This window comes from Prinia subflava, chromosome 2, assembly GCF_021018805.1.
Source record: "Prinia subflava isolate CZ2003 ecotype Zambia chromosome 2, Cam_Psub_1.2, whole genome shotgun sequence".
NCBI lineage: Eukaryota > Metazoa > Chordata > Aves > Passeriformes > Cisticolidae > Prinia > Prinia subflava.
Window position 1 is genome coordinate 103,402,474 of NC_086248.1, and position 143,506 is coordinate 103,545,979.

The window sequence follows — 143,506 nt, forward strand, 5'->3', positions numbered from 1 at the left end:
AGATCCTCAGCTACCATAAACAAGGAGACGCCAATTATGTTAATTATCCTGTCTCATTGAGGCCAGCTGAATGTAACTGCCTCCTGGAGGTGTCTGTGTTTTTTAGGCTTGCCCTTGTTTCTTGTGGAGAGGCAGAACCACTGACTGTAAATGCCAACAGAGCAAAGGCCACCAGAGCAAGCCTGGAGTAGCCTCATCTCAAATCATACATCCTCCTGTCTTACATACCTCACCTCAAAACTCTGCCTTCATTCCCTTCCTCTTTTTGAAAAACATAGTTATTTCCATCTTTCTATGCTTGCTTCCTTCAAACACCTGCTAATCTTTTAATGGTTTTTAAACAAAAATATGTTTTGATTTTTTTATTTGGGGAAACACTGACAAAATTCACTGGTGAATATTAAAGAGGACACAAAGCTGTGAGGTGACAGCCTTAGTCTCCAGATTACCCCAACTCCTTAGGGAATCTTTCCCCTGAATTCCACAATCTTCATGGCTTGCCTTCTTCATCTTGCAGACACATAAAAGACACTACTATGAACTGTGACAAGCTTTACTGTTCTTTCTGGCTTACTCTCAGAGTATTAAACAGCAGAATTCATTTTCTATCTGCCACTCACCTTCCTTTGTAAATGTAACATTTATCTCCATGTGTTATCTGGTTAAACCAAGCCAATCGTTTGTTCTAAGACTGGATCTCTTGCTCAGTGCCAAGTGAGATGATAGTGAAAAGTCCTAGAGACACTGGGATATCACTCAGCTCTAAGGAGCACGCTGTGTAAAGTTTTCTCAAATATTTCGGGTGTCCTAAGCCAAAATCTGTAGCCTAAATTATCTGTATTTCCCTCTCTGTGAAACTGGTTTCTCTTTTCCAGGCCCTATTGTGCTTCTTGTGTTTTCACCTGCCAAAACCCAGCACCAGGCAATTTCTTCCCACAAACACCCAAGTGGGAATCCTCACTAAATAACCTCTGCAATCTTTTTCAGCACAGTGCAGTGGCATAACCATACTGGGCTTTTGGAAGAAGCTGATGGCTACATCTGTCTAGGGACTCCATGTACTTTGATAAAAAGCTCAAATATTCTCAGATTATTCAGCTTTGAAAAAAACTTGCCTGAATTAAAGGTTTTTCCTTCCCTGCCTTACAGCCTCACCTAAGACATATCAAAACAGACAGCATGTTTTTCTAGTTGCATTATAGATTGATTATTAAGGTTTGGTTTTGTTTTTTCCCTATACAGACAGTGATATTCTCAGTTCATGAATCTCCCTCATTCTTTTTTCAAGACTGCAACAGTGAAGTACTGATCCAACAAACACGCTTCCTACAACACTGTGACATGGCATATGCCAAGCTCTCTGCAAGCAGAGCACAAACATGGGGCATCAGGGAATTCACTCCACAGAGTTTTCCTGGAAGTTGGAATTACATGCTAAGCCTGAAAGATAAACATTTATATTTCTTAACCTTATCAACAAAAAGCTGTCTGTTAAACATATACATGATTATCTGAAAATCTAAAGCCTTCTAAAAGGCAGAGGGTGGGCTGAGGCAATGGAGACAATGGAGTCCTTTCTCCCCCGCCCCCAACCCCGTGCTGACACACGTTTAGTGGCACAGATGTAGCTCCTAAAGAGGAGCCAGGTAGTCTGGCTCAGGGCCTACTTTAGTCACAAGCCATGAGACCAGACAGGTCTTGTTACTGCCTTGGGCATGAACAGAATTTAGGCAATTCTTTCCCCATCAACACCCCAGTAGAAATTCTCACTTGGAAACTTAAAGACCTCCTTGGTCTCACAGGGATGCAGTGCAAGGGCTGAGCACAAACCCTACAGATAATGACTAATCATCTAAAAAAACACACCCTGCTCATTTTCCCAGTGAAATGTAGCAGCTACAGAAAATCCATTTACAGCCTGTCAAAGATGGTGAAAGAAAGAAAGGAAAATCACAAAGAAGCTAATTCTTCATCTTTTCCCCTTTTTAGTCATTAGTCAGAGCCCATTAAGCCCAGCTCAGACTCCCCTATTAATGAGAGAAGCCCCGTGCAGATATAATGGGGAACTGGAATGTGAGGAGACCCCTGGCCTAGCCTGTGCACTGCCATCTGCTACCACCAGCTTCCTGGTGACAAGGCTTCATTTCCAGGAGTGTCTTCCCGTAAAGATCTTGAATGCAGCCAGGTCATTGCTCTCAGGCTGTCTGGCTAAGCAGCTTTTGCCTGAGAAAATGTTCAGTTGTTCTGCCACTGGGAATACGTTTTTATTTTAGAGTCTCAGCATTTCCTAGTTACAGCTACACTTCTAAATATCCAAGGACAGCTTTGGCCCTCAGTGGGTAAATGCTGGTGAACAGCTCAGAAAGGAATCCACAACTAAGCCTCTTTTTTTTTTCATCCTGAGAGTTGATAAAGGGATGGCAGGACACACAAAAATGGACAGAAACCAAACTATTAAAGATACTACGGGATCAAATTCTATTATCAATAAAATATGAACTAGAGATACGCTGCAAGAATTTACCAAATCTAGTACTAAAACTACTTGTCTTTTCAAGGGTATGGAGAAATAGCCACAAACCCTGAGACAGGTGTTCCTTGTTGAAAATTACATGCTGTAATTCCACACGATATAATTTCAATACAACATTGACCAATACTTTGGATCATAATGCATAACTTAATACCAGCTTTATATTTACTACTTAAGAATATGGGAAATAAGTCTTCAGAAAAACTTCCTGACATAAAATACATTAAGTGCAGAGAGGTTGCCTGTCAGGGTGGTGAGTCCGATGCCAAAAAATAGGGAACTTTTTGTGTGCATGAAAGCAACGTGGCAAGCTTTTGTAGGCTGCCTACGGACACCTCCCTCTTTACATTCTGCACACACTATCCTGTAGGAGCTGGTTTTGTTTGCAGATGACAGGGTTTCTCAGCAACGTAAGAATGTGAATCAGAAACAGCATGTGTCAATAAGAACAATGCAGAAAGTCAGTCTTGGTTCTCTTTCACAATCTGGTACTTTTCCTTTCACGCTTTTCCCCTGCTATACTCTTTACCTACAGATTACACAACAATTTTCAGAGCCCATCTCAGGTGTGCTCATGCATGTACATGAAAATGCCCCAAAGGAAGAGAGGAAATAAGGGGCATAAATGTAAGTACAGAGAATAAATGGTTGTGTTTCACATGCAACTCTGCAATACAGTTAAATATTCAATGTCGTAACCACATTATTGGAAAAAATCTCAGACCTGATGCAGCTTTAGGTCTGTTGATAAGCAGGATTGCAGCTCTTTAGCTTAGCACTCATATTCATCCCAGCTGGATATGATGAATGATTCTGAATAATCATACTGGTTTTAGCTGATCCATGAGTGGATAAGTTAAAAAGGGCTCTAATGATCAGTTTCACATTCAGGAAACAAGCATACTAGAAAGCCATTTAAAGTGGGGTTTTTAATCTTAATGGTTACATCTTGGAGTACAACCATTGATCTCTTTGGCACTTTTGACCACAAATAAGATTCCTTAGTACTATGTCACCACATTAATTAGATTTTAAATGCAGCCTCCTAACTATAATTGAGACCTGTTTCTTCACTGTCACCAAAACTCATTATCTTTTGCATCAGTCCTCAAACTGATAGGTAATGAGGTGAACTATAGCAATAAAATGGCCCCATGTAGCCAACACCAAAGTACTCTGTCATTCACACAGCCCCTCTTTAGCTGAGGAGAAGCAAGAACAGCACTTTTGGGAAGGTCCAGCCACCCAGGCTAAGCAATATTCACTTACCAGCTCTAGCTTTGTTTGCAGAACTTGAAACCAAGTGGAAAACAATACCAACAACTCCTTGCTGCTCAGCTCCATTTGTCCTCTAACAGCTTGTTTTGGGGAAGAAAAGAAACTTGTTGCTGGACACCCTTCATGCCTTCACAAAGGAGCACAAAAGAAGGAAAGTAGTCATGTCTCCATTTCACTGTTCCCAGCAGGCTTATGTCCTGCAAACTGTCAATACAGCCCTGAATATTTATATCACTGTCAGTCAACAGACTGTGTTCTCTCCCAGACTGCCAGCCAAAGTGATTGCTCAGAGCCAAGCTGCTGCTGTTCTTCCCTGTCCTTTCCAAAGGCTCAACTTCACATCACCAGATAGAGAAAGATCAGCCTGAACAAGGGGAAAATTCACACATTCTGAAGTCTCAAAATGAGAAAGCCGATTCATCCACTGTTGCAAGAACCAAGGGCAGAAGGAGCAATCAATTTGTTTGATCCAAGCTCTTTTGGAAGCGGTGTTGCATCAGGAGACTCTATAAGAATAATATTATTTTGGTAGCTAAGTCTGTGAAAAGGACAGTTGGAGCATCACAGCAGAGGTGACATTCAGCTGGCCATGTGCCTGCCAGCTGGAAGAGATCAATCATTGTCTGATAGAAGAGGTGATGGATTTCAGAACAGAACAGGAACTATAACTCAGCACTTCCAACACGCTGGATGTGACCCTGACTGTTCATCCAACATGTCCACCACATGACTAAAGGAACTGGGATAGAAATTCTTTTTGTCAGTGTCATTTCTCTGTTTTCTCATCCCTTAGATTACCATCTGACCAGACTGGATAAGTGTCAAAGCTAAATCTGCAGTATCTGTCCCACTCGTTCTTAGCAGGATGTGGGGAACATACTATTTTACTAGTGGTACTTGGAGAGGTTATCTTCTGAAGACTCACAGACCTATTCTGTGACTTATTCAACACACAAGGGCTTATTTGGCCTGCTTGCAAGATGGCGAGAGAATCAGCTTCTCTTCTGTTGTCTTTTTTCCTAAACTCCCCTCTAATTAAGATATTTTAGTTATCTGGGACAACTAAATTTTATCTTATTAAACTGCCTTTGGAAACTGTTATGGAATTTACCCATGCTCTGCAAATGCAGGCCTCTCCTCACTAATTCCAAGCAATTTTTGGAAAGTCAGTTTTTAGTTGCCTTCCAGGCTGCCCACAGTTTTTGACAACAGGCCAAACTCAAGGCCACAATCACTCAAAGAAAATAAATTTTCAGCTACACATTAATTTCCCTATTTGTTAGCATGGTTCACAACCTCATGGCAGTAGTATCTTCACAGGAATGTGGCTCCACGGTGAGGATACAATCATCTTTGAGATGTGTTCTTCAGAGAAATGGAGGTCATTATATATACACTCCATTGTTCCCCAGATATTGAAAACAACATGGTTTTGCTAAAAATGAATTACTAACATGAAGACTTTGAAATGCTTGTGCCATATAGTTCAGAGGAGGCATCCTGAGTTCCATTACAACTACAAAAAAGGATGAAAAATACCTCTTCTATTATTTTTGCCTCTATTTAACTCTTTGGCTGTCATCTTCTGGACATGAGGCCCAGTATTTGCTAAATTTCATCCCCAATCCAGGCCTATGCTAGACTACTTTGACAGCACCTGTATATACTGTATGTGAACCACACCACTCTGAGTTATCTCAACTCTCTATTTGCTTAGAGCAACAAACAGAAAAAAATATTGAAGAAAAATCTGTTGTTGTTGTTTTCAAAAAATCCAGTAGTGAGTTACATGTGTTAGAACAGGCCTGAGAACCAAGTTTAGATCAAACAGTTATAATAAAAATTAGGACAAGGTAATAGCTACTAACCATAAATCAAATTGTGATCTGTGCTTAAAAGTGGGAAAAGGAAATTCTAGAATATAAGCCTTAATTTTTTCCTGCTTCTGAAGCAAAAGACAGAATGAGAATGAGTTCAGCCGACTCCAGTTACTGCTAGATGACAGATGACTTCATTCATTCAACTTGTAGCATTCCCCGAGGCTGCCAAAATTAGAAGACAAAAACTCCTCCAAATTCCAACACAGGTCTGAAGGCATTGCACCTTCAGCACAAGCTGCAAAGCTTGGTGTCCCTTTGGGAAGCACTCTGGAGTGGGGCACACTCTGAAATACCCATGTGGGCCTTACCAGTACTGAAAAATGTCCATTCAAAAAAGTATTGAAGCTTTACCAAATTTGGCCTCTTAACTTCAGACTTGGCAGTTAAAGCCCCAAGCAAACAACAATATTCCAACAATACTGTTTTTCCAGTGCCTGCAGGGCAGTTTTAGGCTTCAGGTTCTGGCAAGGGAAACCTCAGTTCTTCTGATGCTCCTGAAATGGAGAATAGTTCCTGCAAGCAAAGAGGAAGAAAGCTGCGGTCACATGCAGTGTCACACAGATGAAGTCATGCACTGGCATAACAGCGAGTGTTGTCAGTTGTCAAAGGCCATCTGTAGCCAGCAGACTTAAACTGTCATCCTGGAAAAATATGCAAACAAGCCTAATGGGAGATTGCATTATCTTCTTCCTGGCATTCAATCAATGAAGCTTGTTCCCTGAACAGATATAGAAAACAAAGGGCCACATTCTTTCATTCTTTTTTTTTTTCTTTAAAAAGAAAATCATTATTTTTTGGCAGTTGCTATGTTTTCAAAATGACAGGAAAACTAGGAAGAACCAAAGAACTCCAGAACTGAAGAATCACTTGTCAAACATGGCTTGTGTGTACTCATTTCCTTCTACAGGAAGAGGCATTGCTCCACTGTTTGCGGAATTGACTCAGAGTTTTGATTGGATCATTTAGGGGTGTTCTATGTAAGCAATTTGACACACTGTTTGTGTGCTTTCTCTGGTCTTGGAGGTGTGGGGAATTATTTTACAGTGTCAAACACGCTGTGGGAACGGCTGGAAAATGATACTGAATAGGAGATCCATTCCTTGGAGCAGGAAATGGAGACACGCTTAGAGATGATGCATTAAGTGGTCCCGAGGGAAAGCAATGACGGCTCCCAGTACATTTTGCTCCGGCTGGTTCAGATTTCCAAATCAACCTGCAAGAGAACCCAGATGTGCTGGGGAGGGGTCCCATCCCACCACGAGGCCCCTGGAATGTATGAAGGGAAATGTTCCGAGTCCGTGTTCCAGGAGGCCAAGATAAATGTGCTTGTTTGGTTGGTCCTAGTGCAGGCAGGGGCCAAAGACAAGGAGCACTGAAAAGTGAAAAATGAGCCTTGGGATCTGTGCCTGGTACTGATGCAAATGAAGGTGAAACTATACAAACAGCAACACAATCAGACCATTCATCAGTCCTTCATTAGCAGCTTTTCTTTGCAACTCCATCAGGAAAGATAAAACCTTCCCTCTTTTTATGAAGGACCAAAAGGGTTGAGAAGAAAGCCTAATTGGTGAGTGTAGGGCATGCACACTGTAAAGGCATTTGTAATGCAAATGGCCTAGCCCCGAATCCATAGGTGGTGTTAGTGTAATTCAATTTACACAGCCTTTGTCCTGCGGAATCTCACTGTGTGATAGGGAACCTCAGCTTGTGGTTAAACAGTGTCTGCCACAACCAGAAAAACTCCAGTCGCCGTGCTAAGATACACATCTACACTTCGGATGAAACCAAAGGCAGTCATCTCGCTCAGATTTACAGGAAAGGTCAGATTTCCATGACACTTGCAAATCTAATGTGCTGGCCTTGCTTCCCCACAGGAACACAATCACTAGTAGTGAAAAATAACTGCTTTAAAATCTTTTGCATTCCTGTAACAGGAGAAAAGTTTTTCCTCTTCTATTCCCCTGGATGATCTAACATTACGGTTCTGTTTACATATGTGTGGATTACACTCTGGGCTCCCACATTTCCATACTGTGAACATTCCTGCCACTGCCAGTTAAAACAATCTGACCTGAGCTTTTTACAAACCTGTGTCAAAATTTTCCATGCCATTGGCTGCAAATTTTGGAGAGCTTTTGAGCAAGAAATGATTCAGCTGTTTCCAGGAAATAAGTCAAAGGGGAAAACACAGTCATGGCGACAGTAGAAAAGGAATTCTTAGAGTATTTAGAGGGTTGGGTTTTGGGTAGTTTTGTTTTTTATCGGGAAGAGCGTGTAATAGCTAAGGTGCTTCTTGTCCCTGAAATAAATATACAAATATTAGAATTACAGAGAATCATAGAATGGTTTGGGTTGGAAGGGATCTTAGAGATCATCTTGTTCTACCCCTGCCATGGGCAGGGACACATTCCACTATCCCAGATTGCTCCAAGCCCCGGCCAGCCTGGCCCTGGACACTGCCAGGAGTGGTGCAGCCACAGCTTCTCTGGGCAACCTGTGCCAGCACCTCCCCAGCCTCACAGAGAAGAATTCCTTGTGTGTATCTAAATTTTCCCTCTTTCAGTTTGAAGCCATTCCCCCTCATTCTGTCACTCCAGATCCTGATGAAGAGTCCCACTCTATCTTCCTTGTAGGACCCTGCAGATCCTGGAAGTTGCTGGATCTCCACAGGTGAGGTACTCTAGTCCCCTTATCAACTTCATGGCCTCCTTTAGACTTTCTCCAGCATTCCATGTTTTTCTCAGGTTGGGGTCACCAGAACTGTATACAATATTCCAGGTGGAGTGTCACAAGAATAGAGTAGAGGGGGAGAATCACCTCCCTCAGAAGAATTCTAACTCAGATATACCTTGTAGAGTTTCTTGAGTTTGAAACCCCTAAATTTCTAGAGATTCCAACATCTTTTACAACTCTGTATGCACTCAGACAGTGCAAGCACTACCCACCTGCAGGACTTTGATCAGTAATTGCTGAAACCAGGTCCTAGGAGATGAAGGCACTGAAAAGGAGGCCAGAAACCTCGTTCCCCCAGCCCTGCCCATAGTAGCCTCTCCCCCAGTGCAGAAGGCAGCTATTCTCTCTAGATAGACACAAAGATATTATGCAGGAAGTGAGCAAAAAGCGATAAAATGTCTTGCCTGCACAGTCACAGAGAGTTGATTTTACCTATTAAAGATTTCTTCTATTAAAATAAAATAAAGCATTGCCAGGTTACCTAGAAAGATCACAGGTGGGGTCTTGGGGCAGTACAGCTTGTTTCTTACTTCTCCCTCTTTGTTTCCATCATAACATTTGTAACACAATGCATCACACTCACTGAGCTGCTTATCTGTGGCGTGACAGGGCTGGATTTTAACCACAGGGAGAAAAGCACAGGCTGAGTGCTCAGCTCAGACTCTCTGGAGGAGTGCCTTGTACCACACTGGGTCCTGCCTCTGGACTCACAGACCCTGATGCGATTCCAAGTGTGCTTGCATGTCAGCTGAAACACTACTGCAGAAGTAGGATTAAGGCAAATTATTATTTAAAAAAAAAAAAAAAAGTGCAAAAATACCAATAATCAATAAGTAATTTGAAGGACTGCTTCAGGAAAACTAACACAGCCGTAGAAATACCATTAAATTCTGTGGAGGCACAAGGAGGAACAAAAGAAATTCAAGACCAAAAGGGATTAAACCTTTGGAAACAGACCAACAGCCAAGGATTCTTTGGATTTAAGGTCAGCCTTAGCCACTGGCTGCATTGCAGAAATCGTATCTGAACAGATTAGAATAAATGCAGATTTCAGCATTGTGGTGCCTGAGCCTGAACACTTGCCAGCCCTGTCCTTGATTTGACTTCTGCTTAACTCAATGCCAAGTCTGAACAGCACTTCTTCACATCATGGCTGATCAATAAGGATCTTTTATGCATGAGCTGCCCAATTATGAAATATATAATACAGATAACTGACAATAGGAGACAGAGGAACTCAGAGGAGAAAGCTGAACTTGAACACATGATGGACTATTAATTTGTGCAGTGTGTGCTTGTGTACCTGGCTGCTACAGATGGTAGTACGGATGCGTAGATGTGATTCCCAGAATCAAATCCTAGTGAAATAAAAAGGTGGGTGGAAGTTTGGTTATAGCTGGGGGCTATCGCAAACACCTGTGCCAAAGTAGTTAAACAGAGATGGCCAGGTCTACACATTCACACATTGCTCTTGCCAGTTTGGAAGGGACTGATGCCTTTCAACCAAAAGTTGGGTGTATAAAACAACAGGAATCAAAACTGAAGAAACTGTCCATGGTGTTCCCAAACCATCCACAGGCTCAAATGCAAACCTTTAATTCTCGCTAAAATTAGCACAGCTGATATTTATCAACCTGGTTTTATTTCAGACTCTGCCTTTCCATCTCCCTTTACACGAAAATGACACGCCTTTAGAACAATTTAACATGCACAGCTGCTGAACCTGTTTAAGCATGACTCAGAGTGAAACATGAACTGCACAGCAGGAAAGCACGGCCCTTGCTCTGGGATCCCAACTCATCATTATTTGCATTTGACTTCAAAGAGAAGCTGAGGCAATGACCAATATGCAAGTGACCCTAGTGGGGTCTAAAAGGACACAAACTGGGATCAGGAACAGCACAGGGTGCTGAACACTGGACAGTTTAGTTCACTCTGTCTACAATTTAAATCCTTACAAATTGGGATTACATGCAAGGTGCAACATTTCTTCAGTGAAATAAGAAGGCAGGAGAGACCTCCTCTGAGACCTCCCTGAGGTTCAGTTTTGAGAAAAAGGAAGGAACAGTCAGTTTGGCTGACTCGAGTTTGTCTATTTTTCTGGTTTTTTTAAGTGAAGCTGACTCACATTTTGTAGATTGCTAGTAAACAAATTTTCAGGAATAAAGTAGCGAAGGTCACAAAGAAAACTAATGAATATTTCTGACAGGCATTTCAACTTTACAGGCTGTTTACAGTGAGGCCTGTGAGAATAACGTAGTCACATGGCCTCTTCAATTAAGAGGCAGTGCTAAAGTCACACTCAAACATAGCTGGATTTAAAACTGGATACCAAATAAAACTTCACAGATTACATCAAAAGAATTAAACCCATCCTTTTTTCTCATATATCATTCTCAGGAATTTATTTGAGTAGTGTTAAAGCAGAGTTATCGGTATTTTGATGCAGTTTCAGTAACCCTTTTAGATGGAGAATGGACCCAAGCTGTGATCCCCTTCCACTTCAGGATCTTTTCTTGCGTAGTTGCTGATGCTTGTGCAGTGCTTAAAGATATTCTACAAAAATTACTGGCCCCACCTAGCATTTGTTATTCACAACTGATAAAGCTTTTCCTACAGCACACAGAGTATTTTCCCTAGACTGAAGTGGGAAAACCTGTACTGGATGGATCCTTACTGAAGCCTGAGATACAATTCATAGAAACCAAAACTAGTTTTAAACAAGCCCAGCTTGTTTGACTGAGCCTGGAAGTTCCCTGGCTGTAGCAATCCTGAGGAGGGTCTGCTGTGGGCTAATTTTTCCTGTTTCTGGAAACAGTGTAGTTCAGGGTCAGGTTGGGTCCCTGGAAGCCACACTGCAATTTCCAGTGCAGACATGGCCTGAGGGGAAAAGCCAGCAATTGTCAAAGCCCTGCAGTTATCAGGACTGTCCTGTTGGGATTACATTACCCTGGATTTACCTTTCCTTTTTAAAACAGTCCTTCCAGATGCTGGAGCTCAATAATAAAGCACAAAAACAGCAACAGAAGTACACTGGTTTCTTTAGTCCAGAGACACTAACAGTGGTGAGGCAACAACAGTACTTATCAACAACTCTTATTTCTACACCCTTAAAAAAGAAGATATTCTTGAAAAGCCCTTGTGAGGGAACTAATAATGAGTGATGCTGCGTAATTTTGGTCACTAATATAAGCCTGGGAAGCTCCTAGGCAGTAGCCAAGATGATCTATGTGCTAAGAGGTCCTTCTGTCTGGATGCTGGTCTGCAGGAAGAAACCAATCTTAAAGCACAAGCACAAACCAAATGTTCTGATGCACCAGAAAAACTGTTACCACAGAGCTTGCCAGGTGTGTTGGCACTGTGACAGGGAAGCCGCAAAACTCGTGTGCAGCAGGAGATATTTCTGGAAACCAAAATACTTCCAGGTAGTGCAGTCTCCGTTTCCCAGGACAAGGAATAATTTCTCACATGCTGTGCAAGAACAAAATTATAAGGCACAGTCTGTGTTAGTGAGAAAAGTTTTTATCGTACAGGGTAAATGGAGATTCCCTTAATGGACAAAATGAAAGTTTTTCTGTTCTGTCAATGCCACCAAGAGTGATGTCAAAGACACAATATATACCAGAGATCTAGGTGGAAAAAAATCCTCCTTATTTCTAGCCCAGGGAAAATTCAGAATTAGAACTGAACTTCAGAAATTAAGCTTTTAGTGGGATTCCCATAGACCTTCAAACCACCCCTAGATACAAGAGAAGTTAGGATCCAAATTAAAGCTTCACTTTTAGGACCTCCTTTGTGCCTGAAAATGTCTGTCATACATGGAATATGAATACCTAAACTGTGACAGTTCAAACAAAAAACAACAACAACAAAAACCACAAACAAACAAACACCTCCCCCCCCAAAAAAACCCCAAAAAAACCAAAAAACCAAAACAACAAAACAAAACAAACAAAAAAACCCCCACAAAAACCAACAACCCACCATGAACATCTCTCAGGACCATTCTCAAAGCAATTGGGAGTGGTTTTCTGGTTTGGGGAAGTGAATTCAATGCCTGCCAACACCAATAGCTCAGGTAGAACTGTAGCAGCTGTTGAAAAAGTCATGCCTGTGTTCCTTATATTCAACTTTTACCTCAAAAACTACTAATAGTCGTAACAGTTATACTACTTGAGACTAAAAATGAGAGTGAGCCAAATGAGTAAAAAGCAGTGAATTTGGAACAAATTTCCAATTATGAGTAAACTGTTTTAGAAACTTCAGGTTCAACAAACCACAGATGCACTTTGTTATGGCCATATTGTAAATTATGGAAAGACTGGAAGAGCCCAGTGTCTCTCAGTTCACTTGGAATGAATATAGTTTGCCAAAAGAAGAGGATGCCTCTGTCAGGGAATATGCGTTATCAAGGACAGCAGTGCCTGGCACATTAGCTTGATGCTCTTATTTTATCGTAAGGAAGATTAAGACATATTTCTATTAGATTAACATTGTCTCAGCACTAGGGAAATAGTTATCCTTCCAGTTTCTTCTCAGATAGGTGCAATTATTATTGCAATTTTACACAGGGCAGAATGGTGACAGAGGCAAATCAGGTCCCTTAATTACCACCCACTGAAAACTTGTCAGTTTTGTTTCAGGTTAAACTTTGTTCTGCAAGAAAATGTATTTATTTAGCATTTATCTCTATCCCAGGACCCATGAGCAGCTCAAGAGGTATGTTTGGAAATTGCTGCTTCTCTGTGTCTGGGACTTCAGCAACTGATACACTCAACCAGGCCATGCAGAGTGATGGCAGCCAGAGCTTCCACATGGTGCAGAGGGCTTAGACAAGGACATTTGCAGTCATGAATAATCCCCTCAAGCCCACAGACAGTCCAAGTAACACCTGTATCCACTGACTGGAGGGGGAGACACTCTTAAAAGCTCAGGGTGTCATGCCTAGAACTAAGTTTCATTTTCCCTAGCAGCAAAGCAAGATTGGTATTTACTGCAGAGAGCTATTACAAGGGTTGCATAATGTTGGCAGAGTGCTGCGAGCATGAAATATGCCTCATATTATTAAATACGTGACAGATGTACCTGCAGAGAACTCATTAATTCTGATTTCTATTCCTGTTAGTCTAGAAACATTAGCATCTAATTGTTAGTTTCTAAAATATTCTGACAAACTTTTTTTAACTGAAAAACTGTGTCAGCATTTATTTTGGAATATCAGATGAAGTCTGTTCTCTTGTATGCCCCTCAAGTAATGTGTTACAATAACCTCAATTACCTAACAGAAAACGGTGGGGTCTCAGCAGGAAGGGTTTAAGGAGAAGCTGGGAGATCTCTGCTCAGTAAACCCAAATGAAGAAACCTTCAGTGGCATAAGAAAATTCTGAAAATGAAGGCCAAATCCACTGCATGTGTGAGGCACAAACACTATGCCAGCACTGTAAATATTCTAAGGTTTTACTGCAGTGCCCATCAAGGAGCAAAGGGCTGAGTGGGGACACAGCCAACAGAAGTGTGCTGTGTGCTGTAACTGCAGTCTGCTATACAGAAATCCAAAGGAATTTCCATATCTTCTTTCCTTAAAGAGCATCTAGTGGAAGAAACACCCATTTTCTCTCTTCTGATGCTTTTTTACCCCTGGAAGTCTCATGATCAGTTCATTCTACACAGAAACCGGAGCCTGGAAGTGATACCAATAGCTGTGTACAAAACCCTGCAAAAATGAATCTATCTATCTTAGTGGCAGACAGAGCTCACCCTCCCAAACACTGCTTCCCTGGAAAGAACAGCAGGACATCACATGTTCTGTACAACAGCATATGGGGACCAGGAATTTACTGGAGGTTTCCCCAGACTGCAGTTTTGGGGACAAAATCTTCTATCAGCTTAGACCTCTCAGCCTGCCTTGCTAGCATCTGGTGACTTGAAAACCTGACAGAGGAAAACTTAATTTAACCAGAAAGATACCAAAAAATGGGTATTCACAGCACAGCAACAGTGCCTTTGTAAACACTGAATAGGAAAAACAAACCAGACCATGAAATAGAAACACTGCTTTACATCACGATTTGCAGCATTTACAACCCTGCTCAATAGCAAAGTTGGAAATAAACTTACTGGCCAACAGATCTTTGCAGGAAAAAGCTGTTTAATTATTTAATAATTTGGAGAGGGAGCTAAAGAGAAGGGAAATGGACAGAGTAAAGATGTGGGAATGTAAACGTTTGCATAGCGTGGCAGCACACATGTGGACAGGAGAAATCCCAGTGTGGGTTTGCTGAGCTGTTTCCCACAGTACACGTACACAGCAGGGAGGTGCTGCATTTGCATAGGCAAATCGGGGCAGTTTTCCCTCTTTGCTCACCTCACTGCCCATTATTAATTTTTAATTTGATTGTTCTGTTAATCTAGAACGCAGGTCTGTCTTGCTGAGGCTGAGGGTTGTCTTTGTTCTTGTAATAATATGCCCAGTCTTGAGCAGGAGGCCTCTGCCAGTGACTCCAAAAGTCTTACAAGCTTTTTCTTCCCAATGTGCTCAGTGAGCAGCAACATTTTCCAGAGGATCTCAGACGTTTTACCGCCACAGTTTCATTTTTAATTCTGGCTAAATATTCACTGGCTACACATCTACCTCTGCCTTCTTTTTGTTTCATTAGCTTTTTGGATCAGCACAGTGTGATATCTCACCATGAACAAGAGTTCAGTCTCTGCCCATTCCTTCAGTACCTTGCACATTGCAATTTCACGGAACTCAGAGTCCCAGCTGAGTGGGATGAAAGTAGTTTCTAAGCAGAACTATAACTCCGAAATCTCTAACAATATTTGTTCTTTGGGAAACCAAACCAAATTTGGGTTCATAACCAGCATCACCGCAAAAAAGTAGCTTTTTCTGTGAAACAAACCACGGCCCATAAGCAAATGGCATATTGAATTTCTGAACTACTGCTAAGAAAGGAAGCAAACCTTAGGAAAGGATAACGCTGCTTTGAAGTGCAGCAAGGTTGAGAAAAACGCTTTTGACAGGTCTTAGGAATGGACTTCTGCTCAGCTTGGCACATTTTCTTTGTGCCATTCTGAACTATACTGAGAATTAAAGAGGACACAGGGAAGAAAAGAGACAAAGGGGCTTGTAAAGGGTCAAATAGTTCAACAGAAGCCATAGAATAAATGGAAATTCTAGACAAAGTTTCATACTTTCAATCCTATGTAGAACTTCAGTGACATGCCATCTAGGCTATGTGTTAAACATCCTTAGGTAGGTAACATGTATGCTACGATACACTGAAAACAATATGTTTTAAGTAACTTCTGTTCCATGTGGTCTGTGGAATTTTATCTGTAGGACTATTGAAGGGTATCCCTGCTACTCTCTCAGTAAAGCTATTAGTATAAATGGGACCAACTCCTACTGTCACAGACAGCATAATGCTAAAAGGTTTAATAGGCTGTTGGCAGGAGACAGACAGAATAGATTCAGCTGCTGAAATGGTGACACTGACACTTTGCCCTTCGTTACCCATGTTCTTATCTTTCCCCACAGAAAAATCAGTGTTGGATGGTGCAAGCTGTCAGTCCGTGGGTTTGTACTTAGGCTGCACTATAATGGCCCTGCTTCACAAAGAGGAATTTATTTCCCAGGAATATTTGTAATCTGTTGCTATTAAAGGTTTAATTAAATATAGCTTTCGGGCACTAATTAACACATAATAATTACATGCTCTGACTCTTCTCCACACCCATCATCTAGCAAATATACAAGATCAAATCAAAATAGGCACAGAAAGTATATTCATGGCATGGCCTCACTTCCTTCCCATTGAAGTCAACAATGAAGTTCCAAAATAATCAGAGAGAACTCAGTAGAGAATAAATTGCCTAAAAGTAAAATTTTATATACTGAGAAGCTGGCATTACATGACAGTTCTAGTATTAATTTATGGGTCGCAGTTTTATTTTTAGCCCTGCCAACATTTTAAGGCATGTGGGACACACCAGGGAAAGGACACCTGAACTGTGCAGACACATTTGGTACCCTGAAACAGTTAAAAAGAAAGATATGTGGGGGGAAAATAATCATCCAGTCCAACAAAACCAAACCAAACTGTACATGAGATAAAACCCAACATAATTATCGTGCCTTTCCAACCAGAAAAGGGCCAGGCACTTTTTTGGATCCTTCAAAATTAATAGGCCACAGCACCGTTCCCAGAGTCCTCTACTCCCTCAAGAATGCTTATCTAATCCATCTTTAATCCCTCTGTGTTTTCACCTGAGTGCTGAGAGCAAGGGAAGAAAGTTCCACCATCTAGGCTCCCATCTTATTCTCTCCAATATTTATGAGAGCAAAGAAATACTTGAACACGTTGCAAAGCATGACTAAGAAAAAACCCCAACCATTCCTGACATGCCATCCCTATTACAGTCACCCAAGCAATTATTTATTTGCAATTGCCTGGCCTTCTGCAAGGCTTTACACGGGGTTTATCTGCCATAAGAATTTGTTTCAGACAAGTCACTACTTAATAAAGCCACATCTGGAAGGAGGTTTTTTCCCCTCCTGCCATGGGCATTACCCTCTGAATCCTGCAGTGCTTGTCTGTCCCTGTCACTAGCAGTGCAACCAGCCTCCACACGGCTTCGGTTCTTACACGGAGCAATGGGTGGGTGTCGCTTTAGTGCATTACTTGTCGTTGTAGGATTGAATTCCAGGAGACATCCCACATGGAGATCCTGGGGAGCTGCACCAGGCGACGCCGAGCCAAGGCCGGGCGGGGCACTCGGTGTTCTCGGGCGCCACCTGCCGGCAATTTATTGATCACGGCCACCTCTGCGCTTCCAACAGGAATTTTCCCTTCCGGAGGTGGGGGTGCACCCACAACGTCCAGCAAAGCTCCTAAACCACAGCCTGTTCTGTTTATGCTGCTGCTGGTACCCCACCACGCCTCAACAGTTGATCTCAAGCCCCAAAATGTAGGTCTCGAGTACACGACTCTAAGCCTTGTGGTCATTCTGACCAGCGATGAGGCTGATTCATCTCTTAGAGATAAAAGTGTGTTTTGTGCCAAGATCTGGACTCAAAACCATGAATCTCTTAAGACCATGAATCCCTATTTCCCTGTGTTCACAAACACACGGATGTAAGACTCCAGTCCATGCCTATTCCTAGAGAAAGAGACTTACTCTCTCTCAGCAGACAAAGGCTGCTCTGGGAAGAACAAACTGTTGTTTGTACGGATCTCTGTCATTCCAAACCAGCAGAATAAATACCTCTAAGAGTCAGATTTTCCCATGAGGCACTAGAGAATTCGACATTATTTGTGTGTGACAAACAGAATCTAAATATACAAGTGTATGAATCAAACAGGGAATTTCCAGAAGCATTTTGGAATGAGAAGATCATTGAGCTTTTCCTCTCCAAAAAAAACTCCTGCCACATGCAGGGTATATAATGAGGAAGAAATTCAGCTCTAAAATTCTCTGCTGATGACACAAAATTCAGTTTGGAAGCATTAGCTAAAGAAAAATACAAACCTGTTCCTACAACCGTAGCTATGAAGACAAATTGCATATACTCACCAAATGGAAATTAGAAGTATATTTAATAGCAGGGCTTAGCAGAAACAAGTGTACAACTATTAAACCCTGTCATACATTTTTTTGCTGAAGGATCAACCCTAAGAATAACTAACCCCCCCTGTAAGTATCTCAGTGCAAAGAGGATTTAGACATGTGCAACTAATGAGGAATGTATTAATCCTGATGCATAAGAATATTTATACCCATACTCAGTGCTGAAGGAAAATCCTGAATATAACCTTGTATTCAAATATTTCATGAGCAGCTGCCAGTTCCTGTTTGCACTTCAAATCCCAGCCTGGAATGCAACTGTTGGGATGCAAATTGACACAGCATTACTTGTCTGAGTCTAATTAAAGACACAGACCTGCTGCAAATGGCAAAGCAGTGCTGGTTCAGCTGCACATGGCACCAATCCTGCACCGCTGCTGTGCTCACACACCCAGCGTTCAGTAATGCACCACCCACCTCTCCGCTCTTCTCTCCAATCCAGTTGCAAATATCCCAAAGGAGAAAACTATAATCTTCCCTGAACAATATTTCCATAATACCTACACTGTACAGAAATACTCCCTCCTAACCAGAATAAGTTCCTTTTTTGGAGTTCTCAGTTCAATGCTGATGTGACTGCAAACAACTCCATTCATTTCTTGGGGCTTTTATGTCTCCTTCTACTGAAGAGCTCAGTGAAAAAGAGCTTTTGCTATACTAAAAAAACCCAAAAAAAACCAAAAACCAAAACCAAAACAAAAAAAAAACAAAAACAAAAACAAAAAAAAACCCAAAAAACCCCCCAAAAAAAGCCCCCAAAAAAACCCCAAACAAACAAAAAAAACCAACACCAAAAAAAAACCCCAAAAATCCCAAAAAACCAAAACAGACTCCCCTACAGGAATTAAAAAGGAAAGGCATAAAAGCTATAGAGCCACCAGCTGAAAGACCACTGGATGACAGTCTTTTCTACCTGAAAAATAAAACTATACCTGTCTTCTGACATTCCTTCAATCTTTTTTATGAATTCATTATTGCTTTCTTGAGCATTCTCTGCTGTTCATCCAGAAACATTTGCATTATTTGATTTTCACAGCTCAAGGAGTTCCTATGCCCCCATTAATTTCTGTATCCTCTCCTACAGTTCTCTCCTGTTTTGTTTTTCCCCCATCTCAAAGTTCATATTTAAGATTAAACTTTCTTGTCCCCCTTCCTCACTTGCATCCAGGTCTCCCCTTTTAGCTTTCCATTCTGTGCAGACTACACTCCTTCTCTGGTCTTCCTGTTCTTGAGCCATCAATTCTTTCACAGATTAAAAGGGTAACAAAGCAAAACCAACTATTTATGTATCTGATGATGTGACACATACATTTTTATGGAATAATATCACACATTCACAGTACAAAGTCACAGCTTCCCATCAAATGTGAGATCCCGGATGCTGTGCCCCAAAACAATAAATACCAGTTAAGTACCTCAGATTCCGGCACAGAATCACCATCCCTTTTGCCAGCCCTTATCTCCTGCACTTTCCATAGTACTCTTTACATTGGATATGACTCTTAACTAACTTTTCTTCCCTTTCTCACACCTTTCCACTCACCTTATCACTCCCTATCCTGATCTAATAAATTCTATTTATTCCTCTTACTGGCTCTAAATTCTACATCTGATTCCAGAGAATTCCCTCTGTGTGGACTCATACAAACGTAGCCAACTGTTCTCAAGAGATGAACTTCAAACTTGGAGGCAGTGTAAAAACTTGAATGAGTATTTGTTCTGCAGCAGTGGCAAAACCACTTCCACCAGGCCCCTGCAGCCTTTGGGAGCACTCTCCAGCCAAACAGCATGAACAAGCCTGTCAACATACATCATTGTTCTGCTGCTGCCTTCACTGCTCATTTTAATGGAAAAATATACAGGAGAAAGTTCTGATTTCTATTACCAGGCTGCACACAGGAGCCCTGCTCACGAACAAGACTTCAGTTGCAGGACAACTCTATATAGAACAAAAGACAATCAAGGCTCCAAGGAATTTACTGTCAGAGATGAGACACAACACATGTAAATTTTCTACAAGGGAAGTAATGAGATAATAGTATTGGCCAACATGAGAAGTGCTAATCATACAGTTATGACCAAGATTTTTGTCAGCATTGCCATAGGAATTAATTTCAGAACTTTCAAAAAATGATCACAAAAACAAGCAGCTTGATCCAAACAATGTAATTCTTTGCAATTAAGGGGAAAAATCTTGTTGTTGATAGTAACTTTGACTGCAATGCAAGTTCTAGAAATTACGAGGCTTTTTATCTGTATCTGACATAATGTAAAGCTTTTTTGCACAAAACAGCTAACAGAGAACAGCAGTAAAACTTATGTGAAGAAAAACCTGGATACTTCATAAGATGTGATAAATATAAATGTCAGATCAGCCAATCAATTTTAATTAACTGGAAATCAGAATTGCAAGGACAAACTGCATTAAGCCTACAGAGTGTTCATGTTCTGGTGCTGATGAAAGAAAAGTAATAGCTATTAAATCAAATTATAATGAAGAGGTAATGTTGAGAACTAAGAAATATTTATTTTTCATCAGCATTGTTTAAAGACATTTCAGTAACAAGTTCTTACTTTGACCAGTTTGACAAAGGGATGAATATCACAAATGCAGCTGTACAATTGTGGGGAAGTATGTGGGGTTGTGGGTTTTTTATTTTTAATATTTTCTCACTCCTGTAAGAGGACAATCATAGACACCATCTTCCCTGCTTGGTAAAGCTACCAGAAGCTTTCTGATTCTGATTCTTGAGGCAAGAAGCCCCAGGGCACAGAGCACAGTCTCCTGAGAGCCAAGGGGAGGAGAAGCCCTGAGTGCTGGCAATGGCTCCTCGAGGAGCTTTGCTACTGGCCCAACACAGAGCAGATGAAATGCCTCATGCCAAGTTTACCAGGTCAAGTCACTTGCATGAACCCCCAAGTATGACCTTCCAGGAGGATATCAACACTGTCCAGCACCTGGCACCTCATTCCATCTGCTCACTTCTTGCAAAAGCCAAGAGAGGGAAAGAAGCTGCTCCAAATGGGAAATTTACAAAGCAGCATAACTGCAGTGCTTTGAAGGAGCCTCTGGCACTGTTCTGTACAAGGGCAAATATCTTCTCTGAAACATGTACTAATATTCTCCCTCGCTTTCCTCCACCCTTTCCACGGCCCTTGGGAAATCTCTCTCCTCCCACTCCTTACAGTTTCCTTCTGTTGTTCCTCTGCTGCGGAATGATCCTGTTGCCTGAGCAACGGCAGCTGAGGAGGGGAGAGAGGCCTGGCCCAGTTGTGTGCTCTGGCAGCAGCTCTGACCCCACAGCAGCAGCCTCAGGAAATGAGCAGCTCGGCTGAGCGAGGTGCAACCTCCTTATTAGGTGCTGGGGATTTTCCAACCACCTTATATTTTTGTGCAATTATGAATAAAAGAACCTAACACTCAAGGCTGTCAAGCAACTAGTTGTGTAGCTTATCTACACACACAGATTATATACATAATGCACATTTGTTATTCCTTACTTTTGGTCCTAGTAGAACTCAGATGTACAAATTAACTAGCAATTTTTAGAATCAGAATCTGATCTAAAAAATTCAAATTATTATGCAGCGTCTCTCCCCCCGTCTGCTCTTTTCATTGTGTATTTTAGAATTGAGGAAAGTAACCAGAACAAAAGTGTCTTTCAATGACCTTTCCAGATCTACTTCAATATTTGTAGTGTGTTTTCATCTTTGCTGTCTGTCTCTTGGTACTTGAGCAATATTTGGTGAAATGAGAATGTAGTCTTGGTGCTATAGCTCTGCAAAAAATAATAATCTCTGCAAGATACCCAGAAGAGATTTCTTTTCTAATATTGTTTTATTGGAAGAAATCTTTTCTTTTCTTTTTTTTTTTAATGGCATTCTTCTTACATAGTTTTGTGTTCCTGCAGTTTATGAAACTCCGTGGGCTGCTCTAGCTCCCTTGATGGTTTACGATCAAAATGCTTGTAATTGGCTACTTGCTGCTCTAGTGGTTCCAGGAGGGAGGGTTGTGCAGGTTTTCCTGCTTTTGAGCAACTATCCCTCGCAGCATCAAGCACAGAATAGTCTGTGCTGACACGTCTTAAATTACACGTCACTCTCTTTTTACTATAATTTAATTTTTACTCCTGAAGGAGAAGCACAGTTAGATGCTCCAGTTGCATCAGGTACTAATGTTGAGTTACTGGGAAATGATTTGACCTTTAAAATTTCATATCAATTGAGCTTCATTCAAAACTCACTTACTCCATCTTATCCAAGTGCCCTCAGCAGCTGCATGCTTGCTAATCCTGTCTCCTGCACTGTATTTATAGAACTTAAAAAAAAAATTTTTAGACCATGTTTATTTTTGCAGAGCATAAAATAGAGAACAACTGGAGTTGTGGAGGCCCAACCACAAAAAGCGCAGAAGATAATCCTTCATTTTTTGCTCTGCTTTCTTCAGAGATAACCTGCTTCCATTTTCAGCTATCCAGCAGAATAGCCAGACTGAGTATCATCGGAGCAAAACAGTCCAGAATTTATGGCTTACTAAATTCAGGGAGAAGCTTTAATTAAAGAAGTCTCGAGCGCTGTGACTAGACAGCAGATTCCATCAATTAATTTGGAATACATCTACCAAGATTTCTTGGCGCATCTGGAAATTTCAAAACAATCTGTCAAAAGTGTTACTGTCTCTAGGCTTGGGAGTAATTGTTCTTGGGAGAGCCTGGATCACTGGCCAGGGGTGCCTTTTCCATAGCTCTGACCGATGGCTTCAACAAATCAGGTGGTTGTAATCCAGTTCTAAGAGCAGAAAAAGTCATGGAATTCAGGGAAGGAAAGGGACTTCAGCCAAACATCCTTCGTGTGACTCATGGATTTTGATGGGATTACAGAGGGATGGAAATAGATCACATCTACCCTCTTAGGTCACCATGCTAATATCATCAGTTTTCTGTCAGGAAAAGATTGCTCCTCCCATGCTGAGATTTCAAGTAAAAGGATAATTTCCCCATTGGAGTACAAGGAAGGTAGAAGGAAAAAGTGAAATAATGGTAAGAGCTTCAAGAAATGACATTAAATAATTTGAATATCCTGATTTCCCTTAAAAGGTCCTAATGAATATCACTTATAGACTCTTATCAGTATAAACCCTCATCAATACATTTATCATTTATTTGTTTGTCAACACAAGCTCTTTTACACAGATAACCTTCTACCCATGATTTTCATTTGGTAAAAGCTGTTGCACAAAATTTTATTTGGCTTTGGATAACTTCAGAAAACCTAACTCTCACATCACAGAAGAAAATTGTGATTAAAGCATGCAAAAAGTTATGCCTATCTGCACTCCATAAAACTTGTCAGAGTAATATATGAAAAAAAATCTCACAAAGACAAGACTTGAATAAAAATAATAGTATCATTTCCTCAAGCTCTAGTGAAATTTCTTAGTGATGGGGTGGAGTAAAACCATCTTCTGTGTGATATGGGCACTCTGCTGGAAGTGGGTCTTGAATGGGCTTTGTCCTTTCTCCAGTGAATAATGCATTAAACACTGAAGACGAATAATGAATTGATTTTAAATCAGAAGAATTCCATGAAGCAGGAAGAATAGCTTATGACTTCTTCCTTCAAGTAAGTGTCCTGGGCAATAGGCTATGGAAGTAACCTCCCATTTCCTCTCATTCCCATAGCTTTAATCTCCCATTTGGTAAGATCTTGTTAGTTAACAGCCTAATTTTTGCATAAATCAAGGTATAATGCTGATCTTTGGGAGTGACTGCAGCACACTGGTCAAGTACAGACAGGAAGAAATTCAGCTTCTCACAGGCTGACAGCAATAAATTGCACAGGAGCATGATGCTGTGCACCTGTACATTGTGTTTATTCTTCAAGTATTTTAGAAACTCACAACTACTTTATCATATTTTGACCAGACAGTTTCATCCAAGTCAGTCAGGCATCGAGAAAATGATACATTCTAAGTTTGACCAATAAAAAGAAAAAAGAAATATGAGCACCGCCAGTATCCAAAATGTTTCAGAATCTCTCCTACCAATGAGGTGAAATGACAGCTCTTGTGTTTCTCTTGTGAAACCACCTACCTTTCCTTCAAAATAATATCTGAGATTGGAGGCAAAGTTTTGCAAAACATAGATCCTTAAACTTGTTCAGACATTTACAGATGTCTCTAACTTTTATGAAATTCCATTTCTTCTTTATACTTCGCTTTGGGTGTTTGAATATTGCTAAAATACTACTTGGCTTTTAGGGACAGTCTGGGTATAAGTACATTGAGTCTTGCTAGAGAATTTTTTAGACAGCTTTTTTTTTTTTTCAAGATGATGTGAATGAAAATTTTTGAGGTTACTGAATAAAGCATGCATATAAATTGATTTAAATCTCAATGGATGATTAGCAGCTGACTCTTGGATTGGGAGACACCAAGCTCATCTGAAGGAAAAAGAGGCAGACAAGGCCACACCAGTACAATCCTTCCCAGTTTGCTTTAGATAGTATTCATTTGACAGTACACCTGCACTTTCTTATGGAGTTTGATTTCTAAAACTTCCAGAGGATGCTGAATAAAAAACAACTAACAAGTAAATAGGTCAGTAACAGAAGCACTTAACTCAGGCCTGCCATTTAGTCACGAACCCCTGCTGGAAATTCTTGCTAGAAATCCCTGCTGCACAGGGCAAATGGCCACAAAGGAAAAAATAAAAGAGAATAAAACTTTGTGGTTTGGTCCATCACTGTCCTGTTTCACTTAACAAGCACTTTCATCTCTCAGCTGTTAAAAACATTAAACAAGAACCATGAAATCACTCTGGGGAGTGTGGTAGTTACATCTGCACTGCATTCTTGCATGGTCAGCTTCTGTATAGTAACAAAGTCAGTGAGTGACCTTTTCGTTCACTGTTTTCCCTCTTTTGGTCAAAATCTATATTGGGTTACACTCTTAAGAGTTAGATACTTAAGGACATATGTTGAAAAGCAAATTTCCATACCCTTCTCCAGTCCTCATCCATACAATACTTCCAATATCTGTACGCTAGTAATCCTTCTTTTAACTACAGTTCTCTTGTGAATCCTAACTCTGCAGATTTATCCATATAATAAATACACTTTTAAAGAGTGCCAAAATGTATTAAAACGGAAACAAACCAGCAGTAGCTACGTGTAGCTTAGTTACTGAGATAATGATTATTTGGGAACATGTAGCACAGTTACAACAGCAAATGACATTCAGTATTCTTCCTGTTGGCACCGGCTGTGGGCTGACAGCTAAAAAGAGGCTCTGCCAACAGGCACCCAGGGAATCTGCAGTTAGGCATCTTCCCTTCCTTAAGGAAGGGAATTATCTATTTCTTAAGGATCAGCTTGGGCCAAGCTCTCATACTGGCTCTTACAGTTTAATACGGTCCACAACCCAGAAAATTCCCACAGCAGCCCAAGGAGCAGGTGGATGCACGTGACCAAAGCCTATATTTGTTCTAGGGAAGCATTTGTTGTTTTGACAGGATTTGTTAGATTATCTTGATAATCTAATTTGTATGATGACTCTAGCAATGATCTAGCAGGGAGCAAACCAAAAAGACCAAGCACTGGGACATGCCTATACTGCATCCCTTTTGACCAGCTCCCTCATGAGGGCCCTCCCAGAGCAGTCCACTCATGCTGACTTTAAACCCTTGTGCAGACTATGCCAAGGCCAGGCCTGATCTACTGAAGCTGGCAACACAGATGCACAAACAATTTCCATACCCTTCCAGAGCTTTCTTCACAGAGAATACACTTCCAGTTAAAATATAAACATGTACACATTCTCACACAGACATATTAAATGGACAAATAACTGATACTTGTTGGTAGAAGCATTCTCAGTATTGTTTGTGATGCTCAGTGTTTTCTACATCTCATCCAGAGCTAGGAGGATTCTTCACTTGCCTGCTGTAAGTGCTCCCTCTGTTGTTGTGCAGAGGAGCTACCAGCAAACGTGTTCCATCAGCCTGGCGAATTTCTCATCTTCAAGTATTGCATCCTGAGGTTACTTTTCATGCTTATTTTCTCTCCAAGCAACCTCTATCTTGGCCCAGCCTTACAAAGTACTGGTGCCATCATTTAGAATAACAATGTATCTAAGGAAAGTAAACCCCGCATTTAAATATCCTGAATTTGCCCTAAAAAGCTTTTTACTATTGATATTAAACATACTGCAGAACTCACTTACTGATTTCAATGTGGATTAGAAATCCAAAGACTGAGTTGGAAAAAAAAAAGGTGATTAAATTAATGACACATAAGAGAAATAGTGTGTATTTTAAAAGGTTTAAAGGCCAAAATCTCTTGCTTGCACTCAATATCATTTCCAAAACCCATAACATCAACAGAATGACAAAGGAGCTGCAGGCACAGAAGTCAAGGGCAATTTATTGGAGCAAGACAAAAAAAGCACATTAGATGCAAATAACTATGTGTGGATGCAGAAAACCAAATTTTCAGAATTCTTCTCTTTAATTCTAAGCTCTTCTCTTAGCTAAGTCCCAGCAGATATGTGTTAGCTTGTCTGCAGAGTGGTTTCCTGGCACTTGCTGCCCCTGTGATTTGCTGCGGCTGTCTGCACTTGGCTTGAGCTCCTGCTGCCTGGAGAGCTTCTGCCCCTGGGCCTGGCAGTGCAAGAAAAAAGTTTTCTCTCTGAAAACTTCCAGACCTTGGAACCAAGCAGGACTCTGTCTATTTCTGTGTGTCCTAAGCACTAAGTGCTGAGGTTGCAGCTTGCCCAAGAGTCAGCTCCTAGAGGCCCCACTAAAAGCCAAGTGCCTGCAGAGCTGTCTCCATGAAAAGTGGCCCAAAGGAGAATTGAATCCAAAGTAATTTGTAGGCTGGAATCAGAGCTAAGTTAAAAGTACAAGTTTCAAAGTTTGTTATTAAAATTTTGTTGTGTTTTCTCTTTTTGCTCATTTCTTCCACAGCCCAAACCCATCCTTTTTGTGATGGGTGAGGTAAAAACCATAAATGAAAATGGTAGTTTCTAATCCACTGTTGACTGAGACAGTGAATTAATGCAGTGTTAGGACAGCTTTCCAACAGAAAGAAGCAATCATGTGAAAAATCAACCAGCAGGACTATTCTGTATTTGTGTATGGTTACCTCTCCCTTTCCCTACCATAAAGCCCCACAGTGATCTTGACTGATTTCCCTGAACACTGCGGAAAGGCCGGAGGTGATATTAAGATCTAACCTTTCATTTGAAAACATAGATACAAAGAACATTTTTTTCTGTAAATAGAAATGTCCTAGAATGACAGTATCAAGAAACACTAGAAGAGATGGTAACCTGAAAATCCTCTCAAAAAATCGTCTGAAATACAGCCAGGAAAGAAAATAAGAATTAAAAACAGTGTCATAACTAAGCAACAGGCTAAGGAAGAGAACACCTAGAAGAAAGAAAAGGACACATTTGACCATTGACAGGTAAATCTCGGAGGGCTGGAAGTCCTTAGAATATACTGCTTTCCCACTGAAATCATAGAAAATAACATCTGTGATTTGGGAAGAACTAATCTAATTAATCAATGGCTAGAAACAGGAGACAGCTATTTTTGAGTAGCAGTTACTCAGCAGGCTATAGGAGATGAGTTAATGAACTAATTTGTGTATTTGATATCCAGGGATTACATTAGCAATGAAATCTCAGCACTCAGAAATAGACTGTTGCATTATTGGGGTTTTCAACAGCATCTAATGCCCAATTCCTTCCAGGACTCTGGATTCTTTTGGAAAAGCCCCAGGTTGTACATTTTCATCTGTACACACAGAAAAACATTTAAGATTAGCTTGTCAGTTTTCACAACGCACAGAACAGCTGACCTCTGCAATTTCAGTTCCTTTAGAGAAGGGGCCAAGGAAGAACCTCTGAAGATGGATAAAAATGGGGCCTATGTGCAGGACTGCCACAGCAGCACTTTATAAACACCAAAAGGGTCACCAAAAGAACATGTCCTGGGAGGGCTGCATTCAGTGTGATGGGTGACCTGTGATATTTCAAATTGCTGCAGCACAGCACACAAACTTTTCTTCTTTCCTTTCCAAATATCCACGTGACTCTTCAGCTGTTTTACTAGGGACATTATGAAATACAAAACGTGACAGGGCAGGATAACCCCAGTACTACCTCATCAATTCAGATGTCAAATTCTGAGTCAAAACTGTTAAAGCCTTTAAAAATAGAAACAAACAAACAAAAAACAACCCAAGCCAAACAATCACAAACTGTATAAACTAATACATTTTTATGAAGATATATTTTTAAAACTGCAGATATTTTTTAAGTACTGAAAAAATCCCCTCAGGCAGGTGATTTTTTATGAAACACCTTTTGTAGCATCAGTTAATTTAGGTTTTCATGTTAGCAAGCTTTTACACAATCATTAGCAACTGCCATATGAAAATAAAACAAGAATGGAAACGTTTAAAAATATAAATTAAGCCACAGACAAGTAAATTATTAATGTCTTAACTAAAGCAACATATTTTGCACATATTTTCAACATTATTAAATTACTTCAAGATCCTTTGCTCTTTTCCTATAGTATGACAAAGCTGTGGGCTCAGATTCCAGACCTTTTAATCTCCTCTGAAGAAAAAACTGCATTCCTTTAATCGTTCTTGATTCTGGCAATAAACACTTCACATTCCCATTTGGCTGAAGTAAGGATATCCTTGCATACAGTAACATACTGCATTATCCATGGATGTATTTTTGGATATGGCATTTAGAGAAGGAAAATGAACAGGAAAACAACTTTCTGGAACACTCTAATAAGTATGGCAGAATGAAAATAAAATGAATAGAGAAAATTAGAGCAAGCTTCATGGTGCTGCTATAAGAAAAAAAAAAAAAAAAAAAAAAAAGAAGCAGAAGAGTTTTCATTGTGAGGCAGTCTCTAAATTCACCTGAGATTTTATAATCACCAATATTATTTAAAAGTAAGATAACCAGCACTTATTTGGACAGCTGCAACACCATGTAATAACATATATTTTCTCTAGGTGAGCACTAAATGTCCTTTGTACTTACAGTTGTCGAAAACCAAGGGAGCAGGGGCTGTGCATTTTAGTATCTCAGAATACCAATCCAGCTCAAGATTTAAAAGCAGGGCCAGTATTCCTTATTTCTATCCATCTCAAAAACCATGAATCTTGATTTATTCTAGGCCTTTTTCATCTCAGTGTTGGAAAAAGGCAGACAAGCAGGCAAGCAGGCATTCCTCAGGAATTCCAGCAATACCCTTTGTGCAGAAGGGCTGGTAATGCTAACACAGGGCATGTGAGATAAATGTCATGGGCCTTTCTAATTTTGTTGTTTTTCTCCTCGTTTAGGACAGCTTTATCATTTCAAAACTCCCATAAAGGTACAAAAAGCGGTTTTCAAGCATAAATCCTACTGTTATTCCTGGGATTATGAATTCATTGTAGTGACCCTGACTCTACTGCAGCATTTACAGGGGCACAAAAACCAGCTGAAAATGTATCAATCCTTGATTTCTGTAGCAACACAGAGGTCACAACGGTCTGCTTATACCAACTGAAGACAAAAGACCAGCAACCCACTTTTTACATACTGCCAAGTCCTCATTTACTTGAAAATTCTTATCTTATGAAATGCATTATTGTACATAATGTAACACTGCTCAGAGAGCCCCTACCCAACACAACCTACTTTCTCAGTTTCTCATCAGAACACAGAAGGGTTGAAATTCTTAAAATGACCCCAGCTGATTTATTCAAGCAGGTCCCGATTCTGCTTCAGCCTTTCCCATATTCGACTCATAAGCTTAAAACCACCCAACAAGTAATTTCCAAATCATGACTCAGGGTTCCTTTATTCCCAAGTTACCTACAGCTTTTCTAGTTTTAAAAACCTTTGCCCAAATATAAGCCTGGAATTGATCTCTAGGAATCTTCAGGTGGCAAAGTGCCTGTGAGGCGTGTTTAAACCGCCTCCTCAGGAACCAGGACATCGAATTCTGAGACTTCACGCTGTGGAGAATCACAGAATCCCAGAGTGGTTTGGATGGGTAAGGACCTTAAAGCTCATCCAGTTCCATCCTCCGCTACGGGAAGGGACAGCTCCCACTAGGTAGCTCCAGACTAGACCAGATGGCTCCAAGTCGTGCCCAACGTGGCCTTGACAGATACGCAGGTACGTCAAACACCCGCTATCCCTAAAACAACAACCCCACCGACGGCCACTACACCGGACACAACAACCCAATCACGCGGCTGCAGAACCCCGCCCTCACGGCGACCCCGCCTCACCCGTCATGGCACCTCCTCCTCCGCAGCCGGCACGGCGGTCCCGCCTCACTCGTCATGGCGGCTCCTCCTCCGCACGGCGGCCACCGCGATGCATTGTGGGAGCCGCAGTTCCAGCCCACGCCTCCAGCGGAGGGACTACACCCCCCAGCAGGCGCGGACGCGCCAGCTCCTGGCGGGGTATGCCGGGAGTCGTAGTCCTGGTGCTCGGCACACCTCCCCTGCGGCGCGCACGGAAACCCCGTGCGTGCGGGCGCGGCGCTCTCTCGGGCCGCCGCCGCCATTCTGCGAGCAGCGCGGCCAGCCCGCGCTCCGGCCCCGCCGCCCCGCGCCGCCCCGCGCCGCGCCTGCCCGCCTCGCCATGCAGATCTTCGTGAAGACCCTCACGGGGAAAACCATCACCCTCGAGGTGAGCCGTCGCCGCGGGGCCGCGCCGTCCGTGCCTGCCGGTGCTCCGAAATGCGGGAGTGTGCGCCGGCAGGCAGCGGGATGCGCGTGGAGGGCCCGGGATGTGGGGAAAACGCGGCCCTGCGCTGCCTGGGGCGGTTCCGACCACGCGGTGCGGGCCGGAATGGCCGTGGCAGCACCGGGCGTGTACCGGGAGCTCCTCGTGGTTTTTCGGCCTTTCTGGGCTAATTAAAATGTGCAGCACGTTTTAATTCTGTTGTTCTGTTTCATAATAGGTTGAACCTTCTGATACTATAGAAAATGTAAAAGCGAAGATCCAGGATAAGGAGGGTAAGCTCTAAAGGGACTTACTATTATATATTGATATCAATCAGTATACGTTGTATATATTATTGTGTCCTCCAGTCTTGTGGATTGACGTGGGTCCTACACAGATGTAATTTCCTGTAGCGTTCATGATTTTATTACAGCGTGCTGTAGCTCACGTCCCTTATTTATGCGTGATTTGTGTCACCATTAGGCATCCCTCCGGATCAGCAGCGGCTGATCTTTGCTGGGAAGCAGCTGGAGGATGGACGCACACTGTCCGACTACAACATTCAAAAAGTGAGTAGGAAAGGCAGGACACAGCAGTGCAGTACCCAGGAACTGGCATGGGCAGAGCTGACTGACATTTGCTGCTGAGACTAAGGAACGTTTTTAATAAATTCAACCAAATCAAGGAAATCAAGGGATTGGAGTAGTGTTAATGCTGAGAGCCTGGGATGCCACCTTAATAGAAAGCAATCCTTTTAGAGCTTTACTAAGTGCCTATTGCTTAAGATGTACTTTCTCTAGGTAGAAGGAGGAGGCCTGTTTAAATGCTGCACTTGCCTTGAGGAGGCATTTTGAGTCTATTTCATGTGCGTTTCAAACAGGAATCAACCCTTCACCTGGTGCTGAGACTTCGTGGTGGTGCTAAGAAAAGGAAGAAGAAGTCTTACACAACTCCCAAGAAGAACAAGCATAAGAGAAAGAAGGTTAAGCTTGCAGTGCTCAAGTACTACAAGGTAGGTAGAACTAACTCAGAGAGAAACTATGGAAACTGAGCTCTCACCAGGGAGGATGTGGAGCCTGTAACTGGTCTGCTCAGATTCTGGTGTATTTACTATTTAAACTCCTTCTATTTGCAAATAACCCACATGTTAAATAAAAGACATACGATCTGTTGCAGTTGGGCACTTCTGACATGTACCTCAAGAAGTTTGATGGAGTTGCTGTTACAAAAACTATTATGCCAATGGAAAATACTCAAAATGATTATTGTTGGTAAAAGGTGGAGAGTGTATGTGAACCATGGTGTGTTTGTCCTTCCCAGGTGGATGAGAACGGCAAGATCAGCCGCCTGCGCCGCGAGTGCCCCTCGGAGGAGTGTGGGGCTGGAGTCTTCATGGCCAGTCACTTCGACAGACACTACTGTGGCAAGTGCTGTCTGACATACTGCTTCAATAAGCCAGAAGACAAGTAAATGTACCAGACAATAAAAATCTGAGCTTCTGTACGGTTGAAGGATTTATTTCTGTGACGCTGTGTTTCCTCTCTGCTGATCAGTGAGAAAAATCTGTGGACCTTTGGGTGCTGCCTGCCAGCTAGGGTGAAATATGTGGTGTAAAATTGAAGCAGCAATTTGATTTAAAGAATACTGGGTACCAGTTGTAAAGGAAAAAAAAATCAACACCCAAGATAACCTTAGATGTGGTCTCTTTAACGTGAGACAGTTCTGATCTGGAAAAACAGGAAACTCAGAGGTGGAGAGTTGTGTTTGCAAGTGGGTCAGTGCTACATAATGGGGTATGGGAGGCTTGGTCACAAAATGCAGCCAACACACTGAAACACTGCACAGCAGTACTGGGAGGGGAGGGAGGAAATGGCTCAGTTATTTTGAAATGAAGAGATTGTCATCTGAAACATTTTACCATGATGGTTTTACACTCTTCAAGTGCTTGTAGTTACCCTGGTGGTTTATCTCATGTTCCAGTGAGGGCAGCTGGTTGCTTGACATGATAGAAAAGCAGAACATTGCAGATAGAAAATGTATCTGAAGTGCTCTGATGTAAAGAACAGCTCCTGTGCATCTCTGAGAGTTCATTTAATGTTAAGAGTTAAGGGCCAGCCAGGAACATAATACATATCCGTTAGTGTTCATGTGAAAATGTCTTTAAAATCCTGGGTCCCAGGAAGTTGTCTGTTGAACTTCTTTTTCTTCATAACAGATAATTTCATCTCCAATACTGAACTCCAGATTTTTGTCCAAACTCAATCCACAATCCATTCCTGTTTTTATTACCTGGACATCATCTTTATGGTGCTTCAGTGATGATAAACATCCTACAAAGAGAAAAAGCATGAAAGAGAGGCCACCAGCTGCAGAGTAGAGCAGAGCAGTGATCTGATTTGCCCTTCCTGCAGGATTAATGTTTCACTTTGTGGCTCCACAGAAGGGAGGAAAATGTAGGGACTGGGGATGCTTGTGGTTAATGGAAGCCACACACCAGTTCCTTTTGGTAGGTAGATCCTGTGAGCTCCTACCTGCCTACCAGAGTGGGTGGTTGGAAAAAAGTCTGGGAACAATACACTGGCATTTGGTGGCTTTCCTCTCCATCCTGGACAGAATTCAGGATTTCTCTAGGATCCTTTGCACAGGCTTCCCAGCAAACTAGGAATAGCCAAAAATACTAAACACAAATCCCTGTTCTGTGGCAATTCAACTCACCTTTCCAAATAACATCCCTGTTACGGATTAGCTTGAACTTCATTTTTCTGTCCAGCAGCCCTTTGTGCACTCTGCATCCAGCCACTGGAATTTTGTTTTTTCCTACTGTGACAGAGAAGGTGTCAAGAACAGAAGCTTCCCCTAAATAAAAAAAAGTAAAGTTGAAGTCCGCAGGAATAACAAACTGGCACGAGGTAGAAACAGGCTATATTTTTCTACTTGTCATGCTTTAAGATAAAAAAGTTACAGAAGAATACAGAATTGGCCACATTTTGAGGCAAAAATGTATCAGTGAAACTCACCTATTGTAGTCTCCACCACAGCTGGGGGCAGCCTGCTGTTCAGCTCATCCTTCAAGTCGTCTATAAGTTTGTAGATGACGTTGTGAAGTTTAATTTTTATTCCCTTTTTATCAGCCAGCTTTTTGATACTTTCATTTGCTTTCACACTGAATCCAAATATTACACCTGATAAATGAAACAACTGTCAAGTGATGACTACAAGGGATGAGTCTTTGAATAGTTAAATGAGATTCTGCAGCACAGGGTACATTTCATTCTTGCTTCTCTTATAAGGGGGCACCATTTACCTCTGCCACTGGCACATGGACTGCTATGAACCTATCAAAATAAATGGCCCAAAAAACCTCAGAAGGTCCCTGATGACAGAGCTGGAGGTATCAAAGCAGAAAGGAACACAGCTCATGTAAAGGACACAGATCTTTTTGGGCTGGAAAATGAACTTAGTTGTCCAAATAAAGCTGGAAGTGAATTCTGAATGATTCTTGCCTGCCTGTGGGTGATGGCAGGTGCAGTGACCTCACTCTCTGCAGCAGGTGAGAATTATGGGGTAAGAACAGCAACAACTGACTCAGTCCTAGATCCAGTTGCCTCCCAGAGCAAAAGGAAATGATTTTCTAACCTGCCTTTCCAGCTTTGCCCTGTGTGAGCATCATAAAGCAGCTCGAATGAAGAGCCAGAGTTTAATCTTAACAGGTGAATTTCTGGCAAGAGCTTTTCCAGAGTCCTTCCATTTCCACAAGACTTTCAGCCTCCGCTCCTGCATCAGTCTGATGTTCAAGGAAACACTTTCAAGATTCACAAAAAAATTACCTTATTGGTGCTGCTAATTATTGAGAAAAGAAAACCTGACTGAGGCCTACCCATTTCAGTAAATCAGTAATTTCAAAACTGTAACATGATGTTTAAACACACACCATTAAATGCTTCAGCAAGACTGATATCGTTTTCACTGATATCTCCCATTCCAAAGTAGACAATATCCAGTTTGCATTCATCCTCACAATCATAGCTGTCCAGAATGTTCAGAATAGCTTCAACAGATCCATCCACGTCACCTGCACGGATAGATGGAAGTACTGCTGGCTTTGTGCAAGTCAAAGACACAGAAATACAACTAATGTCAACTCCACATCGTGCAACAGAAAGTCTCCTGACATCTGTCACTCTTGCTATATTTTGAGTAATACGTTGAAACCCATCCAAAAGGTCTGTTAATTTCAAAAATAGATCAAAAATAGGATAAAATAGGATATTTTGATAAAATATCAAAAATAGGATAAATACAGATGGTAAATCTGCTGTCACTGTCAGGTCAAGTTTGCAGGTTTTCAACTACAGTCACTGCTTGAGTATCACTAAATGAGGTTAAAACAAGTTCCTCCTAGCCCACTTAAATGTATCATTGTTATTCTCCTCCATTCTGCTGATGTAAAATGCTTATAGCTTGTTTTTTCCCTTTTTTTGTTGTTTACATATATAGGGTTTTGTATATATGTGTGTGTATATATATATTTATATAGGGGTTTATATGTACGGGCTTTACCCAGGAGCTCCTGGGTAAGTGCTTTGGGCATGTTAAGTTTTCCTGCTGCTGTGGCCCTGCTGGCAGCACATCCTCCTGTTTTGTTGATGTTTTCTGATGCCCCTACTCTCACAAGAGAAGTTCAATAACCAGTTTTAAACTGATCAAACTTTTGGTAACAGAAACTGTGTTTAGTTTAGAGCTCTGTTTCAGACTGAGCATTTGAGAAGCCCAGAACCAAAGGAGCAGCACACAGACAGGGACAGCACCTTTAACTATTAATGAGAGCGTGTTTTCATCCATCTCTGTTCTCTCCTTAGGCCTTGAGAACATCAGATGCTTATTGGCCTTGAACAGCACTGCCTTTCTCTGTCTCCAGGTCAGGTGGGCCAGCTGCTTCTGCTTCTTCTCATATTCCAACCTGTGTTCCTTTTGTTTTGCTTCAATAACTTCCAGATCCTTCTTCATCTTCTCCTGTTGTTCAACATAGGTCCTCCAAGCCACAACTTCCTGTGCCCTTTGCTGGGCAGGAAGACAGAAATATTACCTTTAAAGCACTGCATCAGAACACTCTGCAATTTCATCCTTTTGCATCTTCTCTACAGGCTCACTCATTTTCCTTCACTTTTAAGTTTTGCTGCACAGTTGGCAGAGAATGAGACAAGAGTTTTTCCTCCCTGAGCTACCACATGACTCAAGGCCTATTTTTATAGTATCTCTGCATTGCAGAAGAGAGTTACTGTTCATTCTTTCATATGGTGTTTTTCCAGCTCTCACAACACCTATTTCAAGCTGTATTTTATGCATTTTCTTTTTGTCAGACAAGAGTTATGTCTTTCTCAAATTAAAACACTGATCTCCTCAAGTACTGGATTGTTCCAGTGGAGATGAGGAGTCCAGCAGAGGAAAGACGGAAAAGAAAGAGGCAAAATGCAAACACTCATTCCTCTTCCAAAGCATCTAGCTCAGGTCCCTTAATCCCCATGCTCGACCTTTCATGGGATTATCCAGGTGATTAAAAGATCTCACTAATTTTTTTCTCAGCTCCTTCCCATCCTTGCAGCAGTCTGAGCTTTTCACTGAAGAGCTCTTTCTGTACCTCAGACTCTACTTCAAGGATTTCATCTCCTGCTGAAGGGGATTCCTTCCAGCCCATGATTTCCACGGGGATGCCTGGTGAGGCTGCATCCACAGCTTGGCCGTTCTCATCGAACAGGAAACGCACTTTTGCCCAGGTCTTCCCTGCAACCAGAACACAGCCTTTCCTCAGAGTTCCTCTCTGGATGATGGCTGTGGTGAGTGGACTAGTGAAGAGCAGAGAAGAAAAATAACAGACAAAATTCAAGTGAAGTCTCTCCCTGTCTTCACAGTCAGTGTAGGCACAACACATCCAGAATGGATTTGTGATCCATCACAGAATATTCCTGTGATGATTTACTAAAGCACTCAGCAAATTTTTCATTTACTCAAAAAGGCCCAAAATCTGTACTGTATTCTTCATTTCTGCAGATCAATCCCACTGATCCCACATATCTGACATTTGTGAACCCAGCAACAGCAGGATTTTACACATTAAGTGAACCCCCACCAAGAAAACCCCAACCCCAAACAGCAAATCCCAACTACTTTGTAGAATTCAGTTCATTTTTAAAGAGAGCATACACAACTTGTTCACAGAACCTGCAAATGGACTAAGATACTTAAGGACAGAATATCATGTTACATAAAACTTGTCAAGAACTTTGCATGTATTGACTGTTAACTTCATCATTCCTACTTTTAAATAACATTAAAAACCCACATCAGTTCTACCATTTTAAACTATTTCCTGTTACAGGATTGTCACTTCAGGGATATGAAGAATTTTGCCCCATCAGTTTATAACCTCTTGTGTTGCAGAGTAGTATTTCGAGGCTTTGGCTAGGAACACTGCAAAGAAAGTGCTCCAGCTTTATTTACTGAGGCATTAGTCCCCTGCCCAGTGTGTCTGTGTTGTCACAAAGCACTTCACTGAAGCTGCAGAGGTTGCACTTGACTCACCCTTTCCCTTTGTCTTTCCGAGACTCAATGATCGTCCCCTCCACCAGCCCTGTGGCATCTGCCTTCAGTTCCAACATCTCTGCCAGAGCAACAGTTGCCTCTGCCAAAACCATGAGGTTTTCCCCCTGCATAAACCACACAAAATAAATGAATTGCCCATGCAAAGTGAGATCAGAAGTTCAACCCTTAGTGCCCGATTTCCCCATTGAAACATGATGACATTTAACACCCAGACAAGACTTCAAGACATCAGATACAAAACTGTTGGACTGAATTACTAGTAGAAAAACGAGATATTATTGCTAGCTGGAAGTCCGAGCCTCAAAATACATTTCAGTGTGTTTCAAATAATTCTGGCAAGAGCCAGTAGAACTGTGCTCATGGCAAGATATCAAATACCAGGAAGAGAAGCACTTTATTTTCCAGCTGCCAAATAAAAACTCATTCCTTGGCACATATCAGAAATATGTGAACACCATCGTTTTTTCTATCCACAATCTTACCTTGAGTGCAGAAATATTTACAGCCTGAACATCACCTCCAAACTCTTCACAGACCACATTGTAAGCCAGCAATTCGTTCTTTACTCTTTCAGGATCAGCTTCTGGTTTGTCACATTTATTAATGGCCAGGATAAGAGGAACTAAAAAGAGAACACACAGACTCAGCCTAACCAACCTAACCAAAACCTGCTGCTACCACCACCACTGCTAGAAAAGGTTAGCTTAAGTTATGGCCACTTAGAACAGATCATCTCACTTGGTTCCTCTTCTCTGAGCAGCCATTGAGATCTGAGCTATCAGGAGGAAGCTGAAAGAGGTATCCATGTAGAGAAGGTAAAAAAACCCCAATAAACCCCTGGCTTGCTAAATATTTGTATTTTTGGATCTTTTTGTGTTACTGCAACACTCAGTACATTTTCAAACATTACAGGGGATGATGTATGGGACTAGGACAGTTACTTCCCAAGTTCTGTGGATTCCAGTCCCAGGAGGTTTTTTTGAGAGGTAAATGCAAGGTTCCCAAAGCCCCCCCACACTGTACCTCCTGCATTTTTGGCATGCTGGATGGACTCTATGGTTTGCTGCATCACTCCATCCTCTGCTGCCACCACCAGAATGACGATGTCAGTGACATTGGTGCCTCTCGCCCGCATGGCTGAAAATGCCGCGTGGCCAGGAGTGTCAAGGAAGGTTATCTTTTCCCCAGAAGGCATGTGCACTGTGAACAAATGGCACAGCTTAACACCAGCATTTCTCCCAGCTTATGTGCACTGTGAACAAATGGCACAGCTTAACACCAGCATTTCACCCAGCTTTATTTGATGTGCTGTAGATCAAGCATCACTCCTTTTGAGAGTCATGTCATTTCAATAATGACATATTTTAGACAGTCAGGTAATTGTTGGCATGAAAGTCAAAGGTGCTGTTAAATCCTCAGGAACAAGAAAGTGTCCTGGGATCTTCCATAATCCAAAATAGTCTAACATCAACTTGTGCAGACACTTCATTTCAAAGTTCTATGTACATAGTTATGACAGATATCAGTAACAGACATTTTATGTTATGATTTCCTTTCTCACCGTTTATGTGGCAACTTTTTATCCTCAATGGACTGGCAGCAAGTTAGCCTGCTGTGTGAGATGGAAATTATGTTACACCTGAGCACATGGACTTGGATCATACCAATAAAAGCCCCAATGTGTTGTGTGATGCCTCCTGCTTCCATTGATGCCACTTGAGTTTTCCGCAGGCTGTCCAGTAAGGTTGTTTTCCCATGATCCACGTGTCCCAGGATGGTGACAACTGGGGGCCGTGGGGTCAGCACTGCTGGGTCTGCAGGAGGTCTGTAATTGCAGCAAAAATAGGAGCTGTAAATGCAAAAAAAATTCACTGCGCCATGCCCACCACAGTACTTGCTGCCGCACAGTCAAGGCTGCCTCCTCCCCAAACACCTGCAGAAAGAAATAGAATAAAAAGAGCCAAAAAGAACAGTTCACAACTTACCTCTTCACAGCATCTGTGTTTTTTCTTTCCTTCTCTTCTTTTAGTTTTGCTGATTTATACTTCATTCCTGATTTTTGAACAATCATCTTGATGTGCTCTTCACGTAAGATGGAATCTGGTTCTACTGAATCAACGTTAATGTCTGTGTAGAGCAGTGCTTCATAAATATGATCTGTAGCAAACATAAACACACTTAATGATTACATCCACTAAAACATGTGGACTTCATCAGACTTTTTCATTATTTTCTTTGTGTTAATAAGTATTATTCACCAAGCAGTTTTCCTTTAGTCAGATTTATCTAAAAGTTGCCATTAATCTACATACTTGGCAAGAACTTTTTGCAGATTTACTGAAAATTACTACTCTGTTAGCTGCTACAATCTTATTTTCCACTCAGATATTCACAGCTTACTTTTCCACTAACTCCAAAAGAGAAAACAACTGAAACTCATCTAAAGCAAACAGCAAAGCAGTGATTCAAGGAGGAAGGAAATTTGATAAATCTGATCATATGCTCCTTTCTTTGCTTCTAGAAACACAGAACAGATTTCAGTAGTCAAAAACGGTTACAGGGAGCAATTCCAGACAAGTCTTGCCACTCCCAGTTAATCGAATGACTGTTCTAATGAAACAAATTGCTCCTGAACCCAAGATTCCTATTCCTACTGTGGATTTTGGGCTGAAGCTCTTTAGCCGCAAGTTCTTAACTCCCAGGGGTCCAGCTCTGACAAACCAGGATGCAAAGTTTTCCTTCTAGAGTAAATCAGCCGCTGGGAACCACAAGGAGCCACAAGGAGCAGCGTGCATGGATACGAGGCCTTTCTGCTGGAGATGCCAGACAGACCTGGCTTCTTCACATTTAAATGTCCAGCCTGGTTATTTGGACGGCCCGACTTCTTTTCTCTTTAGCCTGCACTGTGTCTCCCAACATTTCCTTTCGGATGGGTACGACCTCCCTTCCCATGGGATGGATCCACAACCACTAACTAAGGCTACTGAAGACATCTTTGCCTTTCCCACTGGTGGAAGGGGTGTGACAGATGTTGCTGTTTCAGGCCGCAGAGCAGGCTCTCACCTATGTCTTTGCCCATAGCTTGTGCCAGTTCCTCCACAGTCATCTTCTGCCTTATCTCCACTTCACCTCTTGTCAGGGGAATCTTCTTTCTCTTCTTTTTTGTCTCCTACATGGAATTAGACACATACACAGAAAAATAAACCAAGAAATAACAAAAACAATACTAAAAAGACAATGGTCTCAAGCCATATGAGGTAAACACATCTTCTTTACTATAATACCAATTAATTACAATCAATGAATGAGTTAAGACATCAAAATGAACATTTCAAATTTATAGCACACTTAAATCTTTTTGCATTTTTAATTTTTCAGAACAAGGACAAAAATCAGTAAAACCATTTCCATTTTTGTTTGTAATAATTTCCTCCAGTATCAGCAAAAAATCATGATGGTGTTGGTCTAAGTGAGTATTTGAGAGGGAATGGCAAAAAATTATATGTGAAGCACATTTTGTCTTATAGATTTATAACAACTTATCTATACTCGTGAATAAAGTGCTTTTTTCCTTTTTTTAATTAAAATGTTCACACCAAGCTCTTATACTTTCCACACAAACCCAGGGATTAGTGGATGTCCTTAATTACCTCCTTTGTGGCTAGATGTCTGCACTGTGATAAGGCAGCACTGATTAATCTGTGTTTTGGCCAGAGCTGTGGATGCAGAAGGAAGGACCCCACGGGACGTGCAGATAACTGAACAGGCTTCCATTGTGCTCCACAAACTTCCCTGGAGGACAAGGCACGCAGCTGCCGGCAGGCACCACGGAGCTGCACCACATTTTCAAACCTCAGCAGCAACCCTTGATTCATTTCCCCACTGAAAACACAAAGCACACATTGAGATTAGGCTTGAGGCTCAAAGACCCCCTTCTCAGGATAAAATGGACATGAACACAAGGCACAAACGTTATGTTTCCAAACAGGCTTTTTAACACTGAAAAAATTAGGAACTGTTCCAGTTTTTCCATTTCCTTCTGTGCTTCACCTTTCACCATCACGCCACTGCAGACACATAGATCTACTAAGAGCTTACAGATCTTTCATCTTTCTCCACTGATCTCTAATGTAAACTAATTCCCCCATTGCAGATTCTCTGACATCTCTCCTATAGAATCCCCACATTTACACTCCTCATGCTATATTGACAGAATTACCCAAGTGTCAGCTACCTCTCTAAGCCAGCAAAACACACCTGCATAATGCCCTTTATCTGCTTTATCTGAGCATTTCAAGACAAAAGCACCACCAAAGGACCACAGCATGGCAGTGACACCAGTGCTGTCGTGTGCTCCGAGACCTCCTGTGAAGCTAAGCCCTGGCTCAGCATTTAAGCTTCTATCAGATCATCCCACATCTTGTTCTAACCATCTTAACTTTGGTTTGAGTTGTTTTGCCAATTATCCTGTACAACAGTCTCCTCCCTGAGCTTCCCCTGTACTCAGAGCTGCCTGTTCTGCACTGGCACAGGCTGTCTCGAGAAACTGTGGCTGCCACAAGCCTGGAAGTGTCCCAGGCCAGGTTGGACGGGGGTCCCTGGGAATAGTGGAAGGTGTGGTGTCCCTGCGCACGGCAGGGGGTGGAGCAGGATGGTCTTTAAGGTAACTTCCAACCCAAACCATTCTGTGGTTCTGTTCTGCTTAGGCGTGGACTGTCTGTACCTTCCATGTCCCCTCTCACAGGTGTCCTTGTGTCACCCTCCCTGCAGCTCCAAGGCAGGGAATGCTCTGGGCTCCTCTCAGAATGGCTGCGTGCCCTTTAAAACCTGCCTTGCACCCGGATACCTGCAGGAAGTGAGCATATAACAGACTAATCAACCAAACCCAGATATTTTGGTGAGTTTTTTAACCCTAAAGAGAAATTTAAAGGGGCCAAATCGGTAAAACCGAGGGAGCCCCGGAGCTGCCACAAGACGCTGCACACACACAAACAACACAAGGTCAAGGCGACACCGGCCCACAGCGACACAGCTCACAACCAGGCTCCGACTGCAGAAAATTCTTCCCGGCTCCCACAGCAGGGATGCAACACTCCCGCTCCTGCTGCTCTCCTGCCCATCCTTCTGGCTGATTAATACCTGTCAGCTGCAGCCCGCCCTCACCGCGGGGACAGCGCCTTTCTCCGAGTCCCCGGGTCCCGGCCTTGACAGCCTGTGGAGTGAAGGAAGGAAGGAGGGAGGAAAAGTAGGAAGGGAAGGAAAGGAAGGAAGGAGGGAGGGAAGGGAAAAGACCCCACGTCCCCTCTGTGCCTCACGCCGGCCGTGCCGCTTTCTGCGCACGCGCCGCGAGTGGGTGCGAGGGCACCGCGCAGGCGCAGCCGCGACCTTCGGGCTGCGCGGGCGGGGGCGGGACCTCGCCTGAAGGGAGGCGGGAAATCCCCTCAGGGCAGGGGGATATGGATCCCTTCACGGGAGGCGGGAAATCCCCTCAGGGGAGGGGGACATGGATCCCCTCACGGGAGGCGGGAAAACCCCTCAGGGGACGGGGGACAAGGACCCCGTCATGGGACAGAGATTTTCTGAGTTTATGCCCATTCTAGGGTTTTTGCAACTTACTTTTTTAAACATCTATTTATCTATCTACACACTTAAATTTTACTCCTTCCTGCCAGGAGACAGCAGCTGCTTCTTTGCAAAGCCCTCCCACCCACATCCAACCTAAAGCTTTAACGTGTCTGATTTTTAAGTCCTCTCTATTTTGGCGTCTCTAAAATAGCGCCACTTAATGGAGTAGAGAAAAAAATCTGAGAGGAAGCTCTACAAATGAAAAAATTGTCAGTGTTACCTGGTTAATGCTTGTTGTAAAACCCAGAGATAACCCCAAGAGTCTGCCTGGGACAGTCTGATGCTGTGGTGATCCCTGTCCGGACACCACAAATTGTGCGTGACGAGTAATAACCATAATTTCCTTTACATATATTTGAGGTGTGTATTTCACGCTCTTTGTCTATAATGTGCGTCCCATTATAGTTCAACACACGTGGTTTTCCACACGTTTGCAAGAGCCATAACTACATGTTTTGCTGCCCTCAGTATCTTTCCTACAAGCATATGCTCATTTATGATGCTGAGTGTTAAAAAAAATAAGCATTCTGCATTTCAAAGGCAGGGTACTGACACCTTGAAATGCACAGGGCTCCTGAGTGTTTCTCTACAGGTAAAATGGGAGAAATAATCTCAAAAATAGATCACAGTAAAAGAAAAAAAGATTACAGAAAGTTGTGCAAAGCGCATTAAAAGCAGTCAGTGTTCTAGCACGGGAAGACACCTTGGGAAGGAAACACAGGGACACTGCGAGGGCAACACATCCTGGGACTGCCTGGGACTGACCTGAAAACCGTTTTATTGGAAAGACAGATTTAGTATGTGAAACAGTCATCAGACTTTACTGCAAATCTGCGTTTTGAGTTGATCTTCCACTAGATGCTGCCTGGAAATCTTCCTGTGTGCTGCTGTAAGGCTCTGGGAATTAGAGCAGGATCATATTTTATCCATACGTCTCTTAACCACAGTCATATTGCTTTAATTTAAAGCTTGTTACAGATTGCCCGTTTTTCTGAAGGGCAAACTGAAAACAAATAATTTTTGATGTCATAGGTCAGGGCAATGGTTTGAGCTGTAGAAATATTTTCCAATTGTGGCCATTAATGTTTGGCTTTGTCCCTTAGTTGCAATTCCTGATTATTATTGGTTGCCTTAAAAAAAAAAAAAAAAAGAAAGAAAAAAAAAGAAAGCAGTTTTTGTTTTTAGGGTGTATCAGGTATTTTGATTTTCTTTTTAGCTTTGAATTTTTCGTAACTTTTTTATCTAGCAGCATTTTAAGCAAAACTGTAAATGAGGATCACACTGGAACCTGGAATTAGAATAAGGAAATGTACAAAAAAATTAATAGGTTAAATGGAGACAAATACCTGTTTGAAGCCAACATTTGAACCAAATATAGTTCACACGGAATGTGTATTGAAGCAATGCGTTAATGTCACTATTTGAGAAGGAAATTGCTTTAAGGAACATGAAATGTATTGAACTGTACGGAAGAGGAGGCTCAGGGGGGATGGAGACACTTTATATCCACGGCCTGAACCGTGGGGGTTGTTCCTTAGCAAAAATGAGAGCAAGTTTAATGGTTTACCCGTTCCTTGCAGCAGGATGCCGCCCGTGGGCGGGCCCGGCCCGGCGGCAGGGGCGGAGCGGGACGGGGCGCGATGGCGGCGGAGTTGCGGGAGGCGCTGGACCGGCGGCTGCGGGACCTGGGCATCGCCACCGTCACCGCCGAGCACCCCCAGGTACAGCAGCATCCTGAAAATCCGGGAATAAACCCCTGCCTTGTAAGCAGGGCACAGCGAGATCAGGGCCGGATGAGGTCCTGCGCGTGGGGTTTTAGCGGAAGCATCAGTGTGGAAGTTCTCGCCGGGCCTGGCAGAATGTTTGAGGGCAATTTTTGGTCCCTTTAACTCTGCCTCTGCGTCCAGATCCACCCCCTCTCCCCGCGTAGTCTGAGAAGCGGCTCACCCACTTCTTTTCCTTGAAGTTGGTGGCATCCAAGACACTTTCCAAACTTTTATTCGCTGCCAGTTACAAACCACGTCATTCCAAGTGTGTGGAGTCGCAAGCGGGAGCACTCCCCAGTGCTGCCTTTAAAGTGAGAGACATTGCTGCACACACGAGACAGAAATTATTCTGAAAGTGTGCCGGAGCAGTTCATCACATTTTATTCATGTTCTGTTAAAATTCCTTCATAAAAGGGTACAGCTTTTAGGCCGAGTAGAACATTCAGTATTTTTTAAATATTTAACAAAAGATACTGCCAGCACGTGGCTGGGAGTCTAACGGGATAGAGTCTGACACCACACTGCTGCTGTTTTCCAGGTGTTCACTGTTGAAGAAATGATGCCACATGTCCAACACATGAAAGGAGGTCACAGTAAAAACCTGTTTCTTAAAGACAAAAAGAAGAAAGGGTTCTGGCTGGTGACCGTCCTGCACAACAGGCAGGTCAATTTAAACGAACTTGGCAAAAAACTGGGCGTTGGGAGTGGAAACCTAAGATTTGCTGATGAAAATGCCATGCTGGAAAAGCTCAAAGTGGGCCAGGGCTGTGCCACGCCGCTCGCCCTCTTCTGTGACCAGGGAGATGTGAGGCTGGTACTGGATGCCGCCTTGCTCGAAGGGGGCCATGAAAAGGTGTATTTTCATCCAATGACAAACTCTGCAACCATGGGCTTAAGCCCCGACGACTTCCTGAAGTTTGTGAGATCAACAGGACACGATCCCATCATTGTACACTTCGATGAAGACATCAAATAGAGGAAGTTCATTTTTCTACTACTACTTCTTTTTTGTAGAGCAAAACGGGTGAAAAATCTCAGTACAAATAAAACTTGAAAACAAATGGCTTATTCCTTTTTCATGTGTTTCAATTATGTGAGTTTGTATTGTATACTCTGGTGAGAAAAAATACTGCCCTTCAGTTATTAGAAGTTTAACAATGCTCTTAAAAAGACATTTTGCAATCTACCACTAAATAGCTAGTAAGTAGAAAAGACATTGTTTAAATACTATTATAGTTTTTATCAGTAAATGGATAAAACTAGAATTTCCCAGGCATAGGACTCGCCTTGAAGGTTTAAACTTGACATCGCTAGGAAAGAACAAATTCCAAGTTGTAGAACACCTGTCAATATCCCCAGGACAGAGTGACTGTCCCCGCACCCACTGATGCCCTAGTAAACATTGCTTTCTTTTTACCTAGAAAAACAACTCATCTACACTACAGGAAATGCATTTGATTGTCATTTTTCAATCATGGTGTGCTGAAGACAGAAGCAGCAGAAACTTCCTCAAGTCCAGTAAACATCCCATGGCAGCGAGCATCCCCCAAAACCCAAAGCCAGGGGAGCAGTGAGTGAGGGATGGAATCTGAAGGTGATGGGGGTATTTTGGGTGCAGCTCAAGGAAAATGTCAGTACAAACAATGCCTCCAGGGCAAGAGCATCAGCATAGGCTGGGATGAACTGGAACCAAAACTACAGGAGCGTGAATTAAAAACATGTAAAAGAAATTGTGATTTGGGTGAATGAACAATTACTATTAACTGAGTTTGAAAAGTCATCATCTACAGTAAGGCAAGTTCCTTCACTCACAGCCTTACCACAATTTTCTTCATCTGGAAGGATCTGGCACCTGTTCTCGGTGCTCTTAGTTGACAGAACCCTTCACCATCCAGCAGTTTTTGGGTTCTCCACCTTTGATAGACACACAGCAACCCCATCTATGCTGGGAGTCATGGCCAGTGGGAAAGAAGTGACCAAAAACTGCTGCAGCTGTAGGAAGAGTCAGTAGAGAGATGTCACTAGATACACGTGATTTTACAGGCTGAAGGGAACATCTGGTATTTAGGAATACTGGGCTGATGAATGAGATCTGGATTGACAAATGCAGTCATTTTACAAAGGCAATTAGCTCCACATTGATACATTAGGATGTGTTTTTAAAAGTAATATTTACCTTGCTCTCTCTGCCATTCATTCTCCCTCCCCCATGAGATTTTTTATTGTGGTACCCCAAAATCCCTTATCACTTCAAAGAAAAGTATTAGATTTGACTTGCCAAGGCTTTTAAATCTGGAATGTTTTAAATGTAACAAATTGCTTGAAGGATGTGCACAAACCTGGAATCTGCACTGCCTAAAATGTGACTAACTTCATCCTCAGAAGGGATCTTGAGACTCGTCTCAGCAAAAATAACCACCAGGCTTCAAATATTACATTTGGTAAATCTGGAATGATTTCTTTTTGTATTTACTTATGAAATTGGTAACTTTTTTTTTTAAATAATAGTATCAAAATAGTGTACAGTTAAAAGCTACCCAGCTCTACACAAATCACACAGAACAAACTACACATGGTCCAGAAAAATTCTGCTACAGTTTTATCAGTTTCCTTCAAGGAGAAATACTCACTGCACACAGCACCACAACACCAATACCCTTCCAGTAACATCAGTTTCCAGAAAAAAGTGTGTATAAGTATACACACACAAAGTAATAATAAAAATTATTTGGTTTGGCATTTTAATATCATCATTAATAAATGTATACAATGGCAAACATTAAAAAAATTAATACGTAAAGGAAATTACAGTTTTAAATAAGAGCTTTTTAAGTTCTGTTTCACACCTCGGTACATTCCTTTAAGGCAGTTTCATTAATATCAAAGCATTATTTACATATACATCATCAGCTACCCCTAAAAATCACACATGAGCTCCTTTGTTAGGCTGCATCATGTCCTGGACAAAATTTAGAAATAATAACAATAATCATAGGTGTTGGGAATGTTACTAAATCTTCAGAGACTATCAGAAAAGCAAACAAAACATACACATTGTATGGCATGAGAACCTCCTTTGTAACCTGGAACTGGCAGTGCTGCATTTGGGATTCCTGGGGTACAAAGGGGGTGTGTGTGGTCCCACAGCTGCCATGTGCGTCCCTGGCATTGGGAGTACCAGGAACTGAAGCTGCTCCAAAGTTAAATCTGCTTTTTTATTTCCCTTTGAGGGCACAGACTGGGAAGACTAAGAAAGGAAGAAGAGGGGAATCAGCAGAGCACAGAGAGCCACATGACTGCTTGAGTGCCAAGGAACTTCTTTGCAAAGCAAAGCGGACAGCTTGACAAAGGCTGAGCTGGTCAGTGGAATGGGATGGGATCCCAGTGTGATGGAAAGGACACATCCAGGTGTGGTGAGGGCAGTCACATGTGCCCAGCAGCGCTCAACACACAGGAGCGCGTACCAGAGTTGTGACAGTGTCCCCAGACACAGCCACCCGCTCAGATCCTAGCAGCACAGGCAGCATTTGGCACTGCAGTTTCAATCTCTTGGTTCAAAAGCCAGGCATTCTTCCGTAACAGCAGCGTGACAAATGGTTCTGGTTAGGGAGTTTGAGCTGCATCAGGCCTCTGTCAGCAGAGTGAGGAGAACCCGGCACAGGTCCTGAAATGAGCTTGAACACGCTACCAGAGTTAAGAGACATTTTCCTAATCTTTATGGCATTTGAATTGTCTGTCATACCTTCTATGCCCTTACAGATCCTTGTAGCCCATTTTATCACAAAAAAATTTTCAGAAGAAACTAATTTTAAAGAAAACAAACAGAATTTTTCCTCTTCTAAAGCTTATTGTGCATGCCTCATTTTTCCCCTTTTTGACAAGATTTCGACCTTTTGAATCTGTTGAACTGCCTTCAGCAGTGAGTCTCACCTGAGGAAGCTGCAGGTGACATTATACACCTGCCTGTTGGACACCTGGAGGTGACAGAAGGAACTCAACCCTTTACATGAGGAACAGGAATGTGCTTACTGGCTTTAATAAAATAGAACAACTCGTTTTGGGTCTCAGTTCCTGTCCACTTCCTCTGAGCTTGCTGCAAATCTTTCCAGACAAATATATGCAACACCAAATGTACCAATAACATTTGTTGATTTTAATATAAATCAATAATGAACAAAATGTATCTAGTAAAAGATAACCTTAGAGGGAACTGATTGTAAAATGCATATGATATTATTTACATTTCTTTTTGCCATCAAGAAACCTCCCAAGCCACAATCAGCTCACGTCAAAAGACAAACAGTAAAAAAAAAAATTTTAGTCAATACACAAACATCGTAAGACAGTCTTATCCTGGAAATGGCATTTGTGGAAAACAGCCTTGTACTAAAATAAAAGTTGTAGGAAAACCATACCCGACAATTTCCTGTCAGAAAAATCTGAACATACATATGCAGAGTAACTCGGGAATGCGAAAAACACAAAGGACAAACAGTGTCTCTCTAATACCATTATCCCATGACTCCCACTTCTGTTAGTTGCCGAGCTTTTCCATGGATGTAAACAAAATTTTCTCTTGCAGTATGCAACAAAAATGAGCATAAACTTTCTTAAGAGCAATTTCATGCAGATTATGCTAACCAAATAAGGCAGTGAAGTGCCAGTAGCTGTGAGGTTTTTGTATCTGTATATACAGTCCATTTCAACAAAACTCTACAGCATTTCCTTAAGATTTACAGAAGTAAATAGAAACTGCTAGTTTGGGTTTTTTGGCTAATTATTAGAAGCTTAAGCAAATCAACGGCTAATTTCAAAAACAGAAGACGAAAGAAGTTTTGTTTTGTTTTTTTTTCCCTGGAGTAATTCTTGAGACCTTAAAATCCTTGGTCCTTAGGGAGATGAGAACTGTCCTTTATTCAGTAGATCTTAACAGTGCAATGTGCAATAATTCCTAAGACCATCTACACATTTTCGGCAGTAGACTCCAGTAGAGCTCCTTGATTCAAGGAAGAAAGGAAGGTAGGTAGGTTTTTATTTCTTGCCTGCTCTAGTCATGAAGAATGTAAAAAATTCCCTTAATTTTTATTAATGATTCCTACAGCCGCTGTCTTGTTACTTCAGATATAAAGGCTTCACACTGAGATACTGAAGGACACTTTTCTCTCTGTGTTCAGTCGAAAGGCAGAAAGAGAAAAGAATGTAAGAAAAAGCTTCAGGTGTAGAGGCACAACACACAGAGTTCAGTCACTAAAAGCACTAACAGCATGCACCAAAGGGGCTCAGGGAAGTCGAGAAGAGGACAGAACACCAAAACCAAGCTTTATAAAAAGGCAGATTCAGTGGGGTTCTAAATCCTCTTGAGTTTTGTTCAACTATTCTTTCAAATTTACCTGTCCCTATCTAAAAACTGACTTCAGTGTCATTTCTTATTGGGATTTCTTTGTGCTTTCTTCTTCAGAAGATGGGAAAAATAATAGATCATTTTTACAGGCAAAAGGCAAAGGAGGATGAGGTTCCCTGCCTCTGCAAGAAGCTCTGGAGAGCCACTGGCCCCGGCCTAACGAGCGAGCGCGAGAGAAGCCAGGTAAGCAAGCAGGATTTACATCTGGTTAATGCAATGTGCTTTGGGGCTGAGATGGAATGCTGTTAGTTTGTTGTAAATGAAATTCATCTCATTTACAGGTTGGGCAGGAAACTCACCACTTGGCCCACAGCTCAGGTAGTGGGTAATAGAATTAGGAGCTTTGTTGCTCCCTAGACCTGCTTTTTGAATTTCTGCTTTCTGGTATTGCTTCCACATCTGCAGAGAAAAGCATTTCAAGTTATTCATTGTGTTTATCAGGACATGAAAAAACCCCTTCATGCATTAAAACACATTCTAACTCATTAGGAGAGCAAAAGGATAAATAAACACTTTGGTTGTTTTCAAGAGGAAAGGACAGAGGAGAGGGACAGAAGAAACTCGCTGCAAGTGCCTGCTCAGCTACACTCACTGACATCTCAGCATTTACAACAGCCAGGTGTTATTCCTAAAGCCACAGTCAGATATGTCACCTTTAGCTACACCAACCCTACATTTCTGCATGAATGCAAAGAAAAACAATGAGGTGGAATCACAGACTGACCCTAGCAGAGAACTTCCTTCATTGTATTTGACCTGCTGCATACCAACAGAATTCCTGGCTCTTCCCATTCCCACTCAGTTCCACAAAACTGTCTTTGCATGCAACACCCTGAACATGCAAAACACAGCATCTGAATTCACCAGTCACTGAAAGCAAAGCATCAAGCAAATCCTGAGCCAGGCAAACCTCAGCTGTGAGCAAACGACTGAGCCTGCACAACAAAACCTTTCTGGGCAGCAGTCACATATCTCGTGTTTATCAGTATCATGCAAAGCCCTAACTTAGCACTGTCCAAGCCAGCAGGAACTAAGGAATGCGTAAGGGCTTCATGTGTTTCACAGCCTGCCATGCACATGGCTGAGGAGCAGCAGGGATTAGGAATGGAAAGAATTCCATGGAACCTTCCACTGTTTGAACATAGACATCCACGAACTTCTTGCTAAAGACCAAAGAGTGGAGAAAACAAAAGATCCGTCCATCCGTGACATTTTCTTTCTTTCATATGTAATAAACAAATGCTGATAAGTCATTATTCAGAGCCATTAAACACTCTTGCAGAACACTTCTGCTGCTGCCTAACTCAGTGGAGCAAAACAAGTTATTCTCCTCAGAACTGAAATGCAATTCATTGCAAATTTATAAACCAGTGCAGAGTGGCTTGAGCCGGACAAGGCTAGTCTCCAACTCAAGCGGATTTGAGACACTAGTGCTCCAGGACACTCATGCTTGGCTATTCCACAGACCTTGGGCTTTAAGAGGGAAGCTGGGGACAATACTGAAAGTTTTTTGTAGGTGTGACTGTCTAAGGACCTAAGCAAGAGGAGGAGGCAACAGCACACCCAAGACTTCAGCAGCCACAGTTGATCTAAAGCAGCTACACATCTCGTTCTGACCAGTGTCTCTGCAGGGCACAGGGAAGAAAAGCCAGACCCTGGCAGCACAGGATGAGTATTAAGGGCTCTCAGAGCTAGGACTGTAATTCCTTAAATAACTTTCACAATGCCTTGTGCACACATTGCTTGGGATACCGGCGCTCTTCACCTCCAACACAACTACAGATGAACTGGAGTGAAGTCAAATGCATGACCCAAGACCAGAACACCGGTCTCGCTCTATGTGTGAAATTAGGATTATATATCTCAGATTTCTCATTATTTTGCTGCTGAGATAGTTCCAGAGGGAACACAGCAACAACTGACCACTCACTGTGCCCAGCACTGGAAAAAGTGAGAGATTTATCAGCCCAATAACAATGAGTGGTGCAGACCTGGGGCAGGCCTGTGTCACATCCTGAAACAGCCATTTTATTCTCCACAGACATTCAATATCCTCCCCTTGCTCCTGAAATGCAGGGCTTCCCATCCCATATACAACAGAGTCCTTCCAGACTGCCACATGGGATATCCGCTGTTCTCCCTTAGGAGCTATGGACTCACTGCACCTCCCTAATTAAGCACTAAGAAATTAAAAGTTCAGCCCACACAGTGGTTCTGTGGCTGTCACAAAACTGCTGGCAGAATAAATGCAATTATACGAAACAGAATGTGACATTTGTTGTTTTCAATATACATATTAAATTTTTATTATTTTCCTTCTAGCTATACTGTCAGTCAATTTTTTTATAATGTATTCTAGCTCCCACAACTGGCATAACCAATATCCTCTTGCAAAGAAGTGCTCACGTCTAAAGCCTTGTGTAATTACACGTTAAATCTGATACAATTTTAAACTGTTTAAATTTACCATTGGCAAGTTTCAAGCACATGCAGAAACAGTGGCACCTCAAGTAATTACTTTTCAACATTTCTCTTTAGCTGCTCACCGGAATTTAAGAAGTTATTTGCTGATGTGTTCATATCCTCCCATAACCTTGCAAGCAACTTTGGTATTTTTACTTTTATTTAATCGTGTTAATTTAACATCTTCTGTTATTCTGTTACACCATTTGTTTTCTATTATATCACTGGTACTTCCACTGACAAGAAAAAATGAATTTCCACCATACTCCATACACCAGACAGTTTTTCATTCCTATACATCACAAGGAGCCTGTTATTTGACCCCTGATAAAACCAAACACTTCACCACAGTTGTACCCATGACTGGAAAGACAAAGCAGACCAAAGGGAAAAGGTGGAAAAGGTCATTTTTTCATGACAAGTGCTGTGTATCATGTCCCTAATTTATGACCTCTTTGTGAGAATTATCATTTCTGTTTAGGATTATGAATGGTCTGTGTGTTTATTACTCAGTATGAACAGTAATAAATGTTTACTGTGCAAACTAGAACCACTGAATTGTTTGGATTATTGGGCACTTGTTCCTCATGCATTTATGCCACGACATGGCATAGATGAAAAGGGTAAGAAGGCACTGAGATCTCTCCAAATGCTTCTTTGCATTAGTACCTCATTTCTGAAAGAAGAGGGGGGGAAAAAAGGGTTTTTTCCCTCCAAGCAGATGATCAGTGTGTTACTGATAGCCCTGAGAGCTGCAGTGCCACTGCCAGTGCTGTCCTTGTCCCAGGAATGCTGTTCCCTGCGCCATTCTGGGCATGCGCTTGGTTTAACATGCAGCAGTAACCAACAGGAAAACACCAAAGTATTTGCAATGCGTAACAAATAAAAATAGAGCTTGTATTATAAAGGCATGCAAAATATACACAGTGCAATTAATGTTTCATGCAGACTTTGGTGGGGTTACAATTCCACATTCAAACATGCCACAGTCCACAGCCACCATTTGCAGGGAATAACTACCCCGTGGATAAATCAGGAATGATTCTTTCATTGGAGAGAAGTTTTCTCCATCATCCAGTGGACATGGATGGCATGTTAGACACATATATTTAATAACACAACTTTCCTTCATACACAGCCATACTCATACCACAGGGTCTGGTTATCTTCCGAGACCAGCAGTGGGGACTGGGCCTCGCCAGCGCTGGAGGCAGGGACAGGGTCCCTGGTCGGAGCTGCCTGCGGGTCACCTGGAGCTTTTGGAGCAGCACAAGGCTGTTCCTGGCTCCTCAGCACTGACCTAAACGCCGAGACGTTTGCCTGATCAGCTGCTTTGGAGGTGGATCTCAGGGGCAATCCACTGATATTGCTGACTAATTCGGTGTTGAGGGATAAAAACGGCTGGGGCGCAGTGAAGGAGCCTGCGCTGCCATTCCCAGATCCTCCGGCTTTATCCCAGAACACACCTGCGCTCAGCAAAGTCCTCTCACGACAACCTGGCCTCTCCATCCTGGAAGGCTTGGGAAGCTCGGAGTTACCTCCTAAGTGATGTGGTGTGAGCGCGGGAGTTGCCTCGCCCAGCGGGCCGTGCTCCCCCCTGCCAGGCACACACTGAACACAAGGAGAGGACACCCGCAGTGCCGAGTACTCACTGGAGGTGGGCGGAGCACTCCTGTCAGTCGGGGCCGGGGCTGAATCCACGGACACGGGCGGCCTACTGTCCTTAGACAAAAAATCGTGAATGCTTGTCCTTCGCGTGGTTCCTTCTGCCGTGGAAATCACGCTGCTGGCACGAGGTAAGGTGGCGTAGGGGTTGCAGTCCCGGGATTGTCGCTGGGTCACAGTTGCTTGGATCTTTTCTTTCACAGACCGGACCTTCCCCTGGGCGCTGGGGGTTAATTTGATTGGAGAGCTACTCAAGTAGAGATCTTCAGTCTTCCGGAGGCTGGGCCTTACCAGCTGCTCTGGTTTAAGGGATCGTCCATCTGAGAAATCAACTGTGTTTCTGACACTCAGGGATCTCACGATCCCACAGCCAGCCGCTGGCTGCTTTCGGAGCTTCTCCCTCCCTGCCAGCTCCGCAGACTCAGACAAGCTTCTCATCACTTCATCTAAAAGGTTCTCTTCACTTGCAGATTTCATCTGTAAAATCAGAAAAGAGAAGCTTCTAAGTTGCATTTTTTACTTTTTCTTAAGGAATTTTGGTGGACATAAATGAAGAACCATTCTGTGAAGATTTAGGGGGTTTTTTGATTGCTCAGCTCTCAAAGCAGTATTAAATATTTATGATGCATACTCAGGGTTTTTCTGTATAGTTTACAAAAACCAAGAGTTTAGGTGAAAAATATTCAGACTCGGTGAAGAAAGACCACAGTTGTTTTCAAAATGGTACCAGAGACAATTGGGAAGAATTAAGCTTAAAGGCATTACGGAAATGCTCTGGCAGAAGACTGGAAAGAAACCCTTTGAAATATCCTTCCACCCAAAAAGGGTCTGTGATGCTATGAAAGGGATTCTGGGATTTGTGAACAGCAGTGGTCCTGGCTGGATGACTTATGTGTTCATATTGCCAAAAGAGTACTGTCTAGTGCTTAAACCCCAAAAATCCTTCTCAGGGAGACCATGAGTGAAAGCTATTTTAAGTATCTAACCAAAAAATGCAGAATCTTCTCCGGATCTGTCTCACCTGCCCCAGACAACCCTGGATCCTCACTCCTGAAAGGCCACAGCTAGTGACTGGTTGGCTTTATCCTACAGTGGGATATCCTACAGGAATTTGGGCAGATCTGCTCAAGAACAAGAGACGCAGAACCTGGAATACTAGCAAAGATGAGGTGATTTGGGGCTTCTAAGGAACTGTCACTGATTCACAGAAACATTCCCTTCATCTTACTCTTCTCAGATTTCAATAAGCTCCAAGGTCACTTTCTGTTCCCCAGTACTGTTAAGAAGATGGAACTGAAGCAGACAAGAGTCTCCTCAGGGGATGAAATCAAACATCTTCCTTGCTGTTGATGCAGGACAGATGTGACAGCAGCTGCTGCTGGACTGGAAGAAGAAGAGTGGAACCCACTCCAAGCTCTGGTGTCCCACACACCGGGCAGCTTTGTCAGTACAGGTCGACATTCTTATCCAACCAGGGACCACAGAGGGTCAAGCTGCAAAACCCCACAGATTTCCTGCTGGTGGAACTGGACAGGATTCTGGTTGCATAAGGAGACAGTGCCTGTGACCTCTCCATGCAGGTGTGACCGACAGCTCCAAGAAATCTTTAAGGAATTCTACTCACTGTGCCTTGCATGAATTCTGAGCCCACAGATGGGACACTGTGTAGTTAAATACTCTTAAACTGACCTCATTGGAGTTACTCTTGTTGCTTTCTTCCAGGAACTGCTGCAGGGTGACAACTTCACTGCCAGGGGAGCCCGTTTTGGTGTGTTTGCCACGACTCTCTGGCATCTCGGGCATCCTGTGCTGGAGCACAGGGCTGGACCTAGTGTGGCCCTTCAGGTACTGGATGGGGCTGCTGCTGCTGCTGGACCAGGCCTCGTGCTCATGGAGCAGGCTGAATTCCCCACTGCTGTGGCTCTGGGGCCTGCTCTGGCTGTTCACTGCACCTGCTTTGGGGGGAAGGCAGTAAGTACTTCCATTAGAAATACACTAGAAAGCTGTACACCTGTATAACCCCCTCAAATCTGGAATGTTACCAGATTCAGTTACATTCATTTGAAAGACTAAAAAACGTCCAGTTGTTATTTTTTACTCCATAAAATTGCACTCCCCTGACTTACCTTTTGCAGCTCTTCAAACATGGCATGATCTTTTTTAATAAAAACTACCTCTCACTTATAATCTGGGCCTCCACCTACACAATATTATATTCCAAGAGACTAAAGAGACATCACCTCTGTTCAGTATCACTGAGAGGCACAGGGTAATTAAATGTTAAAGGAAATACAAAGGATTAAGTGGAAAGAAAATATTTTCTCCAACAAGAACTACTCAGGAATGCTGCTTCTCCAACAATTCCTGCTGTTACTCCTAATTTGTTACAACTGGGACCTGAAGGAAGCACATGGTATTAGATGCAAAATAAATTCCACAACACCAGCTCTTTTTATTTGCTAGTAACTATGAATTGCTTTAAAAATACTGATGGATAATCAAGTATTTCCAGCTTCATGTCACTCCTAAGAAATGAAATTAAGTTTGAACCAAGATAAACTGTTTATGGTGGAAATGCCTAATCTTGTATAGACACTGTGGCAAGGAAAACCTCATGGGATTTTTTAGAGAAGGGAGCAATCTGACAGATATAAAGTAAACTATTAGAAATATTCAACTAGCATTCATTCCTAAATTTCCAAACAAACACACACCATTTAAGAGATGCAAGCCATGAATATTAAATGAAGTCTTGAGCTGGCAGTGCCCTAGTCTAGTCTGTACAACAGTCTCCAGCTAAAAAAGCCACAAGATACAAAAATACATCGGGGTTTTTAATACATAAAATTTAGAGAATAATGATAGATCCAAGGATATTAACAATCTATTAAAACCAAAATATAAAGGTTTCTAGCATGAATCACACGTGCCATTTTGTGCAGTTGTACAGCACACAGCTCACAGCAGCAGTGCAGTGCAGGAGGATGCCTGGAGAAAAAAAAAGGAGCAGCTTCTCAGCTTAAAAAGCTTTTAAAGTAATTTGGGGGGGAATTCTTATTTTGTAATGTTATCTGGGTACTGTTTGATTTAAAAGAGTTGGTAACTTAAAAAACACCACCCTTTAATATTTATTAAAACCGTAAAATACTTGTGCTTCTAATCTGGGGAATGAAGGCTGTGAAGCACGCACCACTGCTGTGCTGTGCAGTGGAGCTTTTTGGTTGTGGGGGTTTTTGAACCTCTACAGATGATCTTACAGAGAAAAGAATGGAAATGAAGCACGGATGTGAATTCACCCCCAGCATACCTTTGACTTCATGGAGTGAAGCATTGTTATTGCTATTGCTAGTGGATGTCCTGCCACTATCAAGGCTGGCTGGTCTGGAAGCTGAATGGAAAATTAGGAGACACCGTGATGAACAACATTTTAGCAGAGGACATGGCACCTTCACATTCTGCTGACAGAATGCTCAGAGGATCATGCACGACCTCCCAGGCTGAACATGCCCATGGGAACAAAGTGGTTTCTTACAGATCAGAAAGCGAAGGAATTTCCAGGCGGTCCAAGAGGACACTTTGGAAAAGGGCACTACAGGAATAGCAAGGTAGAGGAGAGGAAAAGAGAAAGAGTGTAGTTTAGAATTGAAACTGAGTGCTCAGTGGGGAAGCAGGGCTCAGATAGGAGCATGCAGGGGCTGCTGTGGTCAGGTCACTTACAACAGATCTGACAGGGAACCCTGCACAGGGCTGGAATGCCACGGACAGGAGGAGCAAGAGCATCTGCACAGATAAAGTCCTGTACTCCTAAGCCAATACAAGGGAAATGCACTGTTAGTAGCCTCAAAAATGTTTGCTGCTTGTACTCATCATAAATGTTTATAGTACAGTTAAAACTTCACTTCTATTAATAGCCTATTTTTCACTTAAAAGCTTTGCTTGAAGGAATGGAAATGATTTTATAAACTACAGCACATGGCAAATTTGGGGTTCACTGAACCAAATTTCAGTAAGCACTGAAAACTTAGGCCAGATTTGGACTTGATTGTTTAAGACTGAAATGCTAACTTTGTTTATTTACTATTAATTCCAAATGGAAGTTAAAACATTTTCCCACTGAAAGGGAAAATGTTTTGATCCTGTTCAGATGCACTTCACAAATACTTTCTACCAGAGATACAGAATATCTGTCTGATGTGGTAGTTAAGAGAGAAAGGAGAATCTGAAGAAATGATACAATACATTCGAGAGAGATGAAATTCAGAGAGAGCATGCTCATTGCAATGATGCCATTCACTGTATTTTCACATAATTATTAACATTCACATCATATATCCTTAATTCATTTAATTAAAGCTCACATCTTACCATGAACTCTTGATCCTGTACTAGAATCATCACTAATACCTTGTGGACTTACATCTTCAAAGGATGTAGTATCTACACACAGAGACATGAAGGAAGATGTAAAATAAAATAAAGTGGAAAGAGTATTAAAATACTTATCATTGATAAAACGGTAAAAATTAAAATATTTTTCAAAGCAATCCATTTTTACTTAGGAAACATTCTGTAGGAAAAACCTTGAAACATTTTATAACTGCAGGTTTTAAACCAGTTCATTATCTTAGCACTGCAACTCAATTATTAAGATTAAAAAACTTAAAACATTAAGTCAAACCAATATGTACACAGTTACATCACAGTGCAAAAAGCTCCTACCTATACCTTTATTATTTAGCAACTGCTTGGATCTGAAGCCTGTGGAGGAGTTGACAGTGGCAAAGTTGATAGCTGTAGTAGAGAAGGCCATAGCTCCCAATTCCTTCCTCCTTTTACCCGTGGATATATCATCAGGACCCTCCAGATGCTCAGAACTACCTGTCCATTGTCCTCCTGCCAGGACCATGGACTGCACCAGGTCATTCATGGCTGGGATGCAAATGAAAGCAAATGATCAGCGTGGGCAATGTACCTGCTCCGGTGGTTAATTTGCATTGCAAAGGTCGGACAGTTTTCTAAGCATTAAAGCACCCGCAGCCGGCAGGAGCAAACCACACCCCAGGTACCGCATGCAACCGGCTAGGAGGGAGGGAGGGAGGCAGGGGGCTCAGGCTCCTGAGCCCAGGGAGGTGCTCAAAACAGGTTTGTCAGGGATCGCCATGCGCCAGGTGCTGTTAGAGGCTCTGCCAGCTGCTTGCCGTGAGAGAATGGGATGAGCGGGGACAAAACAGGCACAGGTGCTCATACAATGGAGTGCCAGCGCTGACACGGGATCCTTGTACAGTGCAGGTTACTGCAGGCACACTGGGGTTTACAGAGCAACAGAGAGAGGATCTGAAAAATACCACATCTGATGATATTCACCTTTACTTCCCCAAACTCGAGAAAACTGTCCACCCCTCATTAGAAAATAAAACAAAACAAAAGAAATCAATGCAGCATTCTGGCAACGAGAACTGATGAACACTCGCAGAGTGACAGACCACCAGAGAGCCTTGCACAATCTCCTACACTTGCTTTAAACAAAACAAAACAAAAATTACAGTGACTTCTTAACAAAAGGCTTACGAAACGTGTCATTCAGAACTATTTCCGTTAACATAGTGCACTGTAAATTCATATACACATGGGGCCATGTGTATATACACAGCTATGTATACAGATATATGCAGTCACAAGGCACTGAATAGATTATATGCATGTGCATGGGAACGCATGGCTACGCGTGTGTGCACAGCTGCACAGACATAAAGTATTCAGTGCCGAAGTTTCATTAAAAAAAAAGGGAGGGGAAAAAGTAAAAAGAAAAAGCTCCAGCTCCTTGTACCGTAGCAGGACTTGCACATTGCAAAAGAGGAGGAAAAATAGAGCGCAGTCCAGGGAGAGGTTAGTGAAAAATTAGTAACGGAAGCCAGTGTAGCCATTGAGAAGAAGCTGAACTGTCATAAAGTCTTACACATGGAGCGACGGTAGAAGGCCTTCATTTTGTCTTTTTCCTTCGGTCTGTTCCTCAAAAAGGGCAGTCTTTTCAGTGCACCCACTTTTATGTCATAGCATGAGGAAAAACGGAAACAGGGAAATGAAAGAAAAAAAGGGAGAAGAACAGATGGAAGTTAAATGTTGAAACTAAGGACAGAAATGAATGTCTGAGTTTAAGCTAGGTATACTATGCTAAAAGCTATCACTCTCCTGCTTCTGGGTGATAATGAAATATGAAAGTATACTGAAACAGGAAAACTGCACTAGGAGAACTTCCACAGATAACTCAGAAATGCACTGAAAATTACAGTGCAGAGGGTAATACAGTTTGAAGCTCTTGAAAAAATAAATGTAACTTCTTTGCAGGTGATTACAGGAATTTACCACTATATAATTTTCACTGTGAAAAATAACTTTTTTTTTGAACATGAAGAAAAATGTGAAGCAAAAAAAGCTGAAAATGAAAGCAACTCTAGGTACAATTTCTATGTTAAAATACGTTCACATCGTTATTTTTGGGGCTTAATAACTTCTGTAATGCTTTGCCTGCACATCTAAGAGGACAGAGTCTATTATCAGTCTTCCATTTTGTGCTCAGTAATAACTTTGGTCATCTACTGTCTCATAGAAAACCTGCAAGGGCCTTCTGATCAATGTAATTTGTGGGCAGTATTTTGGTAAAATACTAAAATCAATCTGCTTCAAATGTGCAAATAGTTTACCTGAAAAAACACCAAAGGAAAAAAAAAACCAAAACAGCAAAAAAAAATCCAAATGTGAGTGTTGCTGCAACGTTTTGGCAGGGCCCAAGGAAAACCGAGTTGAAGTCTACTAGGAGAATTACAGAGTTAAAATTACAAATAGTACTAAAAGAGGGAGAGGAGGGGGAAGTCACGAGTTAATCTTGTCCTTGGAGTCAGGAACTCTACATTAGGAACTGCTGACCTGCCTTGGATAAAGTCTGGGGGCTGATGCCAGGCACAGGAGCCACCATGGAAAGATCCAGAAGGGGAATCCAGATGGAATTCCCCAAAGTGGTGACTTCCGCAGAGATGGCAGTAGCTCTGGTTTCTGCAGAGGTCTGTCAGACCATGGTCTGCCTGGTTTGTCTCTGCAGCCCCTTCTAGGAGGCATGGTCTGCTCCCCCAGCCTGGCATACAGCAGTTCTGTGTACAGAGCAGTGCATATATGTCATATATACCATTTACAAGTGCACATGAGCTACCCTGCCAGTGAAATACTCCCTATTCCTCCGTCTCCATCAGCTCTTCCCATGTCTGCACCCACAGGAACAGGTTCACAAAACAATCTAACCATGGAGGTCATTCTGTTCTATTTCTACTTTTTGTCATCAAGACAACACAGAAAAAAAAATTCCTCTGCAACTTCCATAACCTTTACAAAAAAATAACTCATCCCTCTGTAATCCTTTATGGAAAAAAAATTACTCCTTTTCACTAAAAACTCTTTCATCTTATGAAAAAGTAACCAGAAGATGCTCAAAAACCCTTTGAGTCATCTGTCCTTCCTGTCTATTAACACAGCCCATCCAAAAGGGTTGATTTATGACTCTCAGCAAGTGTGCCCACCAGGAAACTCCCCTGCAACCACCGATGTCCTGGAAATCCTGCATCAGAAAGGCAAAATGCTTGGAGGGGAAACCATGTCAGTAATATCTGCACAGAATTCACCTCAGGAAATGTCCTGGAATAGTAATAATAATAATTAATACTAGGATTGCAGAGCTACAGCAGAAATCTACTGTTCTTCTTTTCAGTATTCCATGAACACCTTCTTGCTTCCTGAGCTGAGAATGAATGATGAGTATTGAAGAATTCCTCAACTGAGCAGGAAATGTCCTATTTTCTAACTCTCCTGCTTGCCTGAAATCCTCTAGGTAATTCCATATTAAAATCCTGACATTGTTTTGTTCATGCACAGAAGAAAATATGAGGCAGAGATCTTTAAAATGCCTCAGTATTGGAAAATGGAGCCAAGAACACTTCTTTTATTCCCTCTGTGACATGGTGTGTCTATTACAGGTGTTCCTAGTAGAGATGACAGTTTACTAACAGCCCTAATTCCTTGGAAACTTGTTAATCCCTTGAAATGCTTGAAGAGGAAGTCAGTGATATCTGTACTTCTCCACAGAAAACAAAAATCCCCTCAGCCTGCCTTGGGTTTTCTCAGAATGGCTCCATCCAGAGGAAAAGCTCTGCACAGAGCAAGTGTCAGATCCATGGCACTCACTTGATCCTTAGTGGTGATCCCCTTGATCTGCGGGCAGTACCTGGGAAGGAGGAGGCTGTACTTCCAGCAGGCAGGAAAAGCCAAGGTGAAACCCTGCAGTCAGGAGCACGCACTTCCTGCAGGATTAACCTGTGCTGGGACAGCAAAAGCCCTCCAGGCACTCCCTCCTTCCCACAGGGATTAGACACAGGCTCTGGCCACGCTGAGACCTCAATTGGTGTTCTCTGAGAACAGGGTAACCTGATTTTTGTGCCAAGATTACCTTTCCCAGGGAGATAACAGCTCTCCTGGAAACATTTGCATGAGAAAGTGGCCTGTGTTGGGAAAACACAACCTCCATCACCACTCACAAAAGAGGAAAAACTACAGATGTTATAACACAGCAAATACTTTTGACATCAGTATCTCTGACAGGGAATGGGGGGTGTGAGCCCTGTGTATCCTGGAGATCTCTATGTCAGATACTCAGTCCTCCAGGCTCAGAACATCGGTGGTTTGTGACAGGGAAGGTGAGCTGCCTTCTACTGCCTCCTCAAGGACACGCAGGACATTTCACCTCCGGAGCTCCTGCTGGAACCAGCTTCCCTTCCCCAGAGGCTGGGGGTCAGGGTGGCACAGAACTCTTCCAGAGCCAGAGAGCTCCAACACCTGAGCACTGGCACAGACAGGTGGCATTCACACGTTTGCTCCCTCCTGTAGCTCCTTCAGTAGAAGTTGCTACTGCCAAACTGCTTCCCATTGAAAAGAAAGGACCCCAAATCCCGGGATTTAGGACTTACAGTCACTCTAGGAGCAGAAGAAACAGACTGCGAAATGTGCACCATCACCAGCACTTGTTGCACTGAAATAGTCTCTCTGCTTTGTGAGGCACAAACCGTCCCAGATCTCTGTCTCAGAGACTGTCAGAGCTGAGTTGGCACAAAATGCATCCGAATTCTTTCCAAAACTGTGGTTTCCACGGCAACATGTGTAATGGAGGAAGGTTAGGATCCAGAATTAGATCAGCCCTTCCAGTTTGTGGATAAATACACTGGGATTAAGGGGAACATGAACAAGGTCCATGGAGTAGAAAATTAATGAGGTCTGAACAGCTTCAAACCTCTTTTGAGGCTCAGCCACCGTAACTGCAGCCGTGGCTCCCCAGGAGGGTAACTGCACACTACAAGGTCCCAAGGATCATGCAAAGAAAACTGTCACAGAAAAGCCCTTCCACAACACGACAGGATGCAGATGGGCTGAAACATAGCGTGCACACTCTCAGTTCCCACTGACACACATCCAGGACAACTTCAGTCACTCCCAGGTCCACATCACTCATGGTTTGGATGTAAAAGCAACAGCTGCTTTTAAAAAAAGTTTAAAAGTACCTGTTTTGAAGCTTACATTGATAAAGGCTCTCCACAGGGATAAGTTAGTAACAAAAGTGCTAAAATGTACCCTTGAACTATTTTCTGCAGTTATTAAAACAATACAGATCTGATTTTAACTTTCCCTGAAACAGCATTTTTTTTATGTTTTTAACTTTGACTAAGCTTCTGCAAGATGTACAGAAGAAAAAAACCCATCATAATGGCTGTCGTAATTCACAGCTGGCACAAACCCCAGACCTGCTGTCTTTTGAAAACAAATACATTAAATTTAAAAGTAGCAATGCAAAGATTGGAAGTGACTGTTAATGCACATAGATTCTGATGCTTTTACATGCACAGCCAAAATGCTTTTGGTGCACAGTTATTAAATAGAGCCATTACACCCTGATAACTTGGCTGTAATTATCTCTCAAGTTGTGAGAAACCGGGCAGTTTATGATTCATGCCAAGAATGAAGAACAAAAACCATAGATAATTAATAATAATAAATAGAATCTGGGCTTTTATCTATCATGGGCACCCTAATGGGATGGCTATCAAATCTTCCAAGGTTAGCAAATTGTACCTGGAATATTCCATCTAATCACACTTCTGTAAGTCCTCATTCTCCCTCTCAACCACTCCACTCCAATTTCAGGATCAGTGACAATTCCCATATTTTTAACAGGTTGTGTTTCTACGTTAACACTTCCTGTTGCATATCCAAATTTTGTCATTGGTTCTGTGAGATGCTGAGGAAGACCTTCAGACAGAAGGTGTTTTTGGTAACTCAAGCATGTTAGCACAGCCACAGCTTGGAAAGTACTTCCAAGACAAGGGGAAGGAGTCATGCCGGGAAAAGAGGGAGAAACAAAAAGGGTCCTTGTGGTGACACCTGACACTCTATCCCAAATCTTGCTCACCTGACAGAGTAGCAGTGCCCGCTTCATCCTACTCAGGCACTGTGAGTGTATTTTAACATTTGCATGTTGAGATACAGGAATGCTCAAAACTAGTTGTGCCCAAACACTTTGGGGAGTTTGCAAGAAGTTCTGTCCTTAATAAATTAATTCAGGCTTCATTCCTAGAGACTTAAAAATGATCTTTACAAATCCTCCACAACACACAGTCTTTTCCAAAGTTTAGCCAAGGTTTATTCACCGAATGAAGTGGTTTGCAGTACTCACTGCTACTCTTTTTGGTGCCCAGGGTCTGCCCATCCTCCAGGGAGTTGGAGCCCACGGAGGAGCTGTCCTGGCTGTCCTGGTGGGGCAGCTGCAGGAATCCCTCGCTGGACTCAGAGCGTGTGGGTGTCAGCGTCACCGACTTGAGGCGCTCGCGGTTCCCGTCCTTCTTGGACTTGATCAGCTTCCTCATCTTCAGGGTGATCCAGTTGCCCCTTCTGTCATCAACAACAAGCACATTCACTGCATTTATAACACAGTGCTCACACCTGCCGAGTCTCCCAATTTTTATGCAAGACACAGACGTCATTCTGATCCCATGAATGTATTGGAATGTTGATTTTCAGTGGGAACAGAACAGGTCTGCCATGCTTTAGAGCGTGTTTTATTTTACATCATGTTCATCAGTACCTTCTTGGTGGAGATGGCTCGTAAAATTTATACTGATCCATTATCTTCTCCTCCAGTTTCTCCTTCTGCCGCCTCAATTCATTTAGTTTGTCACTGCAAACAGAAATTAATGGTAATTTATGCTTCAAAAACACATACAAGATGCGTGGGCAGCACGCTCCTCTGGGAATCTGTTACCTGAAAATTGTCACCTTTTGTGAGGAATTCTTACATAACACTTGTTTCTTATTGAAAAAGCAAGAGATACAGCAAACAATCAGCCTCAGGCTTAACTTCATGATATAAAATAGAATAAAATTCCATTTGCCCTTTTCACAAATTCCTCCTTTTTAAATAAAGTGCTGTATCTTTTAGACAAGCACATTTTCTCTTCTTTTAAGTCCACTAAAAAATTTAGATTACAAATTTAAAAATTCATCTGCAATGTATGGAGACTCATGTATGAATGTATCAATCTACAAATCACTACACAGTGATTACAAATCTAAACTTTGCCAGTAGTAGAATGAGGAATACATATAGTTTTTACTCCTCACTTCCATCATCAGTAATGAACACAGTTGCAGTGATCCTTTAGAACGACAAATATAATGTGCATATTTTGAGTCATCTGCTTTACATTCATCATTGAAATTTTTATTTTAAAGAGAAACATTTCAGAAGCAGCACATGTGTTAAATTCTATATATAACAAAATATTTTTTTAAAAATGCAGGTATTGGTGTCATTGCCCTAATCACAGTGACTTTCTTGTTTTCACAACTCACATGTACTGCCTTTGCTCTACATGGAAGAGATCCTTGCTTTCCATGTTCTGCTCCAGTAATGTTCTGTTCTGCAGCATTAAGGTCTGGATTTGATCCAGCAGGTGTCTGTTTTCCTCCTCCAGGTTTCCTTTAAGTTGACTGAGCAGCTGTTAGATGAAATTGCCCATGCATTTATATGTGAGTGTATTTTGCACACAGATAATGAGATTATCAAGAAAATATAGGTCTGCAGAGGGATTCTGAGAGTCAAATCAAACTCAAAATTAAATCATGAATCAACTGATAAAAGCCTCTGATGCTTTAAATAATTTAAACTAGTTCCCCTAATATGAGCCTGAAATTGTGTATTGCCACAGCAGGCAAATTAATTAGTCTCTGGACCCACTTCATTATCTAGAAATGATTGATACTCCAGCACTTTTTATGATTTTATGAACCTATAAACACAATTATAAAAATATTCCAATGATTCCAGCCACTACACACAACAGAATTCCCACATACCTCACACTGATTATTTAGCTTTGTTGATGTAATATCCAGTTGCTGGTACTGTTCTTTGAGTTTGGAAAACTCGGCTTCCAACCGTGTTTGTTCCAGTTTGGAATTGTTCAGTGATGTTTTCAGATTCTTGTGGTCAGTTTGGAGTACTTCATTCTCCCTCAGGAGCTGGCTATATGTGTGAGTGAGCCTGGGATGCAAAGACACCATCAAAGAGTGCTGGAAATGGATTTGTTACCCACACTCCCTCGGAAATATGATGTTTCCTACTACTCCATAAAAATACATATACAAATTCCTTACTATCACATACTGTAAGTTATCTCAGCCTAATTTTCCTAGGAATGTGCTCTGTCCTTGAGCCAAGCACTGTTCTCTGTATATTTAAATACAAAGCAGCATCTCTACATCACAACTAGTTTTAATATTTCACTTTTCAGAATAAAAGAATCTTACAAAACAGCCAGGATTTCTTGCCAACACAAAACAGGAATGGCCTAAACTTTAGCAATCGTGCAGGTTACACATATCCACTGCTGGGCTCCCTTTGTCCATCCTGGGCCCTGCCATGTCCCTTTGTCCCACATGTCCTCTCAGCATATAATGATGATTGTTTTTGTGGGATCGTGAATATTTGGATTAGCAGCATCAGGTATTAAGGAATGTGAAGGAACACTTCTTCAAGCTGCAGTGGCTCATGCTCAGATGCCAGGATTCTCCTTACCTTTCATTTTCATCCCGAAGCTTTTTATATTCTGCTGCCACAGTTTCATGTTTCTCACTTTGCTGCAGCATTTTGTCCTGCTCTGTCTTGAGAACCTTCTCCAGTTCTTCCAGCTGCACTTTCTGTTTCAGCAGTTGATTGTACCTGCAGGCAAAGACAATATTTACACTTCATTTTGTGGAATGACAAAAAAAAAAGGCATTTTGATGAAATGGCCTCTGGCAAAGTTTTAAATCTTAGTGATTAAGGGATGGTGATTTCATTCATTCCGTTGTTTTATTAGAGAGCAATTTCTGCGGAACAGCAGACTTGTTTTCCTGAGTATTTACCTATCTTCCAAGTCCTTGTGCTCCACTTCCAGGTTTTTGTGAGCAGCCTTGAGGCTGCCGTGCTTGGTAATGAGAGACTCGTACTCGGCGGCCTGGCGCTCGTGCAGCTGCTCCAGGCGCTCGTGGTCCTTGAGCAGGGCCTCATAGAGCCCCTTCAGGTCCTCGCGCTCCTTCAGCATCGCCTCGTTCTCGTTCTCCAGGGCCGACTGCTGGATCAGCAGCTGCGCGTTCTGGTTCATCAGCGAAGTGCTCTGGGAGTTCAGTGTCGAGTTCTCCACCTGCAGCCAGGAAGGAACACCATTGCACACATGCAGATAGGCTGGGACAGAAAAATATGATATAAAGAGAACCTCCCAAAGTGACTTGACTTGTCACCTAACAGGTCACTGCCGGCTACAAGAAATAAAATAAATCTGTTTTCTGCCTATGTCAGCAGCAAGGTACTTTCACCAGAAGCACTGATCAAATTTTCCCAGTTATCTCCCTTGGTTTACATCTGGAAGTTCCATCTGATCTACCTACATATGAATAAACACAAATTCCTTGTATTCTTAGGAAGGCCACAGATACTGACGGATGCTGTGTTTTCAGTTCTCTGAAAAGAACAAGGACAAACCCATAAGAAATAATGTTTCAACCCCACTTGCTGTTGGACAGACGGATAGTAAAACAAAAATAAAAAATTCTAGAAGAAGTCTGGTTTTTACAGCAGAGGAAAAATAATTACAAGCTTGATCTTGAGTGCAGAGTCCCCATATGTTGTGAAGTCTGGGTTATTTTACCTCCCACTTAAAGATTTCTTGGGTTTAACCCTTTGCGACCTTCTGGTTCTTCCACTGACGACCTTTTCATATAGCCCAGGAGACAGCTCCAATTCAAAATGTTCCAAGAATATTTTTTAGCAGAAAGCATCGAGGCATGTGATTAAATTGACAGGGATGGATTAAACTATTATTTACCTTTCAACATCTGTTAAAATGTTATCTTGCTGACAGGGCCATTTTCCTCAAGAACCAAGATACCTTGGAGAAATAGATCACCAGTGATCCTAATAAAAGTCAAATCTGTGACACGACTAAAATAAAAGGAACTTTCATACTGGCATGGAGAGTTATTTTTTAAAACAATCTGTGCTGTCACCATAAAGTCTTCATGGTATGCACACATTCCTTCACAATGAGAGTTCCAACAGGAGCATCCATTTAACAGAGAGAAGGAGATAGCACCTGGAAGAACTACCCATGTTCTGTTCTTTTGTAGAACAGCATCAGTTCTGCAACAACTGTCCCAGAACAGTATTAATGTGTATTAACACATTAAAGCCTTCAATATTAGACAGTTTTAAAAAAGTCCCAGCACACCAACAACTTCACTTGTGCCTCTAGAGAAATCCTTGGATATTTTAAAGAATTGGTGCTTGTCACTTGACCTCTACCAGCTTACTTCTCTTTCCTGTTCAAGAGATGGAAACCACAAACTACTGAGCCTTCTAATACCCTCGGGGTATCTATTAAGGAAAAAAAATTGCAGCTCTCACTCCAGTTCCCGCTGTTACCAGGGAACAAATCCCTTCCTGCTGGAACTGTAGTGTTCTTTGTTACAGATGAGAAAGCTGAACCTTTCACTGGAGATGAAGTCATGTCTGATGGCATGGGTGTGCTGGGAAACTTCCCAGGCTGAATCCCGGATCTGGTTAGGTCAGAATTCCCAGTTACCCTTTCAGACATCCCTTCCCTTGACTGCTCCTTATGGGTATCAGGAGGAAGAGAAGAATGAGCTGCCCAGGAACAGTTTTGGCACAGTGCCGGTAGAGCAGCTCAGTCTGCACTTCAGACTTAGCCAACAGTTCATCACTTTGATATTCCTGAACATATTTCAACTTTCACTTGGATTTGCAGTTCATGGAGAATTGTCTTGCCACAGAGGAAAGGCCTGTGCTGCTAGGCATGAAGCACAAAAGGAACTACACAGATATGCCTGGGGTTTTTTGAGGAAGGGAATTACAGAGAACGCAGAGAGGTCTGAATTCCGGCAAACCCCTCTCAGCTGGTTAAATGGGATATTTCCATGTCATATCCACTGGTTTTTAATAAACAGAGGAGGCACAGGTTGTGCACCAATGTCCTGTTTGACTGGAGTGCCGTGCACTAATCACATTTCAGCGTGGCAGCAGAAAGTGCATCCGTGGGACAACAATGTTCTGCTTTCCAGGAAGAGCCAGGAGGAGACTCCAGGCATCCATCAAATACACTATTTATTTCATTTAAACAGTCCTTGACATCCTGATTCCCATCAGCCCTCCATCCATTCTGACACTGTACTGTTTCTGCTGCATTGTGAGCGGGGTTTTTATTCCCTCTTGAAGGAGTTTTGGTTCTTATAACTCCAAAAAGCATTAAATCCATTAACAAGAATATTTTACGTTTAAAGAAAAAAGATACATATTTAATAACCCTATTAAACTATAAGGGCAACATCTGAATTTTGGCCAGAAGAGCTGCAAGACTCTGGGGAAAACCATTTTTATAAATTCCATAGTCATACATTACCTCTTTTACTGCCTCAATTATCTAAATTCAGGTTTTCACATATTTATGGAGCTTTCAATTCTCTTTTTTTTTTTTTTATCTTCTGTATTTAAGTATCTTGATTTTCCTCTTAGGTATGGCTTTACTTTCATTTTTTTAGGTATTTATAAACTTGGATAAAATTTATTAGAATATGGTTGAACATATTTCCCTGACCTAATTTAGATGTATAAATACAATAAAAAAACCCAAGGAATCTTGGAAGACTGGGTAAGAAAATCTACTCTACTTCTAAGTATAAAGTCAAGATTTTACACTGGACAAAGGATTAAAACCAACTTCTAAAAATGTAATTATTCATCAGCAAACAGACCATTACTTGACTGCTGAGTGCAGATTATTTTCACCTCATCTTCTTTCCAATGACTCTCTGGGAAGCCAAATGTGATTTTAAAGCTAACAATAACCATGTATTTTAAGTTTTCCCTCAGAAAAAAAAACTCCTTTAATTTTTGAAATTTTTGAAAAGCAAACTAAGGCAGCATTACCTGCAGCTTGGCATTCTGTGTTTGCAGAGTTGTGTTTTGCTCCTGCAGCGACACAGTCTGTCTCTGCAGGGCCAGGATCTGGGCCTGCAGGTTGTTGTTCTGTGTCTCAAGCTGCTTGAGCTGCGTTTTCAGCGCCTGCTTCTCTGCCTGCAGCGTCGCGTTCTGGGGGTTCAAAACACACAAAACCTCAGCTCACAGCTGCTCCAGGAACTCCAAGATAAAACAGAATTGTTTTCCAGACCACATAAAGCAGCAGAACTGTGCAGAGATTTACAGGGTGGGATAAAACTGCACAAAAAACACGCTTTGGGGGGATTTATCACTGGAAAAACAGGTAACAGATGTTGCACCTATGGAGAAACAGGAGAGGAACCTCCAGGACTGGTGTAAATAGGGATTATATAACAGGGATTTGAGAGAGAGCTGTGTATTCAAAAGGGCAAATTCAGGTTTTCACATTTCCTTTTGAAATGTCTGTCGAGTGCTTCATGGCATCCCACAGAGCAGAATCCAGCTGCTACACACACTGTATTTAATTCAAATTCTGCTTGGGCTGGAAACGAGGTGATAAACTGAAGTGTCTTAACAGCACCCTCATCTGCATTACTGGAACAGCTCACAAAAATAATTACCACCAGAATCATATTTAAAACACATCTTACATTCCTCTCCACCTCGATTAATCTATCTTTAACTTTCAATAATTCTCTAGTAGTCTCCTGATTTTCTTTCTCCCACTTATTGACAGACTGATTTTCTTCTCCACTTCTTGGAGGAGAATTCTGAACCATTCTTTCCTCTTCTTGTCTTTGTTTGAGAGCTTCATAGTTCTTCTTCACCTGGAATTATTTAGGACAACTTAGGTTAGGGTTTAGAATTGTCCATTTTGTATGTCCAAATCTATTAATTTATTACCTGACCATGCCCCTTCTCAAAGAACAGGAAGTGCTGTTGCTGTATGTGTCAGGTTGTTTTTTGTACATGTCTAGGGAGGTCATGTACAAATTATTTACGGATATGGACAGTTTAACCCCAACAAACAGCAGACCTCTATTTTCTATTTAATTTCAGTGTTTTTAACTGCGTCCCCCTTTTATTTATACTAAAATCCAACAACCAAGGTGACAGAATTTCCTTTTTTAACCGATCTACTCAGGCTGCTCAAGGCAGGCCAGAAAATGTAACTGGAAATGACATCCCAAATCAAATCAACTCCAGGTTATTATTTATCCAGCATGATGTTTTCATGGCCAGTGAATAAACTCAACAACTTTTCATATGATTTCAACACAGCTTAGAAGCATTCACACCTTTGTCCTGTTTTCTATCACCTGAATGATGCCCAATTTTTGCTGTCTCACTCAAAAGGTGTAGAAATAACAACAGCTCATTTAATATTACAGAAAAATGCCCTTTTCCTTACTGTTTTCAGTTCCTGACGCAGTTGCTGGTTTAGATTTGTTGATTCTTCCAAACGAGCCTCCAAAGCAGCAATTTTTTCTTCTTTTATTTCCAGAGACTTCTTAAGGGTGGATTCTAATTTGGACTCCAAAAGCTTGTACCTACTGGCCAACAACAAAAAAGAGTCTGTATTTCAACTAATTGTTTGAGATATTTCAATTCTAAAATGTTCTATAACAGACCCATAGCTACATTCAAAAGCCCTGAGTGCTATGGTCAAAAGTATGAAGACACCTCAGCATCCACAGGAAATCCTGTATCAAAAATAACCAGAAGATGGTTGTCAAAACCACTTCTGACTCCTCCTTTCTTTTAAAACATGTTAGACCCAGAAAATGACCCATTCAGGCATACTGGGGATGGGGGGTGCTGGGTTTCTCTGCATCATTAGTGAGTAGTGCCTGCACTCCTTCTGGCTCCACTCCAGTGAATCCAGTGGGGACCTGAACTCAATTAGAATGTGAAGTATTTGGAGAGCAAGATTTTCATCAGTTCCCATTTCCTGCCAGCTCCAAAGGAGAGGACAGGGAAGGAGATGGAGCACAGGACTGTGCAGGTGCACACTCACTTGGTGCATCAACGTGCAAATTGCTCACTCAGCACAGCTTCTGATATTTTAGGACTGTTGCCACCCTTGATGTGCAAAGCTTCCATTTCTAACCATATTCACGTTATTGTAGGGCACCCAAAAAGACAATTTGAGAGACAAGTGGTCATATCAAACTGTACTGTTTTAGAACTGTGCATCCTTTATGGGAAATACTGAAACCCACACTCATTAATCACTTCTAAGCAGTTCAGTCCCTGTGTGTGGCTCAGAATCTGGAGAACACCCCACACCTCCCCACAGCTGGATAAAATAAACCCAACCACTGACATCCCCCTTTCTAATCCTGGCTGCTGAAGGATCCATCAGCTTAGTGAGGGGAATAAACTGCAAGAGACTCCTGAATGGACAAAGGCATCAGATGCAGTCAGGAACTGGAGCAGAAGACCAACGGGAAGAGAGTTAATAAGCAGAAAGCCGTCCAGTAGCATCACGCGGCAGGAGCAGAATCTGAGACTTTCAGATATGACAACAAATTCACAAGGATTACATGGATTTACGGAATAGTCAGCAGCCTGTGACGAGTAGAATATACAGTATTTCACCTTCTTGAACCAAAGCACAGATAAGGCTACAAGTAATTCCTGCTACTGAAAAATGACAAAATTCTACAGAAAAGAAAGGAGGAAAAATAATTACAGTGGAGATCCAATACCCGCTTACACTTTGAAAAATGAAAGATGGCTCAAATTTTTTAATATAACAAGTTAAGGGTTATTTTGGACTCAGAGTCAAAATCCATAAATCTGTTTGTCCAAGGACAGCAGGCAAGAGAGAATGGAAAACACTTCAAAGGTAGAAGTGGCCAGTTTAGACCTCAGCAGAAAGACTCTGAAGTGCTATCAAGATAATTTCTTAAAAACCACAAGCAGCTCTTTCCAATCAGGAGGAGGAAAATAGTACATTTTTAATTTCCATCATCAAAATGACAGAGGCAGATGAAAAACTACACTGAGAAGTCATTTTATCCATGATCAACCCAGCCCTTCACAGCTCTGATAAAAGAGCTGGTAATGACTCACCCATGTATTGTTATGTAAGGAAAGCAATACAGGTATCTTTGGATTTGGAAGAAGTTGGGAACAATGGAAAAGCAGCATATTTATTGGCAGAGCAAAATTTCAAACCAATCCCTGTTTTCACTTTGAAAACAAACATTGCTCTTTCATGATCCTCCAGCTCTACATGGCGCTTGGGCAGAAGCTCAAGCCAGCAGCAGAGCTCAACCTCTTCTAACCTAGAACTTGATTAAATGTTGCTCAATCTGGGCTTCACCTTCGATCAAAGACTGGTGGTTTTTTGTTTGGTCTGTTTATCTAAGGACACACCAAGTGCTTATCAAGTGCTGTATGTGGCATAGAAATGCTTAAATCAGAAGAAATCCAACCAGTTCAAGTTCTGAGAATTTCTCCTGAACTCATCTGGGTGCTGAGAAATGCAGGTGAAAGCCACCAGCAGAAACCAACAGACGGGTAACACATTCACCCACAGGACCCTGGCACCACCCCTGTGACAGAGCACTGGGAAAGGGAAGCTGGATTCAAACCCCAGGCATTATTTGGGTTCCTTTAGACATCGAAGGCCCCAGACCCATATCCAGGCTCACAACAATCAGTTGTAATAACAGATCATGACAGCAGAACTGCACTGGGAAGCAAAGCTTGGCTGGAAGCCCACACTGTCTGCTCTGCCCTTGTCACCAATTTTCCCTAAATCCCTGCAGGATAAGGCAGAGGAAGAAAATGCAGCAGAAGAAACAGATGTCAGGGCAGCAGCTGCTTTCCAGTGGCAGAAGCGGAGGAGTGATGGAGCCACCACCAAGTTCTGGAGACACTCAAGCACTGGATACTTCCCAGCCAGGAGAAGTGGGAATTCAGCTTCCTTTAGGATGGAAGAATTAGAAGGAAATGGTTGCAAGGAAAGAGTGAGACAGTTTAAGGTAATCACTATGTGATAAAAGCCATTTATGTCAGACAGGCAGACAAAAAGGAAAAAAAACCTACTTTGAGCTAATTATCTTTTACTGCTACTGTTGCTGCTGCTGACTAGAGCATAAAACATTTTAATTATAATTAACTGTATCTCCTGACATACTTCAGTGAGTCTCTTAGCAACAAAAAGTGGCAAGTCACTGTCACAGTCAGCTGAATGTGCAAGCACATCAACTAATTAATTTCCAAAAGCATTAAGTTCCTTTTTTGGATCTATCAGTGTGCCTTAAAAATCTAAGAGTATGCACATAACCAGTCTGCAAAACCACTTTATGAACAAAAAAAATCCTCATTTGTCCTCTTTGTCATGGAGGCCTTGCCCTTCTCACCTGTCATCACTGCTCTGCTCATCGTGCAGGAGACGCTCCTTGTTCAAGCCAATTTTTTCAAGCTCATGGGCCAGTTTTTCTAGATCGTTGTTCATCTGTTGAGTCTTCAATTTCTCATTCACCAAGTCCTTGCACAGAAAAAACTACAGTCAGTATCTTCAGCAAAATAAAATAACGTAATCTTAGTTCTAGGAGTACTGAGACAAGTGAGTGTTTTATCACTACATGACTGGCATAATTCAACTTTAACTCTTCTTCCAGTTGACAGCTTTCAGCTGCATCAGACCTTAAACTGTAACTAAAATCGGATTTCTCTGTGCTCTCTCCCTTTCCCTTAAGAATTTCCCTTTAAATTTGGTCTGGACCATGACAGTGAAGGAGAAACATTCCAGCAATTTGATATTCTTCCTTCTCATGAATCTGATTATTTTGATTACCTAATAAAGGTGTTAATAGCAGACAGATTAAAGCAGAAAAAAAACCCCAAATCTAAAAGACAGATATCATTTCTGTACATTATAAACATATCATGATGGGAATGGAAACTCCTCTGTGTTTACCTCTCTCAAAGTGATCAGGGTTTTCTTATCAATGGTAGCTCTTTTCACCAGTTCCTTGTTTTCCTTCTCCAGTTCTTTCAGGCGCAGACAAGACTCTTTATATACAACGATTTCTTTAAAGAGGGATTTATTTTCCCTTTCCAGATTACTGATTTTGACATTATTTTCTTCTAACGTACTATCTTTAATTTCTGCTTGCTGTCGAAGCCTTTTATTTTCCTTTTCCAGCTGTTTCTTGTCCTTTTCCAGTTGAGAAGTCTCTTGTTCTAACAACTTATTCTCCTTTTCCAACTGCTCCAGGCGCTTACTGGAGATTTTTAACTCTTCCAAGTTCTTTTGCAGGGTCTGATTTTCAGTCTCTAAATCTTGTAATTCGCTCTCTAATTGCTGAATCTTCTTATTGCTGTTTTCCAGGGCTTTCTGTAGCCTTTGGTTTTCCGTGTCCAGGCCTTGGTAACTGACTTCCAAGCGTTCAGTCTTCTTAAAAGAGGCTTTCATCAGTTCAAGGCTTTTTTTGAGCTGCTCCTTTTCACTCTCCAGCTCCTTATTTTCTAACTGTAACTGTGCCACTTTAATGCTTGTACCCTTCAAGGATTCAATTGTCCTCCGTAACTCTAAATTTTCTTCGTCGAGTTGGGAATTCTCCTTTTCTAAGGATTCTAATTGAAAAGTGAGGTTTTTCAGGCTATCCAAGGTTTTTTTCAGCTTTCTGTTCTCCGTCTCCAGGTCAGAGTTCTCTTGTTCTAAGGCCTCAATCTTCTCACAAGTGATTTTTAGGTTAGTGATTTTCTTCTGTAATAACTCATTTTCCTTCTCCAGACGATGCAGCTCGCTCTCTAATTCTTCTGCCCTCTCCCCTTTCTCTTTGTAGTGTTCCAGTTCCTTCCTGACTTGTTTTTTTTCAAATTCAATCTTATTTAACTTACTGCTGGTCTCTTTGATAGACTCATGGAGGATTTTATTTTCCTTTTCAATTTCTTTCATTCTCGCCTCAGCACTGATTTGTGAGCGCTGCCTTAGAGAAGCCACAGTTTGATTCAAGTGTTCATTTTCTTGTTCTAAGAGTTTAATCTAATTTGGGTAGAAAAATGGTAAAGTGATAAACAATGTGCCAACAAGGAATTGCTTTAATATATAAACTAAAAGATACTTATCAGATTTACCTTTTATTTTAAGTTAAAGAAAACCTCTCACTCTGCTAATATTTATGAGAATTACAAACATTATTTCAAGTTTGAAGACAAAGTAAATCTTCAAATCTCTTCCTCTTGAATATTAACAGATAAACCTAAATCCAAAACAAATCAAAGTAAAGCTTTACCTACTTCCTAGCAAATTTAATTTTCATTCATGTTTACCCTTGTTTGAATTGTTTATTCTAACACTCTCTCATTTCCAGAGCTGTGTGTCCATGAAGAACAGGACTGCAGCAAGTTCTAAACCAAACCTGAGATGGAGGGAGGTGTGGGAACCACAAAAATCTCTTTATTTCATTTGGAAAAAGTAGAGGTGATGGGTGGAGATGAGGGAATCCTGATCACAGTCAACAATAACTTGAGAAGAAACACACCAAAGTTACACTGATTTTTGAGTTTAGAAGAACCTTTAGATATTCTGTTCCAAACCAGCTTCAGAGAAAGTAAATCATGCTGGAATTATTTTCCTAGGAAACATCCTCAAGGATAAAGGCAGAACTTACACCTTAATTTTTAGTATTTCTTGACTTTTTAGCTTGCTCCAAATCATTTGGATCTGTTTGGGCATGTAACACCAGACAGCAAAATCCAGCAAAACTGTTTAAATCAATATTGAAGTGTACACTAATAACCCAGTGTAAGGGATGTTTCAACAATAAACTGTTTGGGAGAAAAGCAAAAGTGCTGCTTGCAATGAAAAACAGACTGAGAAAATTATAGGCTGTTCTTCTATAGTGAAATCTGAATGGAACTATTAATTACAGAACCACGGCTCTGCTCCCAGCAATGACAAACTGCTCTGGAATAGTCACCAGAAACTCATTAACAGACACCTAAAAACACAACTCTGGAGCACCTGGCATGGCACTGAATTACTGTCCATGAATTCTGTGTCTGTAATCCCAACTCTACAAAAAATCCTGATAAATGCCTCCATGATTTTGGATGAGATCAAATGAACCTCCTACAGTCAACTCCAGTGTCAGCACAGGATTTTGGAAGAGACATGGAAGATGCTGTTGACCCATCAGCCCTGAAGTGTATTATTTTTAGCAGAAATAGTCCCACTGAAATATCAGTCTTAAAACAAATATATCTTTAAATGAAAGTAAATCTTCCATGCCAAGTTGGTTTTTTTTCCCCCCTCCCTTTTTCTTCCTTCTGGAATTCCATTTACTGATTAAACAGGGCCTTAAAAATATTCAGCATTTTTGAAACAGAATATTCTGCATTTCAAAATACTGTACTTTAAATTAAAATAAATGGCCATGTCATCAGGAGGTATAAATAGAATTTATAAAAACTAACTGCCAGAATCAGAACTGGCAGTTCTAATTCTGAAGGACACAATTCCTAAATCTGGGACTTCCAGAACTCTTTTCTTCTCGTGGCTGCTCTGCAGACAACTCAGAAGGTACCACTGTCCACCAAGCACAGGTGTATCTTTTCAAAAAATTCAGGTTCCAGTTTTCGGCAGCCACAAATAAATCCAGGTAGTCACAGCAGGAACTCATCCCAGTGCAGGGCACAACTATGGAGCTGGACCCAAGGCTGCTGGAATTCCCATCAATACTCCAACATTAGTCCACGCACTGCCAGCTGCCTGGACCTGTTCTGGTCCTCTGGGAGGTGTCTGGCCTTCCTCCAAAGTTCCCAATTTTCTCTCCTGGCTGAGCTACACCCTCCAAGCAACTCCAGCAGATGCCCACAGAAGCTGCAGGAGCATTACAAGCACCACAAAGCTCTAAACCCACCAGGAAAGCCCCAGCCACAAGTGAGTCACATCTCTCACCAGCTGCAGCTCTCAGCAAAGCTGTTTTCCTGCAAGAACCTCCTTTTGGCAAATCCACTACATTTACAATCCCTTTATGTCTATAAATTCCTACAAAATGAGGCCAGCAGAACACAAAGCAACATTAAAACTTTCGGTTCTGCTACTCACTTGTCGCTCGGAGTTCTCTCGAAGTGCTTCAAGTGTCTTTTCAAGCTGTGCTTTTTCTTTCATCAAATCTTTGCTCTGATTTTGACTGTTCTGAAGACTTTGTTTCTCTTGGCTAATTTCATTCTCCAGCTCTTCAAGCTAGGAAGAGAAACAAAAGTTTTAAAATGTACTTAAAAATGACAGTCTTAGCTGGGTTGAAGGCACCCTTATAGAAATGAATAAAGAAGCTTAAGGGAAAGAATAAAACAGAGTTTTAGAATCTTTAATTGAAACATTAATTTCTTCTGGGAATACTTTTTCTCCCTGGCTCAGAACACTGTATCTATAAAGTACTTTAGTGTAAAAAAAAAGGTCAGATTTTCTCAGGCTCTAGATATTTCCTCAAGCACCTTTTTTCCTCTCAAAATTCCATTTTAGTGAGACTTATACTGCTCCTCCAAGACCCTTTTAACTTAGGAAGGTTGAATGTTGTTTGATCTCACTTAACTATTTCAAGAGATAATTAAGATGATTCCTTGGGAATTAAATATATGGGTTTGTTTTGTCAAATGGTTCCAACTTGCGGAGAGCAAACCTATTTAAAATTTAAAACACCCAAGCATGATTTTTCTGTCACATTTAAGTGGTAATAAGTTGACCTGAACAATGTTTGTGTGTTTCTTACACCTATTCCTTTCTTTTTTACCTCCCAGATGCCTTTTGGGCACAGCACAGAGGCTGCTCCAAACAACACCAGTTTCTTAGGAATCAGAAAACTTAGGGAAGCATGGAATACAGTAGGGATTTCTTTAATTTGTTTTTTTTAATTATCTCTTACCACTCTAAGAATAGTCTTTCACCTGAAATGCCTACTGAAGCCAAAGCTATTTCAGGAACTTTAGACATTTTCACTCCACTGTAATTAGTCTCAGCTTTTTTTTTTTTTCCAAATTATTATTCTCTATAAATACCACTGAATAAATTATTCTATTTGATACACATAATTTGAGGAGTAAAGTATTGCAGCTCAGCACAGTTAAACCTGGCAAACTCCTCTCTTGAGCTGTTTATCAATTCCTTGACCCACCTTCTCCCTTCCTCAGCTAAAATAAGGACACAGGACCAAGTTTTCAGCTCAGACTCATCACTTTATCTCCACTTCTGCACACACACTTTCCTCTGCTTCATAATTACCCAAATTAATGCTCTCCAGTATTCTAAACCACTTTCATTACTCATCATAAACCAAATATATTATTATGTTTCCCCCTCACTGGTCTAAGATCTTTCTGAATAAACTGGTCACACTCTCACATAATAAAGAGAGAAAAACCTCTTGGAGGTGGTTTTATTTTTTCACATAAACTTACAAACATTATAACTCCATTTAGACCCTTCTAATGCCTTACCCAAAATAACAGCAACTCATAAAACTACCCTTTAGGAAGAAAATAGCAAAGAAGATTAGGCAGCTGTCACACAACCCAAGCATACCCTGACCTTTACCTTCTTGCTAAGTCTTTGGTTTTCTTTTTCCATTTTCAGAATCCTCGAACTGCTGCCTTCCACAGAGCCCACTGCGCTTTGCAGCTCTTCCACTGTCTTCAGCAAACTTTGGTTTTCCATTTCCAGCTTCAGTAACCTGCTGGATGTCAGCTCATTCACCTCATGGCCCAATGATTTCTGGGGCACTGCAGGAGAAAAACACCATTATTAAAATAAAAGGTGACTTATTAGCCAGAGCTCTTGGGATTTTGCATTCTAAAACTTAGAGGATTTAACAGCCTTTGAAGGTCCTTCCAATGCCTTCTTGGTGACCCCAGAGCTGATAAGAATTACAAATATTAGAGATTAAAATATGTTCAACTCTCCTAATGGTTCCAATCACAGCACAGATTAGTTTCCTACAACTCAGGATGTATCTCCAAATTCCGCAAGTGCTTTGCACAGAATCCATTTTATATCCAAGCATGTTAGACTGGAAGAATCAAAATTTTTACCACAGCTCTTGTCCTTAACTTTGAGACCAGCAAACCAAGAAGACTCATGATCTGTTCTGCAGAGTACAGGTGTCTGAATGGCAAAATAATGTAATCTCAAGTTATTTATGGGCTTTAAATCACTATCTAAATGAACAAGAACCAGAAGAACAGACTTCTCATGTAGGCTGTATCTCCATGGATACATGGGAATCAGTATTTCTCCAGAGGACAACACACTCTGTACTTCAGAAATGCGGACACTGATTTCCTAATGCTATCCAGCCTCTGAGATTTCCATTTCAATAACTTTGCATGTATTAACTATGTTTACCTTCAGAAAGTTCAGTGGTCCTGTTTATCTGCTCCAGCTCCCAGCCAAGATGCAAAGATTCATCCATACTTTGTTTCTGAGCCATTTCTAGGGTCATATTTTCCTCCATGAGCTCCTCAATCTTCTTTCTGTCCATATCACGCTCCTTGAAAATTATTTCACAGGTTAAAAGTCTCAATACGTGCAAAATATTTTACTATCTATATTCTATTAATATCTACAATCTATTATCTTTACTATGTTGTCGCAGGGAAGGGCAAACTGCTTTTTCTGATCTGCCTAGATAGAGATGGGGAGGAACTGGGAGAAGTTGGGAGAACTTTGAAGGGAACAGTAAAAACCAGTAAAGAAGATTACAAAGAAGAACCTCTTCTCCTCATAAACTACAGCAATTACTCCTTACTCTTCCAAAGTTTACTTCTCTCTGAATATTAGGAAACAAAGTGCATGGGGTAAACACAGTATTTAAGTGACAACTGGTTATACTCACATAAAAAAAAAAAATCAGTCCTATTGCTCTTGAATCTCTGCATTTTTGATCCCATTTCCTCTCTATCCACTATCTTGAACGCTTTTATTAAAAATGGAAATTAAATTCAGTGTGTATCAGTTGCCTTTACCACTCTCCCCTGACACTCACCATCTCCATATCATGCAATTTAGCTTTTAGTTGTAAATTCTCTTTTTCTAACTCGTGCAGTTTATCTGAACGGGCTCGAGTCCCCTCTAATTGATCTTCCAACATTGTCTTGGTTTCTAGCAACACTTGATTGTCTTCCTTTAACTCCTGCAAAAATGGAGCAACAACAACAAATAAATCTCAAACCGCAAGTATTCCCCTGCTCACACAAACTTTGATAAACATCAAAACCAGTTTCAGAAACCTAAACTAAAACTGGGAGCCGTAACAGATTTTTTATAAAAAGCACATTTACAGCAATTCCACAGAAATGCAACTTACGAATTTCTGTGAAAATAACATTTGACATAAATTACATGAAATACTCCCTAAGCCATGAGGAACAAATAAGGTGTTGATAATTATAATCAAACCATCAGAATTTCTGTGATTTATGCTCTGATCTGGAAAGAGGTACTGCATGTACAGCCCAAAATTAGGTTTATAGGCCACTGGGCCCAAAGTCAGGCCATGATGCTGAAAATGCAACCACAATCTTAAAATACAACCAGCCACTCTCAAAGGATCTGCGCAGCTTTAATTTTGGTACATAGAGGATTTTAAATAGCATCTTATTAAAGTAATGTGTAAAATACATAATTGGCAATTTTCCTCATGATATAAAGACAAAACTTTTCAAACTTTAGCACAGTCAGCTGCAAAATCTGAGAAAATATCACATAAATATCCTTCATACTCCTCCCTACACTAAGTTAACTCATAATTATTATGAAGCAAACTCAACTAATTAACATCTGTCTGTATTGAAGCATGCTTGAAATATCCAACAGTTTACAAGCTATGAAAACACATGAACCATTATATGTTTAAGGGGGTTTATTAGTTTAAACTAATAAACTATGACAATGAAACTTCCACTGTCAAATCCTGTACACTAATCTGTTTTCCTTTACTGATTTTTAAACCATATGGCACTTGCCTATCAAATTTGGCATTTACAGACAGAATGATGATGTGATCAATTCCTTCATGTTGATTTGTCTCCTAAATTACTAATTCATGCTAGAACTCAAGTTCCCCTTGCCTGGTGTTGGTACATCTTTTTTTAGTATATTTTATGCCATTGTCCTGTACTTGTTTATGTGAACAGCCTTCATTTCCTCAACCCCTGACTTAGAAAATTGCTTTCCCTTAGGAGACCTACATGAAGAGAAAGGAATTATTATATTTACAGCATTTTTTGAATTAATTGCTCTGTGGGTTTCTCAATCCATCCTTCACAGAGGCTTCCACTGGCCTTGCTACCTTAGAGCTCTGGTGAACACTGCTGACCTCCATGCCATTAGACATGGAGACAATTCCCTAAAAACAGGAATTTGTCACAAAAGCCTGACTGCCATATCCCAGAGCAAGAAGTTGCAACCCTTTCTCACATCCCGGTGCTTTAATCTGCAAATACACTTTGGAAAAAGCCCCGGCCAAGAGAAGAATGGTGGCTCTGGGTGATTTTTTTCTGGAGTTATTCACCTCCACCCTGGCTTTGTAGAACTCAATGTCATGGAGCCTCTCTTTGTAGCGGCTGACTTCACTCTCCAGCTTGTCCACACGGATCGCCTTCTCCCGGAGCGCGTCCAGCTCGTCCCTGTACACCCTGGCAGAACGGGCATCCGACAGCAGGTTCATGTTCTGGGACAAAGGGAGACACAGGAATACAGGTAGAACTGGACAGAACATGGTGAAGTATAACACTGCTCCTTCATTGTTTAAATTAAGGGAATGCAGAAAGGTACTGTTAATTCTGAGAAAGAAAGAAAAAATCAAATCTATTGTAGAGAATTGCAGATGATGTATTTCCAAGGAAACTGCACAGGCCTTTTTCAAGGACTCACTATAATTATATATAGTGTATATTTATGTACGTACATATTTAGGGGCTTTCCCCTCTTTATCCCCACACAAAGACCAGACAAAACTGGAGCACTTTCATTTTAAGAAGATCCTTTCAGGATGCACTGGTAGCAAATTGCTTGAATGATGACACAAAAAAATCAAAGAAGAAATACTAACCTAAGTCAGGGCATTTTTTTCCATCATAACAAAATACGAAAAAATTACTCAAGATCAAGTTCAGAGTGCAAAATCAAAAAATAAACATGAGAACATACTTAATATCTAAAAAGGAGTGGTGAATTGTTCTGGTGATGGCAACTTTTCTTAAAATAATAAAATTATTAAAGCCACACCTCTTGCTGAAGTCTCTTCAGTTCAGCTTCCATCTGTTCCAGTTCTTGTTTACAGTCAAGCAGCTGCTCAGTCTTTTCCTCACTTGAAGGTGAAAACATAAACCAGTTAAACATGGCCATGAAACCTGCTAATGATCACCAGGTTAGAGAACAAAATGCTGAGATTTGTGAGGCTTCCACCTTTAACCCACAATTTCAGGGAAATCAGAGTGTAAAATTTAGGGTTGCCATTATGACTTAGTTGTTCTTCTGGTTTTAGTCTTTATCTAGTATTTTAAATGTTATTAGACTTTTCATAGTGCTTTAAATTGTTGTTTCCTACTCACACAGGGCAGAACATGGGGTGTAACAAGGGAATTTTTGCAATAGGGGTTTTGTGTAAAAAAACCACAGACAATACCCATGAATGTGTACCAGGAGATCCTTGTCCAAAAGTCACCTCAGAATGATTTCAAATTAACACATTCAAAAGGTCCAAATTCTTTCCAGGAGAACCAGATACTGACCCCTTGTCATAACCAAGTAAAGCCTATTTTAAAAACACTTTTATAGTTCTGTAATTTTTCCTTTTCTTGCAGAGAACAATTAAGGGTTTTAGGTGTGTTTACTCAATTGAAGAAGACACTGCTTAATAAGGTCAATAATTTCACAAAATGCACGATGAATTTTAATTTTATGGAAACAACACAATGTCTGTTTTAGTCTACTCAGAAACCTGTGATAAAAACAATTTGACATATAACACTACAATTCTTACAGGACTCATTCTTAACTTCCCAGTCCTTAAAAAATGAGTTTGTTAAACCATGAGTGAGTGCAGACGGAAAGGAAATATTTAATTCTCTCACAGACAAAGAACACCTGATGTTCAAAATTCAACTGCACCTCAGAACAAACAGTATCTGCTGTTGAAAAACCTGCCAATATTGAATGTTCTTAAAAGAGATATTGCATATTCAGATCTGTTACTATATTATTACACATTTTGGAAAACAAGTAAGAAACAAAAGTAGGAAACAGGGAAATAAGAAAATATAATGGACTGGAATGTATAATACTATCTCAAAGCAAACAAAAAGTAGGTCTGTTTTAAACAAAACTAGAGCAATTGTTTTTAAAAATGAGTCCATTTCACCATGAATGATCTTTTTGGAAAAGGATTGTTTGGAAAAGGTCACTGAGCCTACAAGCACAGGAGGCTCAGCTCTGCACAGCTCAGTGCAACATCCCTGTCACAGTTTCCCCCCTCCAGAGGTGCTCAGAAACCAGGCACAAACATAAATTTATTCCTGATTTCTCTAACCTTTCCATCAGCATCCATATTCGTGTTATTGTTCTACATAAGAACATACAGAATTCAACACTCAGAAAATGAGGTGTGCAATTTCCAGCTTTGGAGTTTCTGTATTCCCTGGTTTGCCTCCAGCTGAAAAATAATCTTTACAGACCTTTTGTATGAAATTACATCAGCTACACTGCATATTAAACCAGGTATGAAGGTTCACTGCCAAAACCAGATTATAAACAAATTTTATGCTGAGTATTTTCAAGTCTGGAATTAATGTAATTTCAAATTTATCAAACAGATGCAGCATTTAACACTAAATGCTGCAGACAGAAATTAATTCATCCAAGTATGGTACTTTAAGATACTCCTACATGTAAAGGGAAATTATTTACCAACCGAATTCAAATAAGAGTGCAAAATGTGGACTGTTCTGAACCATCAGTGTTGCCCTAATTGCATGCTTCAGCTACAGACTGGAGAGGATTGGACTAAATTATACAGAACATACCAGTGTTCACTGTTTAGGCTATCTATTAACTGTCAATCAAACTAATAACAGCAATTTTTTCACTAATTTTCTTGGTGCAGCTGTTTATAGAATATCCTGGGCGGGCTCATTGCAGGAGACACATAATAATACAGACATCAGGAAAAAAGAGCCCCATCTTTTGTCCTCTGTTCCTCACTAAGACCATGCTGTAGTGGGGGAAGGGGATCCTCAGAGTAAATCAACAAGATCCTTAATCCAGGCAGCTAGAAATGATCTGATGAACAAACTCTGGGAACTGTGACTTATGCTTATGATTCAATTTACCTGTCTTCTCTCTCCATTGCTGAATTTAACAAAGCAACAACAAAAAAATCTTTATTTACGCTGTTTCTACACATATTAAATCTCTTCAGATTGAGCATTTTAATTCAGAACACACACACACACTTCACTCCTCAAACAACTGACACATTGCTACAGGGAGAAGCAGATTCTCCACAGATCTGTTATTGATCTCTTTACATATAAACTCCTCGCTCTGCTCAGATTTGCTCCTTGACTATGAAGCCAAGGTGCTCACAGAAACGCACAGAACCCAGGAGCAGTTTTCAGGAGCAAGTAATTGTGCAGACAAGAAATCTTTTATACAGGAACAAAGAGGTAGGGAACAGGAAAGTATTCTAGAGGAAATTTTTTGTCCTTTCTACAATGAATTTAAACCATGAGTTAACCATAGGTGAGTATTTCTTGTTGGAAACAGGTCACCTAATCATGCTGCTGAGAAGGAAGCCCTCCTGCACGATCTCCTTTTAATGATCACCTTGTTTGAGAACAAAATGCTGAGATTTCTGAGACTTCCACCTTTAATCCATCATTTCAGGGACATCAGAGCATAAAATTTAGGTCAAAACATCATTATGAATACAAACAGAGACAAACATAGATGAAAAGTTGTATTTGTCCCATGGGTCCACAAATCTTCTTGTATTATAAAAATACCTCCTGGGGAGCAGTAACTAACAAAAGAATTTGAAAGGATGAAGAATTGGTCTGAAGAGGACTAGAAATGTGCCAGGGCAGCATTTGGAAAGGATCTGAGTGTGCATTGGTACTCACAGCTCCTGCCTAAGCCTCCTGATCTTGGCCTTGGCGTCAGCGAGCTCCACGCTCAGGTGCTGCCGGCTCTCGGTGCGCTTCATGCCAGGGGAGCCGCACGGGGACTGTGCTGCCGACGCATGCGGCAGGAAACGGAGACAGTCCCGCTCCTCCGACAGCTCGATGATGGTCTAGGGAGTCAGAGCACAGGCAAAAGTCCAGAGTGGCACTCACAGAGCCCTCTCTGGGTGTGTCAGTCATATCAAACACTGCAATGGCACAACAACGATAGAAAGGTTTTGGCCATCAAAGAAGTCAAAAGCTCCACCTGCACCTCTATGCCTAGCACAAAGAGCCACAGCTCTTGGACAGGACCTTCTGCTATTTAAATTTTTTTTTTCACCTAAGACTTTTAAGCCCACAAAATGACCAGTGCTCAGAGTGGACTGGGTAATGAAAGGTGTGAATTCCTCAAAAACTAGTACCTCTTGAAAATAAAGATAAAACATGTATCTCTAAACAAAGTCTTGTTCTTCAGTGAGCAGCAGCATCCTTGACAACTGAATAAAGCATCAGATCTATAGGAATATTCCTTTTTCCCCCCTATAAATATAGCCAAATATGAACATCTCTCATAGTTTAAAGTATTTTTCCTTTGCTTTCCACAAAGGCATCACCCCTATCCTCCACCCTCTGTTCTATTCCTATCAAGGCTGTGATCTGCAAAAACTGTCAAAGGACTATCTGAAATAATTGCAACATTGACACAGCCACTCTGCTGGGGGGCAAGTCTGGGACCACCAAAATGATTCACAACTCGTAATTTTTATTAAATACAGTTCTGTGTCTCGATTCTAACATGGTACAATGACTGTGCCTCATGATAAGCCTGCAAAATCTCCTCTCCTGGTATGGATTCTGCTTTATCCCTCTCAAATCTGGACAATAGGACATGGAAATAGAACAGTTTTCTGTGATTGTCTTGCAAATTGATAGGTTATTGATTCCTGGTAAATGCAGCTGATACAGCTTTGGATTCTGTTTTCAGCTACCAATGAATGTTGAAATTGTTTCCCACTGGCTACATGGAAAAGATCACCTATTATCTCTCCCTACAACAATGTTCTGGCAGTCAGGAATCCTTGCTTTAACATGTCAGCAGAAAATTAAACTGTTAGTTATAAAAATCCTAAGCTGCATTATCTCAAAAAAAAAAAAAAAAAAGATTTCTTGTATTTCTCTTAAGCACCAACCCACATCCATACCTCTGAGTGCTCATCTCTTTCATCTATAAGTCTTTTTAAATGCAATGCCATATTTTTCAGGAGGGGCTCAACATACTCTTGTGTCAGCACAATGACATCCATCCACTGCAGGTCAAACACATTTTCCTGATTATGAGTTACCTACATGGAGTGAAATGAAAGAGAAGAAACATCCTCTTGAAATTTTAAGAGTAGAAAGGAAGCATAAAGAAAATAAAGCTGCAACTCTACACATTAAATTCTCTGGACAAGGTATGAAAAAACATTTAAAATATATTTAATTGTATGTAAAGGAAGAGTTTTTTGTCTATCTGGAAGCAGCACCTTGTCCTTCTGGCAAGGTGACAATCACATTATAAATTACCTACCACATACATTTGATTAGAATTTTATTTTATAAAGAAATTTGCATATGAAGATTTTACTCAACTAAATTTGCTGTATGTAACTAAGAAATCCTTGAAGCAACAAACTTGCTTTCTGGTACTATTCTAAAAATAGAACCCAAAAATGCTTAATCATGAAATCTTTCTGTGAATCAAGTGAAAAAATAAAGCCTTTTTTGCTTACTACAACCACTCAATATGCAAATCACATGTGATTTACTTGCCATTGAACATGTGCAACTCCTCTTCCTGCAATACAATCTTCCTCCTCAAAAAATCCCCCAAATTAAAAGCAAAAACCCCCCAGAATACCTCCTGAATATGGGCTGCAACAGCTGCTCTGGTATCAAAATCCAGACTTTGGATTCTTTCAATAAATTCTTCTTTTTTCTGACACTAAAAATAGAGACATCTATTTTATACACATTTATATGTATAATCACAAGTATTTTCATTCCTCTTTTATTTCTAAGAGCTGGAACACATAAAGCTGACACTGCAACGGTCACATGGCTGAATTATTATCCAATAATTCTGGTGACAATAAATCTGTGGTTTATGCCATGTTACAGTAATTATAACTTTCAACACTAATTAAATGATACAAGGAAAAACAAGTTGAAATGGGACAAGGAAGAGGTTTCTTAAAACTGCTACTTATTTAAATTTTTTGAAAGTTTATCAAGTGCATGAAATAGTGCAGTGAGTTAATTTTCAGTGCTTTACCATTTCCTTCCTTTCTTTACAATATCAGGTAAATTAACACTATTGAAATTAATAACCCATTAGAAAGTTATGGTAGTATTGGAAGTCTGTGCAATAACAGGGGTAGGGTTGTAGCCGTTTCATTAAAAATCAGAATATTCCAATTTTTCAAGGAATGCAATTGTACCACCAAAGGAAGAAAAGTTTTGTATCACCCCAAGTATTAAAAAAGAAAAGAGATGAGTAACTCAGAAGTTTCAGAGAGACAAACATAATTAAACTCACCTGAACTGCACAACCAAGCAAAAGCAGGAGGAGCTTTTTCACTTCTTCAGTACCTGGTTCTAAGAAGAAAACAAGAAAAAACGGTAACTGCAGAATTATAATTAGAGCTTCTTCCCCTATACCTGAGAAAACATGAGGTTCTCTCATTATTTCCATATCATTTATGCTAACCTAGTTTAGAAAACAGCCAGATGAGCTTTCAGCTCAGTCCTTTTTGCCATTTAACTGCAGACTTACAGAGTTACCAAACACCTCACCAGTCATAACAATTTCAAATGGAAAAAAAAAATCAGCCCTTCAAAAAGTAAAACTTCAGAGTGATATTTTTAGAAATGCTTTGGAGACCTGCAATCAAGTTTTCAATGGTAATCTCAGGTATCTCAAGATAGTTACAAAAGTGCTTAAATTATCTGCCACTCCGAAGTTGGAAGAGTTTAGGTGACAAGTTCATTTAAATTCCTTACAAAGCCGTATTAGATAGTCATCTGCATATCCAAAAAATCAACATGTATTTCCAAATCTGGCCTTAAGCATCTTAATCTCCTAAAGAAGCTTAGGTTAAAGAACTCTGTTTACAAATTAATAAAAATGTTTCTTACTTTTTACGTTCACAATGTCCTCATCTTGCTACTAAATATAGAAATATATTCTATATCTAGAACATAAATGCCATGAAGCAAATGCTTCAAGGGTGACAAAACAATTTAGGCATTGACTCAAACTGCTGCTTTTGAGGGAGCTACATAATGTGTACAATCCCGATGAGCATGGAAGACTGCAATTTTGCAAGAGGTTTCTCAGGCAGATAAATACATTACAAAAAACATGACTCAAATGGGAGATTTTTAATCATTTATACCGATTTCTTGTATCCCAAAGGCTTGAGCTGTGAAGTCTTTTATGGAGAAATAGAAAAACGATCAAGGAATGTGTTTCACCAGAAGTTGCTTCAGCTGAAGAAGGGGAATTCCACCTGGCTGTCTTATCAATAAAGGTTAACAGGAATACTGCAATAGGAGGAATCCACGCCAACTGCTCATAGCCTACATTCACTTATCCCAACAAATTAATCACACTTTTTAAATTTTTAAGCAATCCCTGAGCTCCTCTCCACTCTTCATCTCCTGACTGCCTTTCTAACGCCTGCCTGAATGTTCCTTGTCTCTCCCAAACATTCCCTGAAGGAACAGGGCAAAATACTGAACCATCTCAGCTTCCCTCATCTTGTTTTTTCTCATTTTCCTCCATCAGAAACACAAAAATAGATGATTCTCTCCTACACCCTTCAACCTGCTGCTGACCTTTGCCCCTACCCTGTGCAACTCTTTGATCCTGTGTTCACCCTTATCCCTGACTTTCACACCCTCTGGGCTTCCATCCTCCCCAGCTTCACTCCCTCAGGAACATGAACTTGCTTTCATCTTTCCCCTTCCCCTTTGCCTCATCATTATTCCTCTGTAATTTAATTTAACATTTACAGTCACAGGCTGTAGCTCTCCCCCAGTTTTCTCCTCCAACTGCCTTCCTGCCAATCAGCTTAGGAAATATTTCCTGATAAAATCCCTGCTACCTGTTTCATCAAATCTCAACTCCAGCCTTCTCCCTGCAATTTGTTTTCCTCCCTAAGCCAACTGCCTCTGGTTTATCTGCTCCTGCCATCTGCAATTTGGCATCTTCTGGAATTTCTCTACTAATCATTCCTTAAGTGCAAAGGGGAAAAACTGGGAGACATCCCTGTGAAAAATCACACCTCCTGCCTAAGTGGACCAAATCCAAGTCTTTATCAGGGAATTGACTTTTACTCTGGGGCTTGCCTTGATGCAACCAGATTCACACAGCAAGCGTCTCCAAAGGTCACTGAGGTTTCATTTCCCTGCACCTGCCCAAAAAAAAGCTTAAAAATCCATGTAAGGATGAGATCCTTTTCCAAGCTGACACAGCAAGTGCAGTCCTAACTTTTAAAGGGGAAAGGTTCTGGACAGAACCCAAAAGAACAGGTCTATATTCTAGTTCAGACGAAGCTCTGTAATTGAACTACAGCAGGGAGCTGAAACACCTTGAAGAGTGTTGTCCAAGCATAAGTTTGTTTTTTTTTTTAATGTGAGGGCTACACTACAGGACAGTCCAAATTTTCTCACAAATCCAACAAAACCCCCACGTAAGAGCAAAGCACACACCAGTAGAGCTGCCAAACCACAAATCCCAAAACACAAAGACACCTCCTTAAAAATGACCAAACCATAAAATTGAATGTATGCAACTGAATGCATATTATCTCTGTGGGGTTTGATAGTGCATTTTCAATAAAATGTCATCTTGTACTACACAATATTGTTAAGATATTCTCTCTCAGTATCTTGAACAGAATAAAAAGGTCACTACAAAACAATAGTATGACCTGGAGTTTTTAAAATCTGTTTTTCCAGTATATTTGGTTTCTAGGGAAATCCATGGAATTTTTCAAAAACCTTAAGAAAGTCTGGAATCAAAATTATAAAAGCACAATGCATTCTGCTGTTTTGGAAAGAAAGAGACCACATTCACACTTCTCGGTGCATATGACAGCAGCTGCACATATAAAAACTGAAAAAGCTGTGACCTCAGAAGCAAAAGCAGCAATATTCAAAAACAGAAAGTAAAACCCAAAAGAATTAAAACAAGATACCTACAGAGATGGGATATGTGCAGATGGGATATGGAAAATATCAATGTTATGAGCCCTGGGATTGGGAAGTGAGGAAACACAGATGGTTCTTCTGGCTCATGAGGAACCCCCTGTCTCACAGACATGGAAGCGTGGCAGTGAAGACATCCCAAAGAAATAAAAACAGCCAGGGGAAGCTACACAGCCTGTTAGAGCAGTTCCTGACCTCTCTGCTGAGGTGTCAGAACATCAGGAGGAGAACACCTGGGGCACATTAGACCCAAGTAAATAAATTCTGCCCAATCCATAGTGGCTCCATGCAGGCCAGGTGTGTCTGCTCCGTGCTTCTGGAATTGAGAGCATGGTGCAGAGATTCCCAAGTGGCTGTGGATAGTCAGCTGGCTCCACACAGGCTAATTTTCTTGGTCTGAAAATTGCAACTCTCAGAGCTGGAAGCAGAGAAGGTGGGAGCATGGAGAAGACAGTGTCAGTTCAGGGGAGAAAACAAGAAGGTAATTGCAATATTTTTCAGGTTAGGATGCAAGAGAAGCGGGAGAGTTTGGGGGAAGGAGAAACAAGGATCAGGAGCTGGATCAAGTGAGATGGACTGAATTGCCAATTCTCTCAGCGGTGACAGAGGCAAAGAAAGTTTAAAGTGCAGTAGCTGGGAGTACATGAAACCTTAACTTTGTGCCATCAGTGGTTCACTGGTTGCCGGGAAATGCACTCGAGCTCAGTATAAATCCTAGCGAGAGCCAGGGCTGAGGCTGGGACAGAACACATTTTTTAGAGTGTGGACAAAGAAAATCATTATTAAATAATTACTCATCATTATTAAACCACTTATTTAATAAAGTATTTACACAATCTTCTGTTGAAAGGCTCAACTCTATAGGAATTTTATTTCCAGTGAAAGAATATAAATTATCACACCAGTATACATTTTTATCTTAGTCAAAAATAAACTTACCAGAAAAAGGATTTTTGCCAATTATTAGCACATTTGGCAAAGACATCATGATCAACTGCTGCAAAGTCTCCTACAAAAGTTAATTAAAACATTATTTACATTATACATACTGAATGAAAGCAAACATCAAATAACAACCGCCATTAAAGAGAAATCAGTATTTATTAAACAGTTATAATATTTTTCAGGACTTCATGCATACAATTCAATGCGTACAATATTTACTTATTTGCATTCCAATAAAAAAAACAACTTACAAATATGAGTTACTTCTACAGAAGCTTTGTTTTACTGGTTTGCACAATCATCTCACACAGCAAAATCCTCTTGTGGCAATGAGCTGGCTTAGGCATCTTAAGCCAATGAGATGCCGAGTCTCAGAATGCAGCAAAACCCTTTAAATTTATTATGTTCATGTTTCCCTAACTTATTGATACATATTTGTTTTACTTGCTCTAAGGTGCATTTCTACTGCAAAAAATCAATTTCCTTTATGTCACGCTCTCTTTGGCCTCACCAAAACGTGGATGTGAAAATCCCATGGGTTTTTGCTGCAGTGACACTGGGACAGCTGTGAATATAAAGGTACAAACCCCTGTCTGCACAATCACATGGATTTTAGCTTGGAAGTGCCACACACCAGGCAGCAGCTCTGCCTATCTGTTCCATGGATTCCATCAATGGAGCTCCTGTAATGGCTGTAATCGGGTCAAATCCCCAGTCTAGACAGAGACTAATTCTCCTGAAGCAGAATAGTCTTTCTCCTGTTCCCAGATGTTTATTCCCAGCAGATGCCATCCTGCAGTCAGGCTTTTTGTTTTTCCACAGTGACAGATCCATTATTATATAAAATGCTCCTACTCAAAAGCAACATATTCCAGAAGAGCCCAAGGCACACATCAGGTGTCTTACTGTAAGCAACAACCTAACACAACTTGCTTTACATCAAATGGAAAAAACCCCCAATACTTCTTGAAAAACACCTGTAGAAACTATTACCTACAACTATACTTGAAAGTTCCCACCAGTTAATCAAAAACAAAATACAAATCAAAATTGTATCTGAATTGATTAATAGTGGACTGCAAAATACACATTTGGACATGCCTGAGACAAATTATCAGGAGGGAGAAAACAGCTTGACATCCTCAAATATCATGAAATTCAACCAACTGTGACACCTGTACTTCTCAGACTTTGATAAAGACAATTTTCAAATAAAAATAAGACAAAGTGCACCACAGGATGTTTTAAATCAGTATAAAACAGATAAAATATAATTAATTTAATGAGTATCGACAGCTACTATGAAAGAAAATCACATATTTTTAGTGTCCTTTTGTTGTTTTTTGGGGGGTTTTTTTTTGGTAGTATCTCAAATAATTCCATGATGCTATCATAAAGCTGATCATGTATCAACGCAGAGTCTGAGCAGCAGTAACCAAAATATGTGTCCTAAATGGACATGATCACCTGTTTCCTTACAACACTTCTGCCTTCCCCCAGAGGTATCTGACACCTTTTCTGTCACTTGCTATTAACCTCAGCAGTGGCTTTGCTTGCATGAACTTTTACAGTTCATTATCATTTCTTTTACTGAAGATTTTCACATCTTCAGTCAAAACTACTGAGAGTCATGGACACTCACTGGATTGAACCTCCAGAGTCCACCAGAAATTTTGAAATAACTGCTGAGAACAGTTCCATGCTCTTACACTGCCAAGAAATGTACACACTCAAATTACTGGTTCAGGACCAGAACTGTAATTCCAAAGAATAACAAACGTGATGCAGGAAAAAAAAATTGACTAGTCTAATCTAACACCTTAATTTTGAACGTTATATTCTACCAGTGCAGGTTTTTTGGCAAGTGTATCCACAGCACTGGTGCGATTTTTCACTAAACTGAGAGAAGGTTTTCCACAGATGTTAGAAAAGCACATGCAACAAACCAGCATGGACAAGCTCATAATGAGAACTGTTAAGAGTTAGGTTAACACAATGCTAAAAATTCCAGATTCCCACATTCATCAGTGCCTGATTCCTACACTCAGTAAAATCCTCTCTCAGTCCAGTGAGTGCTCTCCTGTCCCCTCCCCTGGGATCCCAAGGCACCCCCAGGGAACACTCCCAGGCACGCTCAGAGTTCAGGAGCACTCCGGTGTTAGCCTCCTGCCTCACCCCAGGCTAAGGGAGGCCTCTCAGTTTGATTCCAAGGCATCCATCAAGCCCCAGCTTTCCTGCCTTGGGGAATTTCACAGGTGACAGGAACTCAACTGACCCTCTGTGAATAGCCCATCTTTTAACACTTCAACTACCACAAAGCAGAGAGCTCCCTGCAGGCACTGTAGGGAGGGAATATCTACACATGCAAAAAGCAATTTTAGATTTAAAGGAGCTCTCCAGTTTGGAGAGTAAATGCCTTAACTCCTGCTAGAAACACTAGTCCTTCAATGTTTGCATGGTGACCAAACCCCTGAAAGACCAGGGAAGGGAAGGGGGGAAAAGTGTATAAAACAGTTAGAAGGGCAGTTCAATACAGCTTGGACTATCAAAGGCATGGTGACTGGTTTTACCATTCCTTAAACAAGAATACTTTTTTTAAAAAAGCTCTTCTTCTTTCTCTCAAACCTTCTATCACAAAGGTTTGGAGCAACATCCACAATCCGAATCATCCAAAGGTACCTAAATGCCAGCAATTCTGGCTGGTACTGGAGCACTTGCACTGGTGATACCATGAGGCCAGTACAGGACAGGGAATGCTTTGTGTTCCAATAAAGATCAATCCTGTCAGTGTTTGTGCCTTCTGTTGCACCAGTTGTGGAACACTAATGCCTGGTGGAAAATGACTTCCATTAGGAAAAGGACAAGCATATGGGCTTTAGCAGGCAGCACATATATCCATGTGCAGGGGCTGCCATGGAGAGAAGGGCGGGAAGTGCTGAGAGGATGTGCTGTGGTTGTCAGGGCAGTGACAGCTGGGAATTCCCACTGCACTGGGAGTTTTGGGAAGCACACACTATGTGTGGACACAGGAGGAGCAGCAGACTTCAGCACAGGTAGGCCAGCAGGTGTGGGGAGAGGCAGAGCAAAGGTTTTCTCCCAGGTCTAAGTTCTCCTGGCAGGAAGGAGCAGGGCAGTGTGGAAGGGCACTAAAAGCCACACCAAAGGGACACCGGTGACAGCTGCAGTGCTCAGCTGTGGCGTGTCCATGTGTACAACACCTTATCCAGCTCAGCATCCAGCAGGCACGGGACCAGCTCCTACTACTGCACCAAACTTCAGTGGCTCTTTGACAGCTCTGACTTAGATCCTCACTGCATTTACTACAAATTCCCAAATTATTTCTAAGCCAAATAAATTTCATCACGTTTTTCTAACAAAAATTCAGTTTACAAGATTAAATGTAATAATCTCTCTCACTGGCTCAAAACTTGCTTCAACTCTGAAAATACCAACCAATAATACTTAATGCACCATAGGAGTAATTGAACACATGGAGCATTTATTCTATTAACAGATCATCACTCCTACAGAAGTGCCCCCATACCACCTCTGTATCTGTAAATAGTGGTAAGAAATTTGACCAGATACCTGAACAATCATCCATACAAGTATCCCTTGTTGATCTTATTCCTGTTACCCTAAAAGCTATAACTATAGAAGAAAATTTAGAAATAATTCCAGGCAAAACATAACACAACAATCCATTACTTACCTGATAGTAAGTTTTTATTTGTTTCACCAAAATAGACAAATTTTGAATCCTTAATGATGCATCATTGTTTACTTTTTTGTTTAGCCTCTGATTAGCAGACTTTGGATTGCTGCAAAAAGAAAAGAAAAAAGAAAATTTTAAACACACTGAACATTTACCTTAAAACCTTTCTCTAGAAAACAAATGGTATAGTTAATGTGCCAGCACAGCCATTCCTTGTCTTGATTACCATGCCTTGTTTTTCCCTCCACGAATCAATTGGGAGTTGTGGAAGATGGAAAGAGATTGAAATGTGTCTGACACAACCAGCCAGCCTCACATTGTTGTTTGCCCTCAATGCAGCCGGAAACTGGGAGTATCCACCACAATTCCCAGGGAATTGGTCTGACAAGAAAGTTTTTATGGCTACATGATGGTATTTTACTACCATCAGGCACAAGAAACAAAATGTAATTTTTAACTTTTAGAATGATGATGAACATGAAACACATTGTGCTAACACACACGAAACTGTTTTAAATATATTTACAGATTGTTGAAATGTGTCAACAAAGGGATTATTACTTGGGAGTTTTTGTCATGTACTAGCATATACTACCAGATTTTTCTCTGGTTTGTCTTGGCTTCAGGGAGGAAATCAATCACTTTTTCCTTCACAAAGCAGAAAGGATCTGAGGAAATGCAGATGAGTCACCCTTCTTCAATACCTCGTAACACACACAGGACAGCACAACAACCATTCACTGAGATTTCTCATGGAAAACCATGCAGAGTCAAAGCACGCCCCCCCCCCCCCCCCCCCCGTAACACTCTGAAATGTTTAAAAAATTCCTAAGGGATGGCTACTGTGAAGTTTCTCACTTTTACAGATTCCTGATACAGTTGCACAATGCAACTTTCGATACTAATGGTATTATTGTGTTGTTTAATGATATTAGTACTATCAGATAAATGAGAGCTGCCTGGGATGCTGCACTCAAAAACAAACTACCAACTTGTCCCTGTCAAACCAGGGCTCCCTGCAGGGATATGTGTCTGCTGGCTCTGGTTTTATTCAACACTGTCATTAATGATTTAAACAATGGAATACAGAATACACTTTCCAGAACAGCCACTGGCAAACTTTAGGAGAAAAAAAACAAAGAACAACCTTCAAAAAATACTATGGCACTGGAGAATGATCCTGGTAACATGCAAAAGTAATGGAATTCAATAACTCACAGGCAAAGGATTAGAGTCAGAATTAAATGCAAAGAGACAAGTTACTTGCTATAAAACAAAAATGACCTGAATATTGTGGCATCATGACTTACTTACTCTGATGCAATTTATCCCTTTCACTGGTAGTTTCACATAATCTCTGTACAAAAATTACGTATTTTTTTCATTTATATGTAAATTACCTACACAAACTTTATTTGCCTTTTACAACCTGCTTAACTTTTAGCATATTAGGGGTTATTTGAAGATACATTTATGTCTTTTCTTCAGTTTATTGCTATCAGTATTTCCTGTCTTGTAAGCACAAATAGAAATAATAGAAAAAACACTGCTGGGAAAGGAAGTCAGGTCATATAAAAAATGCACCTCCAACACACAGACATTTTTAAAAGAAAAACAGTAGGCACAGTATCTTTTTTCTATATTTATTATTATAAATTTAGGAAAATTAGGACGGGGTAATTGCCTCATTCCTAAATGCTCATCACCATGTTCCTAAAAATATTATAAACTATTAAAATATATTTTAGAACATATTAGCCAAACCATGTGACTAAGATGTGACCTTGAGTTTATTAGTTCAGCCAACCTATAGCTGCAAAAGCAACTAAAAGGGCTAAAAGTAATTATGCTTTCCAGAAGCACAGCACTGGACTCCTTTCCACACTGAATTCATTCAAATTTGTTAAAATCAGAAGAGAAAATCCGCAATAAATCCTGCTGACCTACAGAGATCAGCTGAAGTCTCCTATTTCTACATGCATCTCTCCAAAAGGCCGATTTGGGCCCTTAATCTTCATCTTTAATCTTAATGACCATGGGATTATCTCTGGGCTTTTTCATCATCTTCAGCAGCATTTCTACAGCCACACATTTCAGATGCCTCTCCCTTTAGAGCACTCAAAACAGGGCACAGGGGTTTCCTGGATATTATGCCAGCTCTTATTTTAGCATCAATACCAAAATTAGTGTGCAACCACAAGAAACTCAAAACACAAATGTCATAAAAGCTCAGGCTTTCCATTTTCTCATTTCCAAAGCTGTATTAGGATATTGAGATTGATCCTGGATGAACAACAACTTTAACATTTGCATAGCTCTGGATCTTCATAACACCAGGTATCGGCCTAGCCAGCAGGAAAGGTTTGGGCTGCTTTAACAAACAACCTCACCTCCTTCTACGACAAGCTGACCTGCTTAGAGCCAAAATTATTCATTCCTGTACCTTAAAACAGAAGGGGGGGTAGGGGGGAGGTTGTTTTGGTTTGGCTTTTTGGTGTTGGCTTAAATTGCAGAAGGCAGTTTACTGAGATTGGGAATTTTTGCTGGGAAAACTTGGGCCACAGAAGTACTCTGGAACTGTATTTTTACCACTTGGAAAAACTCCACTGTCCAGTTTCCAGATGCTCTGTTAGTGCAGGTGATCAACAATTAAAATCAGAATGTCAGCCTTGAGACAACCTGGTGCACAGAAAAAAATTACTTTAGTCATTTTAAACTTTTCCAAAACATTATGGAAAGGGTCCAAGAGGAACGCCAAACTCCAAGTTCCCTTAACATTTTTCAGCAAAACTTGAAAGTAGGTAGTGATAACAAGAAGTTTAACCCACTGTTTTTAAGGTTCAATAAAAGCAAGGTAGTGAGATATCAGTACTAACACTACTAATCATTTTTAATTTAATTAAACATGTACCCTCAATAACTCACTATTGGTAGTAGATTCCTTTTTCTCTTTTTTTTTTTGGTAATTAATATCCTCTTGGCTCATTATTCTTCAACCTTGGGAGGTCAGTTGTCTTTGACACTCTCAATTAATACATGTTAGCCATGAATAGGATGAATGACTTGGACAGAAAATTGTTTCCAATGCTTCCCAGAGTGAAATCCTGCTCTCAGCACTTTCCAGTGCAAACAGGACTTCACCTCTGTGTTACAGTAATTGAGACCTTTCTAACCACATTATGTCATTAAATGATTATAAACACAAACTGTTTACAGGCTACCTACTAAAATGACCCCTGTGCTGAATAATAAACATTGAAAACTGAGGGATTCTCCCACCAAGCAGCCTCTGTGCTGGTGTTTAGCAGAGCTCCCTAATCTTCAGTCAGATTTATTTCTACCTTTCAGGTTGTGTTAGAACTGTCAGGTTAGTGTATGGAACAGCCTAGCACAAATCTGACAGGTCCCTCCTCACACCACTGTTATGAAAGGACCGTGATTAGGTCCTTGAACAGGAGATTCCTTATTCAAAAAAAATAACTAAACCCACCTTCCAATACTGATAACCAGCTCTCATCTTCTCAGACTCCAACGTGAATGCTCAGCAGTCCTCTTAATTAATGAAACAGCATTTTAAGTATTATTTATTTAGTCAACGTAGTTCCTCATCCTAAGTATTGATGTCTTAATTTGTCCCTCTTGAGGAGGAAATAATATTGCAGGATGCTGGCTACCCTTTCATTTTATGTTGTTTGTAGAACTGCATTTTTCAGGCTGGTCCAAGTCATGGCATACTAATATTTTTACTAAGCATGAAGCCTTACGTGCAGCTATGTCTCAAACAGAAAGATAAAATTCTAAACATGAACTGCCAAAACCTTCTACAAGCATCTTTAAACTCATTTACAGTTCTTGAAAACTACTTTATTAAAGATTTTAATGAAGTACTTGTACCTATATGTTGAACTGTTGAATTTTTATGACCAGTAAAATGTTTATAATGATTATATTGTCATTAACCCAAAACAATTCTGTTTATTAGAACACATTAGGTCCAATGGCACTGAAATAAACTATTGGAAATACAGGATGCAAATTAAATAATTTTGAAGATAAAAAGGCCTATTTTAGAACCAGTTTAGGACACAGCTTTAAAAAGCAGCTTTTCAAAACCATAAGATTCTAGTGGCTACTATAAACATTTTTAAGGCCATCCATGCTCTGAACTGCTTCTTTTATGAGGTGGGGATACTGAGCTGCCTCAGTGGCAAACAGCCCAGCAAAATAGGGCAAATGTGTCTAGAAGTCGATAGGAAGCAGAGCGGTAAAAGATACCCTTAAGCAATTTTACATTTAAGAGCAACCCACTTATGACAAGATACATTAATTTCAATAGCAATAAAACCAGACAGGAGCATCTACCCCAATAATGCATTAGTTTAAAACTCCTGATTACAGAAAGAACTTCGGTGATTTTGAAATACTACCAGTGTCATGAATCACATATTGAGACTTCATATAATTATGGATTATGTGTCTTTAATTTTTCATTGACCAAAAATCTATCAGAAATGGGAATGCGATAGCTTAATGGCCTCATGCTTAAATCTATGCAGACTGCAAACCAGTTGTGTCCTCCCTTGCCATCTGTTCCTTGATGGTACTTAATGATTAAGTCTGGTATCATAACACACCCTAATTTGATATATACCATTGTTTGAATGTATTTGGTGAGTTCAGTGAAATGCTACCCTGTGGTTAAGCTTACAGCACAGCATTCACTTGTACAAATAAATGCTGCATGCCTAATAAAGTTCATTTTCTGCAAAGTCCTTTTAACTGGAGTGCTGAGGTTCGCTCTTGGTATCTGTCAAATACTTCAGTAATTACTGATAACAGAATTTTGGGATAGATTTCAACCAATAAAGCAGCATCTTCATTATTTACTACTGGCAAGAAAATAGTAAACATGCTCAAAATGTGACAATCTACCTTTAGGTTGTACAACACCTGTATTTCTACCCTCAAGACTGTTTGAGCAACAACCAATGTACAGCTGAAATGATCGTGTAGTTCTGCAAACATCTGCTCAAACATCTGAAGATATCCCAAACACTGAGATACCCTTTGCCATAAAGTCAGTATTAATACTTCAATTTAAGGACACTCTGCTAACTCTGCACTTAGCAAGGACTGACTGTGCCAGAAGTTCAGCAGCTGTATCCAACGTTTTCTGCCTCGTGATCGTGTGAGCTTTAGGAAGCAGGCCTAACATCAAAAGTCTTTTGGCCCTTGCACAAAACCCCACTTCCTAGGATTATGTTCAACATCATAAACTGTTAGGAGGCTGAAGCCCTGTGCCTACTTAAAAATGAAAAACAACCAAACCACGACCAACTGGCCTAACCCAAACAGAGTGGCTGGTGGGATCACAGGGAGCACTGCCAAGAACACTTCCGTGGATACTGAGCATACACAGACAGCTTCCCTCTGCCAGCCTCAGCTCAGCATCTGTGGGGCTCAACTCTCCCAGGGCAGCTGCCCGGTGCCTCAGCGGCCTGGCTGGCACTCCCAGCACAGGGGCTGCCTGCTTCCTCACGGCTGCAGCGTGCTGGAAGAGCTGCAGCCCTGTCCTGCCCAGTAACCCTGCGTCTCCCTGCTCCAGGGATGGGGACCTGCTGCATATCACAAGCTCTGTGTGGTCCCAGCTCAGCATGAAGAGACATCCCCTCACATCCCCATGCTCCCAGATTTACATGGGAATGTGACAACAGCCAGGCAAAATCATAGTACATTCAACAGGTCTGCTGACTTATCTTTAATTTCTTCCTTCCAGGGTTTAAAAAAAAACGAAACGAAGTCCAGAACAGTCCAGATTTATTACTGTTCTCTTTTCCCTAACTGCAGTAAGGAAGATGTATGCAGGTGAGTAAAATGTATGAGAAAACAAGAAAGGAGGTAAAACAGTTCATATGTCATTGACTAAGCACACTCTTGTGGAAAAGAACAACCCCCCCAAATCCCTAAGTTCCAAGTTTATAGAGCAACCACTGTCTTTATCATCAAATAGTATGAAATCACTTTATTACTGTTGTTTCACCTTGACTTCGACTATTCTTTTCCTATCACACTAAAAGGCAGTATGTAAAAAAAAATAAAGCTTTCTGCCAAAAACCGAACGTTGCGTGTCACTGCTGACTGCACCAAGTCACCTGGGTGAGCTCCCCATAACAAATCAATGAATGTGGAACAGTCTGTGCTCCACAGCTGGCAAAAGGTAATCAAAAGGTAATTTGGCGGCCACCAAATTAACAAGTGTCACTCACAGAAAGGAAAATCCATAGGATTCAGAGCAGCACAGAACACTTAACACACAAAATAAACACACCTAGGTATTAAAAATTTAAGAATTCCTAGAATAAACATCAATAAACTTTTTTTTTTTTTTTTAATTGAGAAAACACATATGACAAACACATTCTACTCCAACAAATCGAAATCTCTTTCAAGGGACATCTTGGTAGTTTGCTTGGTTGGTTTTAGAGGGTTTTTTTAAATTACAGAAGGTTTAGCAGGAAGTACCACCTGAAACAGGAGATTTAAACTGCTGCAGTACTGGCACCACACAATTTTCCAAATTAAACCAAACCCAAAAGGTGCCCAAGGATGCAGGAGTGTACAGGCCAAAGGTCAGGAAAGCAGGAAGATGGACATGCCACAGATGCAAAATACTGAGGATCACGAAGTCTGAAGTTTTGACTTCGACTTCAGGCATAGCGTGTTATTTTCCCTCTCAGAGCCAACATTTTTTATTTCTGAAATGAGTCCAAATTTTCAAGACCTATTCAGTTTAGCACCAATTAACAGAGCAGTTGAGAACTACTTGACCTTGTGATTAACACTTTAAAGCAACTGACCACAAGAACGCTGCAAACATTGCCACCCCCAGTAATCCTGTGACAAGAGTAAGATCAGCTTTTCACACAAGCACTGCCAGATCTGCATCACAAGATGCAGCATGACTTGACACCAAGCATCCCAGGGCACTGCAGTCAGGAAATGCCTCCACAGCTCACCTCGGGAGGATCATTCTGCAAATATGCAGGTATTAGTTTGGAAGAAACATCAAGTTATAAAAGCAGCAGAATAAGGCCAGCAAGTTGTCATCACTGCCAGGAAGAAGCAAGCAGTACAGAAAAGGAGACAATAAACACTACTGCCCTGAGCAAATGACATTTGTAGAGCTAACATGCTTTCTAAGACTTTTAAAATATTAATATAAGGGAAAATTACTATGTAGCATTTAAATGCAATATGCATCTATGCAGTCTTCTTTACTTAAGCATCAAAAAAAATTAGGAGTTTGTAAGCACAAGGTTTTTTTCTCCTATCCTAACTAACAGCACCACAGCAGCATGTACTTTGCTTTATTTGATAATCACTGCACTATCAAAAATTATTTCTCCTTTGAAAGACTTGGAAAAATGTTCACTCATTTTACTCTTGATTTTAAACTTGGCCGAAGCTACAAACTCTCAAAAAAAAATTAGTTCTTACTTCATAGTCACAACAGCCTGACCAGAGATAAACATCTCAGTACTGGGCATTAAGAACTACAGGAAAGAGTGATGTGTGATCAGCCAAGTGAGATGGCACCAAAGCTACACAAATATTGCAGTTTTAGTGACTAGAAAGATCTTCAGTTGCAAAAATAGCACCACATAGACTTCCATACTTCCATGAAGTACCTTTGGTTGGAACACCATGAAGGTAGATAATTTCCTTTTTTATGAAGGAAAAGAAACCCTCTGTAAGTAAATGATTAATAATAAAATACATATTTTCATCTTTCTCTACACCCATTTTTAGACTAGTGACAATGGGACATTTATCTGCATTCTCTCATACATCTCCTATATTCTGTTTTTGCCCAGCACACACAATACACCAAATACACAGCAAGTGTATTCCCAAGCTACTAGGAAATTCCAGCAGACACTTTTTGCTCAGGGGCTTATTTAAGAAAAACAAAGATACCACACAGAGAAAAACTAGAGCAAATATTTCCCTGAAGCTTAAACCAAGATAAAATTCTGTAATAAACTTAAGTGGACTGTCTTCCCTCACTTATAGGAAAGGAAGAAAGTACTGGAGTATCTCCAAATGTGCAACACAAAGATACACTCAATGGCCAGGAATAGGACAGACACCATTTATGAGTTCATCCCTAACAGTTTCCCATCCAAAAATACAACATCAGACAATTTTTGCTTGGGTCAAGCAGTAGCTTTGCTTCAATTCAAAGCCCTGGTATCAATTAATCCCATGAAACAAAAGGGACGCGTTTTGCAAACAGTGCTCAACAACAACTGCCTCTGGAGCATCTTTAGGGTAAAGACCGGACTCTAAAACAAAGCAAACAAACACAGAGATTCTCACACTGTTATTCCCAAATGATCTTTGACCACTGAAGTCATGTGCTCTAACAAAGCAGCATTTTGGAAAAATGTCTTGATCCCTAAATAATTACTACCTAGGGGAAAGTGGTGCATTATAAAAGACAATGAAGGCAACAAATTGCTATTTAGCTTGGAGAAAAAAGAGGACGAAACAAAAGTAAGAGGAACATATGAACAAACACAAAACTTAAAAAGTCCCCTCTTAACAGAAGAAACAAATAAGGACAATCTAGAAGTAAATCTCAAATATGGCATAGGATAAGATGAGCTTGATTTAGCACCCCAAATCAGTTAACTAGGTTAGTTTTTAAAAGAAAGATCAGGGCACAGAAGTACTTTGCAAAGGTTTGAGGTGAGGAGATCCCCAGACCAGCCACGAAATCTGAAGCAGCACAGCCTTGCCACTGAAGGGTACAAGCTGATCAGCCAGTTGTCTGTAGTTAACTTAAACCTTTGGATTTTACTGCTGCTGTTATTCTCATGGAGTGCTTTGAAACAGCATGTAGAATTTGAAACGCAGAAACTGTGCAGCCATAGTGAATGTATGTTCTTTCCTTGCCAGAATGCTTTCAAAGCTGAGACAAGTTATTTTTGATATTAGATCTAAGATGGCTATTTATGGAACAGGTTGACAGGCTTAATAGAAACCTCTGTATGTACTAAAAAATAGTTTTTAATTCAGTTTTTATTCCCTGGCCCAAGGAACCAGCCTAGAGTAAGGATGGGGTCAGTAGCAGTCTACCAAAAGAAATAAGGAGACAGACTCAAAGAAAGATAACCAAGATGGCACATGAAGTAGAGAGAGAAAAGAAGTGGATGTGTACATTTAAAGGAAGGTTAGATGATTTAATTCCTAATCTTCAAAATTTTGCAAGGAACAAGAGTGAACTACAGAGTAGTTTTCTGCTCAGAAATACATCAGGGTAGCCAGGATGAAGGGAAGTGGACATCAGCTGTGGAAAAGGGTACAAAAGCATAACAACAACTAGTAAAATAGAGACAAGCGAAGATCAAGTACTTCAAGTATTCCATGTTCAACCCATGCACTTTTCCCCTTTATCTATCAAAAACCCAAACACCTCACTTGTGCAGGTATCAGCCTGTGTCCACCTGACCTGCCCAATTCAGAGCTCACTGCAGGCTGATGGTCCCATCTGAAAATATTCATCATTACACCCAGAACTTCGTTTTCCTCTTCTCTAAACAAAAGGGTTTAATTCCAGCATCCTGGTGCCCATTGTGCTGGACCCCTCATTAAAGAATTTGCTTCTCTATAAAAAAAGTGACTGTTACAAATTCAGCTTTCCTGAAGAAAGTCTCAGCCCTGCTGCTGCAGAACTACTCTTGGGAGCAACAACTCTCACCAAGTCCAATCGACACCTTGCATCCATGGAAAACCTGACAGCACATCTGGGAAGTGTGAATCTATACCATGAAGTGATAAAGGCGTGGATTTAATAATATCTGACCTTTTTCTAAAATACATGTACCTACTTCTGCTGCCAAAGTCGCTGATTTCCTTTTCCTCAAAACTCTTTTCCAGTTCCCCACCCAGCCAGAGCCCAGCTGAAGCTGCCTCTCCCTCCTTGGCCTTCCCAAGAAGGAGTTAATTGGGTTGAGTGGCTGTTGCTGCACTCTCGTACAGAGCCAGGCAGCTGGCTCCAGCACTGGTGACCCAGTCCAGCTTTCAGGGGAAGATATAGGCAAGCCAGAAGTATGGGCTGGCAAGCTCAACTGCCTGGAAAAAAGCACACAACTGAAGGCTGAGACCTCAGAACAGGAGCCAAGGAAGCTGTCCACATTCTAGGCACACACCACCAGCGTGGTGGGAAGAAAGAGGCAGCCACTCCACCTGGAAAATTTCATGGTGTGAAAGGCTTGCAGTGGATCCAGTCAGTGAAAAATTCTGGGAGAATGGTAAAAGGGAAAAAACTTAGGAGAAGAATAAAAGACTTCATCTTTGAAGCAATTTTCAGCATGTCTGGTGGATGCAAAGACTGATATGGAAAGTATGATTTGATTTATGTAATTAAGACCAAAGCTATAAATGGCACGCTAGGATGAAAGCAGGCAGGTTTTCCAGACAGTGGATTAAATTAACTAAGTTTCAGAGTTTGGTTCTGTACATTACCAAATGTCATACAGTTTGGGTCTAACAGTTACTCTGCATACACTATGGGTCCAACAATTCCTTTAAACTAGATTTATTTGCACAAATACAAACCACAGTAAAATAAAGCAATTAAAGCTAAAATACTGTTTCAAGTCTTTGTTGCTTGACCAAATATTAATGGTGGTAGTAAATGTAATGAAAAGCCCCCAATCTTGTTACTACTTGCAGCTGTCTCTTTATTCAAAGGAACCAGCAAAACCCTTGTCAGTTTGGGAACCACAGCTCATGCTAAAAGACTTCCATCATTTCCTACCCAATCCTATTGGAATTCAGCTGACAAGTATCAGAGAACAAGACCTATCAAAAGTGGAAATAAATACCATTCAGAAAATGAGTGTTTCTGTAAAGATACTGCAATTTTTTTGGATCAGAGGAGTTTATAAACACTACAGTGTTTATAAACTAAGACTATTAAAAGACTAAGACTATTAAAAAAACCTGAGGTGACGTTAATCAGGTTGTGGAAAGATATCTCCTGGACAATCAAGTATTATTTTACTGCAGTTGTACTTGGGTATGCAACAGGTGACTAATCCATTGAATTATACTGGTTCACTGATTTCAGTACCATGCACAACAGATTCCACTCAAGCCTATGAGCACTTTAAAAATATCATGTTAGAAGCATTATGATAAAGAGGTGCAGTGAAGGTATGAAGCATTCCTGGCATGTTCCTCCACCTCCCTGCCATGGCAGAACACTCCTGCAGTAATCTCTCATGCTCTGATTTATTTCCAAGACGCATGACCCCTTTTTTGTATCAAAGAGCACAAAGATAAAGGCTCAGATTTAGAAAGACAGATGGGTTTCTATCCACAAGCATCAGATACTGACTGATCCCAGCAGAAGGTAAGTAACCAGATGCTTCTGAAGAATGGGACCCAAACTTAAACAGGAAATTAGAGACATTCTCTCCAGTTAGGAGCTAATATTATAAACACTGGGACTCTCCTTAATTTAAAATAAAATTTAAAAAAAAAATTAATTGGCCTGTAGCATTTGCAGCAAGGAAGAGCCCTTCAGATGTAACTCAACACTGAACAGAATCTGTGCAATTTTCACAGGTCCCAAAACATCCAAAGGTAAAAAACATACACGGAATGTGATGAATTTTCTCATGGATGAGGTGTTAATAAATTCAATACTGATAAACCCCATAATCAGCATCCTGCAACTATTCCAATGCTGACACATCTTTCCCCTGAGTCACTGCAATTGCTGAAAATAAAGTTGATCCAGGCAAGTACAAGGAGAAACAAACGCTGGACTGACAAACTCTCACTTGTAGATGATGGAGGGCAGGATTAACTCTTTTCTAACTGAATAAAAAACCTTCTCTAACTAACAAAGCCACTTTTTTGACTGTGTAACTGTTTACAAACCATGCCTAATCCAATATTAACACTCACTTTTATGGTCACAGAATTTGTTTTCTCAACATTTGGCAAGAATAAAGTAAGTATTAAAGTATATGAGCAGCAGGACCACAGCACCTCTAACAGCCCCCACTGCCATAGCTCCTAACCACAGACCTCTAGTTCTCATGTGAAGTCACTGAGCTTTAAAAAAAAAACCAAAACAACCAAAAAAAATCCCCAACCCCAACATTCTGAAGAAAAACACTTTTCTTTTGAAGTCACATGACAAGAATTTCTGCCACATTTCCTCAACATACAACAGTAAAGAATGAATGGAAAACAAAAGAGAAATAAAAATGGAAAACACTGGAAATAATCTGTATTGATAATGACTTAGAGCTAGATCTCTGAAGTGTTTTTGCAAATGAAGACACTTGCTCAATAGGTGGATATTCAAAGTGAACAGGACTAAAAGTTAACACAGGTTTCCACAGTGACTTCACCGCAGACAGGACCACGCGGCAAAACATGAAACAGTTTTTCCCCTATTTCAATCCTGGCACAAAACCCAAAACAAACTGAACTTTCCCAAAATATGAACAGAGTTCTAAGAGGCAATTCTAAGCAGTAACCAGCCATGATACATCTGAGTTCCCAAAAGAACCTTCTAGTGTAGTGACATATTTCTAAAATGTACTTTATTTGTACACCAATGCTTTTACACACTCCTCCACTTTGAGGTAGTTTTGACTGTTCTGAATACCAGACTATTTTTTTTCTAAAATTTACATCTCCAATGTGTATTTTTACACATACACACCTAATGCTTCCTAAGTACAGAAATCATGGCATGGGGTCAAGGATGCACAAAGTCACAGCCAAATTCAACACACAGTACCTTAGGCATGGGAATGTTCCTTCTCCACAGTTTTCCACTTCACATACATGCATCAGGTATCAATTTATACTCAGTATTAAAAAATTGACTGAAAGACGTTTAAGACTATATTCCTCAAAATCACCTTGTTCCAGTGCTAAATTTGCCTTCCAGCTGTCAAACTTTTTCATCCCATAGAAGCTCTACGTATCAAATGTGTGGCCACAGTTGACAATCTACTTACTTTGTGTAGTCCAAGAAAAAAAGAAAGAAGTTGTAAAATAAAAATAGTACTCTTCAGTGAAATGCATCACTTAGAATTCGTACTAAAGTGTGCCAGAATCCATTCAGAATTTTTTTCCAGAAAGTTCCATTCCATCAAGTTTGCCATATTTTTCAACATTAGAGTGAATATTAGAAGTGAATACTTGAGAGTCTTAGTTGTACAGAAGTAGGTGACAAAGAAAATACTGGTTTTAAAAGATTGTGAATTCACACTTAAATGTGGTAAATTGTTCTTTTGATACAGATTAGTTATACAAGCTGAACACCTAGGGTAAAAACTTTTAAAGCATTAAATATGAATAAAAGCTATAAACAGAGCAAGAGGATGCCCATCCCTGAGCAGTGTTCCTGAGGAACAGCTGCCAACACAAGCTGCTCACACACTGATGGATGTAGCCAGTCAGCCCTAAGTCCACAGTTTTTCATAACTATACAGAAAATAGATGTATTTCTCTGCAGAGACTCTCTCTCTATATTTATATAAAAGGTATGTAGAAAGTTTTGTACTAGTAACACTTCAATGATTATATCACTAGACACCTGACAAGTGTTACTCCCCAGCATGACAGTAGTGGGCAGCACTCCAGTCAAAATTACCATTAACAGAGAGCCACTGTAAAGGATTTTTTCCTGACAACCAGAGTTTTCAATAAAGTTTATAAACCCTTGAAAAAGCGTTCCTTCTGTTGGCTATAGCCAGAAAACACTCTACACTCACAATTAAAGCACCAGCTTTACTGCTCAACTGCTATCTACTCTAATTTGGAAGGATGGAAAATGCAGAGGAAGGAGTTTAAGGGCAGTCTTTTTGCTCAGTACACAACCCTGTGTGAGTTGCATGCCATCCTTAAGTTGCATGTCACGTGCACCAAGATATGGATTAGAACCTTATTAGCCAAGCAAATTTATTCAAAATTTTCCTTATGAGCATGACTTACAGCAGGATGAACCTTTTTTATGCCTCTCAGTGGAAATCTGGGAAACTATTTACAGTCAGCCCCTTTTCCAGTAAGTTCTACAATGATGATTCAGCCTGTATCACACTATACATCCTGCAAATACATTGCTCGGATATTCAGCTGTGCAGAGTCGAGATCTGCCGCGATCCCAAGTCTCCTCTTAACTCACCACATGACCGTGTCACGCACAAATGAAAGTAATTTATCAAGGTCAATACGGGGAGAGGGAGAAAAGGATTTTTCGTAAGGCAGCAAAAAAATACAAGAGAAACAAATCAGCGAAAAATTACCCCAAGGCAGCGCTTGCCCACACTCACATTTGCAGCATGACTTCGTTTAGATACACTCCATCCACCAGGGCCACATATTCCTCCAGGTTGGTCCCATTTCCTCCAGCCAGCGGTCCGAATGTCTTCACCTGGAACAGAACCAGCAGCAGCACCGTGACACCAACTCCACCTCGCTTCCCTGCCGCAAGGGTCTCCTCAAACAATGAGCAAATAAAACCGGGAACGTGTGAGGGGAAAATGAACGCTTACCCAGGTGACAAGAGGGCTCGACATGAACTGCTCCAGAAGGGGTGTGAAGATCTCGTTCTCCATTTTACAAAAAAATGGTTAACATCAATGCAGCTCCTCTAATGCAAAAAATAAAGATAATTCCTCCACTGCAGCAACTCTCTGGAATGCTCCAAGGGCTCAGCTGGAGTGAGCGAACCCCATTTTTACCAAGCGATGCAACAGTAACAAAAGTCAGTGCATTGGCTAGCGGGATTTATCTTCCTCTTTCAAGAAAAAATGCATCCGAAAGTCCATCTACGCGTATTTCAGCCTTTCCATTGATGCCTCTCCCTTCCTACATAGCAAAGGGGTGGAAGGAAGGAAAGAAAAGAGGGAGGCTGCCTAGCTACTGGGATTCTGCATCAGACAAAAAAAAAAAAAAAAAAAAAAAAAAAAAAAAAAAAAAAAAAAAAAAAAAGAGAGAGAGAGAGAGAGGAAGGAAAAATCTGCTTCAGCAGCGGCAGCGCCTCAGAAAGGAAGGAAAAATTCCAGAAAAACTCCGCAAGCTCATCCTGCCCCTTCCCCACAAAAAAGAGCCCCAAGCCCGGGCGAGGGGAGCAGCGAGGGCAGCGACCCCCGCCCCTCTCGCCGCCAAGCCCCCCGGGCTGCGGCTGCACCAGAGCGCCGCTGCCCCCCCGCACTGGCACCGACAGGGAACCGGCCCTCGGAGGGACAGGGGGCTATTTTAAATCAGTTCCCTTTTCTATCCCTTCCCTTTTCCACTAAACTACGACGCCAGAGAGCGGCAGGACCGGCACACGCCGCCCGACCCCGCAGCCTCGCCCTTCCCCCGCGCTGGCCGCTCCCCTCAGGCTTCGCTCTCCCCTCGCCGCTCCCGGAGCGTCCCCCGACCCCTCCCCAGCTGTTCTCCTGCCGCTCCGCCACCGCTGCCGCGGCACCAGCTCCGCTCCCCACCCCCGCCCTCCCGACCTGCGGGGCCACCTCGCCTCAGCCAGCGCGGCCGCGCCGCATCGCTCGCCCCCTCCTCGTCCTCTTTCCCTCCCTCCCTGCCTGCCTCCCGCTCTCCCGGCTCTCCAGCCGGCTTCAGCGTGAGGATCCCTCCGCCCGGAGCCGGGTATCCCTCCGCCGCCGCTCGGGGATGGCGGCGCGATTAGAAAGGGGCGGTGCCGCGGCGAAACCGCTGCAGGACTCGCGCCCCGCGCGCGCGCGCGCGATGCGGCTGCGGGCAGCGCTCAGCCTTCGGTGTGAGGCGGAGAGAGCCTTGTCCCTTCCCCGCCCCAGGAATAAAGGTGGCCCTGAGGAATGATAATGCTCTTCCAATTCCCCTTTTGGGGGAATAGAGGTGCCCGTGAGGGAGATGCTCTTTCATTCCCCTGTTGTGTAATAAAGATGCCCGTGAGGGGAAAACTCAGCGCGGGAGGGATAGTCTCCATTTCCCTTAGGAGAATAAAGGTGCCCGTGAGGGAAAAAGTGTGGGAGGGAAAGATGTTCTTTCATTCTCCTTTGAGGAATAAAGGTGTCCGCGAGGGGAAAACTCAACCCAGACGAATAAGTGTGCACGTGAAGGGAAAAGCACGGGAGAGAGGGAGAGGGTCTTCCAATCACCTCTTGTGCAATGAAGGTGCCCGTGAGCGGAAAAGCGTGTGAGGAAGGCAGATGCTCTTCAATTCCCCTCCTAGGCAATAAAGGTGCCCGTGAGGGGAAAACTCAGTGCAGGAGGGATATTGTCCCTTTCCTTTAGGAGAATAAAGGTGCCCGTGAGGAAAAAAGCCCGGGAGGGAGAGAGGGTGGAAGAGAGAGGCTCTTCCATTCCCCTTGGGGGAATAAAGGGGCCCATAAGGGGAAAACTTGGCGCGGGAGGGAGGGAGATGCTGTTCTATTCCCCTTATGTGGAATAAAGATGCCCGTGAGGGGAAGAGAGTGGGAAGTAAATGCTCTTCCATTCCCCTCTCAGGGAATAAAGGTACCCATGAGGGAAAAGCTTTGTGTGGGAGAGAGATGACTTTCCATTTCCATTTAGGGAGTAAAGGTATCTATGAGGGGAAAAGTGTGGGAGGAAAAGATGCTCCTTCATTCACCTTTGGGATATAAAGGTGCCCATGAGGAAAACTCAGTGAAGGACCATGTTCTTCCATTTCCCTTTTTGAGAACAAAGGTGCCTGTGAGGGGAAAAACTCATATCTTCAGTAAGTGGTATCCAGAACCAGTACAGGTTTTCTCCTCAGAAGGTGGAATCCAGGACACACCCATGTTAAGGTAAAATCCAACTTTCTGGAAAGGTTTTGTGGGGAATCAGAGGATAACAAGCAGTGTGTTGGCCTGATCCATTGTCCCTTCTATAAACCTTCTCCTGCTGCTTGTGCTTCCAGTATTCAATCCTGCATTAATATGCATGGATATATCTGCTTAATACATTATGTGGTTCATTGACAAAGCATTTTACAAAATCTCAAACTAAATCCAGTTTGTCTCCTGTGTGGTATAAATTAAATTTCAGCAGCATTTTTTCAAATACCTTTAATTTTGCACACCCAATTAAAAAAAATAAACAAACAAAACAACCAAACAAATCCCAAAAAAATTGCAAAAAAAGTGACTGAAATTAGGTGCTTTTAAAAAAATCAAGTAACAGCTAAACAGATAAGGTTTTTCTTAACTCAAATACCAGATATGCATTTTCCCTAATGTCCAAGATTTGGAAAAAAACCAATTCCAATCGTGACTTTTTTCCCATGAAGAATGCCTAAGTAACAGATTAGAAAAATAAATTACAGACCTTGTAATATTAGTCTGTCTTTTGCATTCTAAGTATTTTTTTTTAACTTAGATGATGTTGCATAGTTAAATGACTTTGATTCTCACAGTTTTATTTTTTAGCAAAAATCAGGTCTTTCTGTCCCAAACCAGGTTGCTAGAGTGAACTCAACCCTCCTGTGAAACAAAAGAATTAAGGAAAGGCAAAGGAACACTCTGCAGTCTTGGTTCTGAGTAAGAATCTGGTGATCCATGGGTGAAATAACTGCCAATAAATTCCCAGCTCCTATGGGCAGCCACAAAAGCATTTTTGTACAAGCCTGACCAACCAAGCGCCCCTCTCCCTGTGTCTGGCAGCGGTCTGTAAACATGCAATTGTGCCCACAATGCCATGGAACTTCCCTGGCTCATCCCCTTGTTTCTTGCAGGGTCTAATTAGGCAGTAATGACTTTGGCATAAAGCAATTTCTAGGAATTAGAGCCCAGCCAGTAGAAGTTGATAGCCCATGTAGTAGTAACAGCAGCTGGCTCACAGAAACCATTTTATACTGAGATTCCTTAGCATTAAAAATTGAATTAAATGGTTTTAGATGTTTCTGCTTCCCTCCACATCATGCAGTTGGCCTGTGTGCATGGCTGTGGATCACTGTTCCTGCAGAAAGACTGCTACATTTTAGATACAAAATGCATGGTCAGCTGTTTTACCTCAGATGATTTACAGTTTCTTATTTCAACTGGAGATTAATACAAAATAAAACTTCAGACAAGGTATTGAGACGCAGTCAAAGAAGTTTTGTTTTCAGTTTTGGTTTGGTTTGGGTTTTGTTTTCTTTTTTATTTTTCCCAGGACTAAGAGCTCTGAAAACCTGTGAAGAAGCTCTAAAGTTTCTTCTAAGTAGCTCCCACCAAGTGTGAGAATATTTACCTCCTTTTCAGGTACACACAGACACCAACCAGCCTGAACCGCTGCCAGGGCAGATGTTTGCAGTGGAGTCAGAGCCAGGAGAACCTGGACTGCAGCCACCTCAGTGAGGTGAGACAACTCGCCCTAGGACAGGAAGCTGTCAGCCTTTGATTGCTGAGCCCTTGTTTGACAGGCAACCCTTAAAATGGGTTAAAATGTTTGTCTTTTGAATTATTTCTCTAATCTTGAACTGAATATAGAAGGCTTTCATTTTCAGTGTAGCTGTCAGGAGTCCCAGGAGTATTGTTCTAGGAAATACTTAGAAGTCACAGCTCTACAGGGCTACATTACTGTAACCTGTAGCTTGTGATGTATTTGACTGCACTGTTTTAGCACTTTTTACCTGGGAAGGCTCCTGAAAGAAAGTTTCATGACTGCACTTACAGTGGTAAATCTCAGAAGCTGAGGAAGATGACAGCTGAAGTTAGATGACCCAGAAACAGAGAAGAAACATTATTATAAGACTGAAGTTTCAATAGTTTTAACTATTCTAAGAATGTACATTAGGAATATATTTGAACTAAAAAAGTATCCTTTTTATAATTTGAAAAATGCATTGAGAACAATCTTGCTCTTTCACATCTCATTTTCTTGAACACCACTGTCAGTATTTAATACAGAGTGTAGCCTACTGCTTCTGAAAAAACAGATTTAGAGATTACCTTGTTTGAAGAGCAGTATTTGTTCTGTAAAGGAAAAGCATCCCCATCTCCTTTATTTTGCATGTCCCATGTACCACAAAGACTCTACACAAAAGACATGGAAATTATAAATGATCTGTGCCTTGATCCCAGATCTGCAAATTACAGAGTTACTTCATCTTCTCAGTTAACTTTTTTTTGCTCGTGGCATCACTTCCTGTACTTGCTATTGCAAAATGAAAAAGAATAGCTAGAAAAAACCCTGATGCCTTGAATCTGCAGAAAAGTGTGACCGTGGACAGCCCCACTTACCTTCTCAGGGTTTGTCAAAACATTTCTGGTCAGCCCTGCCTGCAGAGAGCCAAGGGAGAGGACAGTTTGGGGAGTAATGACAACCAACCTGCCCTTTTTAGCTGATGCAAGACACAGTGGTTTTCTCTTCCTCTCGCACACAAGCTGAGGAAGGACGCTGCTCTCGCCGCTGACTCTGATTCCCAGTCAGCACTGCTGCGTTAACGGCCTTTGCCTGAAGGGACTTAGGAGAACGGGAAAAACAGGGAACAAGGGTGGACACTTGGGATCCACAGCGGGGTTATGAAACCACAGCCTTAACTGGAATATGGGCTGGCTTGATAGAACAGTGTGTAGTGAAAACGGCAAGCCAATGACAAGGACAGCCATCTTCCTTGTCCTGTTTGCTCCCAGAGAATCCCATTTCCCTATCAATCTAAACTATAGAAATAGAGGGGGCAATAAAGAGTAAGTGCACTGAGGGGTTGAGCCTTTTGAAGTATGGCTATGAATTCCTAAAGGTGCCACAAATACAGCAGACTGAAAGTTACTTTTTGTTCCACAGGAGTGGAAAGAAGGGGAAATCCCTCTGTAACATTAATAAAGAACTGAAAATGCCACAACAATTCTTGAACATTCCTTCCCTGCTACAGTGTCTGCTCTGACGTGACCAAAATTCCCCATCAACTTTAAGGGAACTTCCTGTGATAATTGTAAGTAACCTCAAATAAGGGTATTTTGAGTGAAAATTTAAAAAGAAAACAGTAGAGGCTTGGGGAAAGTTGGTGTTGTCTAGTTAAGATTTTTGGATCACAGATCCTAGACATTTTACAGTTTGTGTCTAATTGTAGAAAATAGCAAGAAATTAGTACAGAGACAGGAGACGAAGAATAATACTCTGTATGGGTACCAGTGTCAAATGCACCAGAATTTCCTGTCAGGCACAATGTTCATTCCAAGAACAGCTGTTGACAATTTCTAGCCATGCCTACCTAACATATCTACACTTTCCTTTGAGGACTACATGGACAGTACTTAAAAGGTGAAACATTTAGTAAAAGTGTCAGTTTTAATACTGAGATTCATATGAGGAGGGAAGAGCCTACAGCTTTTTGTTACTCTTCAATCAGTTGGACAGGCATGAAGTGGCAGGCCAAGTGATGTGATCAGAAATAAATCAAGTTTTTACCTTGATTTTTAAATTTAATAGCCATTCCTAAGATTTTCAATAGGTTTATACTCTTAAAAGGGTGTCAGAGAAATACTCTCTTTCAAAGAAAATTCATTTGAACTTAGTATGACAATTCAGCTCTTTTTCCTGTTTAGCCAATAAAACATTTATTTGTTTCTGACTGTCATCTGTGAACTTCAAGACTGTCTAATAATGCTGTTTGTGAATTTCTCTTTGTTAATTTGCTGCATATAAAGGAAATAGATTGCTGTTTTTCTAAAAGCAAGCACTGAGTATTACAGCAAGAACAGCAGTTACCAGGACAATAGCTTTGGTACTCACTTCTGTTGTGGCCAGTGGAGTGAGACTGAGCAAAAACTCTTGCTGACATGCCTTCTGTCAGACGAGATCCTGCCAGTACGAGCAGTGTTTCTTATGAACTGGGTCAGAAAGATGAATTACAGAGCATGCTCTGCATTTCCTCTGGTGAGGAGCAAAGTGCAGCCTGGGCTGCTCATTGTTAGCAGTCACAGCTGCCTGTGGATCTGCAGATCCGTGGCTTAGGAAAACAAGACACTGGAATTGCATCAACAGCACTAGGCCATCTCGGATCCTTCATGTACAGAAATGCTGAGCTGGTTTTCTTCTCTGCTGTTTTCCTTCAGCATGGACCACTCTCCCCATTCAGCTTCACAAAACAGAAGAGGTTTTATATCCCTGGGAAAGACTTTTGTATCTCTTAAAACTCCATTTGCCTCAGTTTTGCTTTATTATGATACTGAGTTTGCTTTCCTTCACACAATTCCATGTTCCTGGTAATGGGCTCCCTGGCCTTTGCCATGGGCTCTTGCTGGTCCCTCCCTAGTTTCACCCACATTTTGCAGTCTTGATGTCACTTGACCCCAGTAGCTTGGGCAGTGCTGCCATGAGACCCAGATTTCTGAGCTTAGGAGAGGTTATTAAGTTGCAGAGCCCTGCATCACCTTTGATGTTAGCATGCCTCATTAGAGAGCCATTCCTCACCAGCTGGAGGTGGATCTCCCCAAGGTCAGCAAATAATGAACTGGGTAGAGAACATTTCTGTCCTTGAGATTTCCACTTGTGTACGTGGATTTAGTTATGAAAAAATATACAGCACTAGGAATGCAGCTATAGTAGAATAATTTTTGTTCAAACTTGTGCTCTTCTGAGCTCCCTCCCTCAGGATTATTTTATTCATTTTCATGTCTGATTTTACCCCTGGTTATTTGTCAGATTATTTACATCTGAAAACAGCTTTTCTCTTCACAAAATACTGGTGAAACAATTAAAAGCTTTTAAGATATCCCTATTTCGCCTTTGGGAAAATCATTTGACAAGCCTAGAGGACAAGAAAATACAAGTTATTTATGGCATTGCACTAAAAAGTCTGATATTAAAATATATGAACTAATTAATAAAAGAAATATAGGTAATGAAAAAGTAATTAATGCTGGATTAGAAAAATGGTAATCATACATATTAGATAGCATTCCTGATGAAGCTTCTTGGAAGAGGGTAGATTCTTGAGTCACCTGAAACTGGGAACAACCTACTTACTCAAACCTCTTTCAGACACCACTGTTAACTGTATGGACCCCTTTGTTTGCATTAAGTCCAGAGGGTTCAGTTCACAGTGACACCAGCTGAATTGTGAATTTAATTGCAGATGAACACAAAATTGGAATTGAACCTATGTTCATCTCGTATGCCATTTTTTAAAATCCAAATCTACCATCCTTTAAAATTTCTTACTGAAGTATTTTACTACAACAGCTAATTTTTCTTCTGCTAAAACCTATAGTGATATGTTTGGTCATTTTATTTAGGCTTTTCCAAACCACTGTCATCAACAGCTATTTCCTGCCTATCCCTTTCCAGGGCCTAAATATCTCCCTTGGTGGATTCTTCTTGCCAGCTTTATGTACCTACAAAATGCTCTATTTTTTCATAAGGTGGTCATACAATATTGAAGTTCTTTATGATTTTACATTCCATTCTGTAAAACAATTTCTGAATTAAGGGTACAGTGTACAGTGGCTGAAAGGTCAAAGGATGGTTCAGCAAAATACTAAATTTCCTTCTAAAATTCAGGCTTATGCAGAGATGTCAGTTGTTTGGGATTTTTAAAATCTATTATGAAGCAATTTAACATACTCTTGCTTTTTAATGCTAAAAGTAATAACCAATTACCTGAAATTACTACTGAAACAGGGTGCCCAGGGGAGTGGTGGAGCCCCCATCCCTGGAGGAATTTAAGCCATGCATATGTGGCACTTGAGGATGTGGTTTAGTGGTGGCCTTGGCAGGGCTGGGGGAATGGCTGGACTCAAAGATCTTTTCCAATCTAAAGGGGTCTGTGATTTGTTTGAGTTTTTTTTAATAACCAGGGTAAGATTAGAATTCTGATTTCTATGTGTATCAATCTTTATTTCAGCACTTGATAATTCTTGTGTGGGCCAGAGAAGGTTTAATTTTTCTTAAGATTATTACTTTTAAATATTAGTAACAGGTCAAAAATATATAAAGTATTAAAATATAATAGATATATTTAATATACAAAGTAGAAGATTGTATCCCTTTTCACACAGAAAATGCTCTACTAAAATAATGAATTGTTTGAAATTTATTTCTTCATGCTATTATGATCTACAGTATATTTTTGATCATAGAATTAGTCCACCTTAACAGTCTGCCTTAAAAGGATGAGATTATTCAGCTAATTCAGGCTGTATCTCTGCAAAAGGAAAACACCTTAACAAAGAATGGTTTGTTGCTGACCTGCAGCTGGTTATGGTATTTCATCTGAAAGCCTATTTAAATCCTTAATGGTAACATTTATTCGCTCTCCCTTAGAGCAGTATTTTACAAACAAAATTAATTAACGAACGAGGACAGCCAATTTTGTGCTACAGTTGAGGCTGACAGTCACCAAAAAGGGATGTTGGCAGTAATAATAATCATTATCCCAAAGCATGGAGAAGTCTCCTCCTCTGATGAGATCCCTGCTGGAGCTGCAGCTCCCAGCCTTGGTGCCTGTAGAGCATAGAGAACACAGAGCCGCTGGCAGGAAAGCAGAGGCTGCTGCACAGGACTAGTGTACTAATAGTGGAAACAGCCCACAAGTAATCTCTGACTCAAATTATCCCCCTCTGCTCCCTGGAGACTTCCCCCAGTTCATCCACACTTCCATTAAAAAGATGACTGACATGCTTCCAGCTTGTGAGGCTTTTTTTTTAACATTTCAGAGATGATCCTTCTACACTGAGTGGAAATACACATTGCAAATGATTCAGATTGACTTGACTTCATAACTGCTCTGAGTTCAGATCTTCTGCCCTGTCTATTTCTTTCTTTTACTGCTTCTGTCCTGATGCAGTTAAGTGGAAGCAGAGAACAGTAAAGTATTGGGAGTTCTGCAGTTCCCTTTGTACCAGCGACATGGACTGTGTTGAAGAAATTAGTCAGGCATTTAGGAACAGCTAATGCTTCTTGTGAAGAATAAAAGGCTTGTTTCTTCCAAGGAATTCCTTACTCAAGAGCCCATGAGACAGTTCAGTTTTACCTACTAAATGTTCTTGCAGCAAAAATAGGCATTTAATGTAATTTTCTTCCCTTTCCGCTAACTTTTCTTAGGCTGTTTGTGACAGCAGTGTCATGATAGATAATATATTGATACGTCTGCTCTTTGAACAGCTAATAATTGTGCTTATTGATAATGATAACAAAGAGAACTCCAACTGGTCAAGAAGCTTAACAGTATACACATTTAGAAATAATTTCAGTTCAATTATCATGGGCTTGAGAAATGGACACAAGCAGGAAGCTTCCTCCAAATTAAATTCTTCTCATAGGTATCTCGGATTTCCCCGTCGCTGTGGGTTATACATCATAACCTGTAGCAGCAGGAAAGCCACAACATCACATAAAGTGACAGTTTATTTCCCCCCTCCTTTTACACACAAAAAAAGTAATGGTTGCAAAAGAAACAAGAAAAACAATGAGACAGATAAGTCAACCAAACCCCAAATTTCTAAATAATGATCTTTCATTCCTACTATGACCTTATTTTAACTCAAAGTCAAAATTCTGGCAGTGGAGATTACATAACTAGATTTGCTTTATACCAGAATTACAGAATTGAAGCTCCTTTGCCTTATGTAACACTTATTTTAGCTTATTTTTAATAGTGAAAGTTAACTTGAAATAACTTGAAAGTCATTCTAGGAGCTCCTTAAGCTTTTTTTGTCAGTCTACTACAAAGGAAAAACAAGATGAAACTGCACCTCCTCTACATTGTGCTTAAACCAAGAGTGCCCCCGTGAGGATTTTATATATACATATATGTGCACAGGAGTAGACAGCTTGATGGTGACTGTTCAGCTGCAAGGGAAATTAAACTTAGTACTTTTTCCTACAAATAAAGCCTAGAAAGTTGGACATGGTATTTCTACAGATTTTTTTATTAGGCTGATGTGGATCCAAACAGGCCTTGTTGCTTCCAAATCTCTCTGTAATTTTGGCTAATCCTAAGACTATGTAATTGAAAAGCCCTCCATAAAGCAATAAAATGTCTACCAAATCGTAACAAAAATAACAGTGCTGGTTTGCAGTAAAGACCAACATTAAAATGCTTTGCTTCAAAGGATGAAAATGGAGAAAAAATCCTCAGAAATAATGGCAGGTAAGAAAGATTTCAGAAATAAACAAGATTTATTATGATATACCACATTATGAGCAGAAAAGGTGAAAGCTTGTTAAAACAAAAGTCTCCTGACATGGAAAAAGTATAAGAGGAACAGCATATGAGAAATTCTGAAAGTGTCGTATATAAAATCTCAGAACGGCTGATTCAAAAATCAAAGAGTTGCTTCTGTTCCAGGGTGTGCCCACATAGGGGAATGGAACAAATTAATTGTACTGAGCTCAGTTGCTGCTGATTGAAACAATCTGAATCCATAGGATGCAGTCAGTGACTGGCACGATATCACACAGCTGCTTCTGTACATAGTGGGGGTTTGAAGGCGCAGTGAGCTGGCACTCATCCATGCCTCAGAGGTGTACTTTCGTTTGCACTCCTCCTGGTGCTTTACCACTGGCCTGCCTCCTCAGCAGCCCAGGCAGCTTGCTCTGGGATCTGCTGTCACCCTTAGAGCCCCGATAGCCTTTGTTGTTACAGGACTGACATTAGACTCAAAGAGCTTTATGCAAGAGGGACTGGCTGAGCCCTGAGGAGCACCAAGTGCTCGAGTGGGCCCTGATAACAAATCTCTCAGCCCTTTTATCTGCCAGATCTTGATTCCTGTGCACATCCAAAGATGCAGACCTGCAACTAAGATGATTATCTTGTGGCTGTATGCCAACAGCTTTTCATTTCACTTAAAATGCACCTGAAAAAAGTAACCCTTCCCCTGTGTATCTCCAGTCACCTGCTCCTAACCAAACCAAACGCCACTCAGCCTGTCACAAACTGTCACCTTCTCTTTCTAAGCTCCCTGTCCTGACTCTTAGTGTCAAACCTCCTCACTCATGTATTCTGTGGTGAACAGTGAAGGCCTGGCAGAACACCCCACTTAATTCACTTGTACCTTTTGCTCAACAACTCCCTTATCTCATTCCTTCATGATGCTTCAGCTTCAGAGTTTGCTGCTCTGGAAGTACTTATTTTCCCCATTCATTATTCCCTCTGGCATCCTGGATTTACAAATGAAAACTCTACCACAGAAAGTGTTCACTCAGCTAAACACTTTGTGAAGGTCAATTTGAATCACTCCATCCTATTACAGATTAATACACAACACCACATGAGACCTTCTGGAGGCATTTTCCAAGTGAAAAGTATGGTGTTTCATCCCTACAAAAGCTTTCAGGACATATTTTTCTTATATAAAAGTATTCTGGCACAAAAATGCATACAAACAGCAAGGAGCCAGTAATATTAATACCAAACATGCTAAACTCTATTTATTTCAGTGAAAACCATGTGTATTTCTGGAGGGAATGTAAAATTGAATTTCAAGTACAGGAAGTGCTCTATTACTACTGTGGCACCACAATGCAAAGCTGCTTTGTTGTTTGCTCTAAAATAGTGAACTAAGCCTGTCCAGCCAAGCAAAGTGTCAGGAAGGAGCCTTCTGATCCCTAGCTCCAAAAGGGATCTGGCTGGTCTCTTGTCAGCTTTCCCAACAAGCACTTTTCCTACTTTATCACAGTGAACACATTACCAGTATTAAGACTCCCAGCAGAGTCTTAAATGCAATTTCCAACCTCCCCCCGACCCTTGTCCTCCATCCAACTCCCCTCATGGCCTAAAGTCCTGCCAGGATTTCTGCCAAGAGTGCAGAAGCATGGATTAGCTTCACCCCATGAGCCTCAGAGCCCTGTTTGCCAGCCCACTGTGGGCATATGCAAACCAGCAGAGCGCCATAAACCCTCACAGAGAAACATCAGGGCAAACACCTATGAACAAACACTGAGCTCTGAGGAACCAGTACCAGTAACTGGCCAAGAAAGCATCATAATCACCACCCCACCCCTAAAAACCCCAGCACTAAGACAATAAAACCCCAAGAGCCCTAACCACCATCAAACAAGGAGTGATAATCCTGGTCTGCCAAGATCCCCAAAGCTCCTTCATTTTGGGGACAGTGGCTTATTTCCAAGGCTGTCCAGTCAGCCTTTCTCCCTGCAGGCTATTGAAAATAAAAGTTCATGGCTGAGTTCTGACCCCTTCAGCTGAAAGCATGGGTGGCTTTCACTGCTCTCCAGAAAGTAGAACTAGGACTGGGCAGAAAAAGCCAAGGCAAAAGGCTTTGTGCAGTAGTATCTTCCCTCTGTCGACCTTCCATTGTCAAACTAAGTTGAAATCACACTTTTTTGTATTACTCATTTCACCTCATTCCTTGTCTTTGTTTCCTACAAAATCTAATTGGCCTGCTTGTTCACACCTTTGTAAAGGCTAGTGACAAGTTTCATACACTTGATATATTTGGCAAGTTTTTCAAGATTAAAAAGCATGAGCAAGATAGGGGGTGAAAGAAGTCCTCTGCAATGACAGCACAGCCCTCATGAGCTCTACTGTGAGGTGATCCATGATTCAGTCACAAAATAATCCACAGTTATACACAGCGTCATTGGATAATTAAAATTCTATAAATGCATAGTTGCCAAATTGGTTTTTTTAAATCATAACATTAAAGCACAAGTAAAAATCCCATAGTCCACAAATACAAACTACTTAATAAATAACTTATGGTGCTTTCATAAAAATCAACTATTAAAAGTTACAGAGCTTAATGAAAACCATGCACACACTGGAATCCTACAGTGTGTCCTCCAAGTAAGAACAGAAGCAGCCCTGCTTATGCTGCTATCATTTAATCTGTTCATGAAGCTGTGAAAAGCTCCATGCTTCATCTCACAGCTCTGGGTTTTATGCCTTCCTGAGGTCACGCCTACAGTGTGGCAGCTGTATCCAGATGTTCTGGGAGATACAGCTCACCAGCTCCTGGCCACAACCAACACACCCCAGCTCTTCCTCTGTTCCAAAAAGAACCTCTGCTATGAGCCTGAGTAGATGGCACCTTAGAAAATAAAAAGAAAATAGCTCAGCAAGAGGGAAGAAGCAGCACCTCTGTTCTCCCCAGTGCTGGCCATGGTGGCAAAACCACTTATTGAGTAGTGCCCCTCAAACCTGCAAGTTGCTGCAAGAGCAGTTGCAGCAGTGAGGAGAGTTAATGGGGTGGTATGAGGAGTCTGGAATTCTTGGGCTCTGCTCAGATCTCAGAACAAGTCACCCTGACAGTCCTGTGTCACCCTGAACATGAGGCACCACCACATCAGTGAGCTGGCAAAGCGAGAGCATGAGCTGTGAGCATGGAGTCCCTTCTGCACCTGGGAGCCAGATAACACGCCCTGGAAAATGGGATAAACTGCTGCTCTCCAGCGGATGCACTCTGTTAACCTAATTTGTGTAATTCTTCCAATATCTGACTGCCTACAAGTCCTATACATCTGAAATCCATGAAACAGGACAGATGAGGTTCTGTACAAAGCACTTCCATCTGTATCTCTATGGAAGTAGTTCTCTCTTGTATATCCAATTGATTTTTCTGTTTCAGCAGTAGAAAGCAGAGTTTCTGTGAGGCACTCCAGTGCATTGTCTTCCTTGGGGTTTTTCTTTGGCTTTTATAATCAACAATACAATACAATTAGCCAGAGTTCTTGGGGGTAACTGAAACATGTGGGTCATAAAACTCAGAAATGTAAACTCCAGTTCTTCCTCAGAGCCCCCAAAACCAGCACTTTGTCTGTAAATGCCTTCTTGAAAGCCAAGCCCTGAGGTAACATTAAATGACTCAAACCAAACTCATGTCTCAAATAAATTCTCTCTTGCACTATGCAGTCGAGGAAACTCCAAGGCTGGGCAGCTTTCAGATGTCTTCTAGTCCCACTCCCCACATAGCCCCAGGTAACACTTCAGTAATCCTAATACTGAGGACTGCTTTTTAAGGGAAGTTCTACAAAGAAATTAAAAATGCATAATTCTCACAGTGGTAAAAACTGAAGAGAAAGTGAAACAAGTTTGTGTGTACAAGTCTTTCTGCATAGCTTTCGTGACCCTTGGCTGAAGGTGTTAGGAGCTGGACTTGTGTAGAAAGTCTTCTAAGCTCAGAAATAAAAATGTTTCCCCAAAATCCATACACAACTGAAGATTGTATTTTTTCTTTTTTAACTATTATTATCATGGAGTTGTGGCAACCATGTTCTTTTTCTCCCACTCTTATTCTGCAATGAATAGAATGCCCATGCATATGGCAATTTAGTATTTTACTATTTCTAATCATCTCATACCCTTATTGATACCATTTCATATTCCACAGATGCTGCCTGTCCTGGTTCAGTGAAAGACCTCCAAAGAAAGGTCACAGGGCTTTTTCTTATTCCCTTTTTAACCTGCTCATGACTGCAGAACTCCATGCCAGAAGACATTAGAATAACAAAGCTCACAGGCTTCAGATCAAACCACAAATTTCACCTAGCTGTAGTTCATCTTCCATCAATAACAATCAGCTGCAATTGGACAGAAAAATCTAAATCGTTACAAGGCTTTTTAGAATTCAAGAGGTGTAGACACAACAGTAAAAACAATGGTAAAAGTACTGCAGCAATTACTAAAACACCGGGTCAATATGTGTGGAGAAATCCCTATGAAAAGTCTCTATGGGAATAAATCCTGTTGTTGCTAAAAAAAGAACAAAATTTGCTTCTGGAAAACATATGAAATCAGGCTGATGGATAGAATTTTAGATAAAGGTGTGGCTAAAATGTACATGGTTTGTGGCAAGTATATAAATGAAAAAACTCTAAAAAATAGAAGAATAATATATTCTTGTAGTATCTCTTATTTTCACAAGCTATAAAGAGAAAACATTAAATGTTGGACACTTGAGATGCTTTTAAGATTAGATAATTTAGCTGAGAAGCATTATTATAGGAAAAGCAGTGGCATATGCTTATGATTAGATAATTATATTAGGAATGGCCTCTCAGCAGAATGGATTCTGTGAAACAGCCTTACATTTGTATAAAACCTTCAAATCACAAGAGAAAAGAACAGCTTTATAAAATGGAAGAAAACTACCTAAATAGGAAGATCTTTAGAGGTTCCTGCAGGAGCTCAGTATTCCTAAGGGGAGGAAAATGAAGATAACTCACAATTCCTTACTTGACTTTAAGCACTTCTTCAATGTGCCTGCATTGCAGAACCAATTTCTCTCCTAGTTTAGCTTTGACTAGAGTACAGTAAAGTCCCTGAAGCAGAACATATTTAACTAGAAAACCTCCACAATAATTTGTTGCCAATAAACTCAAACTGATTAGTATTTTCATTTTCAACCTTTTACACAGAAGTCACATTTAATTCTGTCTACTGGACTGAAAGAAAAGGCCTTTACACCACAAGTTTTCGGAAGCTTGAGCTCTGTGGTCTCTTTGAGGTCAGATTTTTAAAAAACATCCCTCCTAAACTAAAATTTATAAAAACCAACTGGAAAAGTTTCATTAAGTCTACTAGGGTAAAAATATTTATGGCTGTTGCAGTAGTAAGACTATTACAAACTAGGTGGATGAGAGAATTAAAGCCTAAACAAAAGAGTAATTAAAAATAATACTGTTTAACTGTTAATCTGACAATTGCACTTTTGCTAGTATCCTTTAAATTGCTCAAAAGCTACAAAATCATCCACATTGAAAAAATTAGAAGTGATGTAAAAACCACCTCTGCCAATAGCTAAGAAGCTAATGTACCTCACTTCTTTCCTCTTCATTTATGGATATATATAATGGATAAAGAAATTTATAAATTCAGCAACAGACCAAAAATGACATTCAGCAAAAAGAAGTCAGATATTCTCAAGGTTCTGGAATTTCTAACTTCTTTATTACTGTGCATGTGAGTGGAACCCACTGGATGTGAAAAGAGTTGGGTACTGACATAAAGAATTCAGTGGAACACAGAGACTGGAAAGGCTTGACAAAATTTGCCTCTCAGTGTGTGAGTATACATACATACATACACGCATATATATATGTGTGTGTATGTCAAAATGTCCGAAGTAGCAACTTGCTCAGAGAAGACAGAAAATCAAGCAATAAATACTTTTTGTGACTTAGACAAGGGAGCATTTTGGCTCCATCTTTTGCACTATTAACAACTAAACCACCAACTCCAGTGTTTCCCCTGATTTCTATGGACAGAACATGATCACATCGGGCAGTTTCCTGTGAGGTGATAAAATGGATTTGATTACAGAGGACAGAATTTCCTCATACTCATTACTGCAGCAATTTTTCTTGTAACTGTGATGAAATGCTTTAACTTTTTATGCAACACATAGGAAGTGAATATCCTGTCATACTACTGATGCTCTCAGACCACAAAACTGGCTGTAGAAATGGAAGCGCTGATGGTGAAAAAAAGTGACCTACAAAGGGAAATTTTGAAGCTTTTCCAGTGCAAATACTTATTTAAATGATGATCAGGTACTTCTCTGCAGTTCTGAGAGCATTGGATTGTTACCTTTGAGAAAAAATAGTGAGAAAATAAATTAGCCTTCACCTAGCAGTGAAACTTTGTGCAGATCAAATTTCATTAATGGCTATAAGCATTCTTGACCAAGCCTGAACTGATGTAATGAACTGGAACAGCCACTGTTTGTGGTCATTAAAATCTTTCAAAAAAGATGAAGATAGCAAAGTTCTTTTTGCTGTTTGATTTTTTTTATTAACTTACCAGTGACATGCACCAGTAAGGCAAGCAATCATGCAGTATTAGGAGGAACATAAACTTAAACATTGGGAAAAACTTTTCAGTTTGTCAGCAGTGTAAGAGATGAGGACACTGAGAAATTACCTTAATTTTAGTGGAGAAAATGAATATGCCACAACCACCAGCCCTAAGAAATATTCAAACGATTAAGTGTTAATGTAAACCTTCTTACCCATTGCCTTGTAAATTATTTCCTAATTCTAGCACTGTAGGGTTTTTGCAGTGTTACTAAGTTACAAATTATCCGAGTTCTTATGAAGGCCTGATGAGCCATCCACATTAGTTACACCACCAGCTTCAGCAGCTAACAAGGAACACGTTATTGCTTGCTCCACAATGTCACTGCATTCTGCACATGATAAAATAGCGGATAACGGGGGTTTTCCATCATCTGGGAAAATTTTTTATAAAATTTAAATATATAAGCCCAACTTGGACTCTATTGTGAATAGAGTCACTCACTCGTGTGAGTGAGAGAGGAGTTAGAACAACCAGGGATCTCCGGCGGGTACAGGGCTGGTGCAAGGCGGCTTGCCAGGGCTCTGCCCCTCATACCCATCTCTCAGGGTTGTTGTTTCCCTGAGATTCTCCTTGGGGTTGCTGACCCCCAAGGTAATAAGGGTTCTCCCAAGGTTGCTGTTCCCTGGGAGTTTCCCCTGGGTTGCTGTTCCCAGAGGTAATAAGGTTTTCAGTCTTCTCTTCGCCCTGGGTGTTTCACACTGAAGCCAGAGACGACAAGTTGAGTCCAGCAGTTCGTGTTATCAAGCTGTTTATTCTTAATTATCTCTCAGTTCTTGTCCAGCTTTGCAAGGCATCCCCAGCAAAGCAAGACACGCGGCTGGACTGGGGCGGATCAGAGAGCCCCGCACCTTAAGTAAGGTATCCTTGACCCAACCACTGTCCGAGACGTATTTTTTATTTACAAAATTTTACCAATACCTATTACCTATACTAACATGTCAGTTCTACTCTAAGCCAATCTCTAAAACCCAACTCAGCACAAGATGGGGGACGAGAGCAAGAACTAGGAGGACAGGGGCCACTCCCCAATTCCTCCATCTTGCCTCTTCAGCCCCATACACTAAGAATCCTAATTTCTATATTTATATTCTATAATAAACCATCCACTACTTATTCTAAATTCTTAGGATTTGTGATTCTTCCTGCATGTGAGTGTTCACTGCCATGGACAGCAATCAGAGTCAGTGTCCTCCTGGGATCTGTGTGGGTCTAACTGACCCCCCTGTACAGATCCCAGACCCCCCTGGACAGTCTTCAAATCCTCCAGGGCGGCCAGAGGAATATCCTGGACTCCAACACCCATCCTGGCTGTCCCCAAGCACAGGGAACAGGACGGATGAACAGCCTGTTCCCGTGCTCCATTTCCCTCAGGACCGCTGACTAACAATCACTGAAGGTACTAATTTCTTCTCTTTTCGTTGTTGTGCAGGACCCGCGTCAGGCGGCCGGGGATGCTGCGGGCCGTCCCGCCGCTCCTGTGCCAGGCCACTAGCTGGCGGCGCTCCGCAGCCGCGCTTCCCGCCGGGCCGCGACTCCCGGGAATGCCGTGGGGGCGGCTCCCGGCCCGCAGGTCCCGCCCCGTGACGCCGGTTGCCATAGCGCCCGCGCCGCCGGCCATGGCGGCCGAGGAGGAGGACGACGTGGAGTGGGTGGTGGACACCATCGCCGGCTTCCTGCGGGGGCCCGCCTGGTCCATCCCCATCCTGGATTTCATGGAGCACAACTGCGAGGGTGAGCAAGAGCGCCGGGCGGGGCAGGGCGGGTCCCCCGATACCGCCGCCGGGAGCCTGTCCCCAGTGCGGGTGTCCCTGCGGCCCCGCGGTTGTGCAGGAGCGCGCACTCGGCCCCTCCGGCCGCGCTCCCGCCCGCGCTCCCCGGGGCCCGCGGTGTTCCCCGGGCGAGCCGTGTGTCGGGAGTGCCATTGACATCCATTAGCTCGCCCTGGGATTATGGCATGAGCTTACGGCCGACACCGGCCGAGCGCTGCACTCTGCGGCGCCTCGGACGCCGGCATGGCCTCCAAAGCTCTCCCAGAGCCAGGAGGTTTCCTTAGGAGACTGGTCTGGGCAGCCGAAAGCGCGACCTGGTCAGTGGGGCATAGGAGGAGAGGGCCCAAAGTTAAATTCCTGCAATTGTGTGAATGTTGTCAGTTAGGAGGTGAAAACACCTGAGTTTTAGTACCTCGCAAAAATCGTAGTCAGCACTATCAATGGTTACCGGGGAAGTTTTGTAGGTGATCCTATGTGTGAGTTTAGCTCGGAAGTAACTGCAAGTAAACTTCCATTTCTTTCTTCGTCTTCTTGAGACAATCAAGGCATGATTTGGGCAGCAGCCTGGGTAAAGTGGAAGTAGAAGCACTGGGGGGGTGGGGGCAGGATTGCCCTGTAGCCAGAGGAGGCCTGGGCAGATTTGTATCTGCAGAGAGGGAAGGAGGAAAAAAACTTTCTGATGTAGAGATTTGGCTAAATTACTTCTACTGCTTACAGAACAATTTCTGCTGCCAAAAACCACCTGGATCCGTACAGTAGCAAGGTAGTTACAATTTGGGCAAGTCTGAAAGAAGTGCTTAAGCCCTTGGAAAAACAAAGGCAGCTTTTGTTTGTGATTCTTGAAAAAAAAAAAAAAAGCTTCTCCGTTTCTCCCTGAATCGTTTCTACCCCCCCAAACTTTGCTTGAGGCACAATTGTCGTGAGTCTGTATGCCTTTCCCTCTTAAAACTGGGAAAAGAGGAGGGGAAAGCTCCTGGAGCCTTCACAGTTAGGAAGGGTTAGAGAAACCTGGACTGGAAGGTTTCTCCTGTGAAGTCTGCCTAAACTTGGGGTGGGCCAAACATTCTGGTTATCATGCAAAGGGTCTGGGTTTAGCTATCGAGGGAATTGATTTATCCCTCTCAGGAGCAATGATCCCTTCTCCTTAGAAGGTTGAGGGGAATTTACTGACAGTAAGAAGATTTGTGGAACCGCTGTAAGTTTCCACCTAGAGTGAGGCAGGCTCGTGATGGTCACGTCCTGCTGTGCTGATTCCATTGCTGGTTTTGTACTGACATACTTTGCCAGGACAGGGTCCTTTTCATTCCCAAAAACATTTAATCTTTTGACTGGACAAGAAAATTAGCAACAGTCTGATGAACTGACAATAATTTGTGATTCCTTGAAAATACAATTTGGATTTTGGTAATTGGTATGTGAGAAATTTATTTTAAAACTGTAGTTACTTTGGCCAAGTCCTTGCACTTCAATTTGTAAACTTACTGTAATGGTTTTTTTTATCTTTATTTGGTGTTTGCTTTCTCTCTCCCTCTTTCTGGGAACTTGATTAATTTTTTATAGCTTGAATCATTTCCTTTTACATCAAACTGAAATTAAATAGATGGGTGTGTATCATCCGATTTGAGGAGTCCTAGCCAAGATTTTCAGTTTTAACAGGAAGATAATGAGTGTCTCCCAGGACATCTGTGTCCCCTGGCTTGTCTTTATACTGTGGTTCTTGAGATCTTTATTCCTGTTGAGTGACCAAAGACTGTGCCAAAACCTTAAGGAATAATGACTATGTGATTCAGGAGCCCTGACTCAAGGAAATCCAATGTCTCTGTTCCAAGTACTCCTTAAAGCCACTTAGCTGAGAGGAGATGCTGACTGCAGCTTGCTTCACTTGGCACTGAACCTCATCCCACTGTGTCCTGAGCCTGGGGACAGAGCACAGTGTGTGCCAGCTTCCCACTCTGTTCTGCAGGAGGAGCATCCCCTTGGCAGTGCCACACCAGCTGTCACCTAGAGGTGACATTCCTGTGTCACACCCTGGGATCCCCAGGGCAGGAAGGGTGGGGAAAAAAGGGATAGAGAAGCCAAGGGGAAAGTTGGGGTTTGCAAGAGCTGGGAGGGATCCCCAGCCAGGAGGAGACAGCAGAGGCTGTCAAGTGTCTTCACCCTTGTGAATTTGGTAATGTGGTAGTTGCCATAGAACTGATATCTATAATACCTTCCCTACCATTTGGGTTTAATCCTAGATATTTGTAAACCTTTTATTTTAATTTCTTAATTTTAAAAATTGCCTTGTGCAAAACCCACAAGTAATGTTGGTTTTCCAAAGTACGATTAAAAAGCCGATTTTCCTCTGCTTTTGGGGGACTTGAACTGTGTGATTGGATTTCTGTCATTGCACTGTTTTGTTAGAAAGTGATGCTGCTTTAGGAAGTGCCACCTCAGCTTACACTGTGTCCAGGTTTGGAGTGATGTGGCCTCAGGGCTGTCGTGGCTGGGAAAGATGTTGGATGCCTTCAAAAATTCACTGTAAAATTGTGTGAAGGTTGCACTGATTCCACAGGCATCATCACCTTCAGAGATGTCACATGTACATGAAGAATAAATTACACTTGTTCCCCAATTTAAGCGAAATTCTCATTCTTCAAATGACTTCAAAGGATGTTGCTGAGAAGTGACTTGTCCAAGTGGCTAATCTTGAAGAGGATTGAGGCAGACTTATTTCTAAGCCTCTTCTTTAATTGCCAGGTTTTACATTACCTCTCGTAGTTGTTGGCATGAAAAAAATTTAAATTAGCCTCCCCAAACCTTAGTTTTCAGTTTCTCCTATTTTGTGCTTCTTCCACATATTCTGCAGCATAGAGATCATGAGCTCGAGTAGTTCCAGTCAGGGATTTTAATATGAATTTATATGAATATGATTAATAAGGCCTATAGTATAGGAATGTCCATTTTTTCTAAATCAGGATAAATATAATTAAAGTATAACTTAACATTTCTTCTTTGGGTTTATCTGGTTTTGCAGGCAGGGACTCATTTTCCTGCATCACCTTGGCTTCTCACTACATGAATGACATTTAAAAAAATAGTTTAAGTCATTAATAAATACATCTTCCATATAAATACATGGAGAGTGAGAAGTTTCCTGCTTGATATGTCATCTGCCACCATAGAACAACCTTACACACGTTCATGGGTAGTTCTGATATTAAAACTTACTTTTTAGTGAATGTATCTGCTGAATCCTCAACTTGCTTACAAGTCTATTATGAAGATACATTTCCCAGTATTAAATTATGCAGCTTAATTACTTTCAGTTATCAAAAGCACATGCTTAGCATGAGTGTGTAGAAAAACACAGGACTGTTATAAATCATGGCCTATATTTTTATTGATTAAATATATTACCCTAGAAAGGTTAATCTTGCTATTTAGGGTGTAAGTTAATTTGTGGTGGTTTGTACACTGACTACAAAATGTTTCTTCTTATCCCTCCTCAGTTTTTGATGATGAAGAAGAAAGCAAGTTGTCTTACACAGAAATTTATCAGCAGTACCAAGCTCTGGTGAGCATTATTCACTATTTGTGGTAAATTTCTAAGCAAAACAATTTAAAATGTTAAATGAGTGTTTAGATGAGATGAGCTTTTAATTGTGTTATTATTGTTTAGAAATCTTGTGTGTTGTAGTTGTTATATGCACTTTTATGCTAAAGACCAGGTACATAGAAAAGAAACTATGACACAGTCATAGCTCTTAGGCTGTTCTACATATTTTTCATTAAAATTAATATATCCACTACCTTCAAGATTGTATTTATAAGCTTGATAATGTTATTTTCTGTCAAGTTAAAATGACAACCAGCAGGATGTCTGAGAACACTCACAACTTGTATTTTGTTCATTAATGAGTCTGGGAAATCTTTTGAATTACCTTTCAGTCATCAGAAAAAACTACAGGAGATTTTTGGAGCTTAAATACATATGAAACAGTACATGCAGATTTCTAACATACTCTTTCTTTAATGACGCTGTGGAATAAATGATGTTAAAAAGCTTTGATTGAATGAATACAAACCAGCATTGATTTCTGCTCTGATCCAAAGGCTTTCAGGCACAGACTGGCAAAAAGCCTTTTACTTACATCAAAAACCCATGAGGAATACTAACCAGGAGTCTGGGGAAAAGGTACACAAGTGGGAGTCCTGGAAACTGGAAAATATACATTAAGGAGTAATCAAATTTAGCAATAAAAATGCTCATTTTAAACAGTTTATGAAAGCAAATAAAGCTTTGACACATCAGAAAAGTCAGTTATGCTATTGTAGTGGTTTTCCTTTGAGTTTATAAAGCACAACATGAGCAGAAAAGAATAGACAATCATGCTAAAAATTCTTATGATTCCCAGGGGAAAGCCTTCGGAGGTAAGGCTTATACTTTCTTACAGGTGGAGAGATTACTAGAGGACTATCTTAAAGAAGTTGGAATTAATGAGGAGAAATTTCAAGAAGCTTTTTCTTCTCCTCTTGCAAAGACCCACACCTCACAGGTATTTGTCTTCATTAAGCAATGTATGGATTTCATTCTTAGCTTGGTGTTTTCCCTAACACAGCTAGCAGGAGATGAAACTTGGAAATGTTTTCATGGTGAAACTGTAATTTTCAATTGAACTGCAGCTGTAAACTTACACTGGGAAACCCAATTGGGTAATAATATTACAAGATTGTCTAAATGTTACTGCAGACATGTTGATGTAAAGTTATAACCCACCGAGTTATTTTGCTGACCATGAGCTCTTCTTCTATATCTGGAAAAACAGACAGATAGGAGAATGAAATATAATTATTAAAAACATGCTCCCCAGAACTGAAAAATCAAGCTAATTTCCAACAGACCAAGCTAGTTAGGATTTCTGGGGGATTTCTGTGCACCATTTCTTGTGCATACCTTTCCTCCCACAGGCTATTCTGCAAACAGTGTTGGCAGCAGAAGATTTTAGACTGTTTAAAAAAATGATGGTACAGAAAAATATTGAAATGCAACTGCAAGCAATTCGAATCATCAAAGAAAGGAATGGTGAGAAATTATGAACGGGGGGGTTCACTGCAGGTTTTTAGATTTCTTTTGATGACTCTTTATGCCACTCATAAATGAGTGTGGAATGCTGGTTCTGCTCCAGTTCAAGTTACGGGAAAACATCCGGTTGATGATACTAAGACAGGGATTTCATTGCTTAGTCCTTGGCTTGCACTCTCAGTGACTGCTGTCTGTATTTTGAAATTAACAGAATTTCAGTCTGTTTGTCTCAATTTCTCTGTGAAACTTGACTGAGTTTTCTGTTGCAGAATTTTGGTGACAATTCTGAGTTAAAGCACTTAGAGCAGTTCCTATAGTTCCTCAAATGGAGCAATATCAACAGCTGGAATTCTGTTCCTTGCATGGCAAGGATGGTGTAGTGTCTGCTGTGCTTACTCTGCAATTCACACTGAAAAATCCATTCAGAAAGCACAAGTTAAGGCCTTCATCATGCTCATACATGCATGAGAAAGAAGATGGAAGAGGAAATAATCCACACCCAACTTTGCTGCTCCGGGGATGCTTCTGAAAGGATTTTAATACTACTCCTTCCTTCCATGTCTTTAGTTTTACTTACTTCTTACTGCATGTGTGTTTTTCAGAGAATAATTTTTAAATTTCACCTTTCATATAACATATACATTTGGGAGTGGTTCAGGTGGCCATGGCTGAATTGCAGCCTACAGGAAATGCCACATAATGGTCAGTGCAGAGTTTGACTTCACCTTTGATGTCAAAACTTTCATTCACAGAAATCTTTGCCTTTTTCCTACCAGTATTTAGGACTTTTTCCTCTAGGATCTAGGAGCTTTGTAGAAACAGTTTCAGAGGAAGAATTACATGGCTTTGATTTTGTGAATGTTATTTTCTTGTGTTTTTTTCTTTAATTTTCTTTTCTTTTCTGCCAATTGGAGCACAAAATCATTTCCTTAGAATAATGCATAAATCTTGTTTTTTTCCAGGTGTATTGCCTGAGTGTTTGACAGAGGGTTCTGATGTATTCAGTGAAATTGAACAGGAAGAAATGAAAGTACTCAGGGAGGTTCTAAGGTAAGAAATCAGTCCCACTTTGTATGTTATTTTAAAATATAGGTCTGTAGGACCTAACTCTTCCAGCCTTTTCCAGGGAACTGCCTTCATCTTACAGATAACAGGAATATTCTTGTCAACATCCTACCTGAGGAAAAATGGGTGGTGCTGGGCAGTGGGTGTGCTTAGGAATATCCAAATAGTGAGTGAGAACTGTTGCTATGATCTGTGTGAGACCAGTACAATTTCTGCAGATTCTCCCCCACTCCCAGGTCACAGACACATAAACAAATAATAGCAGATGAGTCCGTCCAGATTATATTCTTTTCCCTCTGGATTCTGGAAATATTCCCCTTCCTGTCTTTAAAGTAGCAAATGAAATAAAGGGATAGATAAGTCCTGGAAATTCTTACACAATTATTTTAGCACAAAGATAGTTGAGGACAGTGGGCTGTTGTGTGTTTATCCCAATTATTTGTTTCTATTAAGACTTAAGTTGTGGAAATATTTTGGATACTCACAAATTCACATTACCTTGTAATTGCTTTGATAGTCCTCAAATATTTAAGCAGTGTTAAAAGTTCCCTGAAAATCGCTACAACTAAAGGAGTTTTACTCACGTTTATTGTTACAGAAAATCCAAGGAAGAGTATGAAATAGAACAAGACAGAAAGAGGTCTGAAGAAGTGAGTATCTTACCTTTGTATGTGAGTTACGGGGATGATTGAGAAATCCCCTGATATTTCGTCCTGGCTGTGCCCGGATCCCTTCCAGGCTGTGTGTTCCATCAATGCAGTGTCCCACACGAAGCACATTCCCTACTCAGCACCTGAATCCTGAAATCCTGCTAACGGGTGTCAGCCTTTCAGATCCAGGGAACAGCTGAATTGTCAGGATCAAAGAGCCTTCAAAGTGTAAGCTGCTTGGAAATGACAGCACTCATAATCCCACCAGAATTACCTTCAGGATCACTTGGTAAAGAGTGTAGTTATTCATTAAATGCTCACAAGATAGAACTAATCACCAGGACCCAGAAATCCTCTCCAAGAGACCATCCCTTGGTGTCCATCAGAGTAAACCCCAGAGAAAGGAAACTGAATGTAAATGGGGACTGGCCAAATTGTGGAATCATGGCAATAAACCTCTCCTTGACTGGAAAAACAGGCAGGTTTTATCCAAATCTCTACAGACCACCAAGAATATCAGTATTTTTGATAAACAAGCCAGATTGTAGAGCCCCCAGTCCCCTGGCCAGAGAAGGTAATAGTGTTCAGGGATACATTTTTTGTTAAAAGTATGTTTTAACACAAAATGATTTCAAATTTTAATTAAAGATGTGGGGTTCTGACATGAATTACATGGTTGATCAACAACAGACAATTTCTAGGCGGAAATTCTGAGAGAAGGGTTGGATTGTCTATAGTGTAAACAATGCAGTTTTAATTGGAAGTTTTTCTGGGAGATTCCTTTGTGTGGACAGTTCAGTACTCAAGGTACAGTGCCAGGAAATGTAATGGTTTGGTTTATTTGTTTTCTAATTCAAGGCACGTGCTAAACTCAAAGCTCCAGATGTTACCCACAATTTTCCAAGAGATTCGAGAGAAGCTGTTAAGGAATCCACTGAAGGAGCTGAGGACTCTGAAGAAACTCCGAAATGCCCTTTAGGTAATTTTAGGGGGAGTGCAGTGCTGAGAGGGCAACATGATGCTGGTTTTAAATGATTCAAGGGTCCACTTGTATCAAGATTTTAAGAACTTGGCTGGATAAGGCTGTGAGAAAAGTGTATTTGCCCTGCAGGGATACCTTCCAACATGGGATGTATTACTATTCCATGTATTACTGTTCCAATTGATTATTTTTATCTGATTATTATTATTATTTCTATTCCTTCTAATTGTTTCCTTTGTAAAATTACTTAGAGGGATCTCATAAATCTACAAAAGAAGACCCCAAACCAGTTTGCCCAGTACAAAAAGGAACTGAAAACTTACCCCACCCCTCTTGTACAAGGGAGAAAGAAGACACTAAGAAAAGGTCTGCTGGGAAAGGTTCAGAGAACACAGTGCAAAAAGCTGGGGTGAAAGGACCTGTAAGTTAAAAACAAATAAGAAAAAAGCCAAACATAGAACTAGAACGCAAAAAGAGAGGATTACATGTACAATATATATTTTAAATAGTATTATATTCAAATACAGATTTTCTGTTACTCTAACCAGGTGGGTTTGGGTTATTTTGGGTGTTTTTAGAAACAAACATGTAAACACTCATGTTTTTCACACTTTATTAGCACAAAGTTCAGCTCATGATTTCTGGTTTCAGAGTAGAATTCAGCATTCAGTCCTTTGGTAATTTCTTAGGAGACAGCTCTGACTTGAAGCCTCAACTTGGATTTGTTTTCACCTAGTAATTTTGGAAGCAAATGGGATGTAAATGTGCTTTTCATGCACAGGACGTTGATACAAACAAACTAATTTCAAAATTGTAAATTCTTTCCCCCAGGATTTATCAGAAATTGAAAAGCAGCAGCTGAAGCAACGTGAGGATTACCTGAAGAAAAAACGAGACCTGCTGCTGGCTACAAAGAAAGAGTCAAAAAATAATGTACCATCACCACCACCAAACACTGACCAGAAAGAGGAGGAATCCCCTCCCAAAGAGGTGAGGCACTTTCATATAAACCCGTGGGTGCTTTCAGTGCAGGTGTCCATGCTGTTGCTAAAGAGTGGGAATGGGTTAAAATATTTCCCATGGGGGGAAATATTTCCAAGTTACTGGTTTTGCAGAAGCTTCGGGCTGGAAGTTTCAGTGATGAAGTTGGCATTGGTTGGCTTCAGCATCATCAAACCCTCCTGAATAACTTCAGTTTATGGATGGATAAAATGCCTGTGTGCTCGTAGTCTGTGACTTACTGTTGGGCTTCTCAAATCTCAGGGATTTTATTTTTCTTTTGCAAATGCTTGAATACTCTCTCAAAAAAGAGGAAAATACTAGAAAACCTTAAAACCCTTTTACATTACAAAACAATGTAATAACTATTCTGTTTCAAACCCAAAAATCATTACTCTCCTTTATAGAGCAAGTACTTAAGGGCGTGAACTTAAGTCCAAAGACTTTCTATTGCCTCAAATATTTTTCAGAGTTGCTGTGCATTTTATTATGGTCAGAAGGTGCCCCAAATTCTGGTGACTGGGGAGCCTTCAGGACAATTGCTCAGCAGGAACTGAAGGTGGGGCTCCCAAAACACAGATCAGGGCAGTGGGAGAGGGCAGGGTGGTGGTAGGAGCCCCATCCACCCCTCTGGTCCATGGTGGGGGCTGATGGTTGCTCATTGCTTATTGCAGTGTTTTCACTCTGTTTTTAGGAAATGTCAGAAGAGAAGCAAAGGCTGCTCCAGAAGAGGAAGATGCTTGCAGAAAAGCTAAAAGAAGAAGTAATTAGTAAGCGGTAGTTTTAAGAGGCTCATTGTCGACCCCATGAACAGAAGGATGTTTTAGAATAAATTACCAGTAAGTGAAGAGATTTCCAATCTTGCACAAGGGATTTATAGAACTTTCAGACAAGCAGCTCAGTCCCTGCTAACTCCCTATTGCAAATGCCACTGAAACACACCACGAGCACTCGTTTTCCAGAGTGCTGGAAACTCCCTGACTCTGTCCTGCAGTGAGGCCGTGCCATCAGTGCAGAGCACAGCCCTGCTCCAACCCTGAGCCCTGAGAGCAGAGGCAGCGATGGAGAGCTGGGAAAGGAATTCCTGTGGCAACAGCTCCAAGCTCAACACTTTAACTTTTTCATTTTCATAACAGGGCAGAACTTGGTTCCTTTCATTAGCCCATTATAAACAAATGGCTTTTTTCAGCTGCACAGTGTAATAAAGTCTGGTTTCACGAGGAAGTGCACCCTCGACCACCTCATTTGTGAGAAAGCCAGTGGACCTTGGGAGTCAAGACATTGACAAATTAACTCCAGGTTACAGTGGTTTACGGGCTTTTGGGGCAGTTTCCCAGTGCCCAGGTCCCAGTTTGCAATAAATACAAGTTTAAATAAAAGGAGGTGCTTTAGTGCAAAGCTGAGGCTGTGTGGGTACTGACAGTGGTTGGATTTTAGGCTTCAGGCACTACTAGAGTCTGTGTGAAAGACAAGCGAGCAACTTTTTCATTCTGGCCTGGGAAAATCTTAAGGAAGAATTCAAACAATCCTTGAGAAGTGAAAAACCATCAGCAAGTGGTGTTTTTCCAACATGTTTACTGGCAAGGTTGTTGACAAAGGCTCTGAATGACCAATCATATTCATTGTGCCGAAGGACTCTATAAAAAGACAACGTAGAAGAATAAAGATTACTCTCATTTTCATCATATCGAGAGTCATGTTGTTATTTCTATGCTGTCCAAAAATCATAACAACAAGGCTGTTCCCAGCAATTCATTTCCAGAGTAGCAGAAATCTTTTTAAGTCCTTTTTTGGTTTGGCTTTCACAGACTCAAGAAGAAACCAGGAGAGGTCACCCTTTGCACATAGCATGGTCTCATTGAGAGGTCACCCGTTGCCAAGACATGCCACAGCAACTCCCATGAAAAGAGACAAACCCACCCGCCTTCTAGTTTCATGAAATGTTTATTAATAATTATAAACAATATGTTACTACAATTACCAAGTCATTTCATATCTGAGTTTTACAGCTCAGCATTAATATGTAAATACTTAAAATGTCTTTACAGTCTAAAACTAGTACAGAGGGAACGAGAATCCTGCTGTCCTCTGGGAAGGAGAAAAGCAAGGAGCAGTCCTGTAGAGGAGCAGCCCGTGCCAGGCTCAGAGCACAGGAACTGGGGCCTACCTGTTCAGCTTCTGGCTTTGTCGATCCTTTTCCTGCTCATGTTTTGTCTTCAGGCCCTTGAACGTCTGAACATACTCAACAGATTCAAGTGCATTATAGAAGTTTTCAACTATATGTGCAATAAGGGACTTAATATCTTCCTGTAGAAGAACAAAACAGGGTTTCAGCCTCAAACAGGCACAGGCAGAAGTTCAGAAAGCTTTTGAGTTTAGTTTGGAAAAATAACTGATTCTTTATCCAGAGAGACCCAAAACCCTGTAGTAAAGAACCCTGAAGCAATCAGATTTATCCTTAATAAAAGCTGGGATCTAGGGATAATTATTAAGCTTCCTACAGAAACAGAAAATGGACTCAGTAGTGTCCCAGTGCTGTTTGTGACACTTTGTTAGCCAGGATGTTGCAATCTTGGAGAGCTACATTTTGCCTTTGGACCTGAGATGCCATGGATGTGTCAGAGCTGGAGCTGAACTCACACAGCAGACTTGAGCAGGTTGTACCCAGTTCCATTATCCAACAGAGTCCTGATAACTGGGTCAAAGAGGTTTCCCTGGATGGTGGAATGGTTACAAAATTCACATTTCAGGGCAATTATCTTCCTCATAAATTGAAGAACACCTCTATAAAGAATAAACTCTAGAACAGGAGCCAGGGCTCTAATCTGCCTCTCATGGAAAGAACTGAAACTCCTTATGTCACCCAGAGGAAGAGGCACTCCCAAACCTCAAGCATGACAATCTCATCCACACTCATTAACACGAATTCCAAGTTCAAGGAACACCTTCCACACAGTGCCCACCATGGCTGGCAGAAGGAAACCACAACAGCTCCATACTCAAAGCCAAAAATGTGTGTTTAGAATTCATCAAGACCGTGGCTCTTTCTCAGCCTTGAGACTCTTCAATAGCACTTTTCCACAACCATATTCCCAGCTAGCATCACAGACTGATCCCCACGACCAGCATTTCCAAGTCACTGCCAAACACCACAGGCCTGAAATGGGAAAAAGAGATAAAAATAAAAATCATCCTTATCTCTTTCACACGTCTTCTGAGGCACTGGCCCGAAGTGGTGCAGTGAGAACAGGAACACAGCAAATGTAGAAGAAATCCAGGTATGAAAATATTTTTTAACCCTGAGAGGAAAAAAAAATCACTTAATTCAACACTGGCATTCACATAAACCTTTTAAATAACAGGAGGAGTAACAGAGGAAACAGCCTACAGAGAATGCAGGCTTTTGTGTTTTCTTACTTCAGCTGTGGCCAGCACATTCCCTGGATCGAGCCGAGTACATCCATTAACTGATCAGCTCTAAATTCAGGATCAGGATGGCAGCATCACCTCAGTGGTGAGAGGCGCATCCTGCAAAAAACCAAACCAAAACAAAACAACAAACCCAAGGAAAACACAAAATAGTTAATTATAAGAGTACTAATTCCCTAAGTTTCTATAACTTTTTAAAAAATGAAAACTAAATAGAAAATGGAAATTTTATTTGGCTGGTTTGTTTCCTGGCTGCCCTAAGACTGTTATATTCAACAAACTCCACTTTTACTCACATGGTCACTCTGCTGGACCTCTTGCATTACAAGTTCTTGGACCATGAACAGACTGAAGTCTAGATTAAACAATGTAACTGTGACAGCAGATCTAACCTGCAGATCATCCAATTCCCTAATAAATAAGATATTTGGGTTCTGAGGTCAAGTTTAGTGTTTATTATCAAGTAAAGTAAAGCTGCAAAGAAATAGAGTTTAAAGTTTTGGGGATAATAGAATAACAAAGTTTAATAACAAAGTTTCTATAAGCAACACAATAATAAAGTTACAGAAAAATGGCAGAAACCAGCAAGATCTTTTCCTCACTCTTTCCCTCCTTTGGAGAGGACACAAGACTTTCTGTGAACAGCCCCAGTTTAGGCAAGAAACATTCACCTCGTGCTACTTGCCAGAATATTTGACACATTGATCTGTACCTGTTATCCACAATTTACTCATTTTGTGCCAAAGAACCGACTGGACACATGACTTTGTACAAAATTTT

The 143,506-nt window shown here is 41.1% G+C and overlaps 5 protein-coding genes across 29 annotated transcripts; 3 read left to right on the forward strand and 2 right to left on the reverse strand.

The window, feature by feature from the left end:
• Positions 1-30,609: 30,609 nt before the first annotated feature.
• RPS27A (ribosomal protein S27a) lies at positions 30,610-32,316 on the forward strand. Its single transcript, XM_063391368.1, has 5 exons — positions 30,610-30,769; positions 31,044-31,098; positions 31,289-31,374; positions 31,686-31,817; positions 32,126-32,316. The coding sequence occupies exons 1-5, from the start codon at positions 30,722-30,724 to the stop codon at positions 32,273-32,275; spliced, it is 471 nt and encodes a 156-aa protein (XP_063247438.1). The 5' UTR covers positions 30,610-30,721; the 3' UTR covers positions 32,276-32,316.
• A 4-nt stretch (positions 32,317-32,320) lies between these two features.
• MTIF2 (mitochondrial translational initiation factor 2) lies at positions 32,321-42,766 on the reverse strand. 3 transcript variants are annotated; one of them, XM_063391360.1, is made up of 15 exons: positions 42,545-42,766; positions 42,129-42,251; positions 41,056-41,287; positions 40,469-40,574; positions 39,391-39,562; positions 39,070-39,230; positions 38,429-38,605; positions 37,888-38,027; positions 37,385-37,509; positions 36,444-36,648; positions 35,614-35,866; positions 34,737-34,877; positions 33,823-33,987; positions 33,521-33,661; positions 32,321-33,135 (listed from the first exon to the last, which is right to left on the reverse strand). In XM_063391360.1, exons 3-15 carry the CDS (start codon positions 41,278-41,280, stop codon positions 32,966-32,968), a joined length of 2,181 nt encoding a protein of 726 aa, XP_063247430.1. In that variant the 5' UTR covers positions 41,281-41,287; positions 42,129-42,251; positions 42,545-42,766; the 3' UTR covers positions 32,321-32,965. The 3 variants fall into 3 exon arrangements, with proteins under 3 accessions (XP_063247430.1, XP_063247429.1, XP_063247431.1); XM_063391359.1 differs by lacking the exon at positions 42,129-42,251 and having other exon boundaries at positions 42,545-42,765; XM_063391361.1 differs by lacking the exons at positions 34,737-34,877; positions 42,129-42,251.
• A 1,838-nt stretch (positions 42,767-44,604) lies between these two features.
• Positions 44,605-45,864, forward strand: LOC134547445 (prolyl-tRNA synthetase associated domain-containing protein 1-like). The gene is made up of 2 exons (XM_063391393.1): positions 44,605-44,751; positions 45,335-45,864. The coding sequence occupies exons 1-2, from the start codon at positions 44,671-44,673 to the stop codon at positions 45,770-45,772; spliced, it is 519 nt and encodes a 172-aa protein (XP_063247463.1). The 5' UTR covers positions 44,605-44,670; the 3' UTR covers positions 45,773-45,864.
• Positions 45,865-46,008: 144 nt separating this feature from the next.
• On the reverse strand, positions 46,009-114,274 carry CCDC88A (coiled-coil domain containing 88A). 23 transcript variants are annotated; one of them, XM_063391384.1, is made up of 34 exons: positions 111,597-112,546; positions 111,375-111,475; positions 97,003-97,111; positions 93,285-93,354; positions 89,671-89,729; positions 88,993-89,076; positions 88,295-88,435; positions 87,051-87,220; positions 84,157-84,238; positions 83,441-83,599; positions 81,914-82,060; positions 81,274-81,418; positions 80,467-80,651; positions 78,982-79,119; positions 75,844-76,914; positions 75,284-75,411; positions 72,319-72,460; positions 71,558-71,734; positions 70,896-71,057; positions 67,820-68,097; positions 67,491-67,634; positions 66,770-66,956; positions 66,266-66,411; positions 65,499-65,591; positions 65,091-65,305; positions 60,282-60,365; positions 59,045-59,254; positions 58,691-58,762; positions 58,043-58,129; positions 57,633-57,713; positions 56,015-56,280; positions 54,313-54,802; positions 50,497-50,596; positions 46,009-46,788 (listed from the first exon to the last, which is right to left on the reverse strand). In XM_063391384.1, exons 1-33 carry the CDS (start codon positions 111,657-111,659, stop codon positions 50,532-50,534), a joined length of 5,751 nt encoding a protein of 1,916 aa, XP_063247454.1. In that variant the 5' UTR covers positions 111,660-112,546; the 3' UTR covers positions 46,009-46,788; positions 50,497-50,531. The 23 variants fall into 23 exon arrangements, 22 of the variants coding, with proteins under 22 accessions (XP_063247454.1, XP_063247453.1, XP_063247440.1 ...); XM_063391383.1 differs by lacking the exon at positions 46,009-46,788 and adding an exon at positions 48,929-49,960 and having other exon boundaries at positions 111,597-112,545; XR_010079474.1 differs by lacking the exon at positions 46,009-46,788 and adding an exon at positions 48,929-49,960 and having other exon boundaries at positions 50,497-54,802; positions 111,597-112,545.
• A 16,066-nt stretch (positions 114,275-130,340) lies between these two features.
• Positions 130,341-140,982, forward strand: CFAP36 (cilia and flagella associated protein 36). Its single transcript, XM_063391397.1, has 10 exons — positions 130,341-130,498; positions 134,028-134,092; positions 134,973-135,074; positions 135,487-135,601; positions 136,564-136,651; positions 137,265-137,316; positions 138,175-138,295; positions 138,550-138,719; positions 139,130-139,288; positions 139,992-140,982. Exons 1-10 carry the CDS (start codon positions 130,384-130,386, stop codon positions 140,076-140,078), a joined length of 1,074 nt encoding a protein of 357 aa, XP_063247467.1. The 5' UTR covers positions 130,341-130,383; the 3' UTR covers positions 140,079-140,982.
• Positions 140,983-143,506: the final 2,524 nt, after the last annotated feature.

What these genes read in the sequence shown, in the direction of transcription:
- MTIF2 (XM_063391360.1), bottom strand. Translation starts at nt 41,280, where the DNA reads ATGAATCAAGGGTTGCTGCTGAGGTTTGAAAATGTGGTGCAGCTCCGT. An exon ending in TAAATATTTCTGCACTCAAG is followed by an intron (nt 37,510 to 37,887) that starts GTAAGATTGTGG and finishes TGGTTTATGCAG; the next exon opens with GGGGAAAACCTCATGGTTTT. An exon ending in TCCTTGAAGTAGAGTCTGAG is followed by an intron (nt 35,867 to 36,443) that starts GTACAGAAAGAG and finishes CTTCCTGCCCAG; the next exon opens with CAAAGGGCACAGGAAGTTGT.
- RPS27A (XM_063391368.1), top strand. Translation starts at nt 30,722, where the DNA reads ATGCAGATCTTCGTGAAGACCCTCACGGGGAAAACCATCACCCTCGAG. An exon ending in GAAGATCCAGGATAAGGAGG is followed by an intron (nt 31,099 to 31,288) that starts GTAAGCTCTAAA and finishes TGTCACCATTAG; the next exon opens with GCATCCCTCCGGATCAGCAG. An exon ending in CCGACTACAACATTCAAAAA is followed by an intron (nt 31,375 to 31,685) that starts GTGAGTAGGAAA and finishes CGTTTCAAACAG; the next exon opens with GAATCAACCCTTCACCTGGT.
- CFAP36 (XM_063391397.1), top strand. Translation starts at nt 130,384, where the DNA reads ATGGCGGCCGAGGAGGAGGACGACGTGGAGTGGGTGGTGGACACCATC. An exon ending in GTACTCAGGGAGGTTCTAAG is followed by an intron (nt 136,652 to 137,264) that starts GTAAGAAATCAG and finishes TTATTGTTACAG; the next exon opens with AAAATCCAAGGAAGAGTATG. An exon ending in AGGAATCCCCTCCCAAAGAG is followed by an intron (nt 139,289 to 139,991) that starts GTGAGGCACTTT and finishes CTCTGTTTTTAG; the next exon opens with GAAATGTCAGAAGAGAAGCA.
- LOC134547445 (XM_063391393.1), top strand. Translation starts at nt 44,671, where the DNA reads ATGGCGGCGGAGTTGCGGGAGGCGCTGGACCGGCGGCTGCGGGACCTG. An exon ending in TCACCGCCGAGCACCCCCAG is followed by an intron (nt 44,752 to 45,334) that starts GTACAGCAGCAT and finishes GCTGTTTTCCAG; the next exon opens with GTGTTCACTGTTGAAGAAAT.
- CCDC88A (XM_063391370.1), bottom strand. Translation starts at nt 111,659, where the DNA reads ATGGAGAACGAGATCTTCACACCCCTTCTGGAGCAGTTCATGTCGAGC. An exon ending in ACCAAAGACTTAGCAAGAAG is followed by an intron (nt 79,120 to 80,466) that starts GTAAAGGTCAGG and finishes TTCTCTTCCTAG; the next exon opens with CTTGAAGAGCTGGAGAATGA. An exon ending in ACAAGAGTAACTCCAATGAG is followed by an intron (nt 54,803 to 56,014) that starts GTCAGTTTAAGA and finishes CTGATTTTACAG; the next exon opens with ATGAAATCTGCAAGTGAAGA.